This window comes from Rhea americana, unplaced genomic scaffold (genome assembly GCF_003343005.1).
Source record: "Rhea americana isolate MKP2758 unplaced genomic scaffold, rheAme1 scaffold_99, whole genome shotgun sequence".
Lineage (NCBI taxonomy): Eukaryota > Metazoa > Chordata > Aves > Rheiformes > Rheidae > Rhea > Rhea americana.
Genome location: NW_028187188.1, coordinates 2527035 through 2645065, shown reverse-complemented (window position 1 = coordinate 2645065; position 118031 = coordinate 2527035). Strand labels below are relative to the sequence as shown.

The window sequence follows — 118031 nt, the reverse complement described above, 5'->3', positions numbered from 1 at the left end:
GCCCGCCCTCCCGCGCTCCGCGCCGGGCGGAGCAGGCGCCGCCCGCAGCCGGCAGGGGCGCCCGGGCGCAAGCCTGGACGGCGTCAAGAGCTGGCCGCCCTTCGCCGGCCAACRCCCGCCGCCCGAGTAACGCTCTCCAGAAGAATTACACGGTGCGCGTGGTTTCTTCTGGCTCAAATGGTGGGCTATTAATATAGCCCACAGATGTTGGCGCGCGCGGCACAAAGTGTCCCAGATCTTGGCCAGAAAARTGACAGGTTTAAACGTTACCCACACACCAGGTAGCAACCTCCCAGTGCCGCTTACCAACAGCAATCACCACAGCTGTATTCTGCATTAACATAATAAGGCAATTATTTTTGTTTGGTTTTTACAAACTGCAGGTACCCTGTTTTAATAACACCTCCCACCACGTTAGTGTCAGAGCAGTTCCGAGATCCCAACAATTACAGACAAATTGGACAACAACTTTGATTAGATTACAGCACTGGTTCTGATYTGAGCCTAAATCAAGGGCAAATCTCGTCAGCTTTTCTTACAAGGCTCTAGGCTCTGGCTATAGCTTAGAGCCAGAAAACGTATCTTCTGATTTGAGCTGCAACACAAAGCCAGCGATCRGATGCCAGCTTCCTGAAATACGATTCCAGGCTTTCATTTTGAGCTGCGGTTTTGCTCAGAGCATTTTGTACCTTCAAAACACTTACACAAATATTTAAGGCAATTTTTTTTTTGCACAAGGTATCAATTGGTACCAACAAGCTCTATAAAATTACACCACCAATAGAGTGGTTTTAGGATTTTTCCACAACTTGACTGCAGAAAGCCCCCTCTCAAGGCTACTTCCCTTCCTTTTGCCGTCTTCTCAGGACTACGCTTTCYCTGTGCTAAGCTTTCAGTCTGCTAGTCAGACACGGAGGAAAAATATTCTAAAACCTACAAGGTCGTGATTTGGCAGGGTGCTTGTTACCTATGCTCCGGAACAGACAAGCTCTGTCCCTTAAAGGAGGGAACTGAATAGAAAAATTGCATCAAGGACCTKGTTCCCCTCATTCGTATCAGAATAAGCTGATGACCAAACACTGAAGACAACTGTCACCATGGCATTTGGGAAGACAGCAGAGCATCTGGTTCAGAYTTGATCACTGCTGAAATACAGAGCTGATTTCCCACTCTTGATTAATTGCAACATTATTTTCACTCAGATATATGGACCTGCAACAGTCAGGTTTTTAGCTGCAAATTCACAACAGTGAAGTAGCAACATGGAGGAAGATGCAGGGTATTTAGAACAGCAATGCTGTACCCTTGTGTATGAAAAGTTTAAAAAACAAAGTATGCAGCAATAGCAAATAAGAAGGTAAATTTTGCCATAAATAGTGCTTATTTTGCACAAGCATGGTGAACTCTCTTCATTCCGCCATGCTTCTTTTGCTTTTCTCCATTCTCCCATAAAGGTCCTGTAATCTCAAACCACAAGGGACTTCTGTTCCCTGTGCCTAAGAAGCCAAGCTATCAGTCATGATCCTTATCTCAGATTTTCAGTCTCAYGGTAATCAAGTTGAGACCCTCCCACAAAAACCACGACCCTGAACTTACTAAGGTACTCTATATTGAGAGCAAAGGAAAAGTTTGATATATTTGTTGTAGCCTGTGCCACTATGAAGTCCGTTAGGTTCTAAATTTGCTAGGATTTGGGGACAAAGCCCTAGGTATGCATTATATTGCTGCATCCTAGGCGAATTGCCTCTAGAGAAGGCAGGAAGGGTAAGGACAGTGATGACCACTGCTGCTTCTGAGACGGTTAGTATGACAGAATGGCATTTGGCACAGTATTTTATATAAAGCATCATGCAAGAAAGTGTTCAATATAGCACTCAGTATGGCATTTTTCCAAAAACACAGTCTTCCAGCACAGTCTTAAAAGTCTGCTAAATAATCAATGTTGTGAACAACACACAGAGCTGTTAAGAAATTAAGAAAGCATATAAACAACAGAAAAACAAGTTCTAATTAAATGATGCTTACTTATAGTTCTCTCTGACAAAATGCAGATGTTACGTGCTAGGGACCCTGTTCTCCTTGAACAACAATACTTACTTTTACCTCAGCAGAGGTAGTAGGACTGTACCCAAGCTAGCAGTCTCAGTATTATCAAGACRAGTACAGTGAAAAACTTCAATTACAGTCCTAAATACAGGTCTCTAAGACATCCTTTGTGGATCTAACAATTCCTGAAAAAAATGCAAAAACAAGTCAAAGTGTTTCTGGAATACTCTCTGGCATTTATTGGACAAGCAATACTAAGAAAAAGAGAGCTGAAAAGAAGCAAATGGTAGATACACATAAAATCACAACAGAACCCATCTTAAATTTATTTTCATTGCTGCAGGTAGCTGCAAGTTAGACATAAGTACACCAGTAACAGCTATTGCCTTGAGGCAATCTATTGCCATGTTAACTTTCCTTTGAGGAGGGCATTAAATTAGCTTCCTCTTGAAAAATCTCTTTTTTAGTATTGATTTCCTCATTTTCTTAAAATATGTAACAAATGCTAAATGAATTAAACCTTCCATCCAGCTGAATCAGGCTATACTTATTGTGACTCCTCAGTTTATACAAGCAGAAATCAAGGAAAGTGATTTCTGCTGCAAATGAAATAAATCTGTCATCAAATGGAAAACAGATCTCCTGTTTTCCAATTTAATACTTAACAACAAATCCTTCCCTCTTTTTGACTATGTATTTCATCCCCATCGAGACTAAGTAATTTAACCACAAATACCAGATTATCCTAGGTCACTAAAGCACAGTATGACATAAGTGTAAAATACATTTCACTTACTTGTAGTTAATGGTGTGCATGATCATATTCTGCACTTCCAATGCTAATGTAACATGAATACTTGAAACTTTCAAGGTCATTTTATTTCATTTGAGGCTATGCGATTCTGATTTTCAAGCAACTGAACAAATATTAAACAGTAGTACTTATTAAATAAATATTATCTCAGCCATACAATACGTAACAATCTCTGTCACACCTACAGTAATAAGAAAACCATGAGGCATCAGCAAGGTGCAGTAACGGCAGTTAAATCAAATTTGGTATTTCGTCTCCTTCTTTGTAACCTCACTTGAAAGGATAAGAAAGTCGGCAAAACGATCAGACTCTGTAGTACCAAATTACCTTCTGTAATTTTATCTGTGTACAGATAACCACTGTGCTTTGGAAATACTARTTCAAAAAGTTTCCAAATGCTTTTTGTGAATCACATCTTACTAATTAATTTCCTGTGTTTGCAATAAGCTTCTTCTACATAGACTTAATTCTTCTTTAAAAACTGTGAGTGGTATTTGTGCTGAAACTTTCTAATTTCATTAGTGTGAAGTATTTTTTCCCCTGTAAATAAACAATAGTTTTAACTTCAAAGCCCACTGAAATGGATTTTTGTTGCATTTTCATATTGCATATATCTTTTAAACAGATTCTCAACTGGCCACGTAATCAAATTTTGCTCCAAAGATATTTTGCACAGAGGACTAGATCGATAATTCAAATTCACCACATTCTTTCATTAGAGATTTGATCTACTTGGCCTCACTTTAAACGTATTTGTCAGATGCAGAAAGATGTGCAACTGACTTAACAGAAACYCTCAGCAAGATGGTGAAGAACAGCACGTTGACCTTTAGAAAATTGGGGACAACAGAAGCAAATGAAGCTGGTGCAGCATGGATACAATTGACTAATTGTCAATTATTTTGTCAATTCCATTTTATTTTTTGTCAATCGTCAATCCTACAATTAAGAAGTAATACAGTCCTTAAAGCCAGAAAGGCAGTGGTAGATGCAGACCAAGGAGGAAATGATTTACGGTAACCTAAGCTATCAGCTTTGACTTCCATGCATTTTTTCTATCTTTGTTTCTCCCCATATGTTAATACAGGTATGCCACCCATACTATCTATATCAATTGTGATGATGCCTTTCCAGAAAGCGAGTTAATTAAGTACTACATTAACTTGATTTTTTGGATTTTTTTTTCCATAGTGAGTCTGAATTGCTACACAAATGCTTGCAAAGATTCCGTAATTTATCTCAAAATACATAAAGCACTCTGGGTCCTGATTTTCCCTTTGTTTCATAACACCACACTTGAAATTGAGTAACTCTGCTTGTGTTAGTTGTGTAAAGARATGGATCCTCTGGTACCGGTTCCCTATAAATTGGTCTAGAACTACTGACATAAATGAGTTTAGATTGTTGTTCTCAAGGGAAAAAAGGCTCATCTAAYTCATTCAAATTCTTATGCAACTTCTGTCTTCTTTTGACATACAGAAAACRCCTAGTAAATTCTGAGGCGTCAAAGCTGCCTAGCAGGCAGGAAAACCTACTATAGATGTTTAGAGGGAGAGTTTTCAGGTAGTTGTGATAATGTTGACCTAACTCCTCTGTTCAACTCTACATGACTGCAATTGATGAAAGAAATTTCAAAAGCTAAAATATGGTGCACAGGTGATTATATCTATTGCTGCTTATGTTACATTGGTCTTTCAGAGAACTTATATTCAGGGGGAGGTTTTTTAAGTTGTTTCCACAGGATTTAATTAGCAACTAGKGGAATGAAAAATGTCTAGCCCAGATTAGAACACCCAACATAATTAGTTCAATATTTTTTTAGCAAAGCTTTTATAACAGTCCTTAGTAATGGACTGGGACAATCCTGAGTCAGGTCCTCAAATTTTCTACAGTTAAATACCCCTATGTTCAATGAAATTCTACCAATTTATACCAATAAAGGTTTTACACATTTTAAATCAAAACCAAAGAAGATTCCATACAAGCATAGTCCAGTAATTGTTTTATAAAGCACTTAACTGGTATGGTGGAACATAGCACACACAGCTGTTCATGAGCCTTTTACTGCATTTCAGGATTACAGATTTTATTTCTGGTTTTCATTAGCTATGATTTAAGAGATTTTACAATGTGCATGAAATTCACGTCTTCAGAATACATTAAGAGAAACAGTAGGATGGAAAAGACTTAAGATGGGCTTAAGTGCTCAGTAGGAAAGGAAATGAAGCAGTTTCAAGGTTATCTGTAGGTTTTGGTAGAAAGTTACTGATTCTTCTATATTCTGCTAAAACAACAGAGTGGCATTCAATTTTACTTTGTGGTGTGTTCTTTCTGAGGCTGTATATTCAAAAACAGTGAGTAACTATAAATAACACTTCCAAAATTAGAACAAAAGRCAATACTAAAAATCATAGGCATGGATTTTTATGGATGCCATTTGAGAGGAGTCAAAAAATTTGGGGTTCTGCATTACAAAGTACTTGGACATACACCTGAACTGTCTAAATATACACAGAATTTTCCTAAACTGAGAATTTGATAAGGTAGAGAATACACTAGTTCTGCTTGAGATGGATGGGAGCTCTAGGCAAGGAGCTTTTTCCTCTGAGTAATGAGGATATTCAGCAGAAGGAAAAAAAATAAAAATGCAGAAACAGAAAACAAACTGTTACCAGTGAAATGAAAGGAGATGAAAAACCTAAGAAAGAGACTGGAGCAAATTTGTCAACAGTTTTAAAAACTGGTTAGCAAACCAYGATAAAATGTTCTAGGAGAAACAAGAAAAAGTCCAAGGGGGACCAGCACAGCTTTGTGTAGTGGGATACACAAGTAAYAGAATTAATGAAGAGGTCTATGCATGAAGAGAAAAGATGCAACTGGTACAAATGGATGAAAGTTGTTTCTTGTCACTATTAAGAAACTACATCTTATTCTTGTCTCTTTAGTTCTAATACACGAATAAACATAACTGGTACTGTACTTGATCCAGTAGGGCAAACATTAAGAGTTGAGAAGACAGGAAAGTCTATAAAAAGCTCTACCGTTTTCTGAGAACTATTGCCTAGATTACTCTAAGTTATTTCRCAGTAATCTGAGCAGTATAAAAGTTGCACCTTTAAACTGACAAACTGTCAGTTCTTGAAGGCAGAGGGAAACTATCCAGGTAAGTGAAGTGTCATTTTCCCTTTGCRTGAAGTTAAAAGAATGTCAGCTGCCCATCAGAAGATTAGGCTTGCAAGTTTTTGTAAATCTGAATTTCTATTCTAATGAAACTAAAGGCAGAAATCATAAAAAAATACATACATACATATATATATATGTATAAAAAATAAATAAGGCTTGGAAAATATCAGGAAGCACTCAAATGAAATCCACTTAAAGCATCAGATTTCTGTTTGTACTGTAAATGACAAAGGATGCTAATCTGTGTTTCCTGGCTCCCGGAAGCTTTTGATTTAGGGATTCAACCCCACAGAYGTTTGAATCCACACCTAGTTTTATTCACATGAATCAACATCAATAGCAATACTGATATGTAGAAGWTAGCTGTGCATACTTGTAGGATATACTGTACGTTACATACAACTCCTAAAACGACTGCATTAGTGGGCACTACAGATATGTTTCATTAAGSAGATACATTGTAGAAATTATTCTGCAGAATCATACTGTATGTAGACTGCCTTTCTCACCGTTGCACAGTAACAACACAATCAAGGGTCTGGAGTATGGCTTAGAATTAAACTAGCACCTCACGGCATTTATTGCTTTTAGTCATTTCTTCTTATTCAGCTTCATGGGTGTCAACTTCAGCTTTGATCTTCTTGGTTAAAAGTAAAGAAGTATTGAATAAATAAGAATATTTTATACCCTTCCCACACATATGGAAGATGTGTACACTTAGGAGAGATGGACTGCACTTACAGAAAACTGTCCTAAAATAGCTTGAGAGCAATAATTACAAATTTGTTCTACAGCTTTTTGCACCATGTTGGTTCTTTTCTGTAGATGGAGGTAGATATTAAGTCATAGCAATTTGGTGCATGTGACCTTCAAAAAGAAGGTAGCATTCTTCAAACTCAGCTGCACAGGAATGACTATCTTGAAAGATTGAAAAACTTCAGATAAAATAAGCATGCCAGATGACTACATGTCAGAATCCTGCTGTATTACCCTCAGAACTTGAGACTCCTGCTTCTTTCTAGTAAGGCAAGTGCTAACATTAAATAAATTATAATTGTCCTCCAGATAGCATTCAATAGCATTGTCAATAGCATTTATTTATTCGTGTAACAGTAGCTATTGTGTGTACTAACTGTATACAGATATCTTGCTAATGTAAGACTGTCAAACRCTAAAAACAGCTGCAACTCCAAATTCTCTCAGTAAGGATTCTTCAGCTGGAACATGTTTTACTTTAGATGGCTTTCTGGTACTTACTACAGAGCATATAAAAGTAATCCAATTGTAATAAAGATTCATAAACTTACTGAAGGCTTCAAATTGCATAATTGCTTTAAATCACTTAAAATGGGATTTTYGTTTCCAGATTCCTCCTTTGAAAATGAAATGTTATTGTAAAGTGGATGATGCACCTATTTATAACCAAATGTTTGTGTGTAATGGTCAAATGCAAAAAAAAAAAAAAGAGAAATGAGATGTTTATTTTAGTCTTGATGTTCATCCAGTACCTCAGATAATTTATCCTGCAATCCTAATTATATTCCTTTATATAAGCAACACAAACATGAAAACTGAGAGAAAATCTATTTGCTAGAGCTTTTCTTTTCTCTTCTGTTTCCAAAGTAAAGAGATGCCTGCGGTCAAATTACTTAATGAAAAAAATTCAGTGTGTCAGCAATCAACCCAACAAAGAAAACATGTCCATTTACAGTATTGTTTAACTATTTCTATAGTTAGTAACCACATTAAGTGGATATTTGAATGGGAAAATGCCAGGTGAATAAAAACAACCTTCAGGGGTGCCAAGCATTAGCAATTTCAACAAAATAAGCTAAAAGCACGTAAAAGCCATGTGCAAAACTACACACATCTACCACAACTACTGGCCTCTTAGGCTGCCTGAGTTCTCTATAGTTTATTCTAAATGATTTTGTTTCAGAAAGAAATGTCAATAAAATATACTAGAAGTTATTACCAGTTTACAATACAATCCAARCTTATATTGAATCACAACAATGTATGTATCATACCTCAGGGACTGTAACACAGCAAGCATATGAAAACTGKTATCTATCCATGAATGAAATCTACAATTTATACTGAGGTAAACGAGAAAAAACATAAGCTGTTAAAATATTGTATCAATCAGAAGCTGTACAGTTCAATAACCTTGKAGTAATTTAAGAATAAACTGAACAAAAGTCAGTTTTAAGAAATCAGTCATTGCTGACCTCAATTAAAAGCCTTGACAAATAAAGACATCTGGGATTTGCAACAGTGAGTCAGAACTTTGGTTTTTCTGCTTTCCAACAGTGGTCCAGACTGGAGGCCTCAGAGAAAGCAGCTAGGATCTTTTTAGTGAATAGCTGTTGGCTGAAAGGTGTTGGCCTAAGTTCTAAAACAGCAGGCTTCTGTCTCCCACAATTCTTTCCTATTGGCTACTATAAYCACAGATAACTTCATTATCCTTGTTTAAAAAGAAAAAAAAAAACTTTATTTAAAACCTTGTTTTAAATCTTGATTCAGTGATAGTTTGTCACAAGCAATTCRACTGGCTAAATGTAGATGCCACAAAGAAACATGCATATATGATCACTTAAGTTTGCAAATTTACTGGTACACCAGACTTCTMCATTAAGTACTATATTGGTTACCCTAAGCCAACATTTTTATGTTTGCTTTGCAAAATAACAGGATTCTTTATATACAAGCTGTTAAAACTGCTTAAATGATTTTCTTGACTGCTGTATGTTTTTAGTATGTATTTTTGAYTGACTGCATGCAACCAAACAGTAGGCCAGCTTGTCACAAAAAACACATAAGCAACCCTTCCATCTATCAGTTCAAACAGCCAYAAAGAATCCAGAAACGATTCACAGTCCAGGAAACGCCAGATGAAAAACCTCTCTTCAAATATGTTCTATGGGTAGGGGGAAAAGAGGGAATGCAAATTGCTAGAGAGAATGAGTTTCCCAGCCAGAGCATCTCAGATAACTACCCTGCATTCGAGTCACCCTTCCCTCTTCCACATTTATTCCCCACCACTCCACCTGCCTGCAGCAAAAGGACTTCAGCTGTCTTGAAAATATTAGACCAGTCTGTATTATAAAAATCCGTTCTTTAGTGGAGTACTTACTCCATTACCTTCCCTCCCCCCGCCCTTTTAATCAGTAAATTAAAACAGAAGTCTAGACTTCATGTTTATTGCTCAAGCAAGAAAATATACTCCCTCCCTTCACGTTTAACATTTTGTGTCACATCACAACCACTGCCTGTTTCCTCCGCTTTGAGGCTGTTTTCTTAACCCATACAAGCGTATAGGACTAGATGTGCTGTATCTGAGGGTACCGAGAGCTGGCTGACGTGCCCTTTCTCGTCTTTGAAAGGTCACGAAGATCGGGGAGGATTCCCAGTGACTTCAGAAAGGCAAATCTTACCGTAAGAAGGACAATGCAGGGAATCGAAGGCAGGCTGCCCTCACTTCTGTCCCTGGGAAAAGCATGGAGCAAGTCCTCTTGGAAGCCTTCCAACTTGATGATTCCCTGTAACTGCGTTGCCTCCGTAAGAATCAAGCCTCACCTCAACTCAAGCTCTAAAACCACAAAAAATCTCTCTCCTTTTCCATACCTGCAACGTCTTTGTGTCAGCATTTATCCTGGCACATCAATCCCTAATCCTTCCAGGATGACTTGATTCACTTGTAACTGGAGTCAAGCTAAGGTCTTTGACGTGTTGCTGTTATAGGGTGAATAATAAAATTACAGTAAGCCTAAGGAAAAAACACTGAAACTGGGAAACACATCAAGTTGGGCATCAAGACAAGATACAAGATAAAGGAAAGCTAACTGTGAGCTTTCTGTCCCATGGCACAAAATTAATTTATTTTCCTATTTTTGCCTAGATATGCCTTTTACTCTCTATTTCTTTCCTTTCCTGGTGTTGATGTCCCTTTGTTTTTGTGTCTGTTATTGGATGACTGCATTTCTTTTGAATATAACTTAAAATTATATTGCTATAATTGAAGGTATTTTAACTCCAATAGAGSGTGATGTTAGTAACAGTTTAGAGTAGGGTAACTTACTCTATCTTAACAAATTTGAAAATAATTTCTTTTAAAATTTCCAAAACTGAATCAAAAAGACAAATCAAAGGTTAGAACATTAAATGCAGCAAAAGCAACCAAAAGGAAACCAAACTCACAAAAATGTCAGAAATGGTAAAAATGACAGATTAGAATAAGGGCACTTTAAGTACATTGGTGTACAATTGTAAATTGACATTTTATGCTCAGAAAACCTGTTCACAATTAAAAATATGAATGGAATGCTACTCCAACGCASTCGAAGTAATAATCTGGGCTGGAAAACTAGCACCAAGAGAGGAAAGAAAAAGAAAAATGGGAGCTATCATAACACATTATTAGAAAGATAAAATAACAATTACTTAGGACTGATTAAGTATTAGAATTTTAAGATGAACTAACATTCAACATACTAAGGGCCATTCCTAAAATTAGACCTTGGTTACGGCATAGGAAGTAAACACAGCTAAGAAGCAGAAATACCTTTTCTTCTTCTGGATGCTGTATCTATTTCTAATGCTTCTGCAATTAGCGAGCTGTAGTTTTTCCAAATTTCATGGCCACATGTATTATAACATGATTATTAAAATTATTTTAGTTCTCATATAAATAAGATTCTCCTGTTTGACTTCACCATTCATATAGTTTCACTCTGATTTTGAAAACAGACAAAATAGAGATTTTTTTCCAAGCTTCAAAAATAAGTGACTCAATCCTCACCAATTTGCAAAAAAACCCACATAGGGTGCTAGTGTTGATGAACGGATACCAAATTCAAGACGATACATACTGAAAAGAAGGGATGAGAAGGAAAAAAGAGAAAGGCAAGACCAGGAGTAACATGATGGGTAATAATTTATTTCTACAACCCAGTATACTTGCTGCCAACTAAACATAAGCCACAGCTGGCAGAGGAAGTGTATAGGGGTCTAAAAARGCAAACGAATGATATCACATCAGCAGCATTTTCCAGCTTCAGACTTTTTAACTGAGAGCTAGTTAAGGTAGTTCTCTGTAGGTGTTTTTTCTATGCATTTTGATCAGTAGGAAGAGTGTATTTTTTTTACAGGATTTTCACAGTATGTCCAATAAAACTGAGTTGCAACACATTATACTTTTCTTTGTGCCACATATAGGTGCAGCATCTTATGACCTGTTAATGTAATGCTTTCTTAGCGCTAAAAGTACGAAGTCTGCATAGCAAGCACCTGTCCTATTTGATTTGGGCACACTTGGTACACCTCTCCGGGCTATCACTGGATTATTATGTTTCAGTAGTTACCTAAGCCGTGACCCCATCTTGCTCATACATCTGTGAATGTGCAAACAGCTCATTCTGGGTTAATATTTTTTGGTTTAGTTCTGCCCTCCAYGCCCATTTTCCCTTCTGCTGTGTGGATGTCTATTTCAACAACTTACAGAATGCATAAGATTTCTACCACTGCTCAAGTCCAGAATATATAAAACASTTCAAGAGCTTTTGGTCTCTTTTGATCTGGAGGTCATGACTTCAATATTGTATACACAGATTCTATTAGCTAATTTTTACATAGCCTCTCAGAAGATCAATTTAACGCAAACATTACTACTGACATTTGACACTAACTCAGGTGTTTTTAAAACAAAAGCTCCTTAAAATAAATCTTAAAATTCTTCAAATACCCACAGCAACGGAGTCCAAACATAGAAGGGGTTCTAGATAAAAGAAAAAAATAATAATTAAGCATCAGGTTTCGGCTACGTAAAGCCCATGGATGAAAATCTACCTTCAACATCATTGAGACGTTGCCATTATCCTCAGTACCGATTTCAACCTTCATATATTCTGATTAAATGCCACTAACTCTTTAAGCTCAAGGAAAACAATACACTCAAGGAAGATCAACAAACTTATTGCAATGAATATGACAGTAAAACTGCTGAATCAACACAGGCAAGCTACCAGGCAAAGACAGGGGCAGTGCCATGTACTAGAAATAAGAGCTAAAGTAGGAACAGTGTAGATAAGTTACTCACAGACTGTGATCAAAAACAAGACTAATTTAAGGTGCATTTCAACTCCAAGACTCATATTTCTGAGTAATATGGAAAAACTAAAAAACTGGTTTCACAATAGAATTAGTAGTATCAAACCTGTTTCAAGGTCTCCATCACAGTTGGTGCTATACAAACTTTCAGAAGATCTGCAACAATCAGGTCTAAATAGTCTAAAAAGGGAAGAGCATAGCAATAGTCAATATTTTAACCTCTAGAATCACCAATTATTTAATCAATTTAACTTRTTGATTAGTTAACAAAAAAACCTCAAATAGTATCACCCACTCCGYATAAAAAGAGCATCTCCACTAGCACCTCTGAAAAAAGAAAGTATGTGAGAAATTTAAAAACTTAAGTCTGAAATAATTTTGAGTTACAAATTAAGATGTATACTGCTTGACACATACAAAGTTAAAACTCCATTCTACTTTTGCTCAAAAATAACCCAAGTAAAAGGCTTATTAGTTTATTAATAAAGGTTTACAAGTTTATTAATAAAGGTTTATAAAGGTTTATTTATTATTATCTTATTTATAAACATTTATTTATGAGTTTATTATAACCTTATCCTAAATACTTTTCCTTATACAAGAGGCTGATCATGAGAACTTTAAGAATATAGGTTATCTTCATTAAAAAATATATTTCTGAGGACAGAAGTGGATAATGGGACACTTCATTATTTCATCAAATTTCTGAGTAAATAAAAGCTACAATTAAAAGGAAAATGAACCCAGTTTCAACACTTGCATACAACTTTAATCTACTATTCATTTAGAAAATCTAATGTCTTTTAATGACAATCATAATGAGCTGAAGCTTGCTAAGGACTAGCTACTGAACTGAAACCATGAAAGATGGGTAGTTTAAGTGGCAGTTTGAACACGGAAAGTTATGAGGTCTGCTTCCCTTTAATAAAGACGCAAATAAATACAACTTTTCAAATTAGGTATGTAAACAGGTATATGTACCATATCTAGTTTTTCCTTTTTTAAAAAAGCAAAAGCAGCAATAAAATGGAACTACAGGAACTCAGGCTGAGACTGTAGGAGCCTGATGGTATACCAGGTAAATGCTCCTCGACAAAAACATCAGTAGTAGTTTGATACGTTTAAAAAAAATTTTGAATTCTGCTCTTCTGCTGATAACTAAGCAACTAAGCACTAGGATAATTCTAAAACCTTCACTTCAGCTGTTCAGTTACATATTTTTAAGTAATGATCTTTAGTTCAATACTCTTTTTTCAAAAAAAGTTAGGAATGATAATCATGGGCAGGGTAAATTACTAATCCTAAAGCAAAATCTTGACTGAAAATAGCTGACACTGATAGTGCCTAGCCAAGCTAATACACATATAAACCCATTATAAAATCAGCTTTGGCTATTGCAATGCAGACCACTTAAGCCCATAAATTTACACATGTACGCACTTGTGCACTTGACATCCTGGACAGCATCAACTTCTTATWATAAGACACATCATTGCATTATAATGGTATGGCACTTAGGGAAGTAGCAAATAAAAAGACATTTCCSCTTATTAATAGTCGCTTTAGAAAGGAGAGATCTATCAGAACTGAAAAGTCAAGCACTAATCAGAAACAGGAAGCACTGATCCCTAATGTATTGCAGCCCTTCGAATGAATCATTTTGCATGCATCATTGTACGAATAATCAATGGAGGATTTTGACAGTATGTGCAACTTTCATAAATTGATTGATTGGTTTAACAGAATAATGCTTACAATGCCTCCACATTTCTTGTTAAGATTAAGCCACAGAAAAACTCAGGGGGCACAATGTTCAAACCTAGGAATGCCCTTTTTATATTACTACCTATGCCTAAATATGGCAACACTAACACCTCTTGAAAGGTCCTCACTGAAGAAGCAGATAATTAACGTGACAAGGATGAAAAGACATAAGGGAAAACAAAGATACATGCACCCACAGATAACTATCTTTAACATACAGACGAACTCGGTTCAGTTTGGTCATCTGTTCCTTGTTATAAACTTAGTTTTTCCAGCATTACTGGCTACAAGGGTAACCTTAAGTCAGACTGGCAAGACAACGGAGATCGTGACTAAGTTAGGACAACGTTTTGTTCGCCCTACGCACCCACATAGTCGCAGCGGGGTCCGACACTTGAGAAAGACCAACAGTATCCAGGCCTGCATCTTGTACATTCAAGCTAGCTCTTTGCATAACAACTGCTGAGAGCAAACCCACTGGTGTTCACTTACCGGGATCACAACGTCCAGTCACCTTGCTTACAAAATTCTTGGTCCTATTCATTCCATACCATTTATGCATTAACAAAATAACATATCTAAACATTTATATAATTGAATTCACGTTTCTAGAGCAAAGTACATAGCACAGAATGGCAATTTAATTGGTAATAAGTCAGTCATAGTTAGCTGTTAAAAACAGACTGTTTATGCTTTTTTTCATGTTTCCCTTCAGTTTTCAAAAAACAAAACATCAGTTCACCTCCAAGTATAGTTCAGACTTTACTATTCATAGTAAGGTAACTCCATCCTTAACCATGAGAAAGGCTCTATACTCCTGAGAGGAAAAGAACACAAGCCCATTGACACTGATAGTGACCAGGTCAAAAAGCTGTGTTAGGAATGGGATGCAGTCTCACCATCCTGTAAGGTTTCGGGGCAATAGATACAGCAAAATATCACCAGAATACCCATGACCTATGAAGTAACCTGTCACAAAACTGTTTTCCATAGTTTGGACCATCCAAGAAAACTGAATGCCAATACACATATAAATACCAGACTAGAGGCTGCTGTGTCTTTCCATTGCTTCTGCAAATCTTTTTCTTCCTGTAAAGCCTGGTTCTACACTGGAGAGATTTTTGTTGCATCTGTGGGGTTTTTCCTGTCTGCATTCAGAAAATAAAATAATTTAAGTCAGGAATAGGCACATCTATAGGAAACTGCCCCATTAACATGAAAACAAGCACTTAAAAAATGACCCAAAAAAMCTGCCAAAATCAGAGATGGTATTTGGATTCTTGTAGGATTTTAGTCACTTCTTTTGATTGTGCCAAGTATCTAATAACCTCTTGGGCACTTGTTCAAATGAGGTTCCACCTCTGTTTCAAAGAAAACTGTCTCTTCCTGTTAAAAAAAACCCCAACATTTATCTTTTATTCAGTGACACCCATGCTCCCCATGGCACATCGCAAATGCATTCCCCCTTCTCTATCTTCTGGTAGATTCAAAAACTATAGGCTAGTCAGATATTGCAGAAATTTTGATGTACATAACAGTACAGATTCTTGATGTACTGAAAGCTAATTAATATTGTACAATATTAGAACATGTAAAATATTCAACATCCGTAAATTTAAAACCAACACATTACTATCTGTTGCTTGGAGCAGAGCCTTGTGAAACACCTTACCACGAAGAACAAAGAAGTTTGCATCAGGTGCCTTGACTTCTTACTTCAGCACAAGAAGTTAGTGAACAGACATTTTCTCTTCCAGATTTAACACCAGGAGTCCCAAAATAAATTAAGTGGAATAATGTTCAGACTTGAGAAACAGCTATCTTAAAATTAAGTTCTCTTTGGGTGAGTGAAAATGAGAGAAAAGCATAGAAGCAACTGGTGCTGCCACATATTTTATATTCAATCTACATTCTTCCAATCCCCAACTCCTACGACTAAAAAGAGTTTCACAAAAGATATTACAACATTATCTACTCAAGAGCTCAGCCTAAAGCTCTGAAATCATACCTGCTTGCATACCTTTGTGCTTCCAGATAAAATAGCATGCAGCTTCCTTCAGACATCACATAAAACCCCCCAAATTTAGATCTTTTAGAGATATATATTTTCTAAGGAATAAAATATTTCAAGGTCCCTCTTCTCTCCAACATCTTTTGCTGTCCTGTAGGTCTGTTTGAAACACTCACTGAAGATATGTTCACACTGATGAGACTTTGAATATATTTAAGGTAATCCATGAAGAATACATAAACTACATACTGAACTCAAACATGCAGGAAAAATTTCACTTTCTTCTGTGATAGTGTCTACAAATGATTTAAAATTAGAGTAGAAAAGTGTCCTCTAATCAGAGCACAGAACATATATTTTCATTTTACTGTAGCACATCTGTGGTTGATCTTTTCATATAGTTCCACAACTGCAACTTTTTTCAAATTTTAAACCAAATATGAAAATAAATTAAAATGATGTAAATATTGCTTTYGTCGGTGAGTTTCCTAAGAATGGGAAGCAATACACTTCAACTAGTAGAGGTGGCAATGAAGTAGCAGTTTGCTGATATCTTCACCACTTCCTGCTGTCTGGTAATGGATAAATTAGCTTCTGCTTTCTTTAACTACACACACTTTCAAATGCCCGATCACAGAACTCCTGCATTGTATTTAAAGTTGATTTTAAAAGGCTTTTCTTAGGGATTGATAAATTAGAATACATTTTTCTACAAGCAGTATTTCTGCAAACTTTATTAAAAACAATCTTGCTACAGAAGCACGGAATTCTTTATCAAAGTCAAGCCACCACCTGTTGCACAGCCTGCCCTTAGTAACATCATAAATTTGATCTTTTCAGTTTCTCTGTTGATCTGCATCATTGGCAAATAAATGCTCTGCCGGTGGGCACAAATGCTGTTTTGAACATGAATGAAATTTTGAAGCAGCCAAGACAGCTTTACTGAAAAGGAAATCGCTTTCCCTTCAATGAAATCAACTCTCTTCTGAACTTTTGCTGGTGGATATAATTCCATGGACAGGTATCAGATTGAGAAACTTCTCAGTAAGAGAACRAAAAGCTGCTCAATGACATGTTACAATTTGTGGTGCTTTGCAGGCAGTGCACTTTCTAAGACTTTTCCTGCTGCTTCCTTTTTCCAAACACAATGAGTTCAAGATGCGTGATGTCTGGCTCCCAGCTCTGCTCGTATCTGCTGGATGTCATTATGCACCGAGGATTTATGTTCAACTTCAAATTAAATGAGAGTTTCACAGTCTAAGTAGGGGTGCCCACAAGCATATTGTTCTTTGGGGAACAACTTTCTGGCTCCATAGATATTACTTGGACAGAGTAATTTCTTCCTTCTGCAGCCCATGCCCGATCCAGATCCACAAGCCCCATACATTGCTTCCCTATAATGAAAGCAAAAGGAGAGCATAAAAAGTCTAAAAACATAGAAACATGTAGCAGAAATGTGCATTTCAATATTCAGTGTCAGCAAAAGATACCAGCAAGTAATACAAAAATAACTGATCTACTTAAAAAATCTATCATGATCGCTCCTGCTTCAAAAAGACAAAGTTTATGTTCTCATCTCTTTTTTCTTTCTTGACAACACCATTTAATACATATGGGGTCACAGATAAAGGGGAGACACAGGAGTATTCGTATCCTGATGGTAAACAAAGTAAGTCAGGTATCCTCAACTACCCTCTGGAATTGCTTGCTTCTCTCCCTTCAATATACAAGGAACTTGAATACCCATCATTATGCGCTCTAGTATGAATCTGTTAGGCGCTCTGCAGAAGTTTATGGTAGATGGCACAAATATATTCCCCTTAGTATCTTCAGTACAGCTGATGCACATCACTGTTAAATACAGTACGCATTTCAATCTATTTTTTGCCCTTTCAGAGAAAATTATCTTTTGTGATTGGTTGAACAAAAAGGCATGTACACACAAGTGTCATAGTATTAACACTATTATTAAGAGTACACTCAACACAGAATATGTTAGGTGGGCTGGAGTGATATTCATGAAAGCACTGAGCATAATTACAATTAAGTCCCACTACTGCATATGGTAGATAAAACAGATGTGTGCAGTGTAAACATGACTTTACAAATTTAATAGGGAATTATTGTAGTGTAGTGGAAGTGGGTACAATTTTTCTATTCACAGAAATACAGAAATTGGTGATACAAATAGTTTGAAATTTTTGCTGTTTCAGCTATGACAAAGTCATAGCTTGTGTGCTGTGTATTTGGAATACAGTGAGCCTTACAGGTAATGAAACAAAAAGGTCTGTGGGTAATTGCTAAAATACACTTTATTAAATCCTAAAAAGTTGAAAAGGAAACAGAACAAGTAATTTTCGACCATCTACAATTAAAAAATGTGTCCAGCTGTTCAGGGAATATTTTCATTAAATGAAATCTACAGAAGTTTCTCAATAAATGATCATGCACTGCACAAAAGTAAATAAACAAAACCTCACCATGGCTGTAATACTAGTCTGAGTCAACCTTTACTCTAATTATTTGAAAGCAAAACTTAAACTACTCCAACAAGACTCCTGTAAAACCAATTTCAAAGCTGAAACAGAAACCTGGGATGGGAATAGTCTTCACTAAAACAAAATTAGTATGTGAAACTAAAAAAAAAAGTCTTTAAAGCAGAGAAGCCAATGATGTTTCCTGTGGAATAGGAAGAGGATTAAGATTTATCTATTTATTTATTTATTTTTGTCATGCAAAAAAACATGAAAGTGAAATTTGCGAAGCAAATTTGCTTTTCAGTTTCAACTTTTTCAAAGTTTCAGAGACAAAGACAACAGCTGCAATCTTTCAGAAAAGTTGTTGGGTCCTTTTCCAATTTTCAGTTTACCTGCAAGCAGCAGGAGACAATTTGGGGTGATACACTGGTAATAGAAACACTGTCAATTTTTTTTATTCCAAATACTGTGATGATAGCAAAAGCTGACAAATTTATTATAAAATAGTTATCTCAGAATCTGTATTATTTTCTTTCTGTGCAATATGTATAGGAAATACTTGGAATTTTTCAAATGAAGCTTTTTAAAAGCATTATGACTATTTGCTCCTACAGCTTTGACAAACCTTGTGTTTTCTGAAAGCCAAAAATGCACAGTTACACCCTGAGTGTTCCCAGCCCCTTCCCTCTCTTTCTTTTCTAACCTGGAAGCTAGTTTATAGCTTCCATCAGAACATTAATACTAAACAAAAGCATATTCTGCCCTTTAATAAGTCAAAGCATACTAGAATCTTGCACATAATGAATAAATTGCTTTGTTTGCTTATTCCAAATTTTCTGTTCTTATGTTTTTATTGATTTCTATGTCATCAGAATTTTTAAAAATTGCAAAAATATTCAAGACAGTAAGAGGTGAAATTACTTGTAATGTTTTTGTGAGGATTAAATATTTGAAATGTTAGCATTTTGCTGTCCTTCTGAGTAATGAAATTCCCTCTACATTTATGATGTCTTCTTGCATGTTATTTTTCTCAAAAATTGTTGACATCTGATTAAGTAAATGAAATCTGAGTGATGAACTTGCCTTGGCCACTAATTGTATGGAAGTGGCCTAACAGTAGACAGCTGCTCCTACCCAAAACTGTAACAATATACACACCTGAAACAGAACAGACTGCTGAAAGGTGAAAACTGAAACATGCACTATTTTAGCTATGAAATAACTGGTCTTTGCCCAAGGGAAGGCTGGTATATGAGGTAAGGAGAAAGCCAAACTTCTGAGCAAACTCCTCAGATTACAATTATTCTTCATTGTTAAAAAAAGAACAACAAAAGAAACGTAAAACCTTCTAGGATTTTTTTAATTGTGCTCCTAATAATGAGATGGGCTGTACAGGTTTGTGTGTTCTTAAGCCTAGCTCTACTGAGGCTAGCCCTACCTCTGTTATTTAGCTTGATTGTTTCCACCTGGCACTAGATGTTTGCCTAAGTGAGCTATCATCAATGACTACAAGCATGGTAAAGGGAGCACACTGAAAACCACTACTATAATTAATGTGTGCTTTTAGTGCAAGATAGACTGGCAACAGCAAGGCTCTACTGAACCTTATAAAAACTTCAGTCTTTTCAGGGAATGCTGGGAAAAAGGACAGGTGCAGAGGTGCAGTAAAAATCACTAAAATGCAAAATTACATCCTCTAGCCCATACTGAAAAAATCTGAAGGGAGAAGACAGTATCAATTACCATAGTGGGCAAGAGTAAGGGGAAAAACCTGAAAAGACTCAAATTTTTCTAAGTATAACAAGAAGACAGTAACTTAATGCTGTGCTGATAAATGTACTCTTTCTTCCTTTATAAAAGAAGGTAAGCACATTGTTACATATAGTCTACACAACAGCTGCTCTGCAGAAATTCATACCTATTAGTCGGCGTTCAGGTGGAAGCTGAACAGCTGTCTGATCTGCAAATCTGCAAAGAATCATGTGCTCCTAGAAAAAAAAGTAAAGAAATCTGATCCCMTATCATTCCACTCTTCCAAACAGCATAAGAAAGGTCTGATTAAGCACTTCAATACAAAAAATGCTATCAGTTGAATACATTTCTAGAAAAATTACCTGTGTGCAAATCCTAATTTGCATGCTGCTTTTGCTGAAGCAAGAAAGTGTGTGTAAATTTAGTGTTTATAATCAATTCCACATTTCTACTCACAGTATTTGTTCCTGGCTCAAATTCTTCCAATTCCCCACAGCAGTGGAGCTGGATGCAAACTATACAAGATASCATTCTTCAGAGGCATACTGCAGACTAATTTTTCCTTCAACTACTGGTGAGCAACATAGCCTTCTTCTAGTACAGTTATCACTGGGCCAGTATGTCTGCGTTAATTATCCAGTCAATATAGAATTCTTAAATAGGCAATTTTAATTACAGGCTATTTCTCTTTAGCAGTTATTCAGAATCCAGGAAGAATCACCTTGTTGTGAAAAACTTCCTCTACTCTGCTAACTCAATCCAGGATCAACCTATAAGATGAGTCAAAAAAAAATATTTGGCTGTGGATGGGAGGGAACGTTTCCTGCCTCAAAATGAACATAAATCACTTCCAAATTATCCCTCTTTGACTTAAAACTTGTGCAAGGCTTCCGAGACGTACTGTTGATTTCTTCCTTCTTTACTGCCCAGAAGTATGGTGCAGTGAAGGTTTAGCATTCCCCTTTCTCCTTGCCTTGAGCACTGCAGAAGCAGCCCACAATGCTATCCTCACATCACAAAATGCTGCCTATGCTACCCAAATGATTTCTCAAAGATAAGCCAACCTAAGAAAGGTGAGTTAACCAGATGGTGAGGAAAAAAGCCTTGAAGCTRTAACAAAGGAACTGCTGCTGTAACGACAACGGTGCTGTTTGGAACAGTTGCAATATTAAGCATGAAGACAGGTTAAACACAACCATTTGAGAACTGTACAACTTCCCCAAGTCTCCGGTAAGGAGAAAAGAGAAACAGACAATAACAAAAAAATCTCTGCTATGTAATGTAGAAAGCTTCCAGAGTTTTGCAAAACAAGTTTGTGTCTCATATCAAAAGAAAAATGTCCTTTGATTCTTGTCTAATATACAATGATGATTTTAAAGGATTAGTTCTTGTAACAGAAGAAGAGACAGCAATTTCAGCTATCTTTATTAAATCAAGATGGTAGCTCCTTCCACAGCTCCTGCCATCCAATCCATAAATTTTCTAGACATTCAATTACAAAGAAGTTTGCTCATATATTGTACCTTTTTAATTAAAATAAAATATTCTTGCTATTTGAAACTCAAATATTACTGATTCAAATGACTATACAATATCTTAAGACAGGGACGTTTCTTCCCTAATACAGCTAATTTCAGCAAGGGTTTTTGGCTCACAGCTTTATAATAAACATGCAAGCAAGACAAGAACATGCTATAATATGTTTAGGACTCAGCATATGTTTTGCTCAGTAATTTAAACATAGTTATTTGTGTAGTACAGAAGACTCCCAAAACACTAAATCTAGAGTGACTACTGCAGGAAAGGAAAGCCAGAGGCAATGTGGCTGCTGTTAGGCAGGCTGGGGAGAAAAAAAGGGGCTGGGATAGACTGGTTTTTGGAGAGGAAGAGACAAGTTAGCACAGAACTCTCCATCAGCCTGAGGTATCTAGGCAACTCTTTGCAACACCAAACTCTCGGCTTGTCAGACTAGACCAGGGCCAAGGGGGGCCTTGCCACCCAACCTGAAAATCTGTATTGACTCTCGAACACACAAAAATGCCTTGGCTTTCTACAGGCACAATCTGAAAAGTTAAAGTCTGAYTTATGACTACATCATTTTCCCATGACACAATCAGTAAATTGTCACACTCACTGTTGGCAGAAATGAGGATAATACATTTCTAAAATAGTAAAGGTTATAATTATAAACTTTTCAGAATGTGTGTGTGGATAAACAGTTAATTTGCTTTCTCCAAAACTCTCAAATTCTATTAAATTTTCAAATTGTATTTCCAAAGTAATTGATTTCCGCTTTCTAATTCTCCTACAGGGAGCAAAGCAAGTAGAGTGTCTAAGTGTATCATGGTAAAAATCTATAGCTACCATAAGCCTTACTCTTTGCAGCTATAAACTAATGAATTACAGTATAATTTTCTCATTAAAAAAAAGAAGTTTTGGAATTGCCAAACTTCTAGATGTCTTTTTGGATCTCACTGAAATGGAAGATAAGAGAAATGAGTTCAAAATGGGAATTGGGTGGGGGAGGGGAGAAGGACATAGGTAGTGTCTGGTTAACACATGGCAGCTTTGGATGCTAGTCAATAACCTTTAACCATTTACAGCTAGCAGTATAACAAAAGTTATTCATATCTAGGATTATCTGGGGCACTATCCCTGCCTAAGGTGTATTTGTATATTCTCTTACATTGTTAAGAGAAGCAATATTTTTAGCATTGTTTGTCCCCTAGGCTCTTCTGCAACACAACTAAAGAGATGCTGGAACTTCTATTGTGGGGGTAAGTGCTGTGATTTAAACCTCCATGGATTAACAGATTTAAAGAAAGAAAATCTTCACTGACTTTTATTAAAATTACATATACTATCCTAAACTAGGTTTCCTTAATTTTGTACATGTTACCTTGTCCTTCTGTACTGTCAACAAATCTACATTTACTAGTATGTTAGTTAATAAACTTCTGAACACGAACTTGGGTTCTTGATTTCAGCCACGCTGAAAGAAATGTTAATTAAGAAAAAAATTAAAGGCAGGTACAAATCCACTGTGGATATTTTAACATCTCAATCTATGCAAATTTATTTCCATGTAAATTAATAAACTGTACATAAACCTGATTATCATGAAGATAAGATTAGTGCACTACCAAATAACTGAACTTTCTCTTATGAAGTGGTTGAAAATTTCCTAAATTTTTAAAAGACGCCCTGTTACTTCATGATCAAAAGGGATAATCTCCACTTTTCTGCTACATACAGCATCTTTGCTACACTCACTGTTCCACAAACCATTTGGAGACTACAAACACTGTCTTTCCTGCACATTTTTGCAATATAAGATTATTCTGCATCATACTTCCAGAATTCATAGGCTTTTCAAAAGTCTAACCACCRAGACCCCAGTCCCTGATTTTACCAGTTCTTAGTAAAGTTCCTACCCCCTTGCTTCTCTCTAATGCAACCATTTTCTTCCTTTGCCACATTAACTGTATCTAACCTTCAAATCTCTGAACTGGTTACTCTTCACTGACTAGTTATAAATACTAGATACAGCTTTAGGGATCTGTACTACTTGTCTCCTGGCCACTTTTCTGCTCCTGTCCTTTTTCACTCCCCATYTGTTATCTTCCTTCTGCCAGTTCTACATTTTTCCTTGCTTCTTTCTCCCACTTCTCTCTTGGACTATCTCTACCTAGATCCCAGCTCCCCAACTGCTCAAAGTCATGAACCACACCTATAGTTTCTGTCCATCAACAAGATACAAACTTGAGAAATACTGGTTTTCCAAGTATCAGATAAGGTTTTGGATTTATGTTCTGTGCACTATCATGTGAACTAAAATTATGGTGAAGAATTTAAGGGAACAAAACCAAAAATGATGGCATCTCTAGTTCAAATCTCTAAACACAAAACCACAAGGACCCTTAGAAAAGACACAAGAACTATCCTCAGAAATACACAAAAGCAATTTTAAGACAATAAAATCTTTCTGTCTCTGTGTGAACTAACTATTGAACAAAAGCTGCTAACAAAAGTTGGTTACAAGATAACTATGTGTTGGTCTAATCTCATGCTAGATCAGACACACTTGGTTTTTTTTTTAAATCCTTCTGAATGAAGTTTTAAACACTATACTGTAAAACATTCTTGCTGAAGAGTAYTATTTCTTCCTACTCATAATGTCTAATCTTCTGGCCATAAATTAGAAGGAGAAATCTGGTGTTTATCAGAAAGTAAGATCCCTAGAAGCAATAATTCCACAATTACATGGTATAAACATCAATATATTTAAGAGTTAAATAAAATAATTAGTAACCTGAAATTATTAACTTTTACTTGTTGAAATAACACTTCTATCTTAATATCTTAGCAGTAGCTCATTTATACTCTACAAAAAAAATTATTTCATTTTATTGAAGAAAAAAAGTCTTTAAAAGGGGATAGTGGAGAGAAAGCAACACAGGGACATCTGCACTGCTATTCACCACCACATGTAACGCATGCTCCCTCTCACAATCAAAAGATAAACGCTGATATTTAATTTGACAAGAGGATCCAGTGAAAGGCAGGAAAAGGCACATCAGCCCCCCACTCCCACCCCACAGCAGTACCTTTTACATACCTTGTAAGATAAAATTTCTTTGAATTGATGGCTGGGGGGGAAAAAAAAAGACCAATTCAATCCACATTTAAAAACAGATGGAAAATAGAAGCAGTCCTTACATATTTGACCACATTTTAAGCAAAACAGTAATTTCTGTAGCCTAAAGAAAGGTATTCAGAAAACTACACTTCTGGTTTACTGGAATAGAAAAGCACATTATGTTTCGTTTTATTTTTTCTATTATATTCCTCAGAACATYTCTCTCTTCAAACCATTGTAAATACTACAGAAATTTAGTGTTTCTTCCATGTTTTCACATAAATACTTCCATTTTACATGTACACAACCTTTAGACATGCATATATCTTCTGTGTGCCTTATCACAAAAGCAAGCTATGTTTAGGATGAAACTAAGTATACAATCAGGCAGTATGTGCATAGGAGCAAGCTATTATGTTTTCTAATCCTGTAAACTTAGGAAGAAAGAAAAAAAAAAAGTCCTTAAAATATAACTCAAGCCTGGGTTGATATGCTATGAACTACRTATTTCCTAAAAGGGCCAAGGCTTTAGATTCAAAATGTTAGCAAATACAAAACCACAACAATTTACATTCTTGCAGCATCCACAGCAACAAGAGATTCCTAACAGGAAGTGCAGTCTTCATTACCTAAAGACGAAACTGGCCAAAAGTTAAAYACCATCTAGTCAATTTTAAAACAAGTCAACAGAGAGCAGTTATACGCTTGCTAACTTTAAAAGGCTTTGATTTTTTTTTCTTCTTAATACTTTAGAATACTTTATTGTGTCAGAGGAGAAAACAAACCAAAGGGACATTTATAAACRCAATAGAAGAATCTAATTGACTAAGAAAGTACCATTAAATGCAAGGTTTATCYAACTGAAAAATATAAATATTTACTCCCCAAGCACTTTTACGCCTGCACATTTGAATGTTAGGGAACAGTATGAAAAACATTTCACATGGAAGCATAAGGTTTTTAAAAAAATTTGTTGATTCCTTTAAAGAGAGAAGATTCTATTTCTTACTTTGTAAATATATACMTAAGACAATGTTGTAATTCCTACTAGAATTAAATTCAATTCATTTTGGACATCCAAAACACAAAACTCAACTTTAGGGGGAAAAAAAAAAAAGTTCTCCCCCATCTAACTCTGCCTTGGAAAGCTGTTATCTTCTGCCACTTTATACCTATCCTTTACRTTATATTTTATCAGAGCCATTAAGATTCTTAAACCTAAGAAATACAAGCATCTCCAACAAGGTAGATTTGGAAAAGACAAAGTATCTACGCAGTCCCTTGAAGAATTATTAAAAATACAAACAAATACAAGTGAGTTTGCCTATTTGAGAATAAATCAGAGGAGCTTCACAAGCAGTATACTGTGGTATAAAGCAGACCCATTTCTTTAAGCTGATCTCTTACATCTTTCTCTGATTGTCAATTCCCCTTCTTACAGTATCTTTCCTGAGTCTTCTATTAACAYTCTGATTTCAAGGCAAGAGGTCTGCATATTACACACAGTGATTGATCTATCTACTGTACTGATGCTACAGAGTCTTTGTGATCTGCTGTGAATAGATAAATCTAAAAAAGATATTCCAGGAATTAATAATGTCTCCCCCCCTTCCAGGATAAATTTGCAAAGAGAAAGAGTAGACAATTGCATTAAATGTGAACCTATTTAGCCTGGACACTTGCAATTATCTTCAACTGACTACTTGWAATCTTTTTTAGTATTTTCTTTCTTCTTTTATATTGACATTTTAAAATTCATTTTGTTAGCCTAAGTTTACCTTTGTGGATATGTAAACTTCACTGTATTTTGAATGAAGCCATAACAACAYGGGCAGATGACAAAGGCTGCCTGAGCCTTGATGCAGTGTTCGATCACCATGTCCGTTGCCACACCGCAGGCATGCAGAGCTACCTGCAATGAAGAAAAAAAGGGGCGGGGGGGAAGATGACACAAATTTTTATATTGATGTCATATATAAAATCCTGTTGAAGCATTTTCTTGGTTGATTGAATTACTTAAATATCCAAAGGAGAATCTGCAATGAAGGCTATGAAGGCAAAGACCTGGTCTTTAATTCCTCTGCYTTTCATTTCTTTTATTTCCTATGTCAAAGGAACTTCACAGTCCCTTCACTTAAGGATCTGTCAACACTGAACAAGAGTCACTCATCAAAAGCACTCAACAAGCAGAAGTACTGCATCATCCTATCAACTCAACAGAAAGCATAGCTCCAGAAAAAAATTAAAATATAAGCAACCATGGTGATTAGTCCAGTTTTATTTCAAGCAAAAAGCACCTAGAAATACAAAGACATGTTTCAAAGATGGATTTCAGTGTGAAATGATCTGCAGAAACAGTAGGAGAAGCARCAGATATACCTGAAGGTCACTTTTAAAGGACAGTATTTAATAAGTTTTAATCATTTGATTGTAAGCTATTGTGTAAACAAACTAGAGAGGAAGAAAATGGACAGAGTTAAGAGTGYTCTGAATACATTAAATCTCCTCTCTGTGTACAGGGAAAAAAAACAAACAAACAAACTAAAAACAGCTACTGAATTGCAAACGGAAAAGAATACTTGAATAAGTTTAACATGAGACTTACAGAAATTAAATCACAAAAAGTCATTTTTAAAGGTCGTTTAGCACAGCATAAAACAATAATGATGTAACATCATCACTAGCACTAGAAAAAAAAGATTTAAAGACTGAAATTATTGATTATATGTAACAGCTTGGAGAACATTTTGGCGTATCCATCATTGCTGTTATCTATAATGCACTTTTTGTGCACTACAAAAAAAAGTGCACTATAATGCCTTTTTTATTTTTTATTTTTTTACTGAAAGAGCGTAGGAATGCAATTTAACAAATCCTCAATTACTTTACCCTCCCCCCATTCGAACTGCAATGAGACTTCATGAGACTTTTTATGTGAGCAGCTCCTGATTTCATGAATGCTGGTAAGACTAGAGCCTTATCATACTTTGAAACAATACATGCATACATACACACCACACATACACACGTATACACATACATACATATATACACATACACACACATACATATAATTTAAAAACCTAAATGGTTATGTCTTCTCCCAAGTTCATCTCTCAACTACATGTATAATTTTCTTAAATAGCAACTTGATTTTATATAAAGAGTTTTTGTGATTGCAATTATTTCCAACAGACCCTGATTATATGAGGGCTTAAATGATACCGAAGTGGTAATGGTAACAGCTTTCAGCCTATCTTTGTCTCATAAAATAGACAACTGTTTTGTCCTGAATAACTATGGTTCAATAATTCCCTACCATCTTGGAAAACGCAGAGCAATGTTGCACATATACATAGATACAAGAAAGCCTCCTGTGACACCAACCTCAAATCTGGCACTGCCAGAGCTTTTAGATCTATTCAACCTCACCCGAAGTCTGTCAAACAAATATACCACCTGTACACAGCATTTCTGTAAAATTCTGCTCAATGTATGTTTTTTGAAATGAAGGATTGTTAATAGCACACATTCAAGGATTTGTCTCAAGTGTCACTTAAAAGTTATCCAAGAGAATCTACAATTTGCGTTAAAAATAAGTTATCTCACAAAAATTTGTACTTTTTCTTCTGTATGTATTTCCAAAGATCAATATAAACAAAGATGCCAATATTCATCTTCAAACTGTTTCTCTTATTTATCCCAAATCTACTACCACAGTTTTGTTTGATGTTATGATGAGATACAACAGGAATTATGTTACAAAGACTACAAGCAACAATAAGCAACAGGGATAGATGAGTTCTAAAGAAAAAAGACATTTGTCTCATTCGTATTTTTTCTTAAAAAAAAATAAAGTAAAGCAATCCAAAACATAAGTACTTTAGATCTTTCCAGCAGTGGGGAGAAAATAAGCCATTTACTCTCCCTTAAGGATTCTTTACAAGCCAAAAGAAAACAAACCCAGAAACAAACAAACAAAAATAACAAAAGAACCAGAATGGCTCACAGGGAAGGGTGGGGGGAAAAAGAAAAGAGGAAAAGAAAAACGTGTGCAGACTAAGTGGCAAGACCAGATCAAGATTTATAGTTAGCAGGGAACATGTTTCCAAAGCTGCGTTGATTTGTTAAGATTGTGGGACACGGACTAAATCYGTGAATAATTAAATTAGATTCAAAAGTTTTGAAGTCTTGTTCCAAAAATCAGTTTTCCAGTAGGATACCATTAGGACAGTTCCTTAGAAGGTAAATTCCATCTCTTTTTGAGGGTCTGCGTTTATTGTATGTGAYAGGAAACGCTTCAAGTATTTTAAACTGATGTTTGAGGTTAACAGACATCCAGAGTAATAATTCAAAACTTTGTGCATTACATGAGTTTATTAAAAAAGTCTGCCAACATATCCTATGGACAGGTTAGATGGCGAAGAGACTAGACTGAGGCCCTGAAATGCAATAGCAATTTATGGGTGTGAACTTGGGAGTTATTAAGTTTTACATGCTAACAGCTTCTCAGTTGTAGTCAGCATATCTAAATTCTTGGACACTCTGGGGGAAAAAAAAAGGGTGGGGGGGATTTCTAGACTTTTTCCAACTTCCCTTAAAAAAAAAAAAAAATAACTTGGGAGTCTAAGCAGACTGGAGAATCTCATGCACTCACATACAAATAACAGATGAGAAGATGATAAATTTCTCCACTGTCCTTCACCTTGGCCTCTGAAAACATAAAACTCATGTCTCAGCTTACTCCGACTTTTGGTTCTCCTCCTCTGCATCTAGAGCAGAGGTTAAGTCTGCCTCTGTTTCCCTTGGAGTCCAAAAACTTGTATGTATTAAATTAATACTACCTACTAGGCACCATGGTGGTACAAGACAAAGCTGCTGTGAGAAAGAGCTTCAATCTAGTTGTGTTAATTTCTGTGCTGCAACGAAAAAAAACCAAAAAATTTCAGTGACATGCCCAGATGGAAGCCACAAAGATGGTTCCTGGGGCACTGTTTTACTAAAGTGAATTCTAGAGATACATTAAAAAAATGCCAATCAGAGTCTTACCAAGCACAGCCGTGGTTTTCAGAGGTGATTACCGATCATGGGAATCTAAACTGAGAAATCTAAAGTAAGGCTGGATTTTTCAAAAGTATGCCTGAAACTTTGTTTACCTTCTTACATTTCTCTGCCTTCTTTATTTGGATTGCAAACACCCCAGCTGGAACCATCAGTGAATGTTTATACCGTCCTCCCACAGCTCAGACAAACTCTGCGATGTGTCACTACAGTGGTGATCCCAAACAGAGTTTATAAGAAGGAGTCAGTTATGAATCTGTTATTATTATATGCAAACTTACTCTGAACGCTCTCAACACTTGAAAATTCCCCAAATTCAGGCGCAGAATTCACCTCGTACCGTCTCTACTCCTCACTCTCCTCCACGACTAGCTCTGGTTTCCGTCCCCCTCCAGCCACACCGGGACTCCACAGCGCGGCAAGGCACAGTCCCTGCGTTCAACGGGGCTCAGCRGCTGGGAACAAAACTGCATCCTATACCAGAATGACAACGGTGCTGGACTGCGTGAGCGAACTAGAGACCGTCGCACACTAGAAATGGGGAGGGAGGCAGTGCTTTCTAGTTCTAACCAAACATACTTACCCAGGCGACCAACCTTCCCATTCTTACCAAGTTACCCTATGGTGTTCCAAACTGCGCCTAAGTACCACGCTTTTCCTTCAGTAAGTACTTCAGTAAACATATGTAATTCAGTAAAATATGCCGTAAACATGCTGAATCCTAAATTATAACTCTTAATTGTAGTGAGGTTGTATGTAATACGTCCTTATTTAATTTCCCAGACAATTAAACMACAATTTCCTGAACACTACAAAGAATAACAGAAATGCTTTTATGCTTTGAAAAAAGATCACTGCATTGAAGACTGGTACCACTGACAAAAGCAATTCACACATTGGAGAGAAATACACAGCACACTTTTAAAAGCTTGAATCTGACAAGTGACTCTAAATGTCTTTTTAAGTCCCAAGGGAAAAATAAATGTTGTCTTTTGACAAATGAGGAAGAGAATTTAATGACAGCAAGTTCTTCAGTTCTCACGRCAGCAAAAAACTCCCACTGCCATTTGTACCTTATTAGACAGGAGAGAATCCCAAACATCAAATGAAAAATCAAGGAAAGTCAGGCTTCGGCTAGATTTGCTTCTGCACTCTGTCAGCCCTGCTGAAAATATACAGTCTGTCTTTCCCTTAATTAAATATTGTGCCTGTTACAAATATGCACAGCTGCATAAGGTAAAATTGCATTTTTTCTATGTGTTTTATTCACGATAAATTTAGAAATAAGATTTAAAATGGCAAAGCTCATATTTAAAGGTTCAGAGTTGATTTTCAAGTACAAGAATTGGAAGTAAAAACTTTGCTCTCAGATTTGGATTAAAACGAAGACAGTTTTTGTTTGCAAGCTGCTGCTGAAAGCTCAGCTGAACAGACTGTTGATCATCAGCAGAACTGTAACTGCAGGCAGATGGTTAACAAATACTGTCGTCTCAAGCAGAACACTACAAAATGAAAAAGGAAATGTAGTAATTTCATAATGAAAGCTTTCTATCAATACAAATTTAACAACAAAAAATACTGATAGTTTAACATCAAAAAGAGATTCCTAACATCATAGCTATGTTAGATGCATCATAAAATATAATTACAGCTACATGCCCATTTCTGCAAGCAGAAGCCAAAGACTTCTGCTTTGTTTGCATGTTTGAAAAATAGACATTAAACCATTGCTAGTTTAAAAAAATATATACATAGTAATTTTGTTGGGCCTGTATAAATTTCAAACCAATCAATTTCTTATTTGGCTTCCCCGGAATCAATTCATGTTATGTGAAAAGTCACAAAATTCAATGCAAAGTTTTCTCAGGATACCCTACATATTACACTTGTTATCTAAACTAAGTAAGAAGTGAGAACAAAAGGTAGCTACCACATTTAGTTCACAAGTCCATACATCTACAGACACAGGAAAATAACGTGGCCAAAATCCCTTCCCTGAAAACAGCAAYGAAGCTAATGCAGTGCAAGTCCATTGCCTCGTACTAAACCTCCAGAGCCGAAACTCCCCCGTATGGCCTACTACACATAGAAAGGTGGGAAGAAAAGAATGTTTCCTGAAACCTTACCTTCACTTTAGTATTCTTAAAAAGGAGACCACCACCAAAAAGCAAATCAACACACACATACACACACACAAAAAAAAACACTTGAACGTCTCATCKTGTTTCAGCTTGTTCCCACACATTAGCTTAGTATATGAGTAGTATAAAATAATAAATATTAAAACCAACAAAGAACTTAAAGACTACGCTGGCTGTTAGCATGTAAACAAACACTGCATGGAGACATTTGGAAACTTTTCACTTTTAGATTGAAATTCTTTAATGTTTGCTGGTTGTATTACATCATGTAATATTCCAATTTAATAGCAAGTTTGTCTTTCAAATAAACTTCTTCAGAACCTTGATCTTCATTACTCCAATGATTTAGAAAGGCAGCAATTTTTTGTGGAGCAAAAGAGATTTAGTTAGTTGACAGGTTTTTTTTTCTCAGCCTACTTTTGAACTTGGTTGATAACAGATAGGAAAATAGCAAAATAAGATAGTACAATTTTAMGTCAAGGTAACTAAAAATGCATTTAAATGCATTTTAAATTAATACCAAAACCAGAGAGCTCACCATTCATTTTTCTATACATCTTCATATTTCAAGCACTTTTTATATAGCAACACGAGGACATGTGACAATTCATTTCAGAATGAGAATATCAGAAAAGATCTATGATTTAATATTCACTTGAGAAGTCCATAATCAGTGARTTTCTTGTCACCATGTCCAACCTCACAATTATGATGTATTATTCTATTGACAATGGTGAAGCTATGCAATGAGTGAAGAGTTTTACAAACTTTAGAAGATGTGTTGATAAACAATGAATTGCCAAGTTTTGTATATACCTGTATTTTATGTATTATGGTATGATAYTGCCTTTTCCCATTATATGAGTAACATTCTTAAAAAATGGGAAAACAATCTGTAAAATATTTCATTTATTATATAGTACAATAAAGAGTATAGAACTTTCTACCTGGTTTAATCTGTATCTATCTTCTAGAAATTAGAATTAAACTGTCTCTATTATTCCTACAGAGCATCAATACTATGCAATTATTCTACCTTGTTATTGTGATACATTTTGTATTTTTCTGTTATCATTTTTCTTGCAAATTATAATAATTGTATCAGCAGTTCAAGAACAGTGCTTATGAAATAATGACAAAAATGAAGCTGAACTTTAGATTATTTACCAAATACTTCTGCTACTACCAAGAGCCARCTCCAGCCTTATTTGCAGAAATGTTGCATAGGAAACATGAGTTCATCCTGAAAAAGTGAATCAGCACGTGATGCAACTAATTCTAAAGCTGAGATTAATATGCAACTGGATAAGCTGGAAAGGGAAAGTTCCAGCTTTGTCTATTGAATAGTAACTTGAATAGAAGTAGAAATAGAAACAGACCAGGATATGAAGAATTTTCAACTGARTTTCTGACACACACTTAACATATTTCTTGCCATAAAACTTAATGGAGAACACTTATTTAATAAAAACTCCAAGGAAGTATTAACATAGTATTAACTTTAAAAAGACACCAAAAAAAGAATACAAAAGTGAGCACAAAACTGGAAATTGATTTTACTGATAAACTATAGTTACACATTTGGCACAAAGAATTTAGTAAATTATTCATGAGATCATGATTTTTCTGAGACAGAGCTAGAGTTCACCCACTGTGAGATTTATGTGACAATACAGCACAGAGAACAAAGCTAGAGAACTGGAAATTTACACTTGGAAGAACTAATATGATTTATTCTCTCCTTTTTCTCCTGCACTGCGTTTCATTTCCTTTTTTAAACAACCAAAGCAAACAGCACTAGAGGATACATGCCCATCTACCACAAACCTTCAGCTTTAAGACGACTAAGCTACAGCTTATMAGTGCTTTGTATAGCATCAGAAATATCTGTAAGAATACAGGTAATTTTCTTTACTCATATATTTTAGTTGTTTTAACAGTAATTAACCAAAATAAAATTAAAAAAACTCTCACTTACCCCAATATTAAAAGTTCCATTAAAATAGTCCAAATTTGCTTGAATGAAGCAAATGTTGTTTAAACCTAGTTCATCGCTTCTGTCTTTGGCGCGGATCAGTGACAATTCCTTATTTTCTATTAGCACCACCTAGATTTCATACATAGGAAAGTAAGGCAAAAGTATACAGGCAAATCAAGRTGCATTATTAATAGGCACATAACTTTGCAGTTTAGTTGAGAAAGTCTGAGGAGCATGCCTAGGAAAGGTGCAGTCTCCCACTCCTTTCACAGGGTCCCATCTCACCCAGTCAGTTCTCAAAGCAAYGTAACATAATCAAGAAAAGAATGAAAAAAGCAAATAATGTCCACCATACTGTTCAATGTTCTGATTTGAGAATAACTGTGATATTTGTTTATGTTAAAAACAGAGAACTAYATAAAACCAATATAGAGGAAAAAATCTTAATTTTCTACTAATATAGGAAAAGAAAAAGAAAGGTGCCAGGCTTTTTAATAATTACTAGAAATCACTCTCTTCATAGAACCTCTTAATTTTATCTTCATCTCCATGACACAGCATTACAAAGTTAAAAGTTACTAGTAAATTCTTCTGGCATATGATAACTTTTTTCTAGAAAAATTTTACATTATGCACTATTCCTTAATTGGGCATGTTGAGCCCCACTCAGAGCAAAACATTAACTACCAATACCAACACATAAGGATAACTTCCTAGGAATTTTTAATAGCAAGCATCTTACCATGTTATTTCCTTATTCTCCTTCATTTGGGGCTCACTACGCCTCATTTGAAATACTCTATCAAGTTTTAGACTTCCAATACAAGACTTGTTCTGTGAGTTGCAGCTAAGGAAACTGGGCTTGTTGAAGAGAGAGTTTCACGGAGGGGACCTAATGGCAGCTTGCCATTACCAACAAGGAGGTTAGCAAGAAGATGGAGCCAGGCTCTTTATGTAGGTGCATGGTGGGAGAACAAAATACAACAGACATAACTGAACTGGAAGGTTCCCACTGATGTAACAAAGACATTTTCACCACAAGGCCAGTCACACAGTCGACCAGGTTGCCCAGTCATGCTGTGGCATCTCCATTCTTCAAAGTTTTCAAGACTCAACTGGGCAAATCCTGCTCCAGATTCAGTGTTGGGCCTGCTTCAAGCAGGAGTTTGGACTGGATGGTTTCCTGAGGTCACTTCCAGCCTGAATGGTTCTCTGATTCCTTGTATTGTTCAGACTATATTAAGTCCCCAGGACGAAGTCTGGATTTAATCAGTAAAACTACAGTTTTCAATACCGTTTGTTAATTGAACCCTAGAGTTTACACTGCAAGGAGCTAGAACTGAACAACCAGCCACTTGGTCACTGAAAGACTGAAGTACAAGACAGTGTCTTTCAAAAGGGCAGAGAGCATATATTGGCTGGACCTGGTGGACTGACATGGGGACTTACGTTGCTAATAAGCTCTCAAAACCATTAAGATCATGAGAAAATGGGAGCAGAGACGCTGCCAGACATTAGCCTCATAACAAGGAATTCACCTTCACACTAAGTTTACAAAACAAGCTTAAGAGCTTTGTTAGAGAGGGATAAGCTCAGCCATGCACTTTAACACTATAATTAGATGCTTTGCTGAATCAAAGCATACCCAATTAAATGGTTGTATAGTAAAGGAATCTTCTGTTTTTTCTTAAGGCTTACTTTTTTCTAATTYCTCCTTCTCAGGGATAGCATCTCCTCTTTTCTCCACTAACATAATGTGATAAATACCTTTACATATGCTAATGAAGAATTTCTCACCAGATCATAAGACTTAAAATTAGTAGTTATGTCTTCATGCTTACTCGYCCTGGATGCATGCCTTTTCAAGATGATTATCAGAAATGAAAAGTTTACAYTGTCTGTACTTCTTACTTRGAACTTACCTGACATAATGGCATSATATGAGCAAGAACAATTCCAACATGGCCCTGTGAAAACAAAAATAAAYAACAAAAACAATCTATAGATCACTTTTCASTGAACTTGTTCTTGACTCATTTCAGGCTRWGCATCTCATAAGCAGTGACAAAACCTCTGAAAGCAGGTAAAGTTTCAAAGCTTGTACTTTTGCATGTGGTTCCATCCTTCAGGAACTGCAAAGATGAAAGCCAAAAGAAAYTGCATCTTGTAAAGAAAATATACATTACCCCTCCACTGCAAAAATCCACAATCACATCTCCAGGCTTAGCAAGCTTTTTCACCACTGCTACCAAATTATTCAATTGCTGCTGTTTCCTCAAAGCCCGGTCTTTGGACATCTTTCCTGGGGATGACAGAGAAAATGCCTAACTAGTAATCAGCAAGTCTCAATTTTAAATGACTCATAGCAAAACAYTGAAAATCCCCAAATTTATGGCTGAGCCAAAAAATAAAAAAAATAAAGAAAAAGAATAGCTAGAAGAGAAGACTTGGACTTTCAAATSCCCTCTAAGTTAAATTCACAAACAGTTGGAAGAGCTTTTTCTGTATCYTAGCACATTTAAAATTTTATTTTCCAGCTGTTGTTGTTACCAAATCCTTAGGTATAAGGCTCTTCCAAATTGAAAGCAGTATTAACATAATCAAATGTGTATATGTTCTAACCTGACAATATTTCAATCCAAYGACTCGTACCCAGAAATAGAGTTCAAGCACATTCACAGTTAGCTTGACAAACGAAATCCCTACAATTACCTTTAAGCAACTTGTTTTAGGAAGTTGTACTCTTTTTTCCTGTCAATTTTTACTTTTTATAATAAGCAGCCCTCTATCTGAATGACTATCTGTGCAATAACATGCTTCTCAAAGTTGATTAAGAATTCTGTGCAACAAAGTCTGGCTTCTCATCACATCTGTAATGCAACCAGAAATGGAAAAACTAGTTTATTTCAGATAAACTAGTTTGGTAAAGTCCAAAATACAGCTAACAGAGTGCTGACAGACCTATTTGTTTAACAGTCTTTTTGTTTGTTCAGGAAGGAGAGTTTGACATATGTTGATAGTAAAAATACATAATTCGTAAGCTAATCTTCACAATAAGAAAAAAGGTGCAAAGAGAACTCTTTTGCATGAGGTTTCATGAAGGAGGCTTAGGTGCATCAAATAAGCTTAACATTCTACTTTCTCTGAAATATGAGCATAGTCCCTGCTTTGAGCCCTATATTATATTTGAGTACGGCAGAGAAATGGTTGGGCCAGTAAGTGTCCACTGCTCCAGCTTTCTATGAATTTTTTCGTTGACTTTGTCCATTAAAAATACATTTTTTCAGTAGTAACAGGAATAGAATAGAACTAAAATCAGGGAATTTTCCTGATTACTACAAAAGTAGTTCAATTTGATCCCATAATAAATTATATTTATTATATAGTTTATTAAATATCTATCCTGAAAATTTACTAGTTTGCATCTTATTTTATTATAAACAACACTTCATTTTACAAATAATCCATTAAACTAAACAGATTCCTCAGATAAAATTATCACTACATTGCTCAGTGTGGAACCAAAGAGGATTCACTTTTCAAGATACCATATTCTACTCTACCAAGGCAAAGAAAACTGAAATTGTCACCAGAATGTAGAGAGACTAATGTATGAATCCCTCTGCACGTTACTGCACAGATAGTCCTTTAAATAAACAGAGTAATAATGTTTAAAAAAAACATTCCCAGGTGACTGCACTGCATAACGAGCAACTGAAATGTTTATTAGCTCTTAATGAAAATTAAAAGATGGAACACAAACTCCAAACATACCAAAATCCCATTTCCCTCATTTCTTATCACTGTTGTAAATCTAAAATAGTAGTTTTTAGAAAAATAAAATTACTGTTACCTTTCTGAAACAATTATTTTTACTCCTTGTGAAAGATACCACAAGAGTTGTAGAAAATTAACCCTTCTAATGACAAAAATGCACAGACGTTCTGTGGATATGAAACCTTTATCACACTATGCAATATAACAAACTCCTTTTTAAGGAATCACCTCTTTCACTTGAGAGTACACACTAGAAAAATCTTTTAAAGTTTCTCCACTCCTCTTGTGCGCCAAATTTCTATGAGAACTACTCCACAGCTTGCCTCAAATTTGATGCCTCTGTGATACACTGATGTCCAAATGTTCTCAGCTGAGCCAACGGAAGATGCAGACTTCCAGCATGCGTGAAATTAAATGCTGTCGAGGTATTTGACCAGGAGCTTGAAATTCAATTTGTGAGATCAAGCCCATGATTTGAGGTAGACAGGTATTGTGACACTAATATCTGCAGAAAATCTGGTATCTAGCACACACACAAATACATACTCTGGCTGCATTTATATGTATAYGTGTACATACACACTTGCCATAGTGGATTGTTTGGGTTTAAGAAAAGTAGTTGTTATGTCCGTAAGTTTAATTCCACTGAAGCTAACCAAGTCAAATATGAAAAGAAAGAAAAAATCTGATCCACATTTGTCAGGTACACTCACACACCCGAAGTATATCTGTGGTAAGGGGGCATGTTTAACAGGGACTTTTATCTTGATAATACAGGCTAGAGTCTGTTTTCATGAACCAACAGATCTTGTAGTCATTGCTTCAATTATTTCAAATACAACTGATAAGGTACTTAATAAAAATAGTCGTTGTTCCAAAACAAAAAAGGAATGACTAGACGCYGTCCCCTTTTATGGAGGTATTAAGACATGTTTGCGCTCTTTTATCTGATAAGCAATCGAGCAGCCAAACAAGCACAGACCTCTCAACTCACACAGCTTCCTTAGAAGCCCACTAGAAGCTGTCCATGCAGAACATCTAAGTTTGGCTGTGAGGCTGACAAATCTGAGCTTGCTTTAAACAACCTAGTTTGGACACTGATAGTAACACAGCTGTGACCTCTCCGCGTTTAGGGCAGGTTAAACTTCTGAAATTTATCCAGGTTCCTGGGTGCGTTTTGCAGCACCTCAGCTGCTGCTAAAACAGTGCTACTTTCTATAACTCAAGCTACTAGCTTAAAATTAGCTAGGTGTATCTGTACGAACTACAAGCAGACTTCTACCTGCAGCATAAACCTCCTCTTCTGACATGCCAATCCAAAGATAACAGACAGCAGCAGCAACTGTAGACACAAATACCAAAGAATGGTAGCAGGGGTGTCTCTCTTGATCAATACTGAACSAAGCTTCAGATGCAGCTAAAAACAGGAAAACAGACTTTCTAAAACACAATAAAAGCATCTGAGTCTTTTGTTCGACAGAGTTCAGTAAGGGCTTATCCTGTTAAAGCTCAAGACAGCCAAAGTACGTAAGAATCCCTTGACGAGAAATATACTGTGAAGATAAAAGGTGCTTAAGCATTTGCCAAAGCGGGTTTGAACACAGCAAAATTTGCCTCATAAGCTTAGGTGGCTTCATTTACACTGAAACTCATTTTTTAAGTAGGGGATGGTTCTCACAAATATTATTTTAAGAAAATCATTTTACTTCAACCTTCACAATTTTTCTTTTTCTTTCTTTCTTTTAATTTAGTGAAACAAAATACTGAAAGTTCTTAAAGCTCATTCACAGTATAAAGTTGCAAGCTCCCCTGGTAAAAACCTTCAAGAATTCAAGGCATYCTGAGCTAAAGTAACCGCTGCAATTAATTTAATGGGATTTGTTGTAAATGTCCTTTTTTTCCCTGGCGACTTTTGTATCAYTCTCTTCTATCTACTTTCCTCTTCAATTTTCTTAATTATAAGAGTGACTGTGCAAACAACTTTGTTTCCAGTTTCTGCCTCTCAACACACATTGGTACAAATGTTCTTCTGAACCACTCCTCCTGCATAACAGGGAAGGACAAACTACATCTATCAAGAACCAAACAGCACAAAAATTCATGCATATACACGCTCTTACTTCCCTATCTGGCTTCCTTGTTCTTATTCCCCAACCCTAAGGCTTTCGTGAGAGGTCTGAGATTTATTAAGATGAAGTGTAACCTCTGAAAAACARCACCAAATCTTCACACTGTGCAAAGTCAGAAAATAGGTTTGAGAATCAGTGAAGTCAAAAGTAAAGCATTAACAGGTTTCATCACCAAATGATATACTYGTCTTCAGTCAGAAGACCTTCTGAGTATTAAACTGAGTACATAAAAATAGCCCACAGCCTTTAGAAAGTCTTTAAAAGTTAACTCCTCTCTGCTACCAGCAAACAAGGCTTCTTCCTCCCTTAATATCAAGATAATAAATAGCATATATTTCCTTAAAAGATAGAGAAAACCAAGCTCAGATCAGTAAGTCTTTGTCCGCTACTGTATTTTGAACCTGGTAGCTAGAATTGAGAGAAACGCAGAGCACTGAGACACAGCCTGCGGAGAACGTTAGAGTGGCTGGCCACCCTAGTCCTTCATCACAGCAAAATGGCAATGAATTCAACTAAACCATCTATGTCTAAAAACACTACAACTMACTTTAGCATCGTTTACCTGTATAGGTCTTGAGAAATGCAATTTTTGTCTTCAGGAACAATATGAAACAAGGTACACTGAAAGTTCATCCCTACAAGGCTCATCTTTAGAAATGTGATCTTTTCCTAGAATACACTGAAAGGCTACTATAAAACATTTTGCTCCTTTTGTAAGAAGTCAGCTGACATTCTGCCATACATTCCCAGAAAGATCTGTTTTTATTTTTCATGGGCATAACCAAAATATTTCTCCTGGATTCATAAATTTAAGATTGCTGTTAATTCAGCCCTTCTCAAGCAGAATTTCAAATTCTCTGTGGCACTTACAAGTCTTGCGTTTTGGMCCACAGAAATATAAATTTTCAGCAGGCAAAACACTCTTCATTAAACTTAAAAGCCACCGATGTTTCTTTAAATACMCAAAACACAAATATCTCTAAGACCTTAAGTTTTTAATTTTGAAGTCATAACATAGGTGTTTTTCTTTAGCAGAAGTCTCTTTTTATTAGCTATTCAATAAGCTTCAGCTACTGGACTCAAATGATTCTGTTCTCTTCACTGAAACTCAGTATATTTATTGCTATAAATTGATTACGGACATCTAATCTTAGTACAGCCGAAAGGCTCTATAACTATAAAGCAAAAGCCAGAAGTCACATATTTTATTATTTTTTAAGCCAAACAAGTTTTTCTGAAATCTGAACCATTTCTTTTTCCAGTCATTCCTTATGCTAATCCAGCGTATTCTAATTATTTCTTAATATTCAAACTGTATCTCTTTCATCTTCATGTACCTCTTGGTTACACTGTTTTCACTGGTTTTGATGGTGGTGGTGAGTTGTGGTTCTTTGCTTGTTYGGGGTGGAAAAAGGGAAGTGTTGGGTTTTTACCCCTCTCCATTTTCTTTAATAATATTTCTCAGATTAATATAGTTGTAAAGCAGTTCCCAAGCAACTCTTAAGACAAACAAGAATTTTGACAGATGAAACCTGCTAACTCAGCTGACACTTACTCATAAAGAAATATTGTTCCTAGATAGAAATAATAATATTTTGTTAAAAAGAAATCTGCAAAACAAGTAATAAAGGTAAGTTTATGCCATTAATTAGTTAAATACAATCAGCAGAGACAAAGCATGCCCAGTAGTCACCTTGGTTACTTGAACAATATCCTCCTCTGACTTCAGCTGCTTTACGCAGCCACTTCAACTCCGTAATTGCAGGCTGCTGCCAAAAGTAGAAGTCCAGCCCTCCTGTTCTCCAGCCCAGGCCACCTTCAAGCTGCCCCCTTTCACTGCACTGACYGATCTCCCTTCTGTCAAGAAGGAAAATTATTAGCCTCCTGCGAGATCTGTTTCCTACTCTTACTGCCTGACCACATCAGTGCAGGGAGAACAAGCAGCAGCAGACAGGCCAGACCACTCTCAGCAGCATCTACAATTAAGTCAGGGTAATGGACCAGTTGAACCACAGCCTCAGATAAATGCCACGTCAAAAACCATAAATTTGTTAAAAAAAAGTTTATCATTGTGAGAAGCAAGCATATCTCAATCCTCCATTCCCTCCCACTCCCATTTCATAATGACGGAGGGAGAAAACACTGCTAAAGGAAATAGAGTGACTTGTCTTTTTCAAAGTGTACTTGAATTCAATATAGCTAATATYCAATTTGTGCTTTTTATGCTTGGGCATGACCCATAGTGGGGCACCTGAGGAACAAAATGTGACTGTTGAGAGAGGAGTTTGACCACATCCTTTTATCAGTAACTGAGCATCTCCTAATTAATATAAACCTGTCTATTTAAAAGGAAAGATCTATATTMTTCAGAGCATGGCTTTAGCATCAGGAAAAAAGTACATTCTTACTCCAGGGTGGGTGTAAAACTATTAAGATTGCAAAACATCTCTGAGTCACTCCTCATGGAAGTATAGATCATAGGTCAACACTAACACTGGCCCTACACTAGTTGGGCTCTATAAAAATCATTTTCCTTGCATGTAACTCCCTTATCGTTGCACAGCTCTGTGAGATAATTCAGTCTGGCTGTTTGTACTAGTACTAAAAGTACTGTACACAGTACTAAAAGTAGTATTGTCCCTGGAAGTCTGCCTCTCATTTACAAAGAATATTCTCCTTTACTAAATGCATTTAAGTCTAAGGGTCAGATTTTGAGTTCCAATGTGAATGAAGTATTCAAAGTCTGGCCTTTAACATTTAACTCAAATAAGTAGCTCTGAAAAGCAGTTTTGCGTATTTTTTTTTATTATTATTTTTAACTATTTTGCACTGACATACAAGACAATGTAATTTGTTAGCAGTGRCCTTTCTTCTTCATCTGGAGGATCCTCCTGCTTTCCTTCGCTAAAAAAATAACTTGGGGAAACCTACACGCAAGAACCAAGCACTTGAGTCCATTCAAAAAAGGCAGCCTGATCCAGAGAGTAAAAAAGGTAGTCTGATCCAGAGAGTAGTCAAAACAGTGATCCAAAATCAGTTTGACATGTTAAATTAAGTTTTACAAGCTTATGAAAATAAGAGAGAAGCAAGGCTCAATATAACCAAGATCAAGAAATGCAAAAACTGCTGGATCTAGTCATCAAAGTATTTATCGTGCAAGACATTTAAACTGTAGGAATTGACACTGACCAAGGCAATATCAGTCAAATTCTCAAAAGAAAAGTTTCATCATTTTTACTACATCAGTTCCCTTTTAGAATTTAATAAAATTAATCTGCGCAATAGGTGGATTTTCTGAATAACTCTCACAAAGCTGTCAATGGAATCGTTTAACACAGAACAGTGCTGCAGAATTTTAAAGTAACTATTTAATTAGCATTTTTATTATAATGAGGAGGTATTTCTGGGTTGTCATACCTGCAGCAATGTATGAAGATTTAAGATTCAAATACACATTTTGGCAGGCCAGGGAACTGAATCATAGAAACAAAAATATCTTGGAGCCTATCTTGGAGTATCACAAAATATCAAAAGGTCCTGTAGCCAAACTCCCTGATAGAAATGGTATTTAACTGTAGGGAAATCTTCATTAAATCTTTTCATTAAATCTTGTTGCCTTTTCAAGGCCTTCCTCCCTCCTAAAGCGTATGCAAAAGGCAGCTTGCCGGTGGGGAAAGTATATGCTTCCTGGTTTCGCAGAGAATCACATCCAATTATAATCTGATATAAAGACAGCAGGCTCAGAGAGCTCCAAAAAATATTGGGTGCAGTAGATGCCGAAGCCACTTCACAAAACCTACCTGCAAGGTGCAGCAGAAAAATGCAGTTACACAAGGTCACTGCAACTGAACGGCCGTGAACTAGAAGCAACACACCCTGTCAGCACAGTGTTAAACCCGAGCTCCTTCATCTCTAATACTACTTTTAGGGGTCCTTAGCTAGTTTCTCTGCAAGGTTATACTTCTGCACCAAATGAAGTATATTTTGCCCATTGCTTGTTCGGGTTTTTCTCCTAGAGYTATACTCCACATTTACATGCATGCCCCAGTTTCCTCCTGTGACAGAGAGCAAAGGGCATTTTAGGGTAGAACAGAATTATTTTGTACTTAATACAGACTGCTTATAACCATCCTTGTACTTTCTTCTTGTGGTTATGACCAAAGCCTTCTTTTGGCCACGACCAAAGCCTTCAAAGTATAAGTTGCTTCCTCTGTTGAACCAGGTATAAATCCTTATGCAAAAACCAGACTAGGAAAAAGAAAAACTTTACTACTATTGTCAGCAAGGGACAATATCCACCATCTTTTTCTCTAATTCTAGGAATAATATAAGGTGAATTCTAAGGTACTGGCAAAAAGCAACTTGCCAGTGAGTTGAAAAACTGGTTGCTCAACAATATTCAATAAAACATGTTAGTTAACCACAACTTTTTAGTATTAACAGTGAGCAATCAGGTACCTAACCCTCCTACGTAAATGACTCAAGATAATTTATTTCTAGTTTTAAATTCTAAGACAAATAAGAGCCCATTCAACCCTATTTAGTTTATCTGTCTTGTTTGTTTAAAGCCGAAACCATATGTTCAATTTGATACAAGTTTAGATAGCTTGAGGTTAATACTGACTCATCTGCTTTTCCTTTACTTTGGAAATTGCTACTCTGAACCTTTTAACCACATGTTGAATGCATAAAAATACATACATATGTAACACATATAATACATAAACAGTGTTTATAATACACAAAAATGTATTATATTTAAGCAAAAACAATGCAGATATTCAATATTAGTTTATATACACACACTAGAAATAGTCCAGTGTCTCATTTCATTCTGCTTGGACATGTATTGGCTTAACTCAATTTCCTTTTAAATCCTCCCTTCGCCTTTTTAAACCCTTTCTTCATTCACACTTGGAGAAAGCAAGTATCAGCTAAAAGATTCAGGGAAAAAAGATTCAGGGAAAACACTGTTTTATATTTTTGGTTGCAAGTGAGAAAGTCTCTCTACTTTCCCTACTATTTTCTATTACCTTAAAATTTTATGAAACTATTTATTATGCAATATGCCTGTCAGGCAGACAGAAAGATATCCGGCTGCCCTAAGAATATTTTTTATCAATAGAATCAGCAGCCAGGTTTATCCAAACAGTTCTGAGGAAGGCTTCCTCTGAGTGGATGCTTATTACAACATATTCTGGAACTATGAAGTTTGGAAATACCCCAAAGACTTACATGTCTTTACTCGTTGGCATATCGATGCTTACTTTTCAAAACATGCAAGTAACACGTACAGACTGCAATGTCTACAGTTTCATACACTTCTAAAAGCAGCAATCACTATTAAATAAAGAGAACTGTCATTAGCCCTGGCATAGAGTCTATTTATCTTTTGGTATCAGATCACTGCATATTTCGTTGTTACTTTGTTTCTATTTTTCTTCCCTTCATCACAACAGCAGTCAGATCTTCAGTAAGGATAGGGGATTTTTTAAACCTCAGATGAGAGTGTACTAACGAAGGGGTGACAAAATCCAGCATTTGTTGCCTGGAGTCTTGTTATAACTAAGAATATATTGCTGATTTGCGCTTTAAAATTTAGAATGTATTCTGCAAACACCACTAATTTTACACACTTGAATATTCCTGGCATGTGTAAGAGAACTTGTAGCATTTATGAAGTTATTAACATGCATAGAAGAAGGGTCTTAGTGTTCACTTAAAAAAAAAAAAAAGGCCACATTAAAAAAAGACCATAAACTACTTTGCTGGACAATGTAAAACATGCACTTTCAGTTGACAGATAAGGCCAAAAAAAAAACTTAGAGTACCCATTATTTTTTGCTATATAAAAGCTTTTATGATCAAATGTGATGATACTTTAGCTAGTCAGGGGAGTAAGGGAAGAGAATGCTACAAAGTGTAGCTTAAAACACGTAAGGCAATAATAAGAAGGGCAGGAAAGACAACTGAACGCCACAAGAACATTTTACTGTTTTTTAAATAGGAATTCCTTCCTGCTGATCTTACTAACCAATCTGCTCTTTATTAAGGCAAGTTTTATAAAATAGCTTTATCACTTCAAGCAAAAAAAAAAAAAACCCAAAAAACAAAAACAAAACAAACAAAAAAGCCTTCCTCTCACGTACACTGCCTTGCTCTACTCTAAAAAGACCAGACAGCTATGAAAACTGACCTTCGACAATCTAAGCAGGAATGTGGCCAGCTTCCTTCTTTGTGTTAGATGAATTTAAACAGCAAAACTAAGCCATCTTTACAAAATAAATAAGATCAACAGATGCCAGTAATAAGAAATGAAAAGTAATGCTGGGCTCCTCTTCAATGTAACTGAATTCTACTTTAAAAAGTACTTATTTTTTCCAATTAGCACATTCAAGACTGATCTAAATATCCAACAAAAAACAATTCAGACAAAAATAGCTAACATCATTTTTACATGATGATGCCAACAGCAAGCTTTAGAAAAATCTTGATTCAGCCCCTCTCCAAAAACATTACATTAGTTCTAAAATTCTGAGCTACTATACATTTGAGCTACTCAATATTACATTCTGTTCATCTACCTCTTGATTTTGAAGCCTATTCACATTCATACTTTCAAACTATTTTTTTCAGAATCCCAGAGACTATTTTAAAATGAAAGAGGGCACTATTATACAATCATGGGATTTCAGGGAAGATATCAAGTCATATGGCATGACAGAATCAGGAGAAAAGACAATGCTGCATCAACCCTTCCACCACTTAGTTTTCTCCCCCTGTTCTCCCCTTTCCTCATCTGCTGCCTCTCTTTCACCTCTCYTCTCCCCCCGCCCCTTCATCTTTCTCCCTTACCTTCAATTTTAGGGTCAAGATGCCATGAAGACAAGTCAACGTGTTCAGAATGCATRAGCATTTGTCCATGTTTGGAAAGAAAACCGCACAAACTGACGCAGCTTTGAGCATTAAATTGAACTACATGACCCTTCCAACCTGACTTACCTTATAATCCTATGAATAAGTTATGTTACAGGCAGTAAGAGTGCTAAACACCTTGCTCAGAGAGTGGGTATCAGTGCAAACACAACACAGCAGACAGATTTCTAACACCTTTACAAAAACAGAAGTTGGTTCAAATTTACACCTGTACAAGTATGATCAGAAGGAACCAAGTGATCCTAGGTTTCAACTTTTCTATCAAGACATTGTCCATCTCTATTTATTTGCCTAAGTTTTGCATGAGCTTACTGTTGAGGCTGTAAAAATGAACAAGCCAAGTAATCCATAACCTTTTGTATGCAGGGGTTACATTAAATTGAACCCTCTGTCATGCCTTACACTGGTTCCAAAGTCATAATACCTCCATGGCCCGTTTTTATTAAACATTGAAAAGGGTATTAGTTTATAAGCAGCTTATGCTCTAGAAAAAAAAATAGAACTTTGAAGGAGAGACCCTTTATAAACTATAAATTGGAATCTGCTTCAGCTCTTACCAGTAGCATCAGTTGTAGTGAGCAGCAATAACATGTTTGAGAGCAGAAGTAACTAATCATGGAAAAAAAAATATATATAGTACTCATTACATTATATATTTTGTTTTAAACAATAATAATGAGAATATTTCAAGTATTATACTAAATGGCTTGAAAATGTTCCCATTCAAAATGCACTTAAATTCTTAAGCAAGTAAATGAAATAGGTCTGTGATAAAATAAACAAATACAAATAATATCAAAAGATATATTGCTCTTCAATCCTTCAGACTTTTAAATAAAAAAATAACATTCTACTGTATCATCCTTGAAAGAATGGCAGCTTCTGACTGTACACCAATGGGTTTAATTTTGGCTTTAAGAAGAAGATTTAAATAAATAAAGGTTTTAAAAAAATCTTCTTCTTGAAGCCAAAATTAAACCCATTGTTGTACAGTCAGAGGTTGYCATTCCTTCAAGGATGGTACACCAGAATGTTATTTCCTAAATTCAACTGCAGACAGATACTTCTGCTTCTCAAATATCAGTGTGTTGCTAATCAGCTAACTAGCATTAGTTTGTTCTTTCAAAAAGCTCTATTTGGTAGAKACCATATTTTTAAAACTCTCTTATTTATGGTGAAATACATCAGTATGAATACAAAACCAATGCACTAATTATGTCCTACTGAAAGCCTCACACTTTCTTATTTTACTGAGGTGAATTTATCCCAAATTTAGCTTACTAAAAATCAAGCATATTTAACTTTTTTCCTTCTTAAATGTAAACTGGTATCAGACAAGACTAGGAATACTGATGTTTTATTTTTCATTCAGGAAGCGGAACTTTCACTGCCGTTCCCATCTTCCATTGTATGTGCTACTGAATATCATTCCCATCAAATGGTCTCTCCTCACATGTTACTTCCTAAACTTCTGTTTCCTTACCCACTCCCCTCTTCTAGTCTTTGAAGTTCATATTCTCATGTTAAGCAGCATTRCTTTTGGTCTCATTTCTCCTGTCCTCACTGGGCCTCTCCTGTTGCTACTTTGGTTTTCTATACTCCTACTACTCTTGGGCAGCCAGTCCCTTTGCTTTTATCTTTTGCTCCTCATCTGCCCAAGCCTGCCTATCATTTACTTATAGCAAAGTGAGTAAAAGAGAGGAAGGAGAAAAACATGTATCAATATAAAMCTTAAAAACCTCAAAGAAGATAAACAAAATTTTCAGCCAAGATTAAAGGAAAGGGAAAGCAACTTCTGATGTGCTTAAATGTGGGGAGAGTGTTTTATCTCAAAGCAAGCACCGTTTTACATGCATGCAAGACAACAATACATGTTAGCAGCATCCAGCCTTGTGAGATGGGAGCTGCTCACTTTCTGCAGAATGTCTTCAGATGAGGGAGTCATTGGCCAACAACAAAACATGAACCCAATATAYATCTTTACCTCCCACGAGCCTAAGATACTGATTGAGAGCTACTACGTTACTTGAGAGAGGGAACAGCTAACTCCTGCTGAATTCAGTTATCATCAGGAGTTAAGAGTAGTTATCTCTTGCAGAAACACGAGAGCTTCTTCCCCTGCAGGAACCAGAGACGGCCTCCTGTCGAGGTCAGAGCAAGGGCCAGAAGCCCCTGCTGTTCACCTTCACAGCTGTCCACCAGAATCTTGCCTTSAGGGAACCAGTTTCATTCTTAAGAGGCAGCCCATTCCCAGTGCACTCAGAAACACAGCAGATGTCCTTTTCTGAGCACCATGTGCTGAATATGTGAAGTGTTAGCTAAGAAAGAAAGCTAAGTGGCTCTGTGCAATAAGGAGTAACAGCTCACAAATCAATGAAGCAAAGACCAAAAGACACTTTCTGACCTTACCATCTCATTAATTCCACCCTCCTCACCTTTAAGTAAGCAGAAAAAAAAACTTTTAAAAATTATGTATAAATTCTTCAGAACATTCTTGTCTCTGATTTGTCTCTCAATAGGATAAATAATCCTGTTTCAATTATTTAGCAACAAGAAAAGTTCAGTAGGGGCCACATCTGAAAGAATCCCTCAAACACTTTGCCTGATAAATTAACATCTTYGCATTTCAGTCATTACAAATTAAAACCCAAACTGCAAAGGTTTCGATGAAAGATTAGTAATTCACTGACATTTTAATAAACAAATATCCACATCTTTTCAAAATGTCTGGATCTGACTTCTAAATGAAGCCATAGTAGTTGCACATAGAAAGGTCAAATTTAGACTTCTACTTCATCTGAGTTGCACTGCAGTTATCATGGCACATACACCTTGATCCTGTATAAATCTGAGATTTATGAAAATTTTGGTAAATTTGGCCAATTTTGCTGTATAAAATGAGTGCCTCTGGTATTCATATGGTTTATGTTAGTTAAAAGGGCTGAAAAAGCATTCAAGAGTTCATAGGAAATATTCAGGAATTACATCCATCATAAGGTTTTAATTCAGTATTAATACAACCATTTGACTACTTACTGTTTTCCTTTCTGTGTGYGTGTGTGTGTTTCCCCCCCTCCCCCCTTAGCCCAGTTTGGGGGAGCAAGGGGGGAAAAAAAATCAAAGTAAACTACAAGTTAAACATTAAGCACAGTTAAATCCTGTTAATACAGTTAAATACCTAGCTATCCAAGATGTTTTCTTCACAATCTTAAAGCAGGTCACCAACTTTAGATAAGTGCTCTCTTTGAATCTCTGACTTATGTCAATATCTGCTTTTGTTAGGTTACCAGTTCACTACTGAATACGCTGATCATCAGCATTAAAGTTTGTATAACCTCCAATAAACAGACTTTTGTCGTAAGACGTACACATGACGAACTGAAAAAAATGTTTTTCAGTTAGCACTTCTCCTTCCACAGCCCTTTCCTATTTCTTTCTCATCCTTCATATTATGAATGCAATGATGAAAATGAGTAAATTAAAACCGGATGGGATGCCAGTCCTCTCTGCATAACTAACCTCTTGTGACCGAACGCTAGATATGCAATTTTGTAGGTGGCATACCACAGCTAAGTGTGGTTACCTTAGATGTTTGTGGGTTTTCGGGTAAACTAATTTGTTTCACAATCAACATGTACTCTGCTTTTCTTTTGAAGAATTTTTTATGGTATCTCTCCTTAAATGTGCAAACCAGACTGCTTGCTAAGCAACTCTGGCATTTCATGTTATGCAAATAAAACAGGTTTTGTAACGAATAGGTTCACAAAGACAGTGCACAGGTACCCCTGCAGCCTTTAGAGTTGTAATAGATGTATTATCCACATTAACMGAATAAGGCATTTTGMAGAATGCTAACCTATTCCTTTTCATTATTGTCAGTATCCCAACCYACCCTTTCAAATCYTTCCCAAATTAGGTAAAGCACAAGYTGATTATAGTATTGGCTATAATGCCACAGAAAACAGACTGATGAAATAAACATAATAAATACCTCCTCCTACTTTGCAGCAGTTACTGGTTGATTACTAACCAACACTACTTGATTGCTTTCTGAAAGAAAAACTGGGAAGTTAAACAATTCTGTCACAAAAAAAAAATCAATTTTTTCTGAGTAGTCAAAACAATGCAACATGCAGAAAAAAAAATATGTGATAAAGTTTAGGAAAAGAATTTCAAAAAATTTTAATGCATTTTTGAAGGACTAGGTGTAAGGGAAAATGCCTCTCAAATAACATGAAAGTTATCATATAATGTTATATGGGATTTACTCACAAAAACTGCATTTTTATAAGGTATTCAGCACAAATATAAAGTATCAATTAAACAGAGGCAATTTGGATATWTCAATTCTGAAAGCTGCATAAAGACAGAAAATATTTTAATTCCAGCTAATCCAACATTAACAACATGTTAGGGATGTTGCTGAAAAGCTAGATGTGCCTACAGTTCTCTAATACAAACAAATGTCTTTCTGATATACGAACAAAAAGAGAGTCTTGCCTTACTGACAGTATTAAGAAAAAAAAAAACTCCAGTTTGTACAGATTTTCATAGGTTAACTTGTTTTGCTAAAATCTAAAAGAGAATTAAAAATCATCTTGWGTTTCCAAGAGAATGAATGAACATAGCAAGTACTTCTTTCCTAATCAATGGCTCTGATAACAAAAAGTGCCCCTTTTACTTGTGAGTTAAGCAGCTTTTGGCAGGGTGGCCTTTTGTATTATTCTTACATAGTTTATRAAAGCAAATAGCCAGGAAAATCCATAAACCCTTTTATCAACCTTTGAAAGAGAGAGCAGGATTTAAATGGGGAAAAAAAGTTAATGAAATTGTGGTCACCAGCCCACTACAATCCCCTAAGCTCTATATTCAAAGAACAGGACAGGAAAAGAAAGACAGGATTAATTGAGCCTTTATGGAGCATGCAATTCTGAGCAGCTGACTGCTGAACAAACAGCAATACTTTCAGCTTAACTTCACACTTTCTGTCCTTTTACTATACAAGCTTTCGTCATACTTAAGGCCATCTAACCAAACACTAATGTCATCCATAAACTTATCTCAGCACGGAAACTTTGCATTAATTAATTTAGAAAGAGAAATACATAGCGTCTTCCTACTCTAGCTGTTAACATCAAGTTCTTTRCAGGAGGGAAGACTTCAGTGCCTTTCGTTAGGTAATCTCTCCAATGTGTTTTAATTACTTTATTATTCTTGAACAAAGTGAGACAAGTAGCTTTGAGGAAATGGTGACAGGCAGAGAAAAACTGTGTACTATGGACCCAAGTCATTCAAACAGTTTGCTGAATTCCCGTACTTCAGAAATTGATCTGAAGCCAACAGATACATAGAATTATGAACTCCTTYTAAGCAGAAACAAATCAACTCACATAGACTTCAGTCAGCTAAACACAGCTTAGCTTAGGCTAAAGAAACATCCACCTTCAGAAACGTAAAAAGAAAACGTATCTTCTACTAATTTCCAGAAGGCAGGTTCCCCAGAACAGCTGCCTTAATGAACCATACATGTTTCTTGAGTAAAATAAACATGGAAAAAGAGTAAAAATGTGAGGTAGTTCAAGAGCAGTATATAGCCTACAACTAAGATTTCCAAACAACAGACAAATCTTTGCAGGGAGCCATGCAGCAAACTCTGTACTGTCACAAACTGTATACGCTGATTCAAAGTCAAAGGAGCCAAAGGCTGGCAAATGCACTAAGAAAACTGCACTGCAAAGCATCACTGCAATATTATTTTTCAGACAGGACCTCTGGAGGTCTCCTAGTTCAATCTCCTTCTCAGAGTGGGCTGTCGTCAACACCTGGTCAGGTCTACTCAGGTCTTGAAAACCAGCAAACATGAAATACAACAGCTCTCTCGCTAAAACCTGTTCTAGCGCTACACTGCCCTCCTAGTGCAACACTCATGTCAAAAACTTTTTCTTTCATCAACATCCACTTTGGATACACAGTGGTGGCACTGGAGATCTTGCAGATACGACTACCACATGGTTACCTTTAATACCAATGCAAGAAATGGGTCTAATACGTTTCTGCTTCCATTCAGAGGTGACTTCAGATAAAGTATCTGTGCCCACATACCTCTTCATCGCCTTATAAATCTTGATGGATTTCYAGCTCCAAAAAATGAATAGTCCATACACCTTATRGCWRWGMWKAKCYRTSAYRGMTMWKCWYWGCTAAGAAACACATTTTTAAACATAAAATTTATTCTAATATATTCATATATTTCTCAGCCAGATAGTACAAAATATTAAATAACACTGCATATATATATATATATATATATATGTGTGTGTGTATATATATATATATATATATATATATATGACAACTGACTGCAGGAGTGCTTTGCATCATTTACAAATGCAGACATTCAAAAAAGCAATATATAACAGTGGAAAATAAAAATACTCCTTCTGAAGTTATTTCACTTTTAAAGATGTATGGATAACTTATACAAAACTTAAGGCACTTTAGTATCACTTCCTCCTTAAWATTTCTTCCTTTATTTTAGTTTAAATGTATTAAGTTTTTGTTTTCTCAGCCAAGCAATCACAGGTATCACATGACATTGATGAAAAACAGTAAATAACATACCACTGCTCATTTCTACCTTAATCAAATAAATCAAGTACCATCTGTCCTAAAAAGAGGATGTGAACTACTCAAAATACTCACATTCAACAACATTCACATTATCACAGCTAAGACCAAGTCTAAAAAGGAATCAGAGCAAGAGCAATATTACCACATAAAAGCGGCATACTGCAGGGACTGTTTGGTATATTTGAACAATGTTCGCCTTTCACACACGTGTGCACAAACAAGCTGGGCTTAAGCAAACGCATATGAAGCTAAGATTACACCGAAGCAGTCATCTGCTCTAAGCTTCAGTCTGGCGGTACAGTCTGTGAAGTTTTCCTGTTCATAAACTCCACACGGCAGCAGGAAGYGTGTGCTCCATAAACAAACCAAATCAGTAATTCAAGATAACACAACCTCTAAGCCAATGCCCGGGCTCTCTTCAGCTGTGAAYTCTCCTTGCGTTGTAGCCTGGCTCCTGGGCAGGGAAAAGGGGAGGAAAAGCCCTGGAGGACAYCCAGCTGAGGACACTCCAGCTTTCAACAGCCACCAAAACCGCAAAGACGACGAGTTTATCAAAGCACCTCTCTCCAGGTACGCAAACTACTATGTACTGATTAAGACGCAAACGCAACAAGATTATTCATACGGGCACAGGTTTGAGCGACTGGGGCCTTAATATTTGCATTAATAAGCTGAAGTGAYTAAAATGTCCCCTTGCTTTTACAGACAGTATACACCTTGCATTCAGGGTTCACCTACTGAAGGCTCAGATATATGTGAAGTAATGAAAATATTTATGAAGTGTAGCATCATTAGCCAACATTTAATAATATATATTTTTGCTATCCAACTATTTACATTTAGATTTAATTTTCAGCTATTTACATTTAGATTTAATAGCTTTTAATAAATTTTAAGCCATTTTAATGGCTTTTAATAAATTTATACAATGATAATCTAAACCTATTTACTCTGTTTTTATAAATTATTTCTAGTAAATATAGTAAATCATGGGATAAATTAAATAAGCTTAACTGATAAATGTGCTTTGAAATATTGTTTTAAATTCTAAACATTGCTTGGAAGAGTGACAAAAAGTAAAATCAGCTGAAACAAACATAAAACAGAAATACATAATTGTCTTGAATCATTTTTCCAAAAAGCCCTTAAAAACTATAAAAGTAATTCAAGAGCTTAATCTAGAGATATGGTCTACAAAACACAAGTACAAAACAGACTTTCAAAGCTCTGTTGCACAGAGATGAATATTCTTAAAACAATCTTAAACCAAGCTTTATTGTTTTGATTTACCATATTGTAATTTTAGTTTTCATCTTAGATCAATCTCTCTGCAATCAAATCTGAGTCTATTACTTTTACGCAAGAGATTTAGTTTCAACGTGAAGTTCTACATAATAAATGAAAAAGATTTTCCATGTTGATTTATTCTTTATGATTTTTTCAGAAGTGCCAGCACTTCAGAAAGTCATACYTTTAAAAGAATTTTGCTCTCATTAGGCATCAAAACAATCTCAGACCTCCTTAAACTACACTGAGAATCTTTACTACTAAATACCATTCACTCCTTAAAAATCTGTCCACTTAATGATAGCTACTCAAACTCTTGGAGCCTTTTAACAACTGTTTCGTTAAGAATTTGAGTGGACTGGGGTTGACTGGGGCTCACTTCTTTTTCTATTTTTTAATATTATCTTGCTCTCTGATATGTTTAWACAAAAAAAGTAGGCATCTAACTTTCATCATTTTCAATCCCCCTTTTCCGTGATTCTGAGAATCATCATCGTTTGTATCCAGAATAAATTCAGCTCTTTAGATTCCTGAGTGCTATTTATTTGTAGTGTTTTACCATTAAATAGTCCAAGACTATGAAGTATTTCCCCAGATCCACTGATGATAATGAAAAGGTCATTATCAACCTAGAATAGACTGATAACTTCAGTTTGATGGCAATAAAAATGTATTCCGTAAAATACCGGTATCTATAAAGTGCCTTCTGTAATATSAACTTAACACCTGGCTTTGTGATTCTATGCATCTGCTAAGAGTACAAACAAACTGACTTGCGATGCTAGAGGGAAGCTTCAAGGATCTTTGCAAAAATCTCTACATCTTTTTCCTTTCCAGTGTGCTGTTTAGCTATTCCGTACAAACGAGGATTTCATTTTAAGAAATCTCTGCTCCCAACAGTTGTTTCACATGTTTCCAGACAACTGCCTTTGCTGAACTGACCCAAACATTAAATGATGCAGATTTCTAGGACATGATTATACTATTTCTTGTTACTCTCGGTATCACCAGGGTTTTGTTTGTGAAACTTCTGGAATCAGAATCTAATTAACCATACTACAAAGCGGAATATGGCTTTTCTACTGCAGCTGCTGTAGGCCCCAACTCCAGCTTGAAGCTGGAGCAAAGGAAAATATTCCAAGCAGAACACACCACGGGCAGCAGAACTTGGGCAYAGTGCAGCAGGTTAGAAGATGACAGTCAGTGATTACTAAATGGAATTGCCAGGGAAATCTCTCAAAATGCTTTGGTCTAATATGGCTTATTTGCACCACTGTAAATGGACCCTAGTTAATCTCTGCCTTTTTTTCTTCCTGATCTATTTAAGCCCATCTCCAAGAACAACATTGCTGTATCTGGGAAAATACGCATTTTAAAATGTAAAGTAAATGCATTTTAAAAAGGAAACTGTTCTATATGATCATCACTGTTGCTGAACCATTTAAAATGGTTAATATCCAAGTAAGGGCAATATATTAACAAACCTTTACGTATATCAGACTAAGAATTAAGATAATAAAACTTTCCAAATATAACAGAACTTTATATGCAGGAAGACAGTTTTTGTGGAAATTCAGAGAAACCACCTGTGAGGAATTCAGTCTTCACTTGCTTTTAAAAAGGAAGAAAAGGGTAAATCATACACATCCAGCTATGACCAACTATGCACCTGCAATCAGTGAGTGATCACAACACCTTAAGATATAATCTACAGATGCTCCTTTAAAAAAACTTAAGCAAGATAACTTAAATTTCTAAAACCAGCAAGGCTTACTACTTGTAGTACTTAGATTATTTCATCTTATCTTTCCATTGTCGAGAAAGGTTTGAGACACTCCACATAAATTAGAGCCTGTTATGCCACTGTTCATCCTATCCTCCCACCATCTCTGCCAAAGAAAGAATAACGGGAAATAAATGTGCCTTTTATTACCATGAGCATTTGTTAAAAATATAATCATGAAATATGCTTTTAATTCTATTCACGCAACAGCAACTAGATATGTTATGAATGGGCTAGAAACCATACTGCAACAGACTTGATTTCACTTTAAAGCTGTTTTGAGTTAATGACCAAGAGATTACAGGGTTGGTGTTTCTATAATTAATGAATCATTACTGAATTGAAAATATTTCAAAAAAAGTAATTGACAAAAATGAATTGAGCACTGTGCTCTGCCCCTCTCTGACAAACAGAAAGATTAATTCAAATGGGAAATTAATATAGTATGGATCACTCTGGTTCGAAGCATATTTGTCATACTAAACTGAAATAATGTGTTTAAAAAACGATAGCATTAAAATTTATTTCATTGGCTTTGTGTATATTACAGTAGCACATCTAATTTAATCACCTTAATGAACAACATAAAATTAAAGTTGTGATTCTACTAAAGCTCTTGTTGCTCAGCTATTACACATGACCTCAGCAGGACTGTTCATACATTTTAACAAAATACATGCATGGTTACAGCAAGGAAGAATAAGCTCCAAAAGTAATTGTAAAAATTAAATTTACTAAAAAAAAAAAAAAAAAAAAAAAAAAAAAAAAAAAAAAAAAATAATAAAAAAAAAAAAAAAAAAAAAAAAAAAAATCCTTACATGTTTTTAAAGCAATTTAAGCAAACACTGTTTTTCGGCAAGTAGTTCCCTATGGTATTTATTAAAATAATGAACAACTTGTGCATAAAATAAATAGCTCTATGTTCACAAAATGTCCTACTAGAAATTATTAACTTATTCTTGCAGGACTTTTAGGAAAAAATATAGTACAAAATCTGCTTACCTCTCAGATACCAAAAAATGAAGGGATATAGACCTTGTATAGACCTTCATGTTTAGAATCTAACACGAAACCAGGTGAAGGCACAGCCAGGGTGTTCTAGCACAAGGTACTGCCATAATTCACAGCTGAGATGGCCCTGCTGTCTAACATTGTAATAGCTACAAATCATTCGTTAAACAAAACTTCTGACATTATGACTCAAATAAGAGTACAGTATTCATTAATATCAGCTGTATGTCTTACTTATTCCCTATAAGCAGAATTTAATTCTATTATCTTTATGCCACGCTTAAAAATACAAAGAGATGTAAAATAGGTTTATTAATCATTAAACAAGATGAGAAGATTTTGGAGATGCAAATAGAGAAAAAACACAACCTAAACTGTTTACAAAGTCATTAAGATTTAAAAATCTCACCAAAACTTGACTGAAGGCATGATTAATTTTCTGTACCACATTTTACTGAACATCATCCAAAATATTTTACAGAAGACTTTTATTCATCGAGTGGGATCACAACTGGGCCAAAGATTCTGGTGACAAGCATAAAAGCAGGAATGTCAGATACGTGCTGCAGATAAGATGGAAAGTAATACATTTGGCCATATGTTTTTCAAATATCATAGAATACAATAGAGAATCGCTCTGTGTCAGCTCAAATTGTTTTTTTCTTTCTAAGAGTAACAGACTATTTTAATTAATAAATCATTTCCAGTCTTTCAAAAAAGAGACTACAGTTAAAAAATTACAGTAGAATTATTATGTTACATATGGCAATGCACTACACAAGTCTTCACAAAAAAATATTCTTACACTACAGCAGAATGCTGTGCTCAAAGGTTCTTTGAAAATATAGGGACACTAAATTTCTGAATGATAGCCATATACCTGTTTATATTAGCTTTTATATTTTAGATCAGTAAGCTGAAAAAAACAACATGAACGAATCCTTTTTTCCGCAGTCAAAATTCRTCAAAATCGGCACTTTGAGGAGAAAAAGATGCATCACTGGCTAGGATACTAACATGGAAGCAAAGTTCAGGTTCTGGCTGTACCATACCTCTCCTGTGCCACCTCCTCTGGAACAACAGCTAACCTCAGAACCTCAACTGTTAGCGGGTATTACTACCATGTCACAAATCACCCCGGAATTTAAAAAGCTGAGAAGCTTTAAATTGGGTATCACAGCAAGAATAGCGACATAAATATCTAAGACAGAATCATACAATTAAGACTGATCCCATGTGTGGAGGAAACTTGTGCAAGAGGGCTATGTTTAAAAATAACATGCCAAGAAACAACTAACTGTACTGCAACAGCCTATTCATCATAATAAATTTTAAGGAACAGGCAAATTATAGTGTTTCAGAAACTGCACAAACAAGAGGAAAACAAAACAATCTGCTTCCATAAAGCAAACAGGAAGAGAAATGAAGATGAATGTTATAAATATTTCCTTTGGATATTTTTGGTTTTATTTTTAGTTTCAATGCATGCTAAAAAATTAAACATGTATTAATCCACCCAATTCCATTCTGTCACTTCTTCTCCCTCCTTCCATAAAAATCACCAGGCAGTGTTAGGTCTAATCTAATGAAGATTTTCTGTGAAAAGCAAGTTATTGAGTAATGTCAAAAATGTACACCCCAGCTATTACGTTAAATGATTATGTACGTTATACATGTATGTCATTGTCTGGTAGACAACTGCAACTGCCTGGATAAAGACATACTGAAAACCTGCTGCTATAACACAAACTTTGTTCAAAAAACCCTTATTATGACCTTGGACTTCCTAAGCCTTGATAGTCTACAAAAAAATCAGAGACCGAGTCATCTCAACCCAACTGCTTTAGACACAGTCCTGCTGTTGAACTCACGTCAAAAGAAACAAAACACTACGCTGTTTCTACGTTAGTGCTGAGTCGGGCTCAAGACATTCTCACAGTTTGTGGAAAAGAAATTTTCCAGTAATGAGTTGGACAAACGAAAAAAGGCTAATTATATATTCTTTCAGATGGTGAAAGTGAAGTCCCTGAAGTGAAGAGGGACTTGATATTAGAACTGAGATGTCCTGAGAAAATTGTTCTGAATTCTACACTTTTTTTTCCTTTGAAAAACTGGTCTGCAACTGAACCAAGTGAAATTAAAGTATAATTCAATATATTGAGGAGGTGGCACAATCAGACCCTCCTAGAAAGAAATGGGGACAGATACACTGGACAGCAAGCTCTTTTTGGACAAGGCTCTAGGTGCACATGCAGTATTAAGCAAAACAAAAGATCCTAACTGAGGTGGAAGCTGAACAAATTATTAGATCGTGCTTCAGTGCTTCTAGCACCAGATCAAAAATGCAGCTTTTCCATACTGCAAAGCATTGGTATGATATCACCCTGGAGGCTAAAAAGGCAATTTCTTTTTGACATTTAACTTGTACTGAAAAGTTTTAAGCTGGAAAACATGCAGTCCATCTATAACACTGAGTTTTCAAACCAAGTCAGGTTTCAGGTGTCCTTTCATAACTAGCATAGAGTATTTAGACATAAATTCCAAATTGTGTGCTAATTTGTCACAGATATAGTAGCATGCCAATGTCTAATTCAGATCAGATTTGTACTGCAAAGAGATCTGGCAGTGAAACTACTGCTTCTGTTGAGAAATTTAAGTATTACAGTAATACAAACAACAGAAAAGTCCCTGGCCTTAGAAATCTGCAGGCCAACAGACATGTACCATGATTTGAAAGCTTGAAGTAAGCAAATATTCACAGACTGGAAGTGAAATAAGTCACACCAAAATCCCCCACAACAAAGGTAATGGCAATAAGACTAAGGCAGTCTCTCTTATTCTTATTGACTTGGATTTTTGCACAGCGCTGTACCATACAAGTACATAGCAGTGCTCTTTTGAAGAGAAGACACTTCAAAGTCATGCCTTCAAGCCGATATATAGCACAAGAACAAACAGAAGGCTTATCAAGAACAAGAAAGCTCCGACTTTTCACGTGCAGCAAAATCTTTGTACCTAACAGCTCTGTGAAACAGAATACAGAACTAAAAGAAGATAGCCAAGCACTTTCCTGGTTTTAGTGTTGTTGCTTCATCTCTCTTTCCCATTTCACTAACCATAAAAGTAACCTTTTTCAAGGTTTGGTAGGATACTTCATAGCAGATTACTAATTAAAAAAAAAAGAAAAAAAAAGCTGTTAAACTTTTCATTGCAGAATGAACTAGGTTTTTTCTTCCATTAACAAAAACAGAAATTACTGTTTTCAGAATCAAAAGAACTCAATTTCAGGCAAACAAGCACCATCAGCGCTTGTGAACAGCCAGCCTTGGTGAACAACAGCCTTCAAACTGTTACCTTCTGCATTAAAAAAAAAATCTCCCTTCTTCACACTATGAAGGGTATATGTTTTTTAAAACTCCGCTGAAATATTTAACTAGAGGACTTGAAAATGTACTCATCAAAAAGAAAGACTTGTTGAGAGATTCTGTGGAGAAATATAGAGATACTGCAACCTCTAAAAAGCAGCAAATAAAAAATTCCATTCACACTGAGGCATGCACCAGTAACATGTAGTTTCTCAAAAATAAAATTAATGTCAAAATTGTCATTAAAGTCCATAAATTTTGTCTGGCACAGTCAGTCTGGTTTGTCAAGCTTGCTTATGCATATTTGATATCCTAGTTCATTCTTCCAGCTATTACTTCTGAACAAAGATGTAATTATGTCTTTTGTCTCTATACTATAAATAGCAAATTCCTATTAATATTATTGAAATACGCACTTTGAGAAAAGAAGATACATATACAATTATTTGTATCTTTTTTAAAAAACAATAAAATCATCTAAGTCATATCAAATAAGCTGGACTGTCTTATTTATATTAATGTAGTACACATACGCAAAAGTTTTAGTGCATCAGGTAGAATCATTCCAGATTTAACAGCATAGCTAAAATGAAAGGTTTTTTTTTAACCATTACCAAATAATCTAGAGATTGTAAATCAATCACTGGTTGTGCAATTGTGCTGACAATAGGGATTCAGCTTTTATGATCACGGTACCCCCTTGGAGGATAGAGGACTCTTAGGAAGAGACAGCACCACCTCAGGGTGTGGGGCAAAAACATCATTGCCAACAGGCTGGCCAGCCTGGTGAGGAGAGCTTTAAACTAGGAACACTAGGAGAAAGGAAGATGCCAACCCACAGTCAAGTGAAGAAGCAGTAGACCAGGCTGGCAAACAACAGGTGTAGGGTACCAGGGACAAGAGAGACCTCAAAAAGCAACAAAACTGGGCAGAAGGGGGACCACCTCAAGTGTGTGCATATAGTATTACGGGGAAAGCTCTTACATCTTTCCTGCAAAAYCAGCACCACTGGGTGCCTCTCTGTAGTGCCTGCAGACTAAGACGTCTGCAGCACGGGCAACCAACAAGAGGAATTAGAGGTCGGCAGGCAGCTGCAGGGCTACATTCTCACTGAGATTACGGAGACATGATGGAACAGCTAAGATGACTGGAGTGCTGCAATGGGAATATATACTCTCCTTAGCCAAGATAATATTCCTAAAACGTTAGCAATGAGAAAAATAAATCAATCACTCCTCAACCTTTAAATTATTCAAATYTCCCAAATTCTACTTCTACTCAAGGGGGGGGGGGAGCTTCTATATAAAATCCTTCTCTATAAGAACATATTCTGCTTTGTCTCATTTTCAACAAACACATCTCCATCTCAGTTAAAGAAAACCTCATTCATTATAAAACTCAACAAAAAACCTCCCAAGTATTCTGATAAATACTGGGTATCACTCAGTATCAAATATCAGTATCACTCAGTAAAAACAAAAAACAAAACAAAACAAAACAAAACCCAACGGATTCATTTTTTCAGTGCTGTCATTTGGTAGGTCACTCACCATTAAAAAACAGCAGATTTATGGCAAGGTCTTTGTTTTTATTATCAGTTAGGTAATTAACTATGAARTTCTGGTTACATTTCAACTCCGTCTCATCCTCAGTTGTCATGGCTTTAATCTTTTCACAGGMTAGTCTCTGCCCACATTCAACTATGATCTAATATACAACACAGTCAAAAATACATCTGTGATGTTAGTAATAACTTAGCAATAACCCAATAAAGAAATTGTTTTGTCTTATCTATATAAACTATTTATAACTGCACCCAAAAATTTCAAATAAAATAGTRAAGCTACATATTTCTAGCTTTTGTTGCCATTGATAGAATGTAATCTGTCCCACAAACTGGATTGCTTGAATAACCCTCCCTTCATAACCTTCTTTCCAAAGAATCATAACAGAAGATGAATTCTTGAATGCAAAATATCTGATTAAATTCAACCATAAAGTTGCATTTGATCTCCAAAGTGCTATACATAACCAGTTCTGTACACAGATTGTGTATGTATAAATATACACACAATTATTATGTCTTACCTGTCACCTAAGCAATAACAATAGATACCAAACTCATTGCTACAAGACCTTAAACTGTTACTACCTAGGAATTTATTTCTCAGGTAGCTCCTGTTGATGACAGAAAAACRTAAGAATGACCATATAGCACAATATACCTAATATTACAATAAAATACAATGGAAGTAAGTGGTGCAATTTGAGATATTTTATCTACAAACGATCATCTTTCCCTTTACAAAACAAGTCTGTAATGCTACAAGTAATAGCACAGGGTTCTAATCCAAGACATATCAGCCATTTAGGCCCCACTGAACTTGCTCTGAAGATGTGAACCCATGTAGGAGGATGCTGTATGAAATGTAAGCAGGTAGAAGTCCACAGCAAACACCAGTATTTGTCAATATCCTTAGCTGATGGAAAAGGAAAGGAAGCCAAATTTTTCCAAGTGCAGCTTTAAATGTCACATATGCAGTCTAGAACCATTTACAAACTGAGGTAACTTTTGGCGTAGCCTTCCAAATACCAGGTCCAAACTCTAGGGTGGAAAGGAGCATTTGTATAATGTTGAAAAGTTTATGAGGGTGTGTGTGTGTGTGTGCGCGCGCGCACACGCAGTAACACATACATACACACATACATTTTTTTTCCCAACACACTCCTAACAAGGATGGACTGCAGAAAACATGCAGAGCAACTGTAAGCCAAGAACTTTGTCCAGTTCAGCATTTCTTTATGGAAGCTGTTGGAACAGTTGAAAATTTATACCGCTAAGAGGTATTCTAGCCTTTGGAGGGGGGTGAAGGGGATGGAGAATCTTACATTGTTTCTTTTTCCTTGTCACRAAAAGTGTGAGAATACAGAAAATGTGGGGTTTTCAGAAGCATTTAAGCAGACTTAAGAGTACTTCAGCAATCAACACATTCAAAATCAAAACGGCTATGTAGGGTGTGTTCATAGAATTATTAAATGAACACTATCTCAACTGGTCTATGTACAATATGATTTCAACATGAACACTAAGCCCAGCAACTCATGACAGATCCGAAATAGTCAAAAGAACTTCCTGGCACAAGCTGAAATAAAAGACTTGCACCTCTCTGTATTGCTGGATAACAATGTTAAAATTTGAGCATCATTGCTATGATTTCTTTTTTTATTACTTTACATTAGATGTGACTGATTTTAATACTGGGATTATTTTCCCGTTTTGCTACACTCACATGATAATACTACAAACAATCAATCAACTGAATTACCTACTTGCTTTGACTSTTCAATACTTCAGAAGATTTTAAAGGATGTGAATTCCTTCTGATATTGTTATGGTAAGATGCCAGAAATTTGACATGAGACATGTGCCAAAAATTAACTTTCAGAAGCTAGTCCAGACCATCTGGAGAAGATGCATTTCAAGTTCAAAATAATTAATACCACCTTCACTAAAACACTAAGCATACAGTAGTCTGGCCTTTCTTTCAAATAATTAAAAGCTTTTACAGTATCAGATTCTGAAGAGATAATGAACCACTCAAATTACTTCTAGATTTATTTTTTCTACTATAAAGTTGTTTTCTTTTTAACATAGAGCAGTGCTATCTTGCTCAAAACTATTGATTAGAATTCTAAACACACAACTGTAGCCTGAAATCTAACTTTCAGGAAGAGCGAAAATGAAACTCCTGACCTTATCCAATCTGRGATTGTAGGTAATTCAAGCAATACATTCATAGTTCTTAAATTAGAAATCTAAAAATATTGAAACTGCAGATGGAAACAATAAGTAACTTCAACAGACAGAAAAAATTTATCCTTATTGCTCATTTTGTCACAACTGATTTACAAATTAGAAATAAAAGTCTGTACTTGAATTCTGCAACAGATATTGGAGCGGATGAGGACACTTGTATAACGCTTAGAATGACTGTATATGCAACACCTGTGTTTCTAGCAGAAAGAGTAGATTTCAAAGTACATCGTATATAGACAAACCCCATTGTGTTGCCTTGAAATACTGCCATCCATAAAATCATTATAAAAAGTCAATGAACAGCTCACACAAGTCCACTAATGCTCTATAACACTTGACAGTATATCAATAGTGATAAGCTTTTTACCTTACAATAAGGATGGTCCCAGCCCCTCTAACACACAAAACTCTTACACTACAATGTAAGGTTGTTYGAGTCATGTTTGCCCATATTTCTGAAATAAACTGCCTAATTTAACAAACACAAACTAAATTTCCATTTTTGTTTATTTTCATCATGCATAAATTGATCCAAGACTCTAGGCAACCATAAACTCTGGAAATAACCAATAGCTTTAGAAATAGCTTCTTAAGGCTCTCTAATACTAACCAAAGAGTTGAAYAGTTTCATGAATCCAATAAGCAAAATCAGAAATTGTTTTTTTTAAAAAAAATTGTGAAGGTCTAACAGTTTTCAAATTTGATTTAATTAATTTAATTTCTTATTATTATTTATTAGTAGTATTTATTATTATTTCAATTATTTCTTCATTGTATTTAATTTCTTTTATTTCAATCAAGGAAACCTAAAAAGCAAAGTTTATCAGCTATCATGTCCACATTATACAGACTGCTGCACAAGTGTATTAGGTATGCTATAATACCTGACCAGCACTACATTTTCCTTATAATTATTTTGAATACTTCACTAAAARCATCTAACAGGGAGAGGGGAAAAATACACACAATTATACAATTAAGGGAAACATAACATGGTCCTGCATTTGCAGCAGGACTATATCTGCTTATATCAGTGAAAGCACTGTTTCAGAAGTTCTAAAAACGTATTCAGGTTCAGAATAGGCATTTGCATTTACCATCTCACTTTGTACATTGAAATGAAACTTCCTGTCAGCTTTCAATTTACTCCCTATATTTCAGATGTCAGATATGTACATTCATAACCTATCCTTAAGTAAGAWCTTAAAAGAAGAAAACAAAACAGTTGGAAGCATTGGTTGCTAACTGCAACACTGCAGCTATGCTGGAATTACTCACTTTATAAATCAAAAATGCTTAAAACTGCTTTTAAAGCCACATAATGAAATRACCGTGAATACTATTAATAGTGCCTAACACTATAGATGACACCAGCTGATCTGATTCTCTGTTGCCGACCTCAAGAGAAGACCAAGCTGTGAACTAAGAACATGTTGTACTATTTTCTTCTRTAAGCAATCTAAGAGGTTCTCTGAAGACAATTACAAAAAAAGATAATGTAAATCTACAAAACATTTCAGMCTTCAACAAATCCTCTCTTCCTTCCCTGCTAAATCAATAACAAATAATATTTACATTCTGAGACAGCATCACCTGTAATAGATAAGATTGATACATTACATAACTTCTCAACAAAAGGACAAGGAAAAATAATCCAAAGTTTAAGCAAGAGAAATTCTGCCTGGATATAAGGAAAAAAAAAATCATGTTGACAGCACTCAGACACTGGACTAGGGGCCCAGAGAATCTGTGGACTCTCCATCCTCGGATTTTATCTATTTATCTATTTTATCTGTTTTATTCTAAAGAATCTATCCTCAGAAATGAATATGAGTGAACGTTAATAAATTTGAGTGAGACAAACATATGGATTATTCTAACATGTTTGCAGGATTTTGTTACAGAGGAACAGGAGAAAGAGGCAAATTCTGCCTCAGTTTTAACCATTCTCTGAGCTGCAATCTTTTTTGTGCATGGAGCACAGAAAGTATACCTTACATTTCATGTTCAGTTAGTTTTTCATTTATTTTTAACTTCTGTGTAATTTCTAGGTTCCTACATTTCCTTTTTTAGAAGCAGGATTGTGTTACAGAAGAGAACTTGTGACAGCTCCACTTACAAAGAACCTTTCTCAACTTCTGAGGAACATTTTCAAAYGTTTGCATAGGTTAGATAGCTCTTTCACATTTTGACTAGTACCCTCATATCCTGATGAAGAGTTGCATATTCATATGCATTCAGGGTGCTGCTACAAAAGAATTTAATTGCCAAGTTACTTAAAAACATATCTCTTTACATCCTTCATTTGCCTACTTTTTTCTTCTACCACACTAAACAAACTACCTCCCTTTCCTCTGAATTCCAACCATAATCTAACCTTCTATTTTACAATCTCTTATCAGTTGCACAGAGGTTGGCCATTGAGTATGACAACATTTTTTTCAAAAAATTTCAAGAAAATTTTCAAAATTCTTCACATTATACATGCATTGGGGAAAAAAAAACCCAAAATATCCACTAAACTACTCATTCTCTCCTAGATATGTGCCCAGTATTCTCCTTTATCACAAAAGATACAAAGCTCCAGCAGATGTTGAGCTGATCAGCTTTAATCTCCTATCACCCTCCTGTTCAACTGTTAATCTCTTTTCTCAGACCTGGTAACACTCATTGCAGAAGGCAGCACTCTGTTAGGTGTTTTTCCAGCACCCAGCACAATGGATTCTGCTTCCTAATTATTGCTCTAGGTTCGACTGGAACACAAACAGAACTTTAACGTTTAAAACACCCACTCTAATTTGAAAATAAATGTTTAGAGCACTTTTTCCAACAGGTAGAGCCAAGTGTTACAGGTTACTGGGCTGAGAAGTGTGACATAAMAAGTGTTTCCTTGGGGGAGTCCTTAGTCTGAGGAGACAGTCCCATCCACCCAGGTTCAGCCTTTAATCCAAGCAGATTATGCTGTCCTCTAGTGGTCCACAAAAATGTTACGCTCCAGAAGTCTCATCCTACAGCACACGAGAAATAGTAAGAAAGACCGACTGAGCTGATCAATTCACATTTTAGTCTTCAAAGTTAGATTTGACCAGGGTATAAAAAAAAAGAATAACCAGAACACTGGTGCAGAGGTAAGGAGGATATGTTGATGCGTTTGCTTGAAAGGACAAGCTTTGTAGCAGAAACACATAGGCCAGTCATGCTCAGCTAGCAGTTGAAATGATAAATTTAAAACTTAGCTATCCCTCAATTACAATGAGGAGAAAAGAACAATATAAATGATATATAAAAATACTGAAAAAATGGAATAAACTAACTTTAAAAGCTTATACTATCTAGCAATGGCAGTCTATACATTATGAGTCCCCATTATCTCAGATATGTCAGATTGACAACACATGAAATTCTAGCTAGAGGACACAAGCTGTACAAATGGTTACATCCTATTATTATATAGGAGAGATTTAAGTCTCATGAGAAACCTTACAGAACAATCTTCAAAAAAGTAATGAAGATATTTTACAAGAAAATATCAGAATACAAAGCAGATGAAGTATCTCACTTAAAGACAACGCTGGTACACTAAAATGTAAATTTAAATTATACAGCAACTGGAATATTAAGATATTACTGTATTTTACAAGAACATTACGAAGACATCAGATTTTTTTTTTTTTTTTTTTTTTTTTTTTTTTTTTTACCAATAGCATATTCAGAACACCTGGAGAAAAAGAAAGGCCCTAACTCGCTCTCCCCTCTAGTCTTTCTCATTAATATAAATATGCCAGTGCCTATGGACTTCATTACTATAATATTTGATTATATTTACAAATTTAAAATAGATCTTTAAAAATAAAATATATTGGCTCCAAGGAAGTAAAAATAATAGTTCTATTGATTTACATGGAAACAGGATAGTATTTCTTTAGAATTGTACCAAGTTTTTAGATATCCAAATGTTTTTAAAGGAATTCACATTCCTTTAAAATTGTGGGCACAACATTACAGAAGCATGCTGAAGGTCAGAAACATACCAATTTTAAACTACGCAGAATATAAGAATCAGTTTGCTCTAAAGTCTAMACATGAAATATACACTGTAGGAAAGCTCATACTTGCTAGTGCAGAGCAAACTCCTGAAACAGGCATCCTGTTATTGCTTATAGTGGCAGGCACTAAGTCTATTTTGAAGTATGCAGAGGTAAGTGAGAAAAAACAAAATGAACATGACCATAACCTCAGCATTTTTTCCAYGTAATTTTCTGGTTTTATTTTTGCTGAAGTTGAGAAACAGGCAGAACRCGTCCACATCTGTGTAATTCTCAACGACGTTAAGACTGCAAGGTATGTGTGGAGTCAATATTATGAAATGGGAACGCTATAAAAACGAGTTTGTTAAAAAGAACTCTAATGCCTTTTTACAGGTAGTTTCCAGGCAAAGACCAGTAAGAAATGTGTCACCAYTGTCTTTTCTACAAAGTGTCACGTTGTACCAAAGCATCACTCCCGAGTGTATCTTACTGACCATTAAAGGACAGAGATTTCAACATAGATTGCTTTCTAAACACACACATACACCCACCCACACACCCACACAAAATGTTCATGATTTTGAGCCATGTTTAGAAGAGGATGCCTTTGTGGCATCCTGTCACGCACAATTCATAATCTCCAACTACACAGAAGGAGAAGGGTTTTCTTTTATGGCTAAAAATTAGTGAGTGCATTCAAACTCCCATCAAGACTGGCCTCAGGCCAAATATAGAACGCAGTATTCCTGAAAGATCAAAAGGCTCCCAAAAAAATCAAATATGAAATCTAAAGTTTTGCAATAATGCACTTTTTAAGGTGCATAAATTAAGAGCCACATAAGTGTGAAATTGAGCTACCCTGCTTCTTCTTCTTCTTAGTGTCTTTCTTACCACCTCAAGTATCGATGTTATCTATATTCAAGCAATGAACATTCGCTCTGTTGCTGAAAATTGACTTCTCAAGTGTTCGCTAGGAATAGGAGACAACTTGGCTTCATTGCCATCCCGTGTTTTTGAGATCTTGAATTGCAAAATATAATACAATCATAAATGTGGTTTAAACTTTTAAATGAGTGCACTGAAGTATAAATGTAAGGAGAGGTTAATGAGAAGCAGCTTCAGTTGCATTGTTAGCCATGTGGCTTGCAGGCAAAGAGCTGTCTAATATGGAAAGATCAGTTGAAGAAGGATGAGTTCCTGCTTCAGGATGCTTGAGATCCTGAAAAGAGCTACAAAACTATAAAAATAAAATCTTCAAAGTCTTTCAAAAAGTTCTGACAAGCTTGGAAGGGAAATAGAAAACTTTAAAGCCATTCTTTTAACTCTTTTCRTTTTATAGAATGAATGACTGCCTGGATCTCATTTTAGAATGTTGCTTTTAAACAAAAACGCAGCATTTGCACGTCTTGATTAGTAARAATTTTAATAAAATATCAGATTACTTAGAACAGCTTTGATTTTTAAGCATCTTCTCACCTCAGAAAGCATCTCTTGGGTCTAAAATGTTCCAAAAGAAATGCCAATATAAAAGGTAGGACAAAATGAAATAACTGGGTGGGCTGTCTTCACTAAAGCAGCTTGAATGTCTCAGATCAATCTTGCCAATTGTCCAAAATCAAACAGCTCTACATGTAATAAAACAGTTATTCCACAGCTATGTAAGTCAGTCAGTTTTGTGAGCAATTACAAACAAATTTAATATGAACCCAAAGTCACAAATTCGTAAACYGGTTAAAAGGTAATCACATAATTTAATGCTGTTTTTCCTCAATACAGTAAATTTCAGACATGATTAGAACAACAGTAATCTCAATTGAGATTAAAATCTATTATTGGGGGGTAGGGGAGAGAAGGGGAAAGTTTCTGTTCATGAAAATTCATTTTATAAAATAACATCCTAGTGAATCCAAATGCAAAAAAGAGCATTGCAACTACTCACTTAGTTTTCACAGAAAGACCAGAGATTTTATCTCACCTGTAAACATCAAATTAGCTGATGCTTTAAGTTATGAGTTATGTCACTGGAAATCCAGACCAGAGATCATACTGAACAGCGACATTGGTTGAACACAACAGACATGGACAGGCATCACGGGGAAGCTCATTTTGATGATGTTGTCTTGTCATTAAGTGAATGAACTGCAGCTCCTAAACCACACTGCATTTGCATTATTATTTTGTATAGCTCCTTAAACATCACAGAAAGCAGATGAGGAAATAAGCTATTGAAATAAATTTCTCTGCATACTTTATTTTCAAACACTTCCTCAAAGGCTATCATAAGTTTCTTATAAAGTGCCCTGCGAAATTAGTATTTATAGACAGAGAAAGGAGGGAAGAAGGAGGGAGCGAACAYGCTAAGTAACAAATTCTGATACAGCACTCAGATTGGCAAAGCACTCAAGTTGATCAATAAACTCAGTCTTTGCAGCTGACCCCAGAGGCCAAATCAAATTACTGTGGAATAATATATAAATGGAAACTCTGAGATCAATGGTTGTCCAACTCTAAAAACTTTCTTGAGGTCCATATCCCCCAAAATTTTTATTTAGCAGATTTATTTTTATACATAATATAAATATAGTAGATATTTAAAAATATATTTTAAAAAATCTAGTACAATAAGGTGTCGGCCAAACATTTGTAATTCATTTTTCTTTGTTTCTTAAGATTTCTATAACAGTAAATTCTGTTAGATAATAGGTTAAAGACARAATACGGTCTACAAATAATTAACAGCACAAGGAAAACAGAAGCATTAGCTACATTCAGYTATTGTGGAAAACACAGATCTCACTTTGAAAAAAAAGCCAGTTTCACTCACTGCCTTGAAGTTTCAACGACATGATTTTTAAAGAGGGTGAGACCTTGTGACAAACAAGATGTGTGTGTGTGTGTGTGTGTGTGTGTGTGTGTGTGTGTGTGTGTGTGTGTGCGCGCACGCATGTATGTGCATGGTGACTCCTATCTTTCCATATTCTTAATTCATAAGCAGTTTACTTGAAAAGAAGTTTGATACTCATCTGTCATGAATACTGTGATGTTATTTCACAAAGTACCATAATAGATTTACTCAAAATTTCTCAYCATACTCAAATCATTTGAGATGACTGATCATCAGAAATTTTCAGAAAACAGTTTCATTTATGCTTTTGCTACATAAAACAAGATCCCAATCCTCAAAAGTGAGATTAGTTTCTCCTTCTGGGGAAAAATTATCACCTCTACCAARCAAAGGTGGCACAATAAGGAGGGCTTCTACTTACGAAAATAGACATGGTRTATTAACTATTCTTTCTCCAGTTCAGACCAGCTRTCTTTTTCTAATGTGTATGTTCTGCACTTTACATGTACAAAAATAACTCAGTGGCACCTTCAATAGACTTTATATTAATGTAAATTTTAAAATATGCCTATTAATAAAAGTAGCCCCCCCCCCCAAAAAAAAACATTGAGTATCAGATTCACAGCTGACACAGAAGACAGCATAAAAGCAACCATTTAAACGTATTTCTGTGTTTGTGGATTATATATGTAGATAACTGATCTGTTATCTCTTATCCATAAACATTTAAGAAACAGTCTTATCCTTGAATATTGAATGTTGAGCTTTTCATGTTTCAACTAGTTTCAAAAACCAAGCAAGTGTTCTAAAAGTCTAGCAACTTCCTTAAAAGTCAGAAGATTTGAATGCAAACAAGGGGCAAGTATCAATCAGCGTGCTGTTTTAATCAGGCTGACCTTTCTCTGGCAGTTTTATACAGTCGTTTCATTTGGCCATCAACTTGGTGCTGATCACAAAGCTAGCATAAATCAAACATTTCATCTGAGTAATTCYGCACTTCAGCCAGGCAGGCATGCATTGCCTTGCAAGGGATTAACACCCTTTCTTACACCTGTGCGCTAGACAGAAAAGATATGAAAAGCTATTTCTTCTTAGCCTTTTTTAAATTTGCACATGGAGAACTTCATCTCTAARTCAAACACTTATTCAAATGAATTCAGTAGTAACGGCAAGGAATAAGGGAGTATATGGCCATATTTATACACAATCCGTTAAAACACATTTGTTCAGAGAAATTGGCCCTATGAATAGGATCAACTACAAAGTTAAAAAGCTATATAGGTTTTACRTTAAAAGAGGTAAGAATTAACTTCACTTGTATAATTTAGATTTTGATTTATTAGATATTAGATTATTTAGATTTAATTTGATACAGTTTTATTCATTTGTATTATCTTTGCCTATACTTTTAAAATTAACTTTGCCCATCTCAGAGTCTTTACGTATTCTGTTATTGCATCCTCTGCCTCCTACTGTGAAGGTAAGACGCTATGCACACCTCATTTTTAGTACACTGGTCTGCATTCATTTTATAAGAAGTTATACTTAAACTAAGCAGCTCTTTTATGAGCTACTGAAACTCCTTCATTTAAGAAAGATTATTTTTGTGAGACAGACAGTATTATTCATAAGCTTATGGAATGCAGTTTACTATATGCTACATTTATACTGTGAGCAGTTTCACACCTTGGCAAGAACAGGATAGGTTTACTCACAATTAACCTCTGTGCTGTCTTTGTAAGTGTAAGTAAATACCATCACATACACACTGTGTCAGTCTAGCTGGTAATTTCAGAATGAGGTATCACAGCAGATAAAGCACTTCTCTTTTTTAAAAATACTTTCTATTTAACAAGTTGCTCATTCATGAGAGAAGGAGAAAGGGGTGTGAGACTGAGTCTGTTATTTCTCAGTTTTGAATTTCACAGTTGGATTAAAAAAGTTAAATAAATAGCTGTTTTAAAGAAAAAAATATACATTCTTCTTAAAAAGCATAACTCTTTCTCCCTGCTTTTCCTTTCATAGTGAACTCATTACTTAGGAACAAAATGACAGCCTCATAGACTTGCATAGATCAGCAGAAGATCTATCTACAGCTGMGTGAAGCACTTACTACAAGGATAAATATTTCACAAACACTTTTGGTAAGCAAGTGTCCAGTACTTTTCTCTGCTTTGATTTAGAAATACAAATACAGACTTGGCAAACAAACTTATTCTAATAAAAGTACTGGACAAGCAAGCTTTTATATGGTGAACTAGAATGGTAAAACATCAACCAGTACTTAAAATAAATTTTAAAAACAATTAAATAGTTTGTGTTAAATTCAATCCAAAAGTAAAAGTTTGCAATAACTACAATATGCTACAACAACAACAGCTACAGAGGGCACTAACATGCATATTTGGGGATATTTTGCAACATCAGATACACAATCCAGATGGCTCACAAAACCTTACAGGTTCACACAATTCTAGCAACCAAATATTTTAGAAAATACTTGACATARTAGCAGGAATTCAAAAAGCTGAAGGACAACCAAAATGTAAATATGAGTCGATCTTAATCAATCAAATACCTTTTAAAAATTGCATTAGGACTAGAACTAATAGARGTTTACTATATACCTACCTCATTCTGCTTCAGAAGCATGACTAAGTAAATAAAATGCAACCATGATGCCATCTAAATAGTATCTATAAAAAATGAAACTAAATTCCCAATCTAAATAATACATGCTGGAATCACAATAAAAGATAGCTCCTTTCTGCAGTAACTATGACAGCAAGGTGATCTTATACATGGAACAATTCAGTCCAAGAACTTCCACATAGATTTAACACACATCATGAATATTTTATCTGAGACAGAGCAAAACTAGTATATTATGTACGCTATTAAATTATTATTTGCCAGCAAATTAAATTAACTGTGGATAAAAAATAAAGTGAGTTTCAACTGAAATGTTCACTTCATCTCAAGTACTATGCACATTAATAGGAGAAAACTTATTTACCAAATTACAGGGTAATCTGTTGGAAAGCTGAATTGCATTACTCAAATCCAGTTTTAAACCTGTCAGATTTCTTGACTATTTTCTCAGCACGTCAAGTAGGATCTAGTAACAAAATATTGAGAACTCAATTCACATAACAATGATTAGCCTCTACTAGCAGAAGAATCAGGCAACAGAGAAGAGCCTCAGTTAGAACAACATAGATAAGAACGTAGCTGTACCACTGAAAAGCAAAATCAGCTACCGTATCAGTAAATTTCTTTTTGTCCTGTGTGATAAAGCAAATGTGTAAGCAAAARCGTTTATTCACCTCCCACAAAAGTCTGAAACTTGTCACAAAAATTCAACCCAYCATCCTCCCAGAGCATTTTATCCTCCTATTTTAACATAACCTATTTTAACATAAGTATACCCAGAATATCAATATAAAGTCTGAAGAATCATGATGTGATGTTGACAGATAAAAATATGCTTTTTTTTTCTTCCATGCTAAAGGAAACAAGGCATCAATAATTAAAGTAGGTTGTACAATGTCCTAGTAAAGAGTTCTCCAAGGARAAAAACGGGGAAAAAAGTTCATCTTATAAATCTATTCATGGAACATATGAGTATTTTGTTATAGCTTTGTGAACTACACATAGATCCAAAACAGAATGAACTGATTTCAAATTTGAGCTCACTTTTTTACAGCCTCCATATTGTCAATAGGAATATATGCTTGGTTTTGCATGGTTAGATATAAAGACATGGGGGTTTTTTTGTTTGTTTGTTTTTTGATTTTGTGTTTTTAAGTCCCAGTAGCTCCTCAGTGATTCCTACCATATTCTATGAGGAATTTCAAGTGTTGATTGTTCAAATGGCCTTGAGGAGCACCTGTAGATTGCATGTGTATTTCTGTATTTCTTCAAAGCAGAAGTCCCACGTCACAGAGGCTAGACTGACTCCAGTACCTAAGTTATCTCATTTACAGACAGGAACTCAAGCTTTCTCTCCTGTAGAAAGGAGTTACTGTCCAGTAACTTCTTACTGTCCAGCACCACGTTTAAGATCTYTGAGAGAAAACTCTACTGTGTGGAAGAAGAGGTATTCAATGTTTACAACACTGATGAAAAAGAACAAACATGTTRTGGTAAGTCACCTACTTTTTTTGTAGAACCATAGCCACTGGACCCCTCTGCAATCCAGGAAAGCAAACCACCCCCACAGGGCAGAAAACACTGCCAAAAAAGGGAAGACTGATATGTAGCTCCGAAACTTACATCACATACTCAAAATTTACTGTCCCAGATATGAAGAGAAATTCAGGAAAGCAGCACAGCAGGAAAAAGTGTGGCACTGGAATCAAGGTCAAGGTTTCATTCCCAGCTTGGCCATCAGCCATTGATGACCTCAGGCAAGTCATCTCATCACGTGTCCCAGACTGCCTATATTTAAAAAGATTTACTGCTGCATGCCTGTTTTTTTCAAACCTTGAAATATATTGATGAAAAGTAACAGATTTTCCTATGAAACAGCTATTTCATCAGAAAAAGGCATTGTTAAAAAAAGAAAAAGAACAGCAGCAAACAAACAAATCCGTTACCTTCTCCAGGACTGACTGCAGCTGGTAGACCCTTCCAGTCTAGGGTCCAGTTAGGGCATGGATGAGGAAAAAACTTTGCTTCAATGCCACTTTCCTACATGAAAGGAGGGAAAAAAATAACTAAGGCTCTGATCTGGTATCCACTGAAGTTGGTGGCAAAATTCCTGCAGACTTTAATGGCACCACATCAAACTCTATTCAACTCTCTGTTTGAACAGGCATTTAACTTAACATTATCTGGGATTTGAATCATCTATTTCTTTCACAAGAAATCCCTGGATTTAGGGAATGCTGTTAGTCTGTATACAAAAGACATATGGAGAATTAAGGAATGCAAAGGAGAGTCTTCTTTAACCAAATATCATTGTTTAGAGCACTAAGAAAAATTATAAATGTCTATTTAAATTTGCAATTTAAGCAAAAGGTTATTTTGATTTTTCAGAACTGGTTTTTAGAGCTTCCAGCAGTGTTATCTTTGCTCAATTCCTAAAAAAAAAAAAAAAAAAAAAAAAAAAAAAAAAAAAAAAAAAAAGGAGAGAGAGAGAGAGAGAGAATCACTTCTAAGTCAATATACATGAGACAGAAGACAGAAAAACATACTAAGCTCTTGAAGGCTACCAAAGACTTAGCTTCTGAAATTGTAATAAGTTTCTTCTACTCCAATTCAAGTAGAATATGACCATTAAAAATAACACATTAAGATGTTAAATTACCATTAACTTAGTCATAGTTGGCCTTGGACCACCTATAAAATGATTGTCTTCATGCTCCTCTTCTAATTCATTGGGAACCAAACAGAAGTTTTGTAGCTGTTCCTCTGGAGTAAATTGCAACTCTGGCAGTTGGAGAAGTTGCATATTACATTTGTCAGCAGCGTGCTTTATTCTAGGTACTTCCTGAACTCTTCGATACCAACTGGATATCAGAGGCAAATTTAACAGATTTTTGCTTTGCTTTTTGCTGAAAACCTAGAATATAAAATGGAAAGGTTACTTGCTACTATGATTTTCTTCCCTGAAGCCACAAAGTGAATGTGTGAACTATGCAAGGGAGTTTGGCTCTGTGCTGTCCCTCAACACATTCGCTCAGTACACTGCTAAGGTAAAAAGCTAGTTAAGAGCTCAAGTCTGCAGGAGGAATTATCAGTTCAACATTTTGACATTATCTGCAATCCCTGTGCTTTACATAATGAAAAAGTTTAAATGACAGTTTTTAATCATAATTTCAGTCAGCAACAGGAAAACATAACTTAAATAATATTCTCAGTTATTTGCTATTTCTTCAAGGGGGAATAATTCACTTTGCAAATTACTTTTTTTTTTTTTTTTTTTAAACTAGCCAACGAATACTGTAAACATGGCATTTTGGTACCTGCACACATTTCTTTTTCTCAGGTATCCTGTACCCCTTAAAAGTTCATCCACTGACACCTGCTTAGAGAACAACTGTAAGTCTGAAATGCCTCTGACCAGGTGGTAACAGCAAAACAGGATCAGGCTTCTGTTGTCCCTTCCTTTGCTGAAGTTTCTGCACTACACATGGAACTTTTCTTTACTAGCAGGAGACCTCAAACATACTTATTTTTAAAAACAAACAAAAAACCAAAAGTTGTTTATTCAAACTTTTTAGAATCTTAGCTTTACATTTTTAAACAAAGATGGCAACTAGCATATTTTTAATTAAATATTTCTGACAGCAGCCTAGTTGCCTTCAATAGAAATTGGAATTTAAAGCACTGAAAAAAAAGTGAATTTAAGTTTGAATATGGTGCACATATTACAAGAAAAGTTACCCAATCATGTTCTTACACGAAGATCAGTTGATTTAGGAAAGGATATGTTTGCTGCAGTTGGTGAACTGAAGTAATTTCTGTTCATGTTCCCAAATACTCAAGAAGAGTAAAGTTCATCWTCTTACAATATTTTCCACTTTTTAAATTCTTCATAGCTCTCCATAGCATAGCTGCAGTAAATCAAAAATAGTCTCCAAATGCTTGCTACCAGAAGATGGCTTTACCAAACTCAAACTCCACATGCAGAGCCGTAAACTTCCCCCTAGTTCAGTATTTAATTTACAAATGACTGCAAACTATGGAAGGGAGTTTAGCTCTGTGCTGTCCCTCAACACATTCACTCAGTGCACCACTAAGCTAAAAAGCTAGTTAAGAGCTCAGGCCTGCAGGGAAAATTTTCCAGTTTTTTAACTGGTTTTCAAGGAGAACAAAGTAACGATATACTATAAATATAAAAATGTATTTTTAATAGATTGTATTTAAATAACAGCTTCAAATTATTTTTAAACATTGTTTTTATTTACTCTACAGACATCTCAGTTCTGGGTCACAACTGTGAAACTGGTTTTTAATTTTTTCACTTGTAGCACTGAGGTGWCAGTTTGTGCCATTTTCTTTAAAGGGTGAAAAGTAAGGGGAAAAGAAATACTGAACAGTAATAGTAACTTTAAAATGAAAGGCCTAGTGACATGAACGCTTGGGATTCCTTTTGACCAACGCTTCATTTAGTTGAAATGAAATTTGGATGTCTAACTACACATGATCACACAGAAAGTCTATTTTAGACTCATCAGTGGTCAGACTGCTCAACAAGAATAAATTAGTATGCTAGTTATTTGAAAGTTCATCTTTCTGTGGAACTTGGAGACTATGAAGGATTACATGTGCATGCAAAGAGTAGGGTATTGCCATGATATGCTAATACTTGGGAAAGGTAATCTGTTTAGGCCTTTGTTGGATCAGAGAACCCACAATCCCATATATGGATTAACTAAAATTAATGTTATCACTAAAATTTTGAGAGTCCTTTAACAATATATCAACACGTAAACCATCATTCCTTTACTTCAAAAATATGGGGGGGAAATAGTATCTTGTGCTATGATCTTCATTTTGGAGGATGTCAGAAGCATGAAATGACCAAACTATATAAAACAGCTGGAGGGTAGACCAACTTCTGCCAGGTTATTCAAGGAAGATCAATAACTCTGATACTAGCCAAAAAAACTGTCTCAGTTTTACTTTTACCAAAAATAGGCATGATTTTTTTTCATGATATCAAAAGATAATATTCAGTATCTCTAACTGCATTGCTAAAAAAATGCATACAAAAATACACTTATTAGGAATAAAAGTGCTTTCATCATAATATATTACATTTATTTTTCTAAGGCTATACTACAAAACTTTTCTACCCTCCCTACAGGTCACTGTATACAAACTAAGAGGTCACAGCCACATATGAGATGCCGTGAGTATGGTTTGAACCAGTAACAACACTCTCACAGCAAAGGTCAACAGCATCCTGGGTGGCATTAGGAAGAGTGGTGCCAGCAGATCCAGGGATGTGATCCTTCCCCTCCACTTGGCACTGGTGATGCTGCATCTGGAGCGCTGGGTCCCCCAGTTCTGGGCTCCCCAGTACAAGAGAAAGGGAAATACTGGAGCAGTTCCAACAAACAGCCACAAGATGTTTAAGGGACTGGAACACCTGACATACAAGGGAAGGCTTGGAGATATTCAAAACATGTCTGGACRTGGTCCTGGCAATCTGCTATATGCAGGTGACTCTGCTTGAGGACTAGACAATCTCCAGAGGTACTTCCCAACCTTGACTATTTTATCATTCTGTGCCTGTTTTAAACAAAATTTACAAGTCATAATTACATGAAAAGGCAGAAAAGAAAAGACTATGCAAAAAAAAGTGCTGTTGCACACATTTTCCTATTCAGTGTGGAAACAAACTGGTAAAAAATATGAAGTGACACAATTTCAAGCAGCTTTCTTGCAGTCTAGGTTTTATAATGTTCTTAGCATAATCATAAGTAATTAGTAATAGCTAAAGGAGCAAAAAAGAGGATGAATTAAGTGTATGTATAATTTTAATATCAAATCTGATATCCTAACATTAACAGAATAATATATTTTTGCCTGTCTTAAGGAAGTCTTTTGGAAGGCAATTTTAACAGGTACTGTTCCACTTACTATCATCAAATATTTTAAATTGTATTTTAAAAAGTGAATAGTGGTTTCTCCCAGATGGAGAACAAAGCTTTTGTTATTCTTCTATTAAACAGTTACAACTAATGGAACACGTAACAAGGCTAACCTCAGAAAGGTTAACCTCTTCAGCTTCATTATCTTACTTTTGGTAATAATAATTATGATCAGCTAGCCTAGTCTCTATTTATTGTATGATTCCAGACATATATCTACTGAAGACTTCATTATTATTTATACCCTTGAAGTGAAGTGCAATGATGATTTTTTTTAAACACTATCCTGGAAGTCCAGATACAAAAAGCAAGCAACAGCATTTTTAATACAGGATTAAACACTCTAGTGCTCCTATCAACACCAGTGGGACCATTGGTTTCAACCAATTACCTGAAAGAAGCTCACAAATGCAAGTTATTAAATTTAGAAAACTGTAGAAATCAAGATATAGCTGCTCAAAAAACTCATCACCAGAGAGCAGACAGAATAACTTTACTGGAGAGCTCTTTCAATACAGGCAAAGATTAAACTGAAAGCAATAGTTTTGCAAAACAACCCTTGATGCAATCTAACAAAAAAGCATTACATATACTATATAGTTATATACAATATATACCCRCACAATATATAGTTCATAAGCTGCACACCACCAGGACTCAAGGGTCACACCTGAGTAGCATTCCCAACTCTTAAGGGTACATTTAAAAAAAGATTTAATTGGATTGCTGAAATCAGTTAAGAATCTAATCCAGGGTTCTTTTCATGCATAGCATTGGTACATCRAGCACTGTTATAAAAAAAATGCTTTTCTGATTTAGAAAAGGCCTTGGAAAAAAAAGACTGAAATATATTAAAACTTGTAAGACAGTAAGGAAGCATTCTGTCTCACAGATTTTATTTATTATCATCCATACAGAAATTACTGTTAATCCTCAATTATGTATGATCTGCCAAATAGACAAACAAAGCAGAGATAAAGTAATAATCATTTCTGCAAAATAATTTATCTTCTTAATTCAAAGGTAGCCATGTAAGTCTGCTTCGGATTCCCCTATTGGCATCATCACACACAGATTCACTAAAGACTATGACCTTGGAAAAGTGGGTATTTGGCATGTATTAGTAAGCATTTGCCTTAATTTTAGAGGTAACTTCTCTGAACCTGACTGACAGCATCTTCTCCAGGAATTTCTTTTGTTTTCAAACACCGTAAGGCAAATCTGGCAAGAGAACTTACCAAAATGCAAATACTAATTTCACTGAGAGCTCCTCTTGGCAACAGACACCAGTTTTGCTATCACTCTTTTTAGAGTAACTGCAGAAATACTGGTTATTGGCAACTCTGCTGTATCATTTTATTTGTAATTGTTAGGTGAAGTATGGATACTTCCTTAATTCTTTTCTGTGTATACATCCTCATAAACCCTACTACACTGATATGCTGAGCAAGACTCTCAGTCTTTCAACAGGAGAGTTTTTCCCATTGCAGATTAGGTTTTGAAGCTGAGCTCGAGTGATTTGCACTGCTCAGCCCTACCCCTCTTCCCAGAGGTGAGAAAAGGGAAAGGGAAAAAAAAAGGAAAAAAAAAAAAAAAAAAAAAGAGCGAGAGAGAGAGATCTGATGGCTATTAAGTTCAAACCATATTCTCACATATTTTCCGAGACCACATGTTAGAACATCTGCACAGCAGAATAGCAACACAAAATTTTCCAAGAGACTTTTGCTTTCATTGCAGTTTACAAAAGATCTTCACAAACTGCAAGAAACTATTTGGTAGCAACAATGCTATGAATGACAATTACAGATTACAAAGGTTTGAGGGGCTGAAATTTACCCCCAAAAATCTGGCTCCCTAAACAACGCCAGGCTTCTGAGCAGAGTCACAGTGACCAGTCATAGCTTGGAGAAGAACATAAATCAAGTTTTGCAAAAACAAAATGACACAGATGAATAATAGCTTGGCTTTAAGTACTGCACTGTCCCACAAACTCATCTTCATCTACAGACAGAGGTGCAAGGAAATAGGCTTACTTTATAATGGGCTTGATAAAAAAAGTACCCAGTAAAAGTACAGTTAACTGTACTTTTTTACAGTTAAAAAAAACGTAACTGTAAAGCAGGATTGGCTACATAGGAATGTTTCCTCCCAACCAAAGGAGACATTTCTAGAATATATCAGAAGGAGAAATAAGCAATCAGAATTCATAGTATACTGTGCTTTAAAGGAAGCATTTGCAGACAAAAAAAAGTATTTTAAGAGAATCTCAATAAATTAAACAGCATTTACATACATAAAGGAGTTTGTGGAAGTCTACCACTAGCTGATACCTGGGTATCTCTTAAGAGACGTATGGTATATGAAAGAGAAGTCAAGGATTTACATCTTTAAAAAGCCACCAGTCCCTGAATGTCTTTTTACTTAATACCTCCCTAGAAAGCATTTCCACTCTTCTAGGAGACATCTATATTTTTAGACCTATCTATCCATATTGAGATAAGGTCAGGAAGCTTCAGATCTTAGCTGAGAAGAGTTTCAAGAGAACAACAGAACTGGTTAGGATCTCATTTTGCCTGGCCCCACCAGTACATTTTAACCAAATTAAGTAGAGAAGACTGCAGCTAAGATATCTTCTTATCTACTTACTTGTTTTATGCACATTACAATGCACTTAAAGTATCCATTTAAAATCTCCTATGACAGATCTCTCCCCATTTTCTAATTATTCTATCATCCTCAAACCTCCCTCCTTCCAAAATTTGTAATTTATGATAGAATCAATTCTAGATCTCAAAAAACTCTTCACAAATAAAACAATTTCATTTTAGTAAACTTCTGTTGAGTCATGGCTATAATTTAACACACTAAATTTGAGCAACAAAGTATCTTCCACGTATAGCAGAATAAAGTTGGGTTTAGATCATGTTTGATTAATACATCTAAATTAAACTATGCTTGGCTAGTTGGTACAGACATCCACAATCAAAATGCTTCTCAAATCAATAATTTTAGAAATTTCATATATGATGATTTTGAATTAATTTTCTGTTACTAAAGTTACAACCGTTGGTCTTTTTCTGTCAGCAGTGTCTAAACCTGAAGGTGACCACCAATAAATTTAAGAGCATCCTTCATCTTAGATTTATAAGTTGCCATTGCTAACTTAGAACAGTGAAAAACTGCAGTGGGTTGGTTTGTTTGGTGGTTCGTGGGGTTTTTTGTTWGGTTGGTTTGGGGGTTTTTGTTTTTGGCACCCTCCCTGAAACAATTGATATTTATCACTGAGTCTGACTTTGCAATTTTTAGTTGAAAACTAAAAAAAAAAACCCTAAAAAAAAAGGGGGGGGTTAATATGTACTGGAAAAGAAACCACTCCATCAGAGAAGTCTCTGGTTAAATCTACTCCTCTACATACTGTTTAGTAATCCTTACTGAACCCTTCCTTCACTCACTGCATAAATCTTTGTCTTCAGTGTTATTTRTCTCACTTACCGCAACATACTCCAAACTAGACCACAACTGACCTTTGTTGCTTTCTTCTCTTTTTAAGATGCCATTTCAGATATAACAGGTTATTTACTTTGGACGCTGCACCTCTCCTCATGCATTTCAAATAGCAGAAGTGACAGAAGAGAAACACTATTCTGTGTTATCACTAATAGACCCGTGTCAACACATATAAAAGCATATAATGACAATATGGAAGGAGGAAGAAATAATGTTTAGAAAAAACAATTTTCTGGATAGCTTTGTGCCCAAGAATATTTCAGCTTACTAGTTTAAGAGTAAACAACATTTAATGCATACTTATACACTGTGTACTTAAAAGTAATTTTGGTGATCTCACCAAACCCTACTACCTACAAAAACAGAACAAGTAAGTATTCTGTTTGAGGTTAAGTTCACATAGCAAATGCTGCAATATAGTTTAAGTGAACATACTCTACAGCTCTTCAGTTCTTAAAAAATGTATACACACTAAATATCTGCAGAAGCTTTTGTCTTACCAAGAACTGATGGATGCATGGCAAAAGCACTATATCTGTCAAGGTGAAATAAAGCCCTTCTGCAAAAACATGGTCCAAAGGTGGAAGGTCGGAGGTTTTTKTTTTCCTGATGTGAGGGGGCTCCCTGTTGACTGTAGCTGAGGCTTCCTGGACAAGCAGTTTGGAGAAAGCTATGCTCAGTTCCAGACTTGAAAGTGGATGTTCATGCATTTGTACTGTTTTTTCTCCTGCTGCTACTTCTTTATTAAGTACAGGCAGTGCAGCCTTGGCACTGGCCTTCTGTTGCTGAAGTTTTTGCCTTCGRATTTTGTCATCATTATGTACTCGGACAGGTTCTCCAAGCTTCCTTTCAAGCTCTAAAATGTCAGGAGGAATAGTTTGACAGTGTTCAGCAGATCCCGTCAAAAATCTCTCAACAGCCAGAGGTATGCTTATCTCACAAAGTCTGGTCCACTGGCTAACCTGTCAGATAAATTTATATAATTAATACATTCTCTACCTACAAAAAGGAAAAATAAAATCCAAGGTATCTTTTTGACCAGTTAAAGCAAACACATTTCAGCCAATGGTGATTAACTCCAGCTTTAAATGCATTCTATGATAATCCTAGAAGCTCAGATATTTTGCATTACTTTTGCAATAGCAGAATACGAAAGCTACTTTTACATATAACAGAATGAAGAGTTATGCARGATATAATATTTTTATTCCTTATTACCAGCATAAGATTACGGTGAGAAGCAAAGCTATGATCAATTTATATATGTCATCTTTACTTAGTGCCAGTAAAACCAGAAGATTACACCAAACATCTTGAGCATATTTTACAGAAAAGCATTAGTAATTTTTTTTAGCAAGCAACATCAAAAAAGCTTTAGTCTGACTGAACAATAACTTAACAAAACTACTTGTTTTTTCAAGTTCTTATTCTTGTTCTCTACTTTTTATTATTATTATTTGTACTTAAAGATCTTTAAAGTTTTTATTCTTACTGTCTTTCCTTACTCAGTTACCCACTTTGCAGCAACCCAAAACATGGAATCTAAATATTTTTTCCAGTTGTTCCAGCAGAGGTTTCTGGAGGAAACCACTAGAGGTTTCTGGAAGAAGTTACAGATAATTTCTTAATGCAAGCACTAGATCAGCCAACCTGAGAATATGCTGCCCCAGATCTGCTACACCAACAAGAACAAACTGCATTGGTGACATGGTAATCAATGGCAACCTTGGCTGTGTCAACCAAAAAATAACAGAATTCAATATCCTAAGGGGAATGAGGAAGGCAAGCCTTCGTATGTGGGCTGTCAGATGGGTACACTGCTARATAAATGAAAAATGGGCTGAACTGTCAGTTCAAACAGTAGTGGTTAACAGTTCATGCATTACCTGAAGGCCAGTTATAAGTGGAGCTCTTCAGGTATCTATGTGGAGGCCTAGCTTATTTATTATCTTTACCAATGACCTGGAGGAGGAAATGGAATACGCTTTCATCAAGGTTGTGGATGACACCAGACTGAGTGGAACAGTCAATATACTCCAAGACAGGGCTACCGTTCAGAGGGACATGAACAGGCTAGAGGAACGGGTTGACAAGAACCTCCAAAACCTCATAAAATTCAGCATGGAGCCCTACGCCTAGGCTGGACTAAGTCTCTGTAACAGTACAAGATAGAGACTGATGACTTGGTCAGGTAGCAGCTCTGCAGAGAAGACTCTGGGGGTCCTGGTAGATATGTAAAACATAATACAGCAGTTTGCCCCGGCAGTAATGAAGGCCAACAGCATACGGCACCACCTCATGGGGGTGGCAGAGCAACAGAAGTGATTATTCCCCTTCACTCATGGCTTRTTTTAGACCACATCTGAACTACTCCATCCTGTGCTACCTCTCCCATTCCCAAACAAGAAGGATGTTGATAAACCTGACTGAATTCAGTGGAGGGCCACAACAACTGTTAGGGGCTAGAGCACACAGCCCAGATGAAAAACAGTTGACAGAAGTGGGCTGGTTCAACTAGGAGAAGAGAAGGCTTCTGGGTGACCCAGTAGCAGCTTTCCAGMACTTAAGAGATTACTGAGAAGACAGAGACAGGCTGCTCTATGGGACAACAAAACAACAGACATAAATTGACATGAGAGGCTGATTTGACATGAGGAAAACATTTTTTCACCATGGCAAGCATTGGACCAAGTCGCCCAGAGAGACCGTGCAGTCTCCACCCTTGCAGGTTCAAGACAGACTAGACAAAGCCCAGAGCAACTTGGTCTCAATTCAGTGCYGACCCTGGTATGAGTAGCCAAAATAACTGATTCACAAATGCTATTCCATCATCTTCACAATGGTTTTACCCACCTATGTGAAATCAGCCATACCTTCTTAAATCACAATGCATTTTCCCCAAGAACGCTACTGAATCAACAGTTACTAAAATACATTAGTACTATAAAGAAAATGTGATACTCAAAATCAAAATTAAAAATAAAAATAGTTGCTTTCAGAGTCCTTCCAATAAAATTTGACTTGAACTTTAGTTAAGGACCTTTACTTCTAGGAAAACAATTTGTGCTGATTCCCCAGGTGGCCATCTAAGTTTCACATCTGTACATATTTAATTCTAAGAGCACTGATATGAAGTTCAAAATAATTCAACGACACACAAATCAATCCACATATGCAGTTAATTAACAGATGCACATAAACATGCAATCTCCTGTCACATGCATTTCAGTACCAGCAAAAGGGGATGAAATCACCCATTAGTCTGCTGAAATATAACTGGAAAGATTATTATTTTTAAAATGTGAAACCAGAGTAGGAAAATGATAAGTACAGCAGTGACTAGACTGAACAAGCTTACATTTGTAAGGCTATGACAAAGTTGACATCCACAGCAAAGTTTTCATAACTGCTTATGGCAAAGTTGACATCCACAGCAAAGTTTTCATAACTGCTTATGACAAAGTTGACATCCACAGCAAAGTTTTCATAAGTGCTTAACTAGTTTAAGCTCTTAATTGCCTACATTCTTTTTGATAGCGAGCCTTGGGTCCACTTGAAAATTCTACTCCTGAATTTGCAGATCTACAATCTGATCCTGCATTCTCTGTAAACCCAGAAGTACCACTTGCTTATCATATATGACTCCACACATGATACAGCATCCTACTTTTGGAAATCTGAATCCAGCAAATTAAGTGCTTGATTTCAGATGACAATTTCAGAATGCCAAATTCTTTTTACTCCAAACTGTCACCATTGTACTTTATAGTTCATTGAAAATATATCACTTAAAATGAAGCAAAGATTTGACTTTTTTTTTTATTTTAAGGTTCTTCTTGTGCTGCTAAATATTTATGTCTCCCAAAAGAATTACTTTTCACTCTTATGCCAAAATCCAAAAGTTGCTCCAMMGAGTACCCTTCATTTTCTAGGCAATAAGTTTCTTATTAAGAGACTTCAGTTTGTATCAATATTAAAAGCCTACTTAGGAATATTCCATTCTAMTAAAATAAAAACCTATTAATATATTTAACAGAAAAAAAGATGCACTCACTTCAGCACAGGCTTTTAAGCAGGTCTTCTTAAAGCCTAAAAGTTCCAAAACATCCTTTTTGGATGCGTCTGCCTCATAGGTTTTCTGTATTATGTGCCTTAAGACAACAGACAGGCCAGCTCGACAGAATTTGCCATCTTTCACAACAACAGCAGGTAAACAGCAGCTCCGCACCACCATAGGAAGCTCATGTCTGGAGATTAAGCAGACCTCAAGATCGTGAAGTAGGTTTTTTGTCACAAGCTGATTATCTACATTTTCACCAGTTGGCACTAAGAAAATTTTGAATAATTTGCAGTCACAGTAGGACAGCAAAAATAGTGAAATAGATGTATGAAGAGGAAAGATGCTATCCTCATACTGACAAGAAAAACCCAAATACAAATGTTCTTCAGGGATGCTATCTTTCATCTTCCTCCTGTGCTCAAGTTCCTGAAATGGAAATCAGAACACAACATTCATAATAGAATACAGAATAGAGAACAAAAACATAAGGTTTGAAACAGTAGTCACTTCACTATTTGCTAAAACAGATTTTAACACAAAACACTATTAAAGACATCTTGGACTGCAATCCTTTCCCAAGAGGAGAAAGGTTTCAAATATACTCTGTCATTTTACATATAAAACMCTGAAAGGGAAGTGTATAAAACTTTTTCCCATTTTTGCTCATTTCTCACATTAAATGAAATATGCAAAAACAAAAAGAAAAGACTTCCATTAAATTTTAGTTTACAAGCTTTAATGAAACAAGTTTATTTAAAAAAAAAAAATCAATCTCCAACATTAACCATCCATTACTAAAACAAAAAAAAAACAAGCTTTAATGAAACAAGTTTATTTAAAAAAAAAAAATCAATCTCCAACATTAACCATCCATTACTAAAACAAAAAAAAAACAAAAAAAAAAGAAGAAAAAAGCTTTGAGCACATAGCTAGAGCAGTTTATTTTATACGGCACATATTTGTCTATTTGTCTTTCTGTAAGCTAGAAGCCCTGTATGGTCCTACATGTAAGCAACAGAAAGTGATATTGGTTTCTATATTAAAAATGAGTATAGAATCTGGAGAGATACTAAATGAAAGCCAAGATGACAAAAAGAAAAAAGTTCATTTCAAGAATGCTGCATGAACACCTCAAACATAAGATTAAAGCAGCTGAATATAATAATATAGCTGAAATTAATAATCTTGACATTATATTAAAAAAATCACTTAAACTCACTTTCCYTATACTTGGTTAAAAGTCACATTTTTACTATTAAACTGTTCCACAGCAGTTTAATATAAAATAATAATGTAATAATTATTCTGCACCATCATTTAATAAAATTCTCCATCCTTATAAATCGCAATTCACATCAAAGAGCTCTAGACACTAGATGGCACTCTTAAAACAATTATTAATGAAGAAGGCTTTATTACTATTAGAGAAAGAAATTGGAACACTTAAACAACAGTATGATTTTTTTGATATATATAAAGCACAATTGACATTGGAGCCGCATTAGTCTTTTAAATAACCACCTAGATTAATAAGGTTTCTGTACAGTTACTTGAATATGATGTAATTATTTACATAGTAAAAAGATTTTATATCTGACATATCCAGGATATAGAACTTTTTGTATTGCTGTAAATGTGCACATCAAATTTATTGTTTTGTAGTATCTACCACAAGCCAAAGCAACTGTCCAAAAAACAGGCAGTGGAAGAATAAAGTTAAGTCCACTAGACATTAAAAACAGATGACAGAAATCATAATAACGATTGTTATATGAAAATATCTTTCAATCRTTCCACTACATGACTTCGTTTCAAAACTATAGTGGCTATACATAGAAGCACTGTAGCTTTCCTTTAATTAATACATCTGCCACACAACAAACAGTACAATAAATATTTAATTATCTAYCTTCCTAAAAGCTATTATACTCAGATAAACCTTGACAGCACRTAAGCCAAGGTAGATTCAACATCGTAAGTATAGCTCTGTGGAAGACACAGTATGTAATAGTATTGATTATTGTTGGAACAGATTAATCAAGAAGAGCTAGTCTCACCTAACTACATAGTTAGGAGCATTTAAATTCTTACCTTGACTTTAAAACTTCTTTCAATATTCGRTGGCACTCTTTGTATGTATTTGGATTGTTTCCATCCAGCATAGTGACCTGTAAGGTATACACAATAAAACATCTTCTATTCCTGGCCACTCTAGCCACTCAAAAATAGACATTCACTTTACAATCATACCACCACTTAATTTGTTTTTCTAGTTGACCTTATTGCACAGTATTTTTCTATGAACTGTTATATAAACAGTTTTTTTGCCATTATCATACCGTTTAGAACTGCTAAGTAGTTTGATAAATTCTGATGAGATTTCTATGTCCAAACTGTATTATTCTATTGTTTTCACCTGTTAATCACCTACTCTTACAGAACTAGTATTCCAAATTCATCATTCAGGACTGTACAATGCATTAGCCTTTTCATCATACAGTATTTTTCAAAAGGTACATAAATRGAGTCCCTTGCTCATTTGCCTCAGAAGTAGAAGCTCTGAAGCACAGCTCCTACACAGACATTAAAATTTCATTCAAYTAAAATAAGAAATTTGGAAGTTGCCAAAATAGAGATACTACTTAATCAGGTTGCTGACTACRAAGACATCCTCTTTTGAAAACTGGTGGTGGAAAGGTTGAAAACTGTCAATATTATGCTAGATGTGTGTGAATTGAACAGAATTAGTTCTACCCAGCAGCAATGGATGATAGCTGCCATCAGTCAGTCTCAGAGACAGCAACTGATTGGAAATAACTTTCTGGCTACGGATCTGCTCTGTATTTAACCCTGTAACTACCACATCTAACATCATCCTATTAATCCAGCTATCTCCTTGAAGATTCTATTAGACAAATTCAACTATTTTTATCCTCCGGTGTACAGCTATCACRTATAGCATCTGCACAAATCAGACGTGCCAGTATCATTAAATCTTGCCRAAGCAAGTTAAGAAGATACTGTCCAGAGCTACCCATTCCATTCTCTTGACATCCTCACACCARTTTCAGAAAAAGGAACATGCACTCAGTCCACATACTTCAGTCCACAGCATTTTAACTTAAAGCCATCTTCCTCAAAAATTTTAGGTAGAGCTCTGGATTTTGCACTGAAACAAAGGTATCCCCATGGAAGTTTTATTCTTCTGAATGCCATGAATAGAGAACCTCTGGGAGACAGCTGACATGGTGAACTAAGTCAGAGAGGCTGAAGTAATTTTTCTGAACCTAAATGAACTTCTACAAAGAAAGAAGATGGATCACAGAAATGGTGACACCTCATATTCCACTTACACAGCACCACAGTGTCCATGCAGTAAAAATCAAGTAAGTTTGCTGATTTGATTGAAAGCAAGTTACTTTTGGAAGGGTAGGAAGGAAAAGCCATGTTCCTCCTCTGCCCCATCCCCAATCAGAGCAGTAAACTGATGTCATTCAGCAGGTAGCTGCAAAAGTACCAGTGTAAAGACTGCAGAAAGGTGCAACTGCAGATGACAARGAGCTCAAGTAACTACTTGATTTGGCAGTGGCTCAGTCCTAGGTAGCTTCAACTGATCTTGGCATTATACACTGAATCAGGTTAGTACCCTCCAGTCCTATTACTTGTCAGCTATACCTCTTCCACAGCACCAACTCAAACTAAACTCCTATTTGACTCTTTCCTGCATTTTCTTTCCCCAGATAAAGCCTCTTCACAGTTTTGGTGCTTAGAATAAGTTTAGACGACCTGTGAGAGACGTTCACTTAAACTGGCAAGGACAACACAAGTTACTGTACTTTTAACTGCTGGCAGTCCTCCAGTACCCGCCTGTAATTATCTGTTCATGATCCCATGAGGGCAGACAAGTTCTGCAGTAACTCTCCACAAACTGTACAACTTGGCTCCATGAAGCACAAAGAACCAGGGAACAAGTCAACAGAGGTAAGCATAATGCTCAATATAGTTAAGTTTAACTGCCACATTACTTGGTCATTAAAAAAAAAAAAAGCATTCAAAACTTTTTAGATTGACTTTTTTCATACATAGCATCTTTAAGCCAAAACAGCTGTTTCAGTTAATTAGACTTTCCCCACATGAGTGGAAAAAGAAGAAAGCCAAAGATGAAGATGGTCAATATGATGACAACTTCCTTTCAAGGACTCCTATAATTAAAACACAATGGTAACAATACAGCAATACAGCAATTAATCATTCTAGTCAGTAATTCTGAACTAACTGAAAACCAATGGTAAATTGCTAATTTACGAAAAAATGCAAACTCATATTATACTTACTGCTCCAGAGCAAGAAGTAACTCTAGCTCTCATCATGAGAGATATGTCTCATTTCTTTTGTCTTCAAAGGGAGTTAAACATTGATCATTCCACAACACTAGGCCCTAAATCTGAAAATAAGGACTTACACACTCAGATGATTTCCAGACTCTCTCAAACCAACTTGTCATTTCACCATTTATTTACATAATACTCTTTCATTTTGATTCCTACAGGCAATCAGATCTCTCTCAACTAAAAGACCTTGATCCTGCAAGTACCTGAGATGCCTGACATGGAGGCATAACTGCAATATAACATTCCACTATTTTCAGCTATAGCCCCAGCTTCTTCTGATAGAGGACACTACTACTACTTTCCTATGAAAGTCCCTTTGTCTTTTCAGATTAGTAGTACTACAATGAAAGTMATTTCTCAGAACTGCACTCCTTGTTCTGCTGCTGAGATAGTTTAATTTCTAAATGAATTATTAAACCCATTCTGTAGAGTGAAACAAATTACGTTAATTAGGGTCCATTTAGGACAATAACACTTTTCCATTTCTGTAGCTAACCTCCCAGGAATGAAGAGCTTTATTCAACAAAGAAGCAATGTTGGGCTCAAAGCTCCTGTTTGCACCCTCCAACTGTTTCTCTCCTTACTTTGCTCATCCCAGTATGGTGGTTTAGAAACACTTCTCCTTTACAGTTGCCAAAGAACTTGCATCTAACTTCCAAGGAAGCCTGAACACATTGAAATCTGTATCTTTAAAATCATAAGAACTCAGGCTTAAATATCAACCTAAGTTTTTTTTAAAAACTTTACCTATTGATTTCATGAGGGTTAAGATTCACCTGTCAATTTGTTGAGGGTTGCTCCACCTCTCTCTTCTGAACACTCACATTTAAGTATTCACTTCTTTGTTTCATCCAATTTGAAACAGCAATTTTTCAACATTTCACTGCTGAAGGTACTAATCCATGTAGCATACTTCTCCTCAGGACAAGATTAGACTGTACAGTGATTTAAATAGCTGTAGGTCTGTGACTCAGTCTCCCAAGTCTGCACTTGGAAAGGTCCAAAGACGGTGACAATCATCAAAAATAAGGAAGCTGCAATTACAAGTACAGCCTCCTTTCCACTCCATTTTGGGCCCAGAGGTCTCCTGAAATAGCTTGAAACAGCTTGAAGTTTGAACATCTAGTCCATGGAAAATTATCCTCACTGACAGAATGATACTTCATTCTTATGCTATTATAATCACTACCAGATCCTGCTTCCTTTACCATTTCAAGGTACACAAAAGCCACATATGCATCATTTCACTCATTACACACAAAAAATTACTCATTTTGTTCTCGTATTCTACTACAGTGCTTTTGTTTCTATCTTATAAAATCAACTATCTTCAGAAAGAAATGCTTTTTTTTTTTTTTTCCTGTTTGGTCCCAAGAATAATGCAGGCATTTAACRCTTATTCTCTCATCTCCTCAGCTCACAGTTTGAGCTCACTATCATTTTATCATCTAGATCTTTTTTCCTCCCATTTTCCCAGAGCTGCATGAAGTATAGCTGATGACTTCCTTCCCTTTTCTTCCATATATTCAGCCCCTTTAAAAAGTTCCATTTTGCCTCCTGCTCTTTTTTCTCCAGCTGCACTGCATCTCATGAATTCTCCAGGTGTTACCCCATGAAAAAAGCAACTAGAAAAATAGCCTGAGCTCAATTGTTGAGAAAATCTTTTGTAAGCCACCTTTTACCTATCTCTCTCTAATACAATTTCAACTTCAGAAAGCAGTATTTAAAGTTCTCTTGCCTTTATTTTTCACAAAACAGTTACCTCAAGATGGGCAGTGTAATTTCTGACTTCTACATTTCATAGTCTGTGCAACTGTCAAATGATATGCCTATCTTGGTAACATCGTGGGAGGGGGATGTTATTCATTTTTTAAGTTAGGAGATTTAGACTAATCCAGCAGGTTTCTCTTGCTCTTATTCCCACAAGCATTAMAAACCTTTTAGGTATGAAAAAAGAYAATTCAGTGACAGCACCTCAAACATCTATCTAGGGAACTTTCTTTCCAGCCTCAGACAGATAATGACCAATGCAAAGCCACCAACTACATTCAAAGGGCCAATATCTTTTACTGCTGGTAACCATTCAAACAAGAGATTTTCCTCTACTCTTCAATCATTTCAGTTTCTAGAATTATTAAGATAAAGGCACTGTTATTCAAATATTACAACAAAGATACCTTAGAGATCATAAAAGTTTTCATCATTCACATTTGTTAATTACAGAAACACTGCTTTGGCCMTGGCAGTAAGATTTGCTGCATACAATTAAACTGCAAGAACAGCATCTGCCACCACTGTCAGAAAAGCCCAAGTGTTGAAGTTTGTCCTAATCCATGCACACAATTCAGCTCTGCATAGATACTACAGGTGTCTGTTGTCTTGTTCACGCATAGATCACAGTAATCTGCTCAGAAGCTGCTATAGGAAGCACTGAATCTTCTTCCCTTATCGCAACCATCTACCAAAAGCAATTAATCTAATATGATGTTAACTAGTATTTTTTTTTCCTTAACTTTTGTCTCAGTTTAAATGCTTTTTTTCACTGCTTTGGAGAGAAGCTTGCAGCTTCTTAGCAAACTGGAAGAGAACTRGATGTTTTAAGTTATGTACTTTTCAGACCAAGACAACAAGCAGGCTTTTTCAGCCCTTCTTGTAGAGGGCTAGTGGCAGAAAACACCACTCCACTTTCTATACTGAGCTTTTCAACACTGACACTATTACTTTTATATTTCCTTTAACCCTAAAACTTCTAAAAGAAGCATTTTTAACAAAAATGGGCTTCTGCAATTACTGTGACTCATTATATAACATACTCAATACAGGAGCAGAATATTTTATTTGGATTTATTTATACAGTTACTGTAAAACATTTATGCTCCCTCATTACCACCATAACATCAGAATTTATAATAGGTATACTACTATTTTTTTAAGAAAAAAAAAACACACACACACACACACACACACAAATGCTGCCTCATCATTGGGACTTGCCTCCCAAAAGCCCTGTAAGGACAATGATTCTTGAATTGCTATTACACAAGTGAAAAAGCTGAAGCACAAAGGGAGTTTTTAGCTCAGTCACAGAGGCAGTCTGACCTAGAGCAACCCTGAAAATTGACATTCTCCTTAACAGATTCCTTTGTGGATTTTGAAGTTCAGTCTACGAAGACAGTATAAAACTACAGTTAGGCTATTTTTGTTCCGAACAAGTCTAGCACAGAAAAGAAAGCAAAATATATCTCTGTGGGTGTTCTATCTACAAATGACTTAACCTGTGTTTAAGTTGTCCCTTGTGCAAATCACAATTCAAGAATCCACTAAACAGCTTATTGAGAAACACCCAGACAAAGACAAAAAAAAAAAAAAAACAAAACATGGCATTAACAAACCTTACAGGATATCAGATCGTTCATTGTCCTGACGGTAATGCCTTTTCCTACCATTTCTGCTTCTCTCTCAACAAGAACTAAATGGCAGTTAAATTAGTTTTACTGAGCTACCATGTTAGTAATGTAGTACAGAAAGTGTTTGTTTAAAAGCAAACGTTTCCAAACAACTTAAATTAAATATAAATAAATTAAAAAACCACACACACAAACCTTCACTTCTTTTTAGCTCCTGAGAAAGGCTTCATTTATTTGTTGATTATTATATGGGAAAATAAAAATTGTTTTTAAAATAAAGATAGTGACGTTTGAGAAACGTTCAATATCATAAGTTTTTTAAAAAGATGGTTTCCTCCAGCAAATATTTAACTCAGTAGGAAAAACAGCATTTGTGCTTTAAGAGAGGTAACTTCAGTTCAGAATTCTGAATTCTATTTCTATTCACAGGATCAATTTGCTTGATGACTTTAGGGCTACCATTATCTCCTCAGGTGAATCCAGAGAACTGTATGATTTTCTTGGGAGATTTTCAAACCAGAAGTAGAAAAGCATCAGGAGTTCAGACAAGTATACTAGTAAAATATATATATATTTTTTTTTTCAACAAAGTAAAGCATAAGCTATAAAGAATACAAGATAAACTTCAGAAATGCAGCATACTAAAGTTCAGTTACCGCAGAAAAATACTACCACCGAGTGAAAATCCCCTTGCGGAACGATTACATGAAACGTGTACTGCAACCTTCACTCAGCAGTCTGTCAGTCCAGAAAAAGCAGGCTAAGTATTAGACACAGAGAACCACTGAAGCCCAGATTCGAGACTTTTGTTTTTTGTGGCAGTTTTTTTTTTTTTTTACGCTAAAAAAAAAGAAGTCCGTAATTGCCAGGTAAGACGACTACAGGTGTCTTTCCCTCCATCAGCTATCAGTGCTCTTCATCAGCAAGCATCCCGACTACGAGTCTGCCGCCAACCCTCACTCCGAAAGCGCAAAGCTAACAGCCACGGCGGCGCGGGCAGACGCCGCGCTGCGCAGTCAGGGAGCCTTGAGGGGAGGCGGCGGCGGCAAACGCTCCTGAGGGCAGCACCGCGCAGGGGACCCCCGGGGCGGCTCCCGAGGCCGCCGAGCGCCCAGCAGGGCCGCACGGCGGGCGAGGCCACCCCCCACCCGCCCCTCACCACGGCCGCCGGCCTCTTCCCGTCAGCAGTAACGGTCGCGGGGGGGGAGGCCGGCCGGCCGGCCGGCCCTTCCCTTCCCTCCCCTCCCCCCGCCGCCAACGGCTCTGCCGCCAACGGCCCGCGCGAGGCGAGCGCCAACCGCCGCTTACCCCGCCCTGGCCTGTCCCGGTCGCTTCCGGCCTGGCCCCGCCCCTTCCTGCGCGAGCGCGCCCGCGGGTTTTATCCCTCCCTCCTCCCCTCCCGGCCTCTTCCGCGCGCGCGCCCGGAACTCGCGCTTCGGGGCTCCCGTTGCGCGGGGGGACGCGAAAGGCGGCGGACGCGGCCGGAGGCGGTGCGGGACGGGCCGGGACGGGCGCCGGCGGCCGCAGCTGCTGCTGCTTTTTCCTCCTCCTCCTCTCGCTCGGCCGCCCGCCCTCGTCGCGCCGCGGGCCTGCAGGTAGGGGAGAGGGCGCTGGGTGGAGGGGCCGGGGCTGCGCGGGACCCCTCCGCAGGCGCCGCCGCCCCCCGGCTCGGGGTTGGGGCGGCGACCCCGCGGGTGATGGCGGTTTGAAAAGAGCTTGAAGCCGTTGCAGGCCGTTACACCCCCGGTTACGGAAGGCTTTTATTTTCTTTTAAAGAACAGTTTTTAAATAAGAGGTCTTTCTTCGTTCTTAGAGGAAGTATTGGGGGAAGCATGCAGCAAATATGTTGCGAAGTATGAGGTTGTGGCTTTGACTTAGAAATTCGATTCTAGCTAAAATTTGGAGCTTCCATGTAGAAAWCACCAGAAAGATGATATTTAGGGCATTTGCACACCTGATGAGTTTAAAATAAGCAAATTGTTTACGTTAGGAAAGGGTGAAAAGGATAATGGAGAGAGAGATARGACAGTTTGCTAGTAATTTAAACCAATGAACAGTAACACCTGTCTAAACAGTGTCTTCAGGTCCATTTCTGCAGAGCTTTGAATGATGGTGGTAGTAGGTGTTACCGCACCTCAGATATATAGGCGTGATTATCTCATTTACCTGATTTTGACAAAACGATTTTTTTGTGGCAATGTAACTTTGTCAGAACAAAAACCTTTTGTAGGGAAGTAACTGTTTTGATTAAAAATAATGTGCAAAATGTTATTCTAATCTAATATGGAGCATATATTTACAACTAGGGCATAGTAACTTGCTTTGAACAGTAAATAATCTTAGGATAATAYCACTCAAAAGGGCTTTGAGAAACTTGCAATTGAATTAATTATGTACATATACGTAATGCATATACATAAGTGTATGTATAATCATGAAACAATGCAGAGGATCTTCTCTATTCCAAGTGAATTCTGTAAGTATCAGACACTATTGTTCTGTTACTTCTTTTACATTTGTTTTTCAATAATTTATTTTGATGTTTGATCAAATAATAACTAATCAGAAACATTCTTTAAGTTCCCACTGTTTTGCAGACAGATCTTATGAATAATCTCTCTCTGTGAACACTAGAATGGGATATCCAAAGGATTAAGCCTSTATCCTCTCTTATCTGTGCCCTTTATTTCAGGTGACTATCTGAAAAAAAGTAGTGGATCATAAGAAAAAAAAGTGAACAAAATCAAATCTCATATTAAAGAGGGCTAGAATTATACCTGAACAATAATTAGTTGGATAGGAAAACAAATACAGTATTGTATCAAAGTTGAGAATGTGGCAATAAAGATGCTGACTTGCCGGCCTAATAGGCTGTATAGAAACTAGCTGAAGAGGCTGAGGTAGTGCAGGAAAAAAATGGGATTATTTTCCTCTTAATAAATGATCTTTTTTTTTTACAAAAATAAATTAGGAAAAGATGCTTCAGATTTATGTATTAAAATCTGAGGAAGGGTCTAGACTCTCAGATTAGAAAAGAACATGAACTAAACTTATGAAATAAATAACATGAAATCAGTTTAAATCAGCTTATCTAAATTCTGAAATAACTTAAATGACTAAGCTGCTAACAAAATTGTGATGTTRCCAAAACACCCTTTCTGCCACAGATCTTCATTCACAGAATAGATGTGATGCCCTGGTAGCTGAGGGGGAGGAATCAGCGCAACCAGTTCAGAAACTGCAAAGCCTGAATCAAGCGTAGGAAACAAACAGGAGGAGCTAGTGCGCTGTGTGTAGTCACAAAACTATGAAATGATTCAGTTACTGACACGTGATCGGATAAATTGCATGGCTGGAGTTTTGTGATAGATGGAGACAGGCTGCCTGGGAAAGATGGGCAGRAAGAATAACGTGTGTAGAGTTGCCCTTTAAGTGAAGGAGCAGTTGGGGGTGTGTAGAATTCTTTGGTGGGATATGGGGGACAGTCACTGCAAGAGCTTGTGGGCCAGGAGCAGAGAAGGGGCCAGTAAGGGTGACAACATGGTGGGAATCTCTTATAGACAATTTAATTCAGAGGATAAAGTGGATGAATTCTTTAAGCAAGTTGAGGAAGTCTCCAGGTCACAACCTTCCCCAGCCTTTGCTGGGAAGGCAGTGTAGCGGGATACAAGCAATCCAGGAGATCAGTAGAGTGAGTTGAGAGTAACTACTTAATACTGGTATAGATGGGCCAATGCAAGGATGTGCTCTYCTGGATCTACTGCACATGAATAGGGAAGACTTGGCTGGAGACATGATAGCCAATGGCAACCTTGGCAATAGCAAACATGAAGTAGTGGAGCTCAAGCTCCTGAGGGGAGTGAGGAAGGCAAGTAGCAGAGTAAAGTCCCTGTGCTTCAGGAGAACAGACTTTGACTTCTTTAGGGAACAGTGAGGTGCCGTGAGAAGCAGCTCTGAAGGGCAAAGGAGCTCTCAGATGTAATTGGTATCAAACACAGTCTCCTGCAAGCCCAGGAACTGTCCGTCCTAATACTTAGGACAACAAGCAGATAAAGCAGGGGATGGGATTGATGAAGCAGGGAACTTGTAATGGAGCTCTGAAGCAAAACGGGCATATCCAGGAGGCAGAAGTGGAGACACGTTACAAAGGAGGAATATAGGAATATTGCCTGGACATGCAGGGATGGCATTAGGAAAGCCAAAGGGAAGCTAGAGTTGAACCCAGCAAGAGATATGAATGGTAACAAACTGCTTCTGTTGCATTGTCAGGGAAAGGATACACCAGGAAAATGTGGTGCTCTTGTTGAATGGGACAGGTCATTTAGTGACAGCGGACACCAGAGGCTGAAGTAATCAATGCCACTTTTGCCTCAGACTTCAGTGACAAGGTCTCCCAGGCCTTTGTGCCACAGGGCAGGGCTCAGGGCAAAAAGGAGCTGTTGGTTGTGGAAGACGATTGAAGCAAGAATTACCTGATATGAAAACTTGACCTGTACAAGACCATGGGACCAGATGGGCTGCACTCAAGGATGCCAAGAGAGCTGACAATATCATTGGAAAAGCACTGTTTGTCATCCTTGAAGGGTCATGGAGACTGGCAGAAATTCCAAAAGACTGTAGAAAGGCAAACCTTACACTCGTCTTCATAAAGGGCAAGAAGAGCAATCCARGGAACAGTAGGCTGGTCAGTCTCACTGCCTTATGTCCCTGGAAAGATGATGAAGGAAGTCCTCTGGGAAGTTGTTTCTGGGCATAGGAAGGTGGTGACTGGGGATGCCCAGCTTGGATTTAGCAAGTGTAAATCATGCCTGGTCACCTGTGTTGTCTTCTGTGGCAAAATGTAACTAGATTTGAAGATGAGGGGGGAGTAGCGAATGTAATCTACGGTGGACTTTAGGGAGGACCTAACAACAGCCTTTGTATACCTAAGAGGAGATGACTGAGAAGATGGAGTCACTGCTTCTACTCAGGTGCACTGCAGTGGAGTGAGAGACAGTGGGCACAAATTGAAACAGGGGAGGTTCCGTTTTGGTATACAGGAAAAAATATCCGCAATGAGGGCAGTCGAGCATCAATTGCCAAGAAAGCCTGTGGGTTCCCCGTCCTTCGAGGTTTTCGAGATCCAACTAGACAAGGTCCTGGGAAAGCTGATCTGTATCCACTGTTGACCATGCTTTGAGTAAGAAGTTGCAGAGGAYAACTTTGTGAGGTCCCTTCCGTCCTGAATGATTCCGTGATTCTTAATGTCTCGTTTGTGAGGACTAAAAAGCAGAAAATATGAGGCAATTATGTAACTTCAGCAATTTCAGACAAACTGGCTACTTTGGTATTGGCTGAAATACTAATTTAAAAGTATAGGTTAAACTAAGATGACTGTAGAATAGGATATAAAATAAAGGATACTGATACCAGTAACTCCATAAGAGAAGATTTTAGTCTAGTCTTCTAAAATTCTTTGGACAATATGCCAAATAAARGAGAACTGATTAATAAAATCGTTCTGATCATTACAGTTGCCTGGACTACTGAAGCCTTTGAGTTTTGAAATATCCCTTATGGAAGGTAAGTGAGAAATTATGTTGTCAGTAGTCGAAACCTGATTAAGAARTGAAAACAAAAACTGAGAATGAAAGTTCAGATTTTTTCTACTTTTAAGTTTTTCATTTGTTAAAAATAATATCCTTTATTAGGACTTAACATCAAGTCTAAAAGTGATCTGGAAAAGGTATTATTGGCAAAATTTACCACTGTCACAGTTACTAGATCAGTTGGGAAGAGAGAAAATCCTGAGAAACAGAGGAATCCAAAGGAGAGGGAAAAGGTATGAACTGATATGATGGTGATGGATTAAATTAATTATTGATAAACACAATGTAGCACATTGGAAGGAATAATTTGTGCTACTGTTCACGTTATGCAGTTTTAAGTTAACTAGACGATGAAGGTAGCTGTAAAGGAGATGTGAATGAAAGTCCTCCTTTCCATAATCAGTGTCAGGGAGAAATCTAAGTATTACAGCATTTATAAAGAATGGGTTTGATTAGTAGCATTGCAATATAAATTGATGGCTTGCACTTTTAGAAAGGAATGTTCAGTGATACACCGGTCTCTGAAAATAGTGGAAATAGGAGTTCAGAAACAGACTGATGAAAATGTGAGACTGACGATCTCTGAAAATGCAATGCAATTACAACCATTTAGGTAGAAGTAATGATGAAAAAATGTAATACGCTATAAAGACTTGCAAAACAATAGCTGGTAAATATGTGGAAAGAAAGGGGCTCTTGTACTCYAGGAAGAGTGACTATTAAGTTGAAAGACTACATATTCTGTGTAGCATTCCATTAAGTTTAGATGTCTTTGGCAAAAGAGAGTAGTTTGGTCAAGAGATGAGAAATTCAAAAAATTCTTAAGTGTTTATGTGAATGACAATCTACTGATCAACATTTTTTCCCCATAGGGATTTAAACCATGTAGGATAGTCCACATTGGGATGTTATTCCATGATTGTCCATCGTAGAGRGATTTTTAGTATTATTTCAGATACTTGAGAGTTTTATTACCACGTTTGATTTTTCTGTATGCATTGTCAAGCAGTCTTCTACAGTAGTGGAGTACTGTCATACAGAGACCTAGGCTGAGAAACATGTTTTTAGGTCTAGACTAGTGGTTTGGCCACTCAATTGCAAGAGTGCACTTGAGTTCTTGTCCCTGCTCCATGAGTTGTTTATGAATTCTGTTCAGTTACTACCTAATGCAAAACCAGTTCTACCCTGTGGTCAAAGATTATAACACAGCCCTCTAATCTCACGGGTGCATATCCAAACTGCAGCACAACAGCATGTCATGCTCACTTTTTTCCTATTTCTTTTTTCTTAAAATGTTTGGCTTCCACTGTAACAAGGATGTCAAGGAGCACTCTTCCCCAGAGTAGCCTATGGCTTCATGGTTAAAAGACTGTACTAGTTCTTGCTCCAGAACTATTCAGTTGCTGTATATTGACTTCAACACAAGAGTAGCAGTTTGAGTGAAAGCATGAATGAATGCAATTGGACCTTGACTTTCTAAGTACCAAACCTGTGATCTGATCTGTGAACTCCTGGAAGAGACCTCTATCAAAAGCAGGTTATTGGACCAGGCAAATTTTCATTTAGCTTGGTTGATGGTTGTGTCATTGTGGTCCACTCAAGAGAGTGTGTTTATCAATTTAATTTTTGCAGATGATGCTATATTAAGATAGCAATTGATCTRTTCATCTTCCTATCACATATATTTTCCTTCTTTAACTTAAAAATAGATTTTTTTAACCTGAAAATACATACCTGAACTGAGCATATGTATACATCAAGCTTCAAATTACAGCATACTTGAGCTGTTTAATAAACTTAGATTCCTCCCTTCTCATGAAAATTTTCTGATGCTATTTTTGTTATAAACGTACTGGCCTATGACATTATTACAATTTACCGCTCAGACCAGAGAGGGGGTTGCTGCAATTTCATGCATAAATAAAATAATAAATAGTAGGCCACTTCTAAGTTCTTGATTTTTACGGTTGCTTTACAATAAATGTCTTTAAAAGGCTAGCACTAGATGTGAATCTGGAAGGTGTTACCTTCAGAAAGACAAAAATGGGATTGGTATGCTTACAGTTGCTTTCTGAGAGCTCTTAATTCTGGAAGCATCCTGAATTGGCTACTAATGACTGTTGAGGCTCCCTGTTCCTTATGTACGCAAGTATTTATTCCCACGAAAAGCCTCAGAAAAGAACTTAAAGGCTTTTCTTTTTTTTTTTGAACAGACCATTATTCCAAATTTCTGTAATTGAGGTTGCAATTCTACTGGTTTTATGCAGCAGAGGATTTAGCAGAGTCCTAGTTTAAGATTATTTGATATTGAAACTTGGAAGCCATAAACACAGAACAAAAAATTAGAACAGATGAGTTACCCACACAACTCGAGAATGGTCTGAAACTTTATCAGAGGTATGGGTTTGAAAAAAAAAGRGGGTATACTTGCCCTATGCACTGAATTCACTTTTTCTAAACATCAGAGAGAGGCCGAGTTGCCCTGAATGRGGCTTGCACTGTGGTCTCTGCTCAGTCAGAGAAAAAAACAGTTACTGGTGTTCAGTACTTACTGGAGTACTGGAAAATGATTTGACAAGTAGCAAAGATTAAGGAGTAGAGAAAAGGTTCTTGAAGAAGGTTGTTAACTCTCTGCCGGGTCCACTGATAAAATCTGTATGAAGTCTATTGGATTTTGAACTCCTTGATGATCTTGGCAGAGTGATTCTCTGGTGTCTCGTGAAAAGCCCAGCATGAGATAAAGGTTCCTGGAGACTTCTGGAGTCGAGGCAGCAGCCCGCCGCTGCTGGTGTWTCTGCTAGGGTGGTAGAGGCTCGCTGCCTTGAATATCAAAAGGAGTTCAATCCTGCGAGACCTCGGAAGCTCCACCTGAAAAACGTTGTCCAAGCAGCGCTTTTGAGCGGAGCTAATGAAAGCTCTTTTAAGGATCTCTTCTAGCTTATTGCAGAAGAAATAAAATGTCTTAATACATTTCAAATGAAGTTTGAAGGGATGATTAAGAACGCGCKCTCTCATCTGTTTCAGAAAAGTGCAGGAGCTTGCCTTTCCTGTGTTTCTCCTCACTTTGGTAGCTGTTAATTGCTGYTTGAGTTACAAGACTACCTTTCTCTGGGGGGAGAATTTCTGATGTAATTGCAGTTCCTTTTTGAAGAAATTAACAGAGAAAGTTCCTGAGTGCAGAAAGCTATTCCTATCAAGCAGAGATTTTTTTTTTAAGTTCATTCTGCCCCTTTCCTCACTTCATTCCATTTACATAAACAGTCAGCATTTAAAAGTCCTGAATARTCTTCACTTGATATGAAAACCAGTTGACTGTCACAAGGGGACTTGGATAAATAATTGAGTCTGGGTTGTAAATTTTCTTGCTGCTTCAGCTAAATTTAAAAATAGACAACTATTTTTTTCAGATTTTTTAAAAGATACATAGAATTGTGAACTAGCTGTTTTATATCTTCTCATTGCACGTTACAATAAGCTGTTCTTTTGAAAAGTACTAAAAGTGATTTTTTCTGCAAGATATTCTTCTATGTTATTGTCAAATGAGCAATGAGATAAATCATTGTATGTGCAACTTTAATGTTAAGAAGTCTGTAAATTGCTTTTCATGAAGTTTACACTTTTACATGTATTTCAGTATTCTGTGTGTGTAGTGTATCAAGATTATGGAATATTTGTTCCATTTATGTAACTATGATGAGTTTAGTTTCTGAACATCAGATGTACCAAAGTACGAATCTGACATCATTTCAGATGTAAAGCTAAATTCAAGTTCTGTTTTTCTTAAGTTCACAGTCATTTTCTAACGTTGATTAGAAGTGATCAATTTTCATGGTTATAGTTTTCATCCCAATTATGTGATCTTCATTTATTTTATTTTATTTATAATTAATGTATTGCCTGAGTTGTGATTTAATGCAATGCACTTNAGAAATTCTGTGAGATAGTTACCTGTGGTGTTTGAGTTATGCACTACATGAATAAAGGTCTCTGTTTTTCTTTTCTTTTTTTTTTGTTCTTCCTTCAGAGTTACTGCTATGGCTACTACAGTGAACTTGGAGCTTGATCCCATTTTTCTGAAAGCCCTGGGCTTCTTGCATTCAAAGAGTAAGGATTCCGCTGAAAAGCTGAAAGCACTTCTCGATGAGTCTTTGGCCAGAGGAACCGATTCAAGCTATCGTCCTTCTCAGAAGGTATTAGTATTGAGAGGGCATGGGTCATTCTCATGTACTTTATTAAAGCTCTAGCTGTTCGCAGTTTTATAGCTGAAATCTTAAGAGAATCAGAAATGGAGGGAAAAGAAAAAGTAATTGTGGAGCGTTCACATTGATCATTCTTCCTTTATGCAGCATGCTCCATTCCATTAATTGAAGTTAATGAAAAAGAATTCTCTTTACCTTATTTGTATGTTCAGACCTGCAAAAGAGCTATTCTGCACTATATTGCAAGTGTTGTGACTTTTTAATAATATATTTTTGTATTTGATTGATGTCCAATATGAAAAATTATTTTTCATCTACGGAAAATTGCTGAAGATGTGCTTGAGAGAGTATTTGATTCTGAGATTAGTGTATGAAAATAACCAAGCAAGGAAAACCCAGTATTACTCTTTTTATAGCCACATGGATAATGAGATTATAGTCTCCCCTTGGATGCCCATGTTAGGCTGGCATGTTCTAATGATGGCTTATTTGCTAATACATTAGTAATATGGTGTTTCTATATGTTTGCAGTTCCAAATAATAAAAAAAATAGGGATATAAGGCACTGTTACTCCTACAGCATCTATGATGTTTGTACTATATGATCTAACTCTACTCAAATTGTTAACTCTYTTAAACCTAAATGATAGCTCCCTCTAAATCAGGTCTCAAAACCCTCAGGATCCCTCTGTGTCAGAGCTTAAATAAATAYTGGTTTTGTAGTTTAAAGAGGAAGCAGGGAAGTGGAGTAACACCTCTAAGAGACTTCGAAAGCTGATTCTGATGACAGCCCAGCTGGTAGTCACCTGGTTGCAGGTGAGACTGAGGCTAGGGGAAGAATTCTTTTGTTCCCCTGTCCTCCCKGTGTCTCCAGTATCAGCTGGACAGCAAAGCCCAGAAAATAGAAAAAAATAGAAAAAAATAGAAGAATTCCTTTCCATGCATTCCTGGGCTGCAGGATTAGTTTGTTGTTGACATTGAAGTGTGAGAACCAAGTGAGGACCACAGGGACACCATAGTCARGCACAAGAAGAAATACATTTATGACTCTGGATTTGACAGAAAGTCAGTAAACTTGCAGGGCTGAAGCTCAAGGCTCAGGACCAGTCCCAGTATACAGCAGAGAATTAACCGTATCTTACCAAGATAGAGGGAGATACCTTGCTTGAATGCTTTGCTGTGAATAATCACTGATTTACAGACTTGCTTGCTTATTATCCATTGCTGACACTAATGCATAACTAATAAGAACTATCGATTTCTGTTGAGATGTATATCTAAATGTATTAACCTGAAAGGTGAATATGGACTGAGATTAAGCACAGGTCAATATTTTTCTCCATGAGGGAATGAAGTATTGATGTCCGGTGATATCAGATGTCAACTTATATTTTCAGCATACATTGAATTTTTGTCTTCAGCACTATCTGAAAATTCGTGTTCATTATCTTATTGAATTTTTAAAGCAGGAAAGTTTTTCCTTTTTAATTAATGTTTCAAAGGAAAGCTGTCTTTAGCAAAGAAACTTTTTTCTCTGCTGAGATAAAGGTGAGTGATAAGGAGGAGGTTTTAGTGAGTTTAAGCTACAGTCAATTACTAATTTGTGAATGTGATATGAAAAAGTTTTAAAATTTTACATATATTTATAAAATATAATGTATGTGTATATGCAGACATACATAGGTRAGCAGTTATTTGACATGGAATGTCATTCCATGCTTTTACATGTATGTAGAAGACATGTTTGCCTAGCCTGCAATCTAATAGGAAAGTGGGAAGTAAACTCTTGTAGCATTTGCCCAATTTTTGTTTCTTTTGTTTTAGGAAGTAGAGCAACCAAAAGTATCTGTTACCAAACCTATTTCCAGTAAGCAAGAGCCTAAAGCTTCTTCTAGTTTGCCTTCAGGCAACAACAATGGCAAGTCTACTGTGTCAGAGAAGGTGAAAAAAGAAACAGAAAAGAGATCTAGTGATAAAGTAAGTCTAATTTTTTTTTCACTAATGAAAAAGCATAACATTTGGAAATGTTATAGACAAGTTTTCTTCATGTATAACTTGTATAACTTAAGTCTTACCTAATTGTCCATAACCTATGAGCTATCTTAAGCAATCATGTTGCTGTGTAGGCAGTACRACAAAGATTTTGTTGTATTTATTCTCCAAATGCTTTAAACATACTAAATTTTTCTGAAGAAGTTAATAAAATGTAGCAATCTGAAATGCATGTTTCCCAGAGCAATCGGATTTCAAGCTGAATTTTTCTAATTCCTAAACATTTTGGACAAAATATGCATCTAAGGCAAAAGTTTGCTGTGTATGCTGTGTATACTTCCTGTACTGTCATCTGTAAGAATGCTGTTACACTCTTACACTGTTAATCTAGTTTTCCCAGTCACTTTTTTGTTTTAATAATATCCATTAGCTTCCTGCTTTTTCACATTGTCTACCTATGTTTAATAGATGAAAGGGGAAACTGCTGAAGCAATTGATGCTCCAAAGAAACCAAGGCTAGAAAAGCAAGAGGCTCGTTCATCTCCTATTACTGTTCAGACAAGCAAGGATTTATCCATGCCTGATYTATCTAGCTTTGAGGAAACTAGTGCTGATGACTTTGCTATGGAAATGGGTTTGGCCTGTGTTGTTTGCAGGTGAGTCAACATTGTTGCATTGCAATTGTGCAGTTACTTTTTTGTTTTGTGTGCATACCATTTAGCTAACGTTTTTCGAAGATTTTATGCTGGAAATCACTTAAGCACCCATCTAAAATTAGTAATACCTTTAAGCATCCTTCATGAATAAGAATGGCTTCTTGAAAATGGAGCCTTTAATGGGAAAACATAACTTTTCTCCTTCAGGAAAGATAAAGTCAAAAATAATTAAGTCAGACAAGATGCAAATTATTTTTGACACTGATTATCGATTACTAGAAGACAATATGAAGTATTAATAGCTAATGATAAGCAGTGCTTAAAAAAAAGTTCTTTTCTGTGGAAGTACTCGTTTTAGTGGCATCTTTGAGTTCTCTGTGTGTTGCTCCTCTCTCCATAACTCTTTGCCATTTGTTTACGCATAACCATGTTGTTTCGGTTAACCTTGTAAATGTGTTACGTCCTCTAGTCGAGGCAGGTTCTTTTTACATTCCAATAAAGGCTCTAAAATTGGAACTTAACACTGGATGGATTGTTAACAGAATGTTGTTAAAAGAAGTAAGATTTGCAAGGAAGTAAAATATAAAATGTGTTTTGAATATGCTCCCTGGGATCAAATCACTTCAGTAAGGATTTGGTTTCATAGTTGGTTTATGTTCCTGCAAGTCTGCACTACTGCCAAAAGGAACAGTTTGACTTTCCCCATTGGTGCCTTTTTCCCTGCCCCGTTCAGGGAGTGTACTGCCCACACAGCTGAGTGATCAGCTGGATCAGTTCCCTTTCAGCTTTTTTCAGTATGCTTAGATTTCAGTCAGCTTAGTGAGTGTAATGTGCTGGCAYGTGGGTGGAATGTGGGGCGAAGATAGCAAAGAAGATGAGGCTGGCTTTTCCGTGGCTATAGGTATTCTAGCTCAGCTTAAACCTATTGGGAAAGTATGTCCTTTATAACTTCGTTCTTCAGCCATTACTATGGTCATTCCTGTTGTGAAGATGAGATGACTTAACTAATCATGGATTGATGAGATTTCATGTCACATTATTCTCATGYACTAGCTTGAATGTTTAGCTGCTTATTATAGACGTTAAAAAAGAAAGAACAGTTGAAACACTTGAAATGTAAAATATGAAAGCAGTATTTCAATTTTACCTTTTTTTCCTTCTCATTCTGTTTCTGCTKTCTCTTAAAGGAACAAAGCTCTGTTTGACGATATTTTTAAATGGTACTAAAACCAGCAAGTTATTAACTCATTTAGCAGGAGGAGAGGAAGAAAAGTTTGGTTTAGATGGTCTTGAGCTGCTGTGGTGTACTGATTCTGCATCTCCCAAGGCAAAGAAAAACATGCACAGGCATAATGAGAAATGAGCAGTAAAGAAAGAAAATGAGCTTCTGTGCCTACTGTGGCTAACAGCTTGTTTTGAAGAGCRTAGGCCAGGAACGTGGTTCCATTAGCTGTTCCATAATCGATGCTTAACCTGYCTGCTGAAGGCATTGCTTCTTAGCTAATCATTATGGTCACAATTTCATAGAGCTCTTACAAGAGATTTATCTATCTTGACTAACTAAACTAGACTCTTATTAAACTGACACTGGAGGGAGGGAGAAGTGCAGCAGGAAAAAAAACAGCCTATTAGAGAGAAGATGGCATCAGTCACCCAAGGCTTAGGATTTGTTTTAATTTTAGATGTAACCTGCTAGAGTTGATATCATTCGATTCTAGAAAAACAAGAGTCACTGATATGGCTCTCCAGTTACATGAAGAAATATGGCATGCAATTTGCAGGTGATGGTGAACACCCCCCCCCCCCCCCACCCCCCAAAAAGAAAAAAAAAAAAAAAAAAAAGATTTCCTAGAAAAAAAATCTGAAACAGCCTTATCTTTTATGAATAAGTTAATTCTTGTGTTTGTTTTATGCAGGTAAAAAAAATATTAACTTTGTTTCTTGATTAACAGATGATCTTACRATAAGGCAAATTTAACTTGGTTTTGGACATGAAAAGTTCAAGTTCTAATCAGTCTAGGATTGTTCTTTCATAATTTTAAGATAGGATGATGTATCTTCTCCCCCGAGATGTGATTGAAACACCACTGCTTTGTTCTGACCCAATTTATTTAGGAAAAAACAAACAAACAAAATGACATTTGAAATACTGTCAACCTAAAATAAAAGGTGCTGGAATTTCTGAAAGATTTCTTCCTCTCCCCCCTCCCCTTTTTTTTAATAGTCCATTTGAAAAAGAAATATTGCTTAAAAAATGCTCTAGTGGCCATATGGACAATATCTTCTGACTTCATTTTCCTGTTATAGAAAGAAATAAGGTATTACCTTTTCCCACCCATCCACAAATAGAGTTTCCATGGTTACCTGGATACCTGCTCCTCAGGGATATGAGCAAAAGCAGCTTAGCAATTAAATAGCCTGATTTGTCATCTGAAAGAAGAAATCATTAGGAAAGTGGTATTTGGCTAATTCACAGACATACTTCCAGTCATGTGTATATCACTAATTTGTCATTTATACAGCRTGATTACTTTCACCAGAGGCCCACATAAAATTAAGTCCTCATCACCAGCTTACATGTTTGCTTCAAGGCAGCACTGCATAGTTAATCCTCTCTGTTCCATCTTTCCATGATTTTGGTATTATCTCAAATTCCAAGTGTCTGTGTAGTAGGGGCCAGCAGAATGGCTAATAAAACATCTGTGAAGTAGTATAAATTTTGCATGATGATACTTTTAAATCCTTGAACAGAAAACATTCTTACATGGTTGTTATTGAGAAATTATTTGTTCTTGAACTATATTGCTCAAAAGCTTACGGCAAAATTATCCAAATGTAGACTAGGCCTTTGGATGCTACTATGACGGGGAAGTCATATCATTGATATGCAGTGAGTCATTCATAAAATCCCCAGGTGAAGTAAAGCAAATGAGATTTAAATTCCTGGTATAAAAATCAAACAGGTAAGCAATGTCATATATGCACATTTAATACTATAAAATTTCTAGATTTTCTTGAGAGAGCTGACATTAAAAAAAAAATAATGTAAAGTTTCTAAAACATTTGTTAGGAAGAACTCRTACCAGAATAAAGGAATATATTTCATTTGCCACAAGGTGGAAAATATATGTGAGACCAAAAATATTTTTAGTTTTTATATTAAGCCTTGCAAAATTTGCAACAATTGGATAATCCTTAAAGTACTTTCTCCCATAATCTGTTCTTAACTATTTGCTCTGCAGGCAAATGACAGTTACTTCTGGGAATCAGTTAGTGGAGTGTCAGGAGTGCCATAATCTCTACCACCAGGATTGCCATAAACCTCAGGTGACAGACAAGGAAGCGAATGATCCTCGACTTGTTTGGTATTGTGCACGCTGTACTAGACAGATGAAGAGAATGGTAGGAGTCATTTCTTTTGTCTAGCGTTGAACACTACTTGAATACAGCAGGCTATTTCTAGTATCCAAGGGGTTTTTATTTTGTTTTGTTTTTAAGGTTACAGAAATCTTTAGAAGCATATTCAAGAACCATTTTTCACAGTAGTGTTTCTATTGCTGCTGCTGTGCTGCTTAAAGTAACATCTGAAAGAGCAGTAATGTTAGACAATGCTTTTTTAGAAGCAAAAGTTGAGTAAAGAAGAGTCAAATAAGATTCTTTCTACTTGGTAAGCAGTCGTTTAAAAACATTTTTATTTCAGATGGTTCTGACTTTTCGTACAAATCTACCATATAGCCCTATAGTTTTAGTTTTCATCTCAGYTGTGGAAATGAATATTTTCTTCTAACAATAGTCTGCAAATTTTGGTCCAGATATGAAGTGCTAAGTGTTCTGAGGCTCCATATTAAGCTGCGGAGTAGCACCTTCATGGAAAAAATCCTTTTATTTTGATTCGTCTGTGTGTTAATCTCTAAACAAAGAAACAAATTATTCTTGATGCCACAGAGTTAGTCCGCTCATTTCATTGTGAGAAAGAAAGGTTGGAGTAGGAAAACATCTTTGGGTGCACTGAATGTTAATTGTTAGTTCGCCCATCTTTAGTCGTCATCATGCATCAGAAAATGTTCTGTTTGGATCTATTTTATGGTAGTTTAGCAAGCTGTTATTTGTTGAAATGGCTTTAATAAAGAAGCAAGAGAATGAGACAATGTAAGATCCTGGCCCAGGAGCAATCATCACTTTGAACTGTTTTAAGTCAGTTGTTGCATGGGATACGTCTTGCAGCAATTCAMCCTTTCCCTTCAAGATGCCAGGCTCCTCTCTTTGTTTTGACATAAATTTTATGCTCTTACCTGCCATTTCTTAGTGGACTCCCATGGCCTGGGTCCCAGTACTGCTGGGTTCTGTCCATATCTTCAAGTTCACCCTTCTCCTTCCTCTTATGAAGGCCCTGTGCTTTCCTATTCCCTGAGTAACAACACTGCCTCTCTCCGCGCTGAAATAGCAAGTTCTATTCAGTATGCTTTTTTTGGTCAGACTCTCTCCAATACCATACTCAGCACCACTCCCACAGCTGCAGTCTTGACTTATTTCTTGGACACTGTTCAGCTGGAAATCTAGTACTATAWAGGCCAGAATGCAATCTGATAATGCTCATGGTTTTTATTAAATGTTATGCTCAATGTTATGRAGGCCATAACTAATTTGGGGCTTTTTCTACCACTTATGTAGGCTCAAAAGACACAAAAACCACCTCAAAAACCAGCTCCTGCTGTGGTTTCGGTTGCACCAGCTGTGAAAGATCCATTGGTCAAGAAGCCGGAAATTAAGTTAAAACTTGATACTCCACCAGCTTTTCTAGCATTCAAGAGAACAGAAGTCAAGGTAATGTAGTTTAAATTTTCCAGAGGAAGAGTTTACGTTTCATTGCACAGATATGATAATTTTAATTAGGCCAGTCTTTCCTCACAAGAATCACAACTGAAAATAGTCTGCTATTCCCTGTGTACTAAGTAGTACCATAGCATAGTTGTTTTGCATTAGCACTAAAAAAACCCAAAGTTCTCAATTYAATTATGAGTCCCTAAAGCATCTAGCTCTTGACTATATTTTTATTTTACAGAGGAGAGAACAGAATTTACTCAGGGGATTTTTTTTAATGATATTTTGTACAAGTAGGAGCCCTTATAATTGTATAAAAGATACGATTTGCTCTCTGGCCAAGTAACATATGCRTATTTCGGTAATTAGAAGGCTTCTTCTCATGATAATAGGGAAACCAGGCTGATCCCCGTGAGATTGAATTTAGAAAGGTACTCCTTCTCATATATGTTGTCACATGTTTCTGCTTCTCTGAGTTATTCAATACAAACTGTTATGAGTTGGTTAAAGGTAGTAAACCAGAAACAGCATGGTAAATAACAAAGTAGTCGAGCAAACCATGACTTATCTAGGAAAGCACATCCATAACTCAAAACCATGGTGATTTATTCAYGTGCTCCAAGTTATGTTTGCAGTTGCTTTGCCTGCATGGAAACAGTTGTGAATAATACGGTGACTACAGCTCAAGCACTTACATGTGTAAATAGCTTTTTTCACTGCAGCAGAATTACTTATGTTCCTAAATGGGGTTGTAGGAATGCAGTCCAATTCCATCCATCATCTTACTATTTACAAAATATCTGAATATACTATGGAAGAGATACAATTTGAATATAGGATTTTAATTTTAGTTTTGACTCTGCCCTTTATAGCTCTGGTTTGATAATTCAGCATGTGTATTATCCCCAACTGAAAATGAGAGCAGGTAGTAGTGAGGTGTGGGAACCACAGTTAYGTCTGCAGAAAGTTTGTCCATTACGCTGCCTGAATGGGAAGACTAAAGGAAGGAAGGCCAGTGACTTTTTAAGGTTTTTAATTATGTATTGTGGTGAAGAAACAACAGGGGAAGGAAAAGGAAAGTTTAGGCACTCCTGTTTTAGCCAAAAGACTGTAATTCTGCAGTATCTAATTGCTCAGGGTCTGATTTTTGTCTGAGCATCTGTCATCTTGTTAAAAAGCACAGGTAACCACAGTAAACAATAAAAACTAGGCAATTGCCTCCATCATTTATACTTCACAAATTTGGGCTTTTTGTAATTACTTCAGTTAAACCATCTTTTATAGTTTATTGAGAGATCATGATGCCATATGGTAGCCTGTTAGCTGTACAGACGAAGAGAAAGAAGAGGTATAATATTGGATTTATTTGCTTGGGAAATTAAAAGTCAGCTGCACCTGTGTCCTTTCCTTTCTTTGTTAATGCTTTTAATCGTAGTGGCCAGTGATAAAATACTGTCCAATGGGTGTTCCTGGGGAAAAAAACAAAACAGAAGCTTGATCTGTTCTCACCATGATGTATTACATACATAAATGTCACTATAATAAGAATGGCTTGTTTATTTTAGACCTCAGCAGCAGTTTCGGGGACCTCAGCCAGTACAAGTGTTTCCTCTTCAGCAACCAGTGGCCTTACGGGATGGGCTGCTTTTGCAGTCAAAACCTCCTCTGCCAGTCCATCAACTGCCAAACTGGGATCAACAGCGCAGAGCGCCAGTGGGAAACCGGCAGCTTCTTCTAATAATCAGAAACCTGTGGGCTTGTCGGGGTTGGCAACTTCCAAACCAGGACTAGGGTCAAAAATACCTTCAGCTAACAACAGCACAAACCCTGTTCAGCTGAAGCCACCTCCACCTCTGACACTGGGAAAAACCACTCTCAGCCGTTCGGTAAGCAGCGACAATGTCAGCAAAGTAGGTCTTCCTAGTCCCAGCAGCACTGTGCCCAGCAGCAGCAGCAGCAGCCAGGTGCCCAGTGGGAATGGCAACAGTGGGACCACGGGTAACAGCGGGAGCAGTGCAAGCAAAACAGCAGCAGATACTGGTAATCAGTCGGCCTCCCTGAAAGGCCCAACTTCTCAGGAATCTCAGCTAAATGCTATGAAAAGGTTACAAATGGTCAAGAAGAAAGCCGCTCAAAAGAAACTCAAGAAGTAGGACAGCTGCTTGTTAATTTTGTTRGTAGTGTTCCATAAAACAACAGCATTGATGTTTTTCTCAAAAAAAAACAAAACAAAACAAAAAACTCCCAGTTACTAGGCTGAAACAGTAATTAAATCAGGGAAGACCAAAACCTATGTTCTACAGGAGGTCAGACTTGGATGATCCTAGCAGTTCTCTCTGACTTCACAAATCTATGAGTTGAATACGATGGAGGAATATTCGTTAGAATATGCCTACTGTTTTTTAGCCCAAAGCTCTGAAATATGATGTTAAACTTGGATTTTTTTTCACATATAAAGAAAATATTTGTGTGCACCCTTCATAAATTGGACTTCCAGATCCTGTCATTCTTAAACAGCATTATTAATAAAAGTGTTGTTAATCTGGGACATCATCACTGCTTTTCTTTCATACTTCATTTTCCAAGAAATGCTTCTGTTGTTCAGGGTTGTCTACATTATGCAAAATTAATGAAGTTAATCCTAAATTATACAGTTCCTCAGGGGGAAAAATCTATTTTCTTTAAATTAACAATGAAACAATATATTCTATTTGAAGTGAGAATTCTAAGTGACCTTTTTATCTTTATATACTGGGAAACTTCATTGGTCACATTGTTGCTGTTGTAATCCTCAGASGAAAAGAGTGTTGGCAAAAGGTGAATGGCCCCTAACCTGAAATAAGAGTGAAAGAGAACTAAAACTATTTTCAAGCTCTTTTAAACTATGAAGAAACTTAAGACTGTCCTATTATAAAATTAATGGAAAATAAGTGGAAAACAGTATCTATTTGAATTAAATAGACAATTCAGTTGAGCCACATTTAAAACATAGTGAATTCATTTCTTATATTTTGATGATGTGAGAGAAGGAAATATAGAAGAAAACAGAAGGAAATACCTTGGGAGCCYATATGTTAGCTCCATTTCTGGCCCACCTGAAACATAAGACCTTTCAATCACGTAAGTATTCCATGCTGTAAGTACTGCTGTTAAATTCATAAGTCTTGCATGGGTTAAAGTAGTAATGCCTGCTAGCCTTTGTTGGAAAATGTAACTTCCAGTCTCATAACTGTTGTACTGTAGCCTTTATGATTGTTATTTAAAATACAGTAAAATCACTGCCTTCTTGTGTAAGGGCATGCAAATCTCTTTAATCTGGTATAGTTAGTGACAGTGTTGGTCACTAAAGTCTGTATACAAAGTTCACTAAAAACCTTCTTCTAACCCTTCTAGCCGGTGTTTTGGGGGTTTTGCTGTGGTTTGTTTTTTTTTTTAAAAAAATATATTTATTAGAGTTTCAAATCAGTAGGAAAAGCTTTTTCAGCAGTTTTGGTGGGATGGTATAGACAAATAGGTGTATACAAATGCACGTCTTCCTTCATTTTATTCAAAGTAGCAAATGGATCTTGTATATTCCAGAAGTTCCTTTTTTTTTTCCCTCCCCTTGGTGGTTTGTCTTTCAGAAGGAAGATTCTGCTCATGAATGCTTCCTCAAACCTGCTGAAGGGCTCATATATTTAAATTTATTTTAAAATATTGCTAAATTTCTGAAAGGCTCTTTCAAGGCTTGTGTTTAGGTAAATCTTAAGGCCAAGGAAGAAGTGTTGAAATACATACAGAAATTTGGAGAGAAGGGCCAAGGTATATTGGAGATAGTCTTAAGCTTAAAGGAAGTCGACTCCAATCTTCTAACTACGTAAGCCTATTCACAAAGAAATCATGGGACACAGACCTTACCCAGCTATATTAGGGTACTGATTTTATCTTGTAACTCATAATTAGACAGAGAAAACTAAAAAAAAAAACAGAAGAAAAACAGTTCTGAACTTGCACATACAGTTCTGTGACCTGTGGCAGTCTCRCTACTGGATTTTTGGATTGGCTCGACCGTCTGAAGGCACAAGGGCCAGGGTGTGGAACTTGGAGGTCGAGTGCTAGTGTCCGTGTAACCCTGAATGGGGATCCTCATATGCCCTTGTGAGGGTTGTCGTGTAAACTACAGACAACATTACAAGGGCAGACTTGATCTGAATTTTTGAGGGGGTTGTCCCACTGTCSCTGGCATTCATAGACAAAGCTTTTTTTTGGCTTGTTTTTGTTTCATTTGGGAAGGGGTGCAGCGAAATTCAGAAACCCACATTCTACTTTGGTTTTATTTGCAAGTGCCAGAAATAATATCAGGTATGTTAGGTGTTCGAATAGATCCAAAATATTTGTAATATTACAGATTTTTCAAATACAGAAGATTGTCTTAGAGTGGTTTTTTTTTTGTTCATAAGGATTAATGAAAAAAAGTTAAGTTTTTAACTCTACCTTTGTTGTTATACTCAGTGACACACTCTAAGACTTGTATCGGAAGTGTCATATCTGTGTTTACTTTGCATTATTGCTTAGTGTCTCCATTCCAGGAGAAAATGAAGCAGGTGCTACGGGAGTATTGCAAGGGAGAAGCCGTGTCAAGGCAGAGTTGCATCCAAGCATGTTCCAGCACAACAGCGATGTCGAGGTGACTTTTATCTAGCAACATCCTAGGTACTCTGCCTAAATGCCAATAATACTAATAACTCGAAAGAGGATGCGTGGAGAGGCATTCATCTCTGCGCATGGGTGTTGTTCAAGCTCAGCATGTTAAATTCCCTGTTGCAGGGCGTTCGTTTGTGTCTCTTCCCTTTGCAGCACCAGGGCCTCCTCAGTCCCCCTGCCCTGGTACAGTCTCGCGCTCTGCCTGGCTGTTGAAGGAGCGTGTGCGTACTGCAGCTGCCTCCCGGTAACGTCCCCGTCAAGCCTCCCTGCAGCGCTTTCCTGACTAGACCTAGCTTTCGCACCCACAGGCCTCCCTTCAGCTGTTGCCAGTGTTTCGCCCGCTGCTACTAAGGAAGGTAATGGAGAGAGCGGGAGGCGTAGCAGCCTGTCCGCGGGCGCTCCTGAGCGGTTCTTCGCCCCTCTGTTCGTCCTGGCTGCGCCGTGTTTCACTCGGCTCTCARTCTTGTGGTTCAGGCCGTGCGCGCTGAGTGCTGAAAAACGGTCTTGAGCCTCCTCGCTGTTTGTGACCAGCGTGCAAC

At 36.3% G+C, this 118031-nt stretch overlaps 2 protein-coding genes across 6 annotated transcripts; one reads left to right on the top strand and one right to left on the bottom strand.

Moving 5' to 3' along the window:
- Positions 1-15792: 15792 nt before the first annotated feature.
- Positions 15793-96893, bottom strand: GSTCD (glutathione S-transferase C-terminal domain containing). 2 transcript variants are annotated; one of them, XM_085325688.1, is made up of 13 exons: positions 96862-96893; positions 89847-89923; positions 87750-88181; positions 84196-84657; positions 76894-77148; positions 76181-76274; positions 36161-36276; positions 35897-35941; positions 33975-34103; positions 26573-26706; positions 24774-24804; positions 20322-20391; positions 15793-17320 (listed from the first exon to the last, which is right to left on the bottom strand). In XM_085325688.1, the coding sequence occupies exons 3-13, from the start codon at positions 88158-88160 to the stop codon at positions 17184-17186; spliced, it is 1884 nt and encodes a 627-aa protein (XP_085181814.1). In that variant the 5' UTR covers positions 88161-88181; positions 89847-89923; positions 96862-96893; the 3' UTR covers positions 15793-17183. The 2 variants fall into 2 exon arrangements, with proteins under 2 accessions (XP_085181814.1, XP_085181813.1); XM_085325687.1 differs by lacking the exon at positions 96862-96893 and adding an exon at positions 96713-96756.
- An 81-nt stretch (positions 96894-96974) lies between these two features.
- Positions 96975-115362, top strand: INTS12 (integrator complex subunit 12). 4 transcript variants are annotated; one of them, XM_085325610.1, is made up of 8 exons: positions 96975-97148; positions 101067-101115; positions 105166-105331; positions 107165-107317; positions 107801-107988; positions 111231-111390; positions 112660-112812; positions 114375-115362. In XM_085325610.1, the coding sequence occupies exons 3-8, from the start codon at positions 105176-105178 to the stop codon at positions 114960-114962; spliced, it is 1398 nt and encodes a 465-aa protein (XP_085181736.1). In that variant the 5' UTR covers positions 96975-97148; positions 101067-101115; positions 105166-105175; the 3' UTR covers positions 114963-115362. The 4 variants fall into 4 exon arrangements, with proteins under 4 accessions (XP_085181736.1, XP_085181738.1, XP_085181737.1 ...); XM_085325611.1 differs by lacking the exon at positions 96975-97148 and adding an exon at positions 98228-98245; XM_085325612.1 differs by lacking the exon at positions 101067-101115.
- The last annotated feature ends 2669 nt before the right edge of the window (positions 115363-118031 follow it).